A 134,526-nucleotide genomic window follows, 5' to 3' on the forward strand; every position below is an offset into this window, starting at 1 on the left:
CACCCAACATGGGGCTTGAACTCAGAACCCCAGGATCAAGTGTCCCATGCCCCACTGACTGAGCTGTCCAGGAGCCCCACAATCTATGAAATTTAAAAGCTGATAAATTTTACCTTGTCAAAAAAAAATTCTTTTAAGATTTTATTTATTTATTTGTCAGAGAGAGATAGCACAAGCCGGGGGAGCAGCAGGAAGAGGGAGAAGCAGGCTTCCTGCTGAGCAAGGAGCTCTAGGCCGGACTGGAGCCCAGCACCCTGGGATCATGATCTGAGCCAAAGGCAGACGCTTAACTGACTGAGCCACCCATGCAACTCTTTACTTCATCAAAACTTAAAATGTCAAGGGACGCCTGGGTGGCTCAGTGGGTTAAGCCTCTGCCTTTGGCTCAGGTCATGGTCTCAGGGTCCTGGGATCAAGCCCTGCATGGGGCTCTGTTCAGCAGGGAGCTTGCTTCCTCCTTTCTCTCTGCCTGCCTCTCTGCCTGCTTGTGATCTCTCTCTGTCAAATAAATAAATAAAATCTTTAAAAAAAAAAAACTTAAAACGTCTAAACTTGATAAAAAACAAAACTTTTTTTAACGTAAGTGGAAAGACAAACCATAGAGTGGGAGAAAACATTTATAAACCCTTATCTAACACGGACTGTATCCAACGTGTATGAAAAACTCTCAAAACTCAGTAATGAAAGGAACGATCCAATAAAAATGGCCAGAAGTTTTTAACAGTCAACAAAGAAGATACATTCATGGCAAATGAGATTTGAAAGTTGAAAGAACATTCAGCGTCATTACCCATTAAGGAAACGCACACTGAAATCGCAGCAAAACAACGTTGCTAATCTATTGGAACCACTGGGCCAAAAGCTGACAATCCGGAGAGCAGATGAGGACCCAGAGCAAGCGCTGTTCTCATGCCCTCTTGCAGAGTGTGGAATGCAAAACAGTTTAGTGGTACTTCACAAGGTTAAACAGGCTCACAGGATGACGCAGCAATCCTTCCCCTTGGGTTTTCCCCAAGGCAGATGAAAATTTATATTCATTTAAAAACCTGCAAGCAGGGGTGCCTGGCTGATTCAGTCTGTGGAGGGTGCAAACTTTGATCTCGGGGTTGTGAGATTGAGCCCCACCTTGCGGGTAGAGATTACTTAAAAAAAAAAAAAAAAACCAAAACCCTGCATGCAGATGATTAAGGTAGCTTTATTCATAATTGCCCAAAACCCAAATGCCTTTTGGCTGGTGAATGGTTAGACAACCTGTGGGCCATCCAGACCAAGCGATACTATTCAGCATTAAAAAGGAAAGAAATATTGATACATACAAGACCATTGATGAATCTCAAATGAATCACGTTAAGTGAAAAAAGTCAGACTCGAAATGCTGTTAGTTCTTCTAAAATGCTTGTAGTTCTTCCACAGCTCTCTTGTAAAGGACAAAACTGTAAGGTAAGAAAACAGGTCAGGGACTGCGGAGGGCAACAGGAAGGGGGAGGGGCTGACTATAAAGGGACACAGGAAGTTTTGGATGATGGAAATGTCTCCGTCTTCACGGTAGTAATGGCTTTTGTCAAACTCATAGAACTTATACTAAAATGGATAAATTTTACTAAATGTAATCCATATCTCAATAAAAGATCTTATTTATTTATTTATTTATTTATTTATTTTTAAAGATTTTTTTTATTTATTTGACAGACAGAGATCACAAGTAGGCAGAGAGGCAGGCAGAGAGAGAGAAGGAAGCAGGCTTCCCGCTGAGCAGGGAGTCCAATGAGGGGCTCGATCTTGGGATCATTACCTGAGCCGAAGGCAGAGGCTTTAACCCACTGAGCCGCTCAGTCACCCCTCGATAAAAATTCTTTTGGTGTTACCTTGAGTGAAAGAAGCTAGAAACTTACTAATTGATCATACTTGTGTGAAAGTTGAGTAAAACAAAACTAATCTATGGTGATAGAAATGCAAAGCCGTGCTTATTTACAGAGGGTGGAGATCAATGAGAAAGTGCCCAAGGGGACTTCCGAACTGAAGGATGTGTTATGACTCGATTGGCCAGTGGTTACAGGAGTACACACATTTATCACAATACTTCCTACTATGGGCTTAAAAATCAATACGTCTCCCTGACTATAAATCACTTCCATTTTCTTAAAGGTACAGAAGTATTTTTTTTCTAAAGGATAAGGAAAGATATTCCAAGTGAACATGGTTAAAAAGAAAGCCAAGGCAGGAATCTTAATATGGGACTAATTTACTATGTGGAAAAATATAATTCAGGGTTAAAAGTCACAAGGAACAAACAAGGATGTCGTAAATTCATAAAGCAGACCACAGATCAAGATAGATGCGCCTGACAGTATCGCTTTACAGGACGGCAAGTCCGCACCGCTGGAGTTGCGGAGAGACAGCGATAATACCACGCGTCTCACAGACGGAGAGAACACCCACAAAAGGAATACACGCTAACGTCAGTGGCGTGAACAATTACCTACACTTAACACAAAGTAAACTCTTTTTTTTTTTTTTTTGGAGTATCTCTAAACATTGACAAAAATAAGCTACGACCTAGACCATAAAGAAAATCTCAATAAACAACAATGGACAAATATGAAACTGATTGTGTTCTTTGGCCATAATGTAATAAAACTAGAAAAAAAACCCAAAAGGATGGAAGCTTCTCCCAATTGATATTGATCACAGTTATCTAAGAATTACAACTCAGCCTGGGGTAGCTTAAAACTCTTAAAATTTAGAAACTAAATCAGGGCACCTGGGGTGTTCCTTTGGTGAAGCGTCTGCCTTTGACTCAGGTCGTGATCCCGGGGTCGTGGGATCGAGCCCCGCATCGGGCTCTCTGCTCAGCAGGGAGCCTGCTTTTCTCTCTCCCTCTGCCTGCCTCTCTGCCTACTTGTGATCTCTGTCTGTCAAATAAATAAAATCTTTCAAAAAAATCAAATTAGCATGTTTTAATTGAAAAAGTTAGGATATTTACAGAAAGTTGGTTAGTAGACAGCATGAGGGACATGGCTCTGACCAGAGTCATGAAAGTGGTATGGGTGTGAGAAAACCAGCTCGGAGCGTGTGTGTGTATGTGTGAGTGCATGTCTGTGTATAGGGCAGGTGGGTGTGCCCGTCTTTGTGCATGACTACTGTGTCTTCTGCTTGTGGGAGCAAGTGTCTACATGCAAGGTGTGGAACTGCATAAAGAACACCTCATTTCTTTTTTTAAGATTTTATTTATTAAAGAGAGAGAGCATGAGTGGGGGAGGGGCAGAGAGAGAGAGAGAATCTCAAGCAGATTCCCCACTGAGGCTGAGCCCGAACCTGGGCTCCATCTAATGACCCAGGGGGGATCATGACCTGCACCGAAACCAAGAGTCAGATGCCCAACTGACTAAACTGTTCAGTCTTCTCAAGGACACCTCATTTATTTATTTTTTTAAAGGACACCTCATTTAAAGTGCAGTTGGTGGGTACCTGGCTGGCTCATTCATAAGAGTACACAACTCTTAATCTTGGGGTATGAGTTCAAGCCCCACGTTGGGTGTAGAGATTACTTAAATTAAAAAAAAAAAAGCTTTAAAAAATTAAGGGGTGCCTGTGTGGCTCAGTCAGTTGAACATCGGACTTTTGATCTCAGCTCAGGTCTTGGTCTCAGGGTGGTGAGTTCAAGCCCCATGACAGGCTCCATGCTGGGTGAGGAATTTATTATTTATTATAATAAATTTATAATTTATTATAAATTAAAATAAATTAATTTTTAAAATGGAGCTGGGAGGCTAGGAGGGGGCGCTCTCATGCCCAGCCCCAGTTCATCAACTGTAGGTGGGGCAGAGAGAAGGACCTTACATTTGGGGGGGCCCGGAGCAGGGAGGGAGCTAATACATGACTAAGCAAGAAGGAGGAAGGGAGATTTTCTCCTCAACCAGCATCAGTCCAGTCAATGAGAAACTGCCACCACCCTGAGCTCTCCTGTCTTCCAGCAGACCTTGCCTTTAAAGCAACGCCTCCCCGACTCGCTCCTTCTGCTTTGTTCCCTGGCCTTGCCTGTGTTTCTACCATAGCTTGCTTGTCCCTAAGTGCAATTCTTCACTATTCCTGAATAAATCCATTTCGGTGGTAAAATAGTGGTCTGTCTTATATGTAAGTATGTATGTATGTATTTTTTTTAAAGTATTTATTTATTTGACAGAGATTGCAAGTGGGCAGAGAGGCAGGCAGAGAGAGGGGGGGAAGCAGGCTCCCTGCTGAGCAGAGAGCCCCATGCAGGGCTTGATCTCAGGACCCTGAGACCATGACCTGAGCCAAAGGCAGAGGCTTAACCCACTGAGCCACCCAGGCACCCCTGTATGTATTCATTTTTAAGTAGGCTCCACACCCAGTGTGGAGCCCAGCATGGGACTCAAACTCAGAATCCTGAGATCAAGACCCGAGCAGATATCAAGTGTCAGGTGCTTAACCCACTGAGCCACCCAAGCACCCCAGGGCTGTCTTATTTTTATGGTTGACGTTACTTGGTGAACAGAGGGGGGATCCAGAGAAGAAGCCCAACAGCTCTAAGGCTGGTGAACAAACAGGTGTCCACGCTCATCTAGCCCACAGACCTCACAGCTCTGTCACGGGCCCTGGAGACTGAGGGCAAGTCTCGCCAGCACCGAGCCCTGTGCACTGAGCCCTCCAGCTCGATCTGGGATCTGTTTATTTATTTTTATTCTTTTACTTTTCAAATATTTTATTTATTTATTTGAGAGAGAGAGTGAAAGAGCAAGGGGCAGAGGGAGAGGAGAAGCAGGCTCCCCACTGAGCAGGGAGTCCTACTCGGGACTCTATCCCAGGACCCTGAGATCATGACCCGAACCAAAGGCCAATGTTTCACTGACTGAGCCACCCAGTCACCCCGCAGGATCTGTTTAAAGGCTTTGTCCTTTCTGGTGAGTACTCATTTTCCTGAACCTCTAGTTTTGAGTAACAGGATGCCTGCCTTCTAAACTTTTTCAAGATAGCCCTTCTGCTAGGACCCTGGCCAGCTTTATGTTTAAAAATTATGGTCCCTCTTTCTGTGCACTTTCAACTAAATGGACTAACTGAGCTAAAGATCATTTAGCACCTCAATGGCCAGTATGGAAGCTTTCAATCTCCTGAACTTGTTTTTCTCAAAATGAAATTAGAAAGCTACAGCTCCAAAATTAAACAAACTGAATGGGATGCCTTTTTTAATTGGTACCTTGAGGCTTCCAAATATTTGCAGGATTCTAAAACTGCCTCTTTGCAAAATACTATTTCTAAATTACTGAGATAAACAACCAACTGAAAGAAGTAAAATGACCTCTGAGGCCTCTTTTTCCTCTCCCCCATCTCCTTGGTCTCTGGAGGTGTGACAGGGGTCTTGTGCTCAGGGCCCACCTCTGGGGCCATTTTCCTCCATCTCATCTTCACCCGGCCTCCCTTCCTCCCCAACCCCAATTCTAATCCTTTCACCCAATTTCCTTTTTCCTCCAAACCTCTCCCCACTCCCTCTTCTTCTGAACCTATTGAAACATGTCCCTCTGAAGTAAAATCTTCCAAGGATCCAAATTTCTTATGTTCTCTGGATTGAAGCTGAATCACAAGCCATAATTAAAGAGTTTCCCAAAGTAAAAAGGAACAGGAAGGAAACTTCCAAATTCATTCTTCAAGGCCAGCATTACCCAGATACCAAAACCAGATAAAGACATTATTACCAAATAAATAAATAAATAAATAAGAAAGTGATAGGCCAGGATCTCTGATGAACATAGATGCAAAAATCCTCAACAAAATATTAGGAAATGGAATCCAGTGACATACTTTTTAAAAAATCATTCACCATGATCAAGTGAGATTTATTCCAGGGATGCAAGGATTCAATATTCATAGATCAATCAAAATGATACACCACATCAACAAGAAAGGATAAAAACCATGTGATCATTTCAATAGATGCAAAAAAGCATTTGACAAAGTAAAACACCCATTTATGACAAAAACCCTCAACAAAGTAGGTTTAGAAGGAACATACCTCAACATGAAAAGGCCATATCTGAGAAACCCACAGCTATCATTAGTCAATGGTGAAAAACAGAGATTTTCCCCTCATATCAGGAACAACAAAGATGTCCATTCTTACCACTTTTATTCAACATAATACTGGAAGTCCGAGCCACAGCAATTAAACAAGAAAAAGAAACTAAAGGCATCCAAACTGGTAAGGAAGAATAAAACTTCCCTTATTTGCAGATGATATGATACTATATATAGAAAACCCTAAAGACTCCACCCAAAATTTGTAGAACTGATAAATGAATTCAGTAAAGTTGCAGGATTCAAACTTAACATACAGAAATGTGTTGTGTGTCTATACACCAATAATAAAGTAACAGAAAGAGCAATTAAGAAAACAGTCCAAAAAAAAAAAAAAAGGAAAGAAAGCAATCCCATTTGTAACTGCACCAAAAATAATAAAATACCCAGGAATAAACATTATCAAGAAAGTGAAGACTTGCACACTGAAAACTATAAAACATTGATGAAAGAAACTGAAGATGACACAAACAAATGGAAAGAGATTCTATGCTTGTGGACTGGAAAAATGAAATATTGTTAAAATGACCATACTACCCAAAGCAATCTATAGATTTAATGCGATCCCTGTAAAAACACCAACAGCATGTTTCACAGAAGTGGGATAATATTAAAATGTGTATGGAATCACAGAAGACCCTTAGTCATCAAAGCAATCTGGAAAAACAAGACCCAAAGTGGAGGAATCAGAATTCCAGATTTCAAGATATACTACAAAGCTGTAGTGATCAAAAGAGTATGGTACTGGCTTAGAACAGACACAGAGATCAATGGAACAGGATAGAGAGCCCAGAAATAAACCTATTATTCATATAATTAATCTTTGGCAAAGGAGGCAATACCATGCAATGAGAAGAAGGCAGTCTCTTCAAAAAATGGTGTTGGGAAAACTGGACAGCAGCAAGCCAAAGAATGAAACTGTACCACTTTTTTATACCTTACACACAAAAATAAACTCAAAATGGATTAAAGACCTAAATAAGAGACCTAAAACCATAAAACCTCTGGAAGAAAACGGAGCTAATAATCTCTTTAACATCAGCCATAGGAACATTTTTCTAGATGTGTCTTTTGGCAAGGAAATAAAAGCAAAATTAAACTATTGGGACTACGCCAAAATAAAAAAGTTTTTTTGCACAACAAAAGGAAACCATCAACAAAACAAAAAGATAACCCACTGAATGGTAGAAGATCTTAGCAAATTGTATGCCTGAGAAAGGGTTGATATCCAAAATACATAAAGAACTTATAAAACTCAATGCCCCAAAGACAAACAATCCAATTAAAGATGGGCAAAAGACATGAGTCTTCTTTTTTCCAAAGAAGACATACAGATGGGCAAGAAACACAAGAATAGAAGAGAAGATGCTCAGTCACTCATCATCAGGGAAATGCAAACGAAAACCCAAGGGTATATCACCTCACACCTTATCAGAATGGCGAAACTTAAAAACACAAGAAACAACAAATGTCAGTGAGGATGTGGAGAAAAAGAAACCCTCATATACTGTTGGTGGGAACACAAGTTGGTGTAGCCACTATGGAAAAGACTATGGAGGTTTCTCAACAAAGGAAGAATAGAATTACCCTGTGATCCAGTAATTCCACTACTATGTATTTACCGAAAGAAAATGGAAACACTGCTTTGAAGAGACATATGCACCCCTGTGTTTACTGCAACGTTGTTTACAATAGTCAAGATATGGAAGCAACCCAAGTGTCCACCATGGATAAATGAATAAAGAAAATGTGGTATACCACACAATGGAATATTACTTGACCATAAAAAAGAGTGAAATCAGGGCACCTGGGTGGTTCAGTCAGTTAAGTGTCTGCCTTCAGGTCAGGTCATGATCCTGGGGTCATGGGATTGAGCCCCAAATTGGGCTCCCTGCCCAGTGGGGAGCTCTGCCTGCTGCTCCTCCTGCTTGTGCGCTCTCTCTCTCTCTCTCTCTCAAATAAAATCTTAAAAAAAAAGAAAGAGAGAGAGAAAGAAAAAACCAGACTTTTTTGTTTGTTTGTTCTTTAAATGGAGAATGAAGCATGGTCTGCATTATTAGATGTCTTTCATCGAAATGGATTTCAATATTATTTATTTATTTATTTATTTATTTATTTATTTTTACATAGAGTCACCAACTGCTCTAGTTTGCCTGGGACCGAAGGAAATATCCCAGGATGTTGGATTTTTTTTTAATTTTTTTATTAACATATAATGTATTATTAGCCCCAGGGATACAGGTCTGTGAATCGCCAGGTTTACACTTCACAGTGCTCATCATAGCATATACCTTCCGCAATGTCCATAACCCAACCAACTTCTCCATACCCCCCTCCCCACAGCAGTCCTCAGTTCGTTTTGTGAGATTGAGAGTCTCTTATGGTTTGTCTCCCTCCCGATCCCATCTTGTTTCATTTATTCCTTTCCTACCCCCCAAACTCCCCACTTTGCCTCTCAACTTCCTCATATCAGGGAGCTCATATGATAATTGTCTTTCTCTGATTGACTTATTTTGCTAAGCATAATACCCTCTAGTTCCATCCATGTCATCGCAAATGGCAAGATTTCATTTCTTTTGATGGCTGCATAGTATTCCGTTGTGTATATATACCACATCTTCTTTATCCGTTCATCTGTTGATGGGCATCTAGGTTCTTTCCATAGTTTGACTATTGTGGACATTGCTGTTATAAACATTCAGGTGCATGTGCCCCTTCGGATCACTACATTTGTATTTTTATGGTAAACACCCAGTAGTATGATTGCTGGGTCGTAGGGTAGCTCTATTTTCAACTTTTTGAGAAACCTCCATGCTGTTTTCCAGAGTGGTTGTACCAGCTTGCATTCCCACCAACAGTGTAGGAGGGTTCCCCTTTCTCCACATCCTTGCCAGCATCTGTCATTTCCTGACTTGTTAATTTTAGCCATTCTGATTGGTGTGAGGTGGTATCTCATTGTGGTTTTGATTTGTATTTCCCTGATGCCAAGTGATGTGGAGCACTTTTTCATGTGTCTGTTGGACATCTGGGTGTCTTCTTTGCAGAAATGTCTGTTCATGTCCTCTGCCCATTTGGATTTGGATTATTTGTTATTTGGGTGTTGAGTTGGTAAGTTCTTTATAGATTTTGGATACTAGCCCTTTATCTGATATGTCATTTACGAATACCTTCTCCCATTCTGTCAGTTGTCTTTTGGTTTTGTTAACTGTTTCCTTTGCTGTGCAAAATTTTTTGATCCTGATGAAGTCCCAATAGTTCATTTTTGCCCTTGCTTCCCTTCCCTTTGGCAATGTGCCTAGGAAGAAGTTGCTGTGGCTGAGGTCGAAGAGGTTGCTGCCTGTGTTGTCCTCAAGGATTTTGATGGATTCCTTTCTCACATTGAGGTCCTTCATCCATCTATTTTGAGTCTGTTTTTGTGTGTGGTATAAGGAAATGGTCCAGTTTCATTTTTCTGCATGTGACTGTCCAATTTTCCCAACACCATTTGTTGTAGAGACTGTCTTTTTTCCATTGGACATTCTTTCCTGCTTTGTCAAAGATTAGTTGACCATAAAGTTGAGGGTCTATTTCTGGGCTCTCTATTCCATTGATCTATGTGTCTGTTTTTTGTGCCAGTACCATACTGTCTTGATGATGACAGCTTTGTAATAGAGCTTGAAGTCTAGAATTGTGATGCCACCAACTTTGGCTTTCTTTTTCAACATTTCTCTGGCTATTCGAGGTCTTTTCTGGTTCCATATAAATTTTAGGATTATTTGTGCCATTTCTTTGAAAAAAAAATGGATGGTATTTTGATAGGGATTGCATTAAATGTGTAGATTGCTTTAGGTAGCATAGACATTTTCACAATATTTGTTCTTCCAGTCCATGGGCATGGAACATTTTTCCATTTCTTTGTGTCTTCCTCAATTTCTTTCATGAGTATTTTATAGTTTTCTGAGTATAGATTCTTTGGCTCTTTGGTTAGGTTTTTCCTAGGTATCTTATAGTTCTGGGTGCAATTGTAAATGGAATTGACTCCTTAATTTTCTTTCCTCTGTCTTGATGTTGGTGTACAGAAATGCAACTGACTTCTGTGTATTGATTTTATATCCTGACACTTTACTGAATTCCTGTACAAGTTCTAGCAGATTTGGAGTGGAGACTTTTGGGTTTGCCACATAAAGTATCATATCATCTGCAAAGAGTGATAGAAAAAAACAGACTCTTAAAAATGGAGAACAAACTGGTGGTTGTCAGAGGGAGGTGGGTGGGGGATGGGTGAAATAGGTGAAGGGGATTAAGAGCACATCTCTTGAGCAGCACTGAGTAATGCATGGAATTGTTGAGTCATTATATTGTACACCTGAAACTAACATAACAATGTATGTTAATTATACTTGAATAAATAAAAAATAAATAAATAAAGTTAAAAAAATTTCCTCCGGGGCACCTTGGTAGCTCAGTCAGTAGAACATAATCTTGGGGTCATGGGTTCAAGCCCCATGGAGTATAGAGTTTACGAAAAAAAAAAAAATTTCCAAAGCAACTAAGGACCCCCATAGGTCTGCTGAACAATTTAACAGTTACTCAAACTTACCAACCTAACTTCTCAGATTCATATCAGTTAGTCCACATGTTTGTTGGTGAGGGTCAGGTCCAACATTGGATGAAACTTACCCAATAGGAAATCCCAAAAGGAATTTAGAGAAACAGACCCCTAACTGTTGGCAAGATGCTAGAGTACTTGACGGAAATTTCCACCAAACAATGGCAGTAGCTTTTCCTAAAACTGTTGATTGGAACAAAATTCAGACTTGTACCCAGAAGCCCAATGGACCTCTTCATAACTATTGCAGTTGGCTGCAGAGTGTTTTTAAGGAAAATTCTGGTCTTTCTTTGGCTGTCGAGTCCACTTGGGTAGCTCTTAATTCTGTTTATTAATGGGCTGAATTGGGATCAGTCTCTTCTCTTTAAAGGGACCAGGATGGAAAGGGAAGCATGTTCAGTCCAGATCAGCTTGACGGTATGAATATGAATGATTTGACCAAAAGGAAGACCATGAAAATCCTTAATTTTCAGCTTCAACAAATGGAGAGGCCTCTAATCAACACCCAGATGCTCCTGGTGGTATGCCACTCCTCTCTCTGTAGTCGCCTCCACCCTATGGCCAGCCTTTCCAGGGTCCTAATCCCCAGGATGGTCTCTGAGAACTGCAGGGGCCCTTCCCCAACCTCTCTCTTAATCAGCTCAGAGAAATAACTCTTCAGATTGGGAGTGGCTGTCTCTGTTCTTATTGACACTAGAACTAGCTCTTGGTCCTCAATCCCACTGCTATAAAGCGGCCACTGGCTTGGAGTACGAAAATGACCCAAATAGTGGGGTCCCTGATTAACCTCAACACGTTTCTGTCTCTGAACCTATTCCCTTCTGTTTAGATCCTCTAAGAGATACCCACCCCTCCTTCCTTAGTTCCTCCACCTTGATTCACTTATTGGGCCAAGATGTCTTAGAAAAATATGATACTGGACTATCCTTCTCCCCAAAGGGGAAACCATTCTAGAATTTGACAGTAACAATCAAAGTAGCCAAACAGGTGAATCAAATGACACTTCAGCATCGTTCATTTGCTCCATCTCTTGATGGCCCTGGCATTAACTCCAAGGACACTGGTCACTCACCATCCTCCTTATGGGCCAAGCCTTCCACTGATATTGGCAGAATTCACAATACTCCATTAAGATTCAAATAAATCCAAATCAAAACCTCTCCCCAGAATGAATCAATCCTATGCATAAAAAAATCCCTTCAAGGCATCAGGCCCATACTAAAATATTAGAAGGCTCAGGGCCGGATTCACTATCCCCTGTACTAGTCCCTATAATACTCCTGTTTTACCTGAGAAAAAAACCCAGTGGCCAAGAATGGAGGTTTGTCCAAGGATGGAGGTCTGAGCCATAAATGATAATGTTATCCCTCACCACCCTGTTGTTCCTAATCCCCATACTTCAGTGGCTTCCATCCCCTACTGAAAGCAAATTTATCACTGTGACCAATTTCTGTGGCAATTGCATTAGCATTCCTGTGGATGAAGCCCTCCAATATTTTTTTGCTTTCACTTGGGAGGGAGAACAATACACCCGGACAGTCATGCTCCAGGGCTTCACAGAATGTCCTTACTTTTCAGAGAGCTTAAGGGCTGATTTGGATAAAGTTTTCTGTACACTCTACTTTGTTACAACATGTGCAGGACTTGCTTCTCTGCTCTCCTCAAACCTCTTCAGAGGAAGACAGCGTCCCCCTGTTAAGACTTAAAGCCAAAACCAATGTAAATTCTCCAGCGAAAAGTTGTAGTTTGCTCCAAGCCAAGTTCAATATTAATACGGAACCTGGTCTTGGGGCTGCATTCAGTCCAGATGTGCTTCCTGGCATCGTGAACTCCCCCACAGCAAGAACTAAGCACCAGTTGCAAGGTTTTCCCAGGCTAGCTGGCTGTTGTTGTAATTGTACTCCAAACTTTTTACTGCCCAGCCCCTATGTGTTTTACTAAAAAACAAAACAGGGGCACGTGGGTGGCTCAGTGGGTTAAAGCCTCTGCCTTCAGCTCAGGTCATGATCCCAGGGTCCTGGGATCGAGTCCTGCATCGGGCTACCTGCTCAGTGGAGAGCCTGCTTCCTCCTCTCTCTCTGCCTGCCTCTTTGCCTACTTGTGATCTCTGTCAAATAAATAAATAAAATCTTTAAAGAAAAAAGATTTTATTTATTTATTTATTTATTTGATAGAGATCACAAGTAGGTAGAGAGGCAGGCAGAGAGAGAAGGAAGCAGGCTCCCTCCTGAGCAGAGAACCCAATGCAGGGCTTAATCCCAGGATCTTGGGATCATGACCTGAGCCGAAGGCAGAGGCTTTAACCCACTGAGCCACCTAGGGGCCCCAGCTTTTGAGACTTTAAAGAGAGGGGTTTTGCTACTGCCCCTTGGAACAATTTGTTACTTAAACTATAACCCCTGGAGGATTTTACTAGTTGCCAAGCACATTTAGATATGGCCTTAAGAAAAACAAACACTGGCAACAGGTCTTTGGGGAGAAGGACGATATACGACCGTGAAGCTGGGCAGCTGGGGATGCCCGGCTTGCTCAGGATGGAAGGCGGTCCCTTCACAGAAGCCGGGCAGCCGGGAACGCCTGGTCAGCTCAGGGTGGAACGAAAACCGCCTGCTTCCCTTTTCCGTGATCGCTCCTTTCTCCTCCTTCTTGCTCGTCCACAAGACAAGTGACTAACGTTTGACCTTCGTCGGTCCTTCTGTTGGTTGTTGTTTCTATCTAATAAAAGTGAGACTGTGGAGATGCTCGTGGCAGCCGTCTTTTCGACTGTTGTCCCCTGCTCCCGATCTCTTGCATCTGACTTGTTTGTGCCTAATTCTTCTCCCGTCGCCAACGGGAAGCGGCAGGGTTTTTTGTTTTGTTTTGTTTTTTAAGTTTATTTATTTTTTAGTAATCTCTACACCCATCGTGGGGCTCGAACTCACAATCCCGAGATCAAGAGTCGCATGGTCTTCTGACTGAGTCAGCCAGGCGCCCCTAAAGAAAAGCTTAATAAAGCCCCCTTTCCCTTGGCCATCCTGATTATCAGCTTCCTGTTTTCCTATTTGTATGCGAGAAGGAAAGGAATGCTCACCCAAAGCATGGGACAACCATCCACCCATTGGCTCATAGGGTATGGTAGCCAAGAGCTGGATCCATAGCTCAGGAATATGCCCTTCCTCGGAGCCATTCCCACCACTGCCCCTTTAGTTAAGGCCACTGCAGAAATGGTCTGGGGGTCTCCTCTAATCGTCCTGTGCCCTGTGCAGCAGAAGCCCTCCGATTCTCTTCACGCTCAACACCTTCTGAGTTGCCTCACCTGCTGTGAAACTGTAGGTGTAACTCTTTCTTGCTGCAGTGACCTTCACCCTGCTACTCTCCCCTTTTCACTGATGAAACCCCCTCACCCCTGCTTGACATTGACAGATCACCCTTTTGACTCCCCACGAAAATTGACAGGAAACTGCTCAAACCAGCGAGGAGTCGTTCATGGTTTAGGGACCGTTCTTATTTAAAGGATGAAAACAGTAAACGCTGTGCTGTTGCAACTCTTTCTGAAGTCCTGGCGCAGCACCATCGTCTTTGGCCACTTGGGACCCACAGGTAGGGATCCATGCCCTTCCTCCAGCTTGCACCTTAGCCAAGGGTAAAACCACAAGCATTTATACCAACAGCTGGGGTTTTGGGGGGCCGCTCATGACTCCGGAATGTTACGGAAACAATGAAGTATCCTTCCCTCCAGTGGGGATAAAATGTTAAATGGCTCCCATGTCTGAAATGTAGTAGACATCGCATGCTTGCAGCTGGGCTCTGGCTGTTAGGTTCCTGGGCATGCAAGACCCAGCGTCCTGGAGGTCAAAGAAAACCACTTTGCTGTTGTTTCCACCAAAAGTGCTCAAGGAAAGGGTGCCTGAGTGGCTCAGTTGGTTAAGCGTCTGCCTTCCACTCAGGTCATGATCTCAGGGTCCTAGGATCAAGCCCCATGTTGGCCTTCTTCCTTTGGCTCTTGCTTTCTTTCTGTGTCTGTCTCTCTCAAATAAACAACTAAGATCTTAAAAAAAAAAATGCTCAAGGAAACCAAGAGCTAAACCTCCATCATGGTCCAAGGGGGTGTTCTTCCAGATGACGACCTAGAAAACATTCACAAGAGATGCCCAGCAACCCGCCCCAAAGAGGGGAAAACAGCATTGGAAATGTAATCAGTTTGGGTTTTTTTGTTTTGTTTTTTAAGATTTTATTTATTTATTTGAGATCATAAGTAGGCAAAAAAAGGGGTAGCAGGCTCCCTGCTGAGCAGAGAGCCCGATGTGGGGTTCAATCCCAGGACCCTGGGACCATGACCTGAGCCGAAGGCAGAGGCTCAACCCACTGACCCCCCGCCAGGCGCCCCTTGTTGTTGGTTTGATAAAAAGAGAGGACTTTGTCTTGAGCCAGATACAGTCGAGTCCTGCCAGAGACTCTAAAATTTCCATGGCTAACCTTTGTACGTGCATTAAATTGTTGGTCTATTGATAAAATGATAGCCTGTGGGAACCAACACTGGCAGGGAAATATTAATAATGCCACACACCAAAAAACGCCCACCTCGCTTGTCCCGCCTGTCCAAAACACAATGCTGGAAAGTCCATCCATACCACCCCGGGCATTTAAAATTGCCCAAGGGACCATTCAAGCTTTGGCAAATGGATTTTATTCGGTTTGACCCGTCTCATGGATATAAATGTTTTAGTCAGGGGTTGACTGCTTTCTCACTGGACTGAAGCTATGGCTTCTTTTGTGGCTAAAATCTTATTAAAAAAAAAAAAAAAGTCATTCCCACCGGGGGAGCCCCTCCAGTGCTTCCTCGAGGTCGGAGGCACTGACTTCATTAGCTTTCACTGTGCTCTGTGCTTGCCATCTTTAGTCCTTGGGGCTAGTCAACACACTAAGGCATCGTTAACACTCAACTGGCAAAATTTGTGAAGACCTTTCCTATACCTTAGGCCAAAGCATTCCCCTTTGTCCTTCTAAATCTCAGACCTGTCCCCATTGGAACTCATAGACTTTCACTCTTTGAGATGGTCCCAGGATATCCAATGCTCTTGCCTCCTGCCTCCTTTGACCCACACCTAGTAAAAGGACATCTACTTCAATACTATAAAGACCTAACGTCTTCTATTGAAAATAATCATGCTTTGGGGCGCCTGGGTGGCTCAGTGGGTTAAGCCGCTGCCTTCGGCTCAGGTCATGATCCCAGGGTCCTGGGATCGAGCCCCGCATCGGGCTCTCTGCACAGCGGGGAGCCTGCTTCCCTTCCTCTCTCTGCCTGCCTCTCTGCCTACTTGTGATCTCTGCCTGTCAAATAAATAAATAAAATCTTAAAAAAAAAAAAAAAAGAAAAAGAAAATAATCATGCTTTGGTTGGAGTAATCTCTTTGCAGCACATTCCTGGGAAACGAAGATGTTAAGCCCCACACCTCGCAACACAGAGATTTTTTTCCTCTATTGGAAAAGACACCTCCATGATTCTCTTCAAGCTCGCTGTGGGGTTGGGGTGGGGCTGGAGCACCCTAGCAGGTGCCATTAGCCAGCCTCGGTGTCACCAAACTTTAGGGAATCCACTCTGGGTTCACATGTCCCATCTAAAGAAAACACCAAAGCCCGTTTGGACCTGCACATGAATGGGTGACCCGAAAGTAAAGATTCCCAGTATTTGGAGCAGAAACACCTGGTGGAGACAGCTTTCCCAAGGTGAGTGGGTCGGGCCTGTGTGTCCTTGTCTCAGTGCTGTTTCTTACTCTGTTTTCTCCCTTTCTTCCTCAGACAGGTAAGGCTCTCATCTGCATTTCTCAGTTATTGCAGAAAAGGCGAAATCGTCAGATTTGTCCCTGGAAACCTCAGTCTGTGTATGACAACAGTGATCCTGTACTCACTCTTTTTTAAAAAAATATATTTTATTTATTTATTTGACACAGAGAGAGAGAGATCACAAGCAGGCAGAGAGGCAGGCAGAGAGAGGGGAGGAAGCAGGTTCTCTGCTGAGCAGAGAACTGATGCAGGTCTTGATCCAAGGACCCCGGGATCATGACCTGAGCCAAAGGCAGAGACTTAACCCACTGAGCCACCCAGGCACCCCTGTAGCTCACTCTTTGAGTCATTTCACTACTGTGTGCCTAGATTGTTCCTCGGGTTCCTTTTGTAAGGTTAGAGCACTGAACCGCGCTAACCTATTCCTTGCTTCTATTTAACCTAGCCCCGAAATAGGAAAAAAGATGTCTCCAATTTATATTATATTATATTATATTATATTATATTATATTATACACACACACACACACACATATAGGACATGGCAGGGTGACCAATATAAATAGGGCCATCTGTAAGTTTCCTGACATACCCATAAATCCAGGTAGTCTTTCACTGGGTAATAACATAGTGTCTAAGTCTTGGCTGAATGGTGCTAAGCCCTCTATACTGGCCGATGGGTCCACAGCTTATGAGGGAGCCCTCTGCATGTCCCCTGGCTACTCCGTTAAACGTGGAAGTTTTGCCAATGATGCCTATGCTAGGGCAACTCGGTGTCTCAGCGGCTGGAGGCTAAGAGGGCCATGTGCTCTTGCCTTGCCCCCTGTTCTCGTTTCTTCCCATGACAAATCAGAAGCCTTGCATTGGTCTACCCCATCGGTTCTCCACAGCTGCCTTAAACAGGAGCTCCCAGGGGATGGACGTGATTCTGGCTTTGCCTCTGCAGGAAGAACTTTTCTCCCCAGGGCAGAATAAGTGCCAATGAAAACATGATTAGGCATCCCTCCAGAAAGAAAGGAAAAAAATGAAGAAAAGGAAGGAGGGAGGGAGGGAGGGAGGGAGGGAGGAAGGAAGGAAGGAAAAAAAGAGAAAAAAAGAAAAAGAAAAAAAGAAATTTTTCCGGAAGTCAGATCAATTCCACAGCCAGCAGAACATCCGCCAGATAACTCAACTTGTTGCCTAAGGTACTTTGAGACAATTGCGTAGCCCTTGATTATTTACTTGTTGAATACGGAAGCATCTGTGCCAGAGCAAACACCTCATCCCGCTGCATGTGAATAAACTCTTCAGGGCAAGTAGAAACCCAAATGCACAAAATTAGGGAACAAGTTCATTGGCTCTGGTATATTTCACCTCAATCTCCAGGGTCCTTTCATGTGTTCATTGGCTACCTTCAGGCTTAGGGTCATGGCTCAGAACCATCCTACAATTTAGAATTGTCATGTTGCCTTGAATTACACTTTGTATCATTTAATTATACATTGTATAATTTAATTATACTTTGTATAATTATTTTTTAGTTTCATAGCATTGCCTGTCAAATCATTGTAGAAACGATGTACCCAGTATAATAGTGTTATTCAATGCTTTGAGATGATTTCCAAAGTGCATGACCTTGAAAAGATACAGACATTAGATGGGAAATGCCTGAGTCCTTCCTCCTACTCCTTGTTACTTGAATGGGGCTTCCGTAGCTTGGAATCTGCGTACTTTCCCTCTACGTGTGGGACAAGACACCCAGGAAAGGCCCTTCCTCTCATGGAGGGACAAAAGTCACTGGCTTTGGAAAACCTGACTCTTGATCAGGGATGCTTGGGGAGGGGGGAGATCTTGATCAAAAGGGGGTAAATGTGAAACTGAAAAAAAAAAAAAAAACCACCTCATCTAAAATGGGGTGGAGGTGGGAGAGGAGGCTCTCACCCAGGACCAGTCTTCCTCGGCTGCCAACAGCAATGGGAAAAGTCCCATTTTACTGCCCCAGAAGGGGGGAAATATAGATTTTTCTCCTCTGTTGCCACAGGCCCAGCCAATGTCGCGCTGCCCTGCCGCAACTCAGCCAAGAGCAAACCATCAATCCCTCCCTCCTTCCTTCAATAGACCTTCTTTCAAAGCAGCCCCTCCCGACTTCCCCCTTTTGCTCTATAAATTAGTGTTCCTCTCGAAGCCCCCGGCTTTGTCTGTGGCCTTATCGCAGATAACACTGCTTTGCTATTCGTGAATAAACCCATTTTGCTGGTGAGGTAACTGCCTGTTTTATTTCGAAGGTGGACAAAGGCTTTGTGCCTCTGAGGTCTGACGACCAAGCAGGGAAAGCAGCAGGACTGGGCAAACCCTAAGCTCTCTGGAAAATGGGGCAACTGGTACCCGGGCCCCCGCCGGGGAGCCCAGCACCTCCTTCAGGCGGGCTGCAGGGGCCGGGGGCTGGGAGGGCTGCCCGGGAGGGCTACCCGCGGGGCTCGGGCCGGGTAGGGGAGCGGGGAGCGGGGAGCGGGGCTTCCGGAGCGCGGTGAGTCAGCACCGGGGCGGAGCGGGGCGGAGCGGGACGGGGGTAGGCGGGACGACCCTTAATAAGCCTGGAGGCCTGGGCCGGGCCTGAGCTGTGCCGCCGCTGCTTCCGCTGCTCTCGCTACCGCCACCACCGCCGCCACCAACGCCACCCGCGCTGCAAGCAGTGAGTCCCCGCCGCCCGGGCCTCCGGGGGGTGGGGGGTAGCTCCCAGGGGCCTTGGGGCGCTCCCGGCTGGAGGCTGGACCGCGGGCTCCGGGCCAGAGTTCCCGGAAGGCCCTGCAGGTCCCCGGTTCCTCCACCCCAGCGCGGGGATGGGGATCCAGGCGACTCACGAGGCCAGCGGCGCGCGGTTGGGGCTCGCGCGCTACGGGGGCGGGGTGTGGGTGCGGCTCGGGCTCCTCCAGCGCACAGAGGGTCCAGGAGTGAGCCGAGCGGGAAATGGGACCCCAGGGAGGCCATATGGGGGCTGTCTCCCTTCCGTGAGACCCTGGTGTCTGACAAACTTGTCTCCCTCTGCTGCAGTGCCGCCCTACACCATTGTCTACTTTCCTGTCCGAGGTAGGCGCCCCGGGACCGGGAGCGGGGGTTGGCAGAGGTTGGGCCTGCAGCCCAGGACCCCGACCCCACTCCTCCATCATGTGGGTATCAGCTGGGGCCTCCTTCCCTGTGCCCCTGAGCTCCCGAGGCTGGAGTAGCCAACCTCCTCTCCGTGGTCGGTCCCCAGGGCGCTGTGAGGCTGGGGTCTCTGCACGTGTCCCACCATCCCGTTCTCCCCTCACCCCCAGGCCGCTGCGAGGCCATGCGCATGCTGCTGGCGGACCAGGGCCAGAGCTGGAAGGAGGAGGTGGTGACCAAGGAGACCTGGCTGCAGGGCCCGCTCAAGGCCTCCTGTGTGAGTGACCCCACAGAGGGGGCAGGGGCTGGGCCGTTGGGGACAGTCAAGCTCAGCATGGCTGACAGCGCTGTGCCCCATCCCCCAGCTGTATGGGCAGCTCCCTAAGTTCCAGGATGGAGACCTCACCCTGTACCAGTCCAATGCCATCCTGCGACACCTGGGCCGCTCCCTCGGTGAGTCTTGAGGCTGCAGGTGGCCCCGGCATGTGTGGGCCAGCATCAGGCCACGTTCCCGCTGCTTTGCTTGGTGCCTGCTCTGACCCTCTTGTGCTTAAGTCAGGTTGCCTGGTGACACCGTGGAACAGGCATGGGGAGGCATGAGGAGATTCTAGAAACTGCCCTCGGCCAACCCCAGGTCTGCTCACAGTTCTTGGCTCTGCCACACTGCCTCTTGCTGAATTCTGTGCCCTTACTATGCATCAGGACTGTCCCTTCTGTCCCCATCCTCCTTCCCCTTCCCTGGCTGTGCCCACAGGCAGCCGCATATGCTGGTCAGTAGCGTGTCAGGGATCCAGTCCTGCATTTCGCTTTCCTGCTGCCCAGGGCTGTACGGGAAGGACCAGCGGGAGGCGGCCCTGCTGGATGTGGTGAACGATGGCGTGGAGGACCTCCGCTGCAAATACGTCATGCTCATCTACACCAACTACGTGAGCCCGGTCATTGGGGGCGGGGCACCAGAGAACAAACAAAAGCTCGTGTATCTCGCCCTGTGCAGCCCTGGCCCACCCCTCCCTCTAAGTCGGGGTGCCCCAGGCTAGATCAGGCTCCGTTCTGAGGACCAGGAGCTGCCCTAGCCCTCACCCTCACCTTCGTGCGATGGACCCAGTCAAGTAGCAGTCGATGGCAGGAGCTTCGAGGGCAGGAGTCCTCTAGCGGGAGGTGGTTCCTGATGGCCTGGGTTGTGGAGGGCGGGGCTTCCCAGAACAGGTGGAGGAGGGGAAAGATCTGTAGCCAGCCTGGGGCGGGGGCGGGGCGGGCGGGCATGCTGGCTTCTCCAGGGGCACAAAGTATGAAGACAGAGTACATTTGTGTCCTGGGACCAAGTTAGCAGAAGCAAGGCATGCGTGTGCCGGTCGAGAGGGAGAGTGTCGGGAGTTGGCACTAGAGGGACAGCAGGCCCAGGTCAGAGAACCTTGAACCATCTGGCTGATTGCTCCCCTGATGGCAGTGGGGGGCCACCGAGAGGTCTCAAGCATGGGCTGTGCCCACATGTGAGGTCTAGAAGGATCTTCCGAGGCTTTTGGAGTGGTCCAGGGAGGTCACGGTGGAGGCGGAAAGGTGGGAATGGGGTGGAGAAGATTCAGCGGCTGACCTGGACAGGATGTGGCAGCAGCCCCGGGGGTGGGGAGTGAGCAGAGGAACATGGGGGGCTCTGAACTCGGTGGGTGGCGATGCCCTGAGATGGGGCTGACGGGGGGGGGCATTGCAGGGCTGGGCCAGGGGCTGAGGTGTGCGGGTCAGGAGGGTAACACGCTGTGGTGTCTTTCTGGCAGGAGGCAGGGAAGGAGGAGTACTTGAAGGCGCTGCCAGAGTGCCTGAAGCCTTTTGAGATGCTGCTGTCCCAGAATGAGGGGGGCCAGGCCTTCATCGTGGGCAACCAGGTAAGCATCTGGCCCTGTCCTGCCCCTTCTGCTCCATCCTCTGCTTCGAGGTGGAGAACAGGTGCAGAGGGAACATGTAAACCCATTACTCAGCAAAACTAGGCAGACTTAGGGAGCGGCTCTGACTCCCTGTCCCCGATGTCCCTGATGTCCCTGATGTCCCCACCTGCTGAGTCCCTGGTCCTCTGCCCTGCAGATCTCCTTCGCCGACTACAATCTGCTGGACCTGTTGCTGATTCACCAGGTCCTGGCCCCCGGCTGCCTGGACTCCCACCCCCTGCTCTTGGCCTATGTGAAGCGCCTCAGCGCCCGGCCCAAGCTCAAGGCCTTCCTGGCCTCCCCCGAGCACGTGAACCGCCCCATCAACGGCAACGGGAAGCAGTGAGAGCTCATGCACCCCCGTGGGAAGCCAGGGCTTGCCTGCCTTCTTTTCTCCAGGACTAATAAAATTTCTAAGCGGGAAGCAGTGCCGTGAGCATCAAATTTCTTGGGGGAGGGGGCTCTCAGACCCTCAGCAGTCAGGTTGCGGGGAGAGACAGGGCGGCCTGCTAGGATGCTGGAATTCGAAAACACATCGGGATTTCTTCTTAGAGCCCTCAACCCGGACTGTGTTTAGTGAACTCCAGGAGTAGGAATAAAAAGAGCAAAAAAAAAAAAAAAAAAAAAGGAAAACTGATTTCTGCCCTGGAGGTGCCCACGGTCTAGAGGGAGGAAAGGCTCCCTTATAGAAACATGCTTTGTAGTTGGAGCGGTACTCTCCCCACCCCGAGACCGGACCGTGAGAGTGGTCAGCGATGGGCAGCTGGGACAATTCCCTCATTTGGGAGTGCAGGAAGGCCCCCGGCTGAGGGAGGTGACTGGACATTTGGCTCTGGGCCAGGAGAAGGTGGAACAGAAGAAAGAGCCCTTTCCCAAGACTGTAGGCACAATGAGGGCTGCTCCTGGGGGCCGCGCATGGCCTGAAGCCCCTGGCCTGGTGATTTGGCCACTGGTCGGGGGCAGGGCGGCGGGGAGAAGAGCACAGGAGGGTTTCAGAGGGAGACCGGGCCTGCTCTCTCTGCCCTTCCTAGGGCAGTAAATTCCTTTTGGACATCTCGTCTACCCAAAGGCCCTGTCCCAAAGCCCTGTCCCCATGGACTGATGGGGACCGGTCTGTCCTCCATCTTTTTCTGTACCAGCCCCTCCCTCCTCTCTCCTCTGGGAGCCACCGCCCTCATAGCTGGTCCTAGCTGTCCTCCGTGAAAGTAAAGACCAGCAGATGGGAATCAGCAGCCCAGTTGACCCAGACTTGGCAGCAAGGGAGCTGGGCCACTTGAGTTTGGCACAGACTGGGCAGGCAGAGGAGTGGAGGGTTTCTTGGTGGCAGGGTTGGGGGGTGTACAGAGGAGACTCCAGGTGTGCCCTGACTGGAGACCAGCAGCCTGGGGAAGCAGTCGGTGGGTTCAGGAGAAGTGGGGTGTTCTGTGTCACTGCTCTTGCTCTTTCTGGTTGGTCCTAAGTAGGAAAAGGGAATACAAACCAGGAAGCTCTCATTTACTAGTCAAGTCCTGGACATTCCTGGCGATTGTTAACGAGGCTTACTGTCTGGCTGGCTGCCTTGTTCCTGGAGAGAGCAGTCCGACTTCCACCAGCGTGACCCACAACTGCTGGCGCCCTCGCTGGCCGGTGCGCGGAGAAGTTCATTTTCTGGGCAGTTGGCTGCCCAGTTCTGTCTTCAGTTCTGTCTTCAGATGTGGTCTGGCTGTGGTCTGCTCTGTTCTCAGTGTCTCATGTTTCTGGAGACCCCAGCCACACCAACAGGAAGCCTCTTCATCAGACATTTGATTGAAACTCAAGTGGGGAGACATCCTGCAGGGAGAGAACAGAAGCCCATCCATCTTCCTTTCTGGGAACAGCTCCTGAGGCATTTCTGAGCCCTGGGGGGAGACTGGACGCTTGATCATGGGGGCACCAGAGGGCCATTCTGAGTCACCCATTGGAATACAAGACAGAGATGGTGTGACACACAGCAACCCCCCCCCCCGCCCCACCCCAGGCACGAGGTTACCACAGGACCTGCTGAATGGGTCCCGAGGCCTCAGGAGATCACAGGAACTTGGAAGAAGCAAGACTGGGAGACTGGCGCCGGGGTCATTGGCAAAGAGGTTTAAGAGTGGGCCTTGGGGGTGGCCTGGAATGCCTTGCCCAGAGGAGTCAGCTGCAGAAAAATCCAGACAGCCGGAGCTGATGGCCTCCAGCAGTCAGGCACTGCCCTTCTCCAGAAGACCCAGTGCCAACTGGGCAGGTGTCCAGGCACCCGTTGTGGCATAATGAACTTGGTAGGTCTTCACTGAGCCATATTCAGTGGGTGGGACTGGGTACTCTGCAGGCCAGGGGAGGGTCCCCACACTCAACCTTGAGATTCCGTGCCTAGCCCTCCTGCCCAGCATTTGGAGCATGGGCAGAGAGGCCCACACCCTGGGCTGGAGAAGGCGGTGAGGTGGGGTGGGGAGGAGGAGCCCTCTGGAAGAAGTGGAAATTGACACTGGGGGGGCCCAATGACAGGGTCTGTCCATCAACTTTCTGGCTCACTCCTGACATGACAAATATCAAGGAACAATAGATAATTTCCAGCTAGTTCAGAGAAATCTCTAACATAAAGGAAAGACAATAATAAACTGGAGGCCGGGGGGGAGGGGAAGGAACTCTTAGAAAAGATAGAGACCACGCAGGCTGCTTAAGAAGCCTTCAAATAAGCTTTAGTCATTATGCTCAGGGAGATAACAAAAGATATGACATCCAGGAGATGAGAAAGGGAGGCTCTTAACAAAGAGCGTTCAGAGAAGAAGAAGGAGCTCTTGGAAAATAAAAATTTGATAGAAATGAAAAATCTCAAGATAAAGCTGGAAAATGCATATGAAAACGGAACAAAAGGATAAAAGCGTGGAGAGGTAAGAAAACTGGTATCATTCCAGGAGGCCCAGAGGAGGGAGAGAGGGGCGGGTAGACCAAAAAAAAAAAATAATAAATAATAATAATAATAAATAAAAAGTAGGGAGCAGATTATCACATGAATAATGCGATAAATTTTCCCAGGACTGAAGAAGACGAGATTTTGAGTTGAAAGGCACCATGAGTGCCAGACACCGTGAATGAATAAGGACGCAGATCATGAAATCCCAGAGCCCCCAGAGGGAACATGGAGACCCTGCAACCTGGATGGGGAGACAAACACACTCACGAGGGATAAGGAAACTGGAGCACCAACAGATATCTTGTGATTTTGAAACTTGTCCAGAAATACCTTGACATTTGGCCATGTCTCTGCCCTCCTTGCGGCTGCTGGGATAAAGAGAACATCGTGGAAGGGACCCCGTGGGGCTTCTCAGCCTGAGGTAGAAAAGGTCACAGAGCTTTGCAGTTTCTCTTGAGACAACTCCCTCCCGTCATTATGCAAAAACTGCAGCTACCCCACGGCTGCCACAGGGAGAGCCCACATGGACAGACCAGAGCGGGTAGAAGGTGGGTGGTGAGGGAGAGAGACAGCCATGCAGCCGGCCAGCCAGGTTGTTCCAGACTCCAGCTCCTCTCACAGCCCCATCCTGCCAAGTGAGGGAAGATGCTCGCAAAATGGCACCAACCACAACTGTCATCTGATTGTGATCACCTGAGAAAGACCTGGGTGAGCCCCTTCAACCCCCAGATTCATAGTCTGACAAGATGTCCTATGCAAGGGGGAGGGAGAGAGAAGAGAAGGTCATGAAGATATACCTGCTTTCCTCTGTTCAGATCTGGAAGTGACATTCTTCACGTCTGCCCCTTGCAGATGCGAGGGGGCTCTGTGCCCAGGAAGAGGAAACGAGTTCAGTATGTAGTTGGTGTCCACTGTATACAATCACAGATTCGTGCACATATAGGAGGTTGGTATGTCATAGCAGTGGCATGGTGGATAAGTTTGAGAAGAAGAATGATTTAGTATTAGTAAATTGAGAAAACCCGATACTGGATCCTTACCTCACACTGTATAAAACAATATCATCCAAATAGATCAACGTTTCTCAGCTGGGGGTGATTTTGTACCCCAGGTTACTGTTGGCAATGCCTGGAGATATTTCTGTCGTCACAATCGTAGGGTGCTTCTGACACTTTAGGGAAGGTGCCAAACATCCTACAATGGGCAGAAAGGACAGCTGTCCACAACAAAGAATTATCCAGCCTCGGGTGTCCAGTGTCAAGATTGAGAACCCTGCAGTAGGGTTCACCTACATGTGATGAGAAAATAAAATATTAACAGAAAAAGGGGCTTGGTCAAGAAGAGCACGTGACTCCTGATCTTGGAGTTGTGTTTGAGCCCCACTTTTGGGTATAGAGATTGCTTAAAATAAATAAATAAACTTTAAAAAAATATTAACAGAGAAAGAAGTAAGAGATTTCTTCATGACCTTAGGCTGGGGATAAATTTCTTAAACCAGGTCCCCAGATGAATGAACTTTACTACATCAAAACTGAGGGTTTTGCTTGTCCAATGATGGTTATTGTTCATCAGATTATTGGCTGACATACTCAAAGGAAATATTTGCAACATCTGATGGGCTGGGGGAGGACCTGTGGTTTATAATGTTGGCCTCTGAGTTCCCACTAATCTTTCAGAATCTCCCCTCAAAGACCATGAAAACCTCAAAGACCATGAAAAACCAACACACATGCACACACCGTCTGGCATGAAAGTTGGAGATGTTTGAAGTGAGTACCATTGAGAGCTTCTCTATACCAAGTAATAGACTCCAACATTCATGAGTCAAAGCTGACAGAAGGACAAGGACTTTGGGAGCTGGAAACAACTAATTTCAAATTCTGCGAGGAAGAGAGGGAAGGTGCTGCCCTTTCCATTGTTCTCAGGACATTTACTATAAGAGCCATATATCATGGCTTACAGTACATTTTAGAACATTCCAGAAGAAAAGAGAGAAATGAGACAGACACCAGTGTCCCATTATAAAGCAATACAATGACAAAGACAGGAGACAAAAAGACCCTAATCCTTATAGTTAACAATATTAATTTATAATATATATTATATTTATAAATCTCTATTAAAAGTCACATGTCAAAGAAGAAATCAAAGCCAACATTGCAAAACTTCTAGCAAACTATGATAAAGAAGCACCATATTTCATTTTTTTACCCATTATGATTTATTCTTTATAATATTTCATTAAAGAGATCAATGATGTACACTCAATTTATATAGCCAAGAGGTAACCAAGTGTAATGCAAAGAATTGGTCTGAAGGGGGCGCCTGGGTGGCTCAGTGGGTTGGGGCCTCTGCCTTTCGCTCGGGTCATGATCCCAGAATCCTGGGATGGAGCCCCAAACGGGGCTCTCTTCTTGGCGGGGAGCCTGCTTCCCCCTCTCTCTCTCTGCCTGCCTCTCTGCCCACTTGTGATCTCTGTCTGTCACATAAATAAATAAAATCTTAAAAAAAAAAAAAAAAAAAAAAGAAATGGTCTGAAGGCTTCGCACTGAAGTCCATACAAAATCTCTTGCTTCAGGGAAGTAAGAATGAAAATGAACAAAACAAAAACATAGTTCCTAGGCTCCAGAATCTCAATAGAAAATAGCATCAACAGTTAGTGAATGTGTAGGTATTCACACACCATGGAAAACAGGTCTTGTGCAAATACTAAAATTAACACCCAGGACTTCTGTATAGATTATTTTTATTATGAACAATGAAATATGTGTAATGTCTCAACTATAAACCTTTCATGTTGAAAGGGTCTCTAACATGAGTTGTTTCAATATCATGAAGCGAAAAAGTTTAAGAACCTCACAGTGGAAACAATCCAACACTGACAAATTCTAGTGACCAAAGACATTCTCTTTTAGTTAACCTAAAACAAGGACAATTCATAATTACAGAGAGAATGTCCTAGCTGTGGGTATGATAAGACAAGCCAACTTTCCAGACCAAAGGCACTCGCAGCTAGGGATGAAATGAACTCGGAACTGAACCAGCCAATGGGGTCTAGCTCCTTACTAGCAAGTTACCTCCTGTTCATCTTGAGCAGCCCAAGGAAAAGCAGAAAATATTCCCTTCTTTTTAGACCTGCCACTCACACCACAGGTACCGGCCACCCTCATCACTGCTTTGGTCAAGCATGGAAACACCTGCTTATTGTGATTACATTAACCTTACAATTAGTCTTGCTATCTGGCAGGGCAGGTCCCCCACATCTTGTTCTTGGCCCTTTGTTCTTCTCTATAGATTTTAGCATTAGTTTTCCCAGTTTCACGAAAAGCTTTGATGGGATTCTGATCGGTACTCAAGTGTATTTGTAGATTAACTTGGTGAGATGAGATGACTTTACTATTAAGTCACCACACCAATAAAGCTAGTAAAGCCCCCTGGGCAGCTGACATGCTCACTGGAGGTAAAGGGAGCATGGGATTCATGGAGAAGGACAGAAACCATAGATACAGGCTATGGTGTCATGACCTGTTGCAGCAATAGAGGCCCCTCCATATGTCCTTTGTGGCTCTGAGTTTTGTATATTGGAAGGAAATTGTCTTTGTGAGGGGCGAAGTGGTCATGGGAGGAAGAACAGACAGCTCAGTCTGTCTCCAATAATACACACTCAACAGGTTTTTCTTTTCTCTGTTACCTCTTATCTGATCAATAAGATAGGACCTAGCATTTCTAAAAACTGAAAGCTTGAGGGATGGGGAAGATGAGTCTAATGTTTCTAACAGCTTGGGATTAGTTGAGGAGTGGGTAAACTCTTCCTGGTGTCTGTCATCCCAAATAACCAGCAAGGGCTACATGGGGCGAAGCAGAGACAAGAGCTTTTGTATGGAGAGACAAAGGGGCTGTAGGCAGGACTCCAGGGGATGATGTGGAGATGGGCTGAGGACCAACATGGAGATGCTCCAGATCCTAGACCTGATCCGCTGGGTATCTGGATGTGGGTCTGCTGCCCGGGAGGTGCCAGGAAGGGTGGGCTGAAAGGACTGTGCTGGTGTTTGGGACTTGTGTCCAACCGAGACCTCACAGGTCCTCCCTAGTGGAGACTGCAGACAGTGTCCAGTGCTTCAGAACCAGTAAGAGCCAACAAGGGACCCTGACACACTGGCCAGCTGACAGGGAGTGGTTCTCACATAAGCAATCGAGTCTATAGAGCACGCCAGGCGCCCCATACTGAGATGCATAGTTAATTGTGTTGCTTGCCCAAACACTCACCTTGTCTTATGTGTAACCCACCAGCCGTGACTGATTGACTCTATCTTCTAACATTTAAATTAATGGGGGGAAAATGAGATTTCCAGCTCAAGATAGCTGAGTACAACCTGAAATCAAGCCTGTCCTTCTCAAAAACATTAACATCATAGAAGAAAAAATATTAATATTAAATGCCACACAACTATGTGAGAATTTTCTGTATAGGCTTGAAATAAACCTCTCTCTGAAGGGGCTAAAAAACAACCAGGAAGAAACCCACAGTCTGAGATGGGAGCTGAAGTCTTACTCTTAGACAGGAAGAGGAAAGACAGACAGACTGAATGGTCCTCAGTCTGTACTCAGCTCTGGAAAGCAAAGCTGAGAGTTGCCCATGACTGAGGCCAGGTCTCCACCAGCAGCACGTAGCAGGGGGCCAGAAATGCCTTCTCTGACAGTTCAGTTGGGGCCAACCCAGAAAATAGGGAGTACAGAGTTTGGGAGGGAAGGAAGTACAGAGGGGAGCAGTATACTCTGTGTTTTTGTTCCATATTCAGCAGGAGGATAGACATATTAATTAGCTTTTTGATGGGAAAATAAATTTATGTAGGACTGTTAAAAATGTAAGGGGAACTACTAAGAATAGAAACAAAGTGTGTAACTTGTAAAGCAATCATGGGGGAGAAAGGAATAGCATAAAGAAAACTCAGTTAATTCAACAGAAGATAGGGAAGAAGGGAACAAGAAATAGAAAGAATACTAAATAGAACACATACTATAATTGGCAAGTATAGGTCTTGTAGCAATACCAATAAATGTAAAGCGGTCAAAATTTTTTTAAAAAGACAGACACCAATTAGATTAAAATAAAACAAAAGGAAATTTAATTAGATGTTGTTTTTAAGAGGCATTCCTAAAACAAGAGAAAGACTAGAAATAAAAAGAGAGAGAGAAATATGAAATGCTAATAGAAAGAAAGTCTGTGTAGCAATAGTACTATCAGAGAACCTAGGCCTCAAGGCAAAATTGTTACAATAATCTCAGAAATAGTTCACATTAGAAAAAGGAACAATCCATAAAGAAAATATCCTGTAAAATATGGCTCAAAAAACATGGTTCAAAATTGGCTCAAGGAAAGAAACAACCATAAAAGACATGGAAACTGTGATCAGATCACCCCAAAGCAGAGGCCCCAGGTCCAGAAAGTCCTACTATGAATTAGCGATGCTTCAGGAAGGGAGCATTTTAACCCTCAGCAAACTCCTGCCACGAATAGGAAAAGGTAGAAAACGTAGAAAGTGACCATGTCATTTTAGTAGAACTGGGCAAGATCCCCTGGAGAAAATGTAACTAAAAGCCACCCTCCCTTATGAGCACTGAAGTAAAAACCAATCCAGCATTACAATGAAAGACTAATGCAGCATGACCGAAAGATTTGTTCCCGGGGCAACTGGGTGGCTCAGTGGGTTAAAGCTTCCGCCTTCGGCTCAGGTCATGATCCCAGGGTCCTGGGATTAAGCCCCACATTGGGCTCTCTGCTCAGCAGGGAGCCTGCTTCCCTCCCCCACCCCCACCCCCTGCCTGCCTCTCTGCCTACTTGTGATCTCTCTCTGTCAAATGAATAAATAAAATCTTAAAAAAAAAAAAAAAAAGAAAAGAAAGAAATATTTGTTCCTGGAATAATAAAAAATGAGAACAGCAAACACTCATATAGCACTTACTATGAGCCAAGCTCTGTTGTAAGGCTTTACAGAGATTGAAACATTTATTTATTTATTTATTTTTAAAGATTTTATTTATTTATTTGACAGAGAGAGAGACACACAGCAAGAAAGGGAACACAAAAAAGAGGAGTGGGAGAGGGAGAAGCAGGCCTCCTGCTAAGCAGGGAGCCCAAAGTGGGGCTCAAACCCAGAACCCTGGGACCATGATCCCAGCCGAAGGCAGACGCCTAACAACTGAGCCACTCAGGCACCCCGAGATTGAAACATTTAATCATCGCAATGATACTATGAGGTATAGAGAAGTCAAGGAACTTGCCAAGTGCCACGTAGCTGGTAGGCAGTACAGCCCAAGGTAGTCCCAACTGGCTACAATCTGTTCTCTTTCCTGCCTCATTCTGCCGCTGCCCCGTTAGGTCACCCATAGTCTAATGGATTAGAAAAAAAAGATTGATATAATTAAGAAGAAAGAAGGAAAAAAATATGACCATCTGAGATGTAGAAAAAGCATTCAATGCAGCTGAGCACCCCATTCATGAAAAACACTGCCTTGGACGGGAGTTTCCTCGGTATGATCAAGGTCTCCACCAAAAGCCTCAGCAAACCTCATACTTACAGCGTGCCAGGACAGTTGTCACACTGACGCTCCGTCTTGAGACAAGAAATGGGTCAGAATGCTCTGCAACTTTTCCCTTCCTGCTGATGATGGGAGGGGAAGCCCATTTCCATGGTGCCTCTGGGCACCCAACCAAGCCATATCCAGATCTGGGAGGGCAGTTCAAATTTTATCGCCAGGAGCCTCTGTAAGCAGAGTTTGTTAGCGAGCTATTTGGAGGTTCATTCCTCAGGCTGCAGCAGGTGTCATGAAATATCCTCTGACTCATGGGGCAGAAGATGTTCTACAGTAGAGGAAGGCGACAGTGTGGAGAGGAGCCTAGACAGATGCTCTTGAGGTTTCCAGGCTCCAGCTTTATCTGAGAAGGTTTCAAGGTATGGCTGTCTGCAGTTCCATTTCCTTGGGCGTCTGCATCAGTGATACTTTTCTACGGCGCCTCCGCTCTTCTGTTCAGAAGCCGCTGCCGCTCATAGCGGGAGACCAGTCAGACACCCGCCCACGGAACTCCGTGTCTGAACAGCCGGTGGAAAGTGAGTGCCCTAAGGAAATGGAAAGCGTGAGCAACAAAACAATTCTAACAAATGGAATCGGAGACTTGAATATTACGTTGTTACCTACTTGCATTCAAGCCACCCCCCATATAAGGAAGCCTCCTACTATTTAAACTTATTCTGAAGCTGTGAGTTGGGGCAATAAGAAAAAGAAACCAGAGTATGTCAATTATAATTCAATAATAAAAAGAGAGAGAGGGGGCGCCTGGGTGGCTCAGTGGGTTAAAGCCTCTGCCTTTGGCTCAGGTCATGATCCCAGGGTCCTGGGATCAAGCTCCGCATTGGGCTCTCTGCTCAGCCGGAGGCCTGCTTCCCTTCCTCTCTCTCTGCCTGCCTCTCGGCCTATTTGTGATCTCTGTCTGTCAAATAAATAAATAAAATCTTTAAAGAGAGAGAGAGAGAGAGGGAAACTAGACACCTAATATTAGAAAACAGGATAGTAGACTCTCATTATTTCTCAACATGATGACCATCATCATAGAAAACAGAAAAGCTTTGATGGACAAACTTTTGTATAATAAGGGAGTCCCTTAAGGGATCAAAACTAATACAGACAAATCGATAGTGCTCTATTCACAAAAAGCAACCAGTTAGAAAATGACATTAAAACAGAGATCACTGGGTACCTGGGTGCTACAGTCGGTTAAGTCTCTGACTCTTGGTTTTGGCTTGGGTCATGAGCTCAGGGTCCTGGGATAGAGCCCTGCATTGGGCTCCACACTCGGTGTGGAGTCTGCTTGAAATTCTCTCTCTCTGCCCTTTCCACTCATGCTGTCTCTCCTCTCTCTAAAATAAATAAATAAAATCTTAAATTAAATAAAACAGATCACAATACATAAAAACACAAGGCATCACATAAAATTCCTATATGAAAAAATGTGCACAACTTTTTAAGAAAAAGTTCTAAATGTTTAGTAAGGAAACTAAAAGATCTGGAAAACTGGGGCACCTGGGTGGCTCAGTCATTAGGCGTGTTGTGATCCCAGGATCCTGGGATCGAGCCCCGCATTGAGCTCCCTGCTTCTCCCTCTCCCACTCCCCCTGCTTGTGTTCCCTCTCTCGATGTCTTTCTTTCTCTGTGTCAAATAAATAAATAAAATCTTAAAAAAATAAATGATCTGGAAGACTGAGGCATGACATCCCATTTCCTGGGTGGGGAAACTCCATACTGCAAAGATGTCTATCTTCTCCAAATCAATCTGTAATCCAGGCCATTTGGCTCAACATTCCTAGCTCATTTACTGTGTGTCAGGCACTGCTCATAGACTGTTCTCCACCCGAATACAGGCTTCTTTAGGGCATATGTTATCCTAACTTCCCCCTAGAGGGAAATGAGGCACCAGACATAGAATCACACGGGTCATGAGTAGTGAAAGTAGGATTTCTTTTTTTTTTTTTTATAGAAAAGAGAAGCCATGGTTTATTTCTGAAAGTAAAGGTAAACACATACATTTATTAGAAAAGGAAGCTAAAGAATTAAAGATGGAAAGATTCTCTTAATGAAGATTGAGTCTGAACTGAAGCCTTTATCATGACACACTGGCAAATCTCCACTTAATAACGCTGTCGGCTGAGCTTGACTGAGGGGCAAGGATGCAATAATGTGCTTCTTGTGTTTGGGTGAGAGTGACAGGACTTGGAAAAGCTAGCTCTTCTGCAGCCTGCACATAGGTTCTGGAACAAGTCCCACTGTTACTCAGGAAGTTCAGGACTCAGGACCAACATTCTCCTACTCATGCAGGATAAGCTACTCCAAGTGGAAGGATTGGGGTTCCAAGCAAGGCCAAGCTTACTTGCTCTAGGCCACTTGTTTTTGGGTAATGCAGTTCATGATCTAATAAGCATCGTTCCTGGTCACTAGAGCATAGGAATAAGAGCTCCTCTTGGAAAGATGCAGGAGATCCGCTGCTGGGAAAGTGCTGCTTGGTGTCAGAGAAGCAGATAGAAATGAACTCAGTTCTGCAAGTGTTGATGGCAACAGTTCAAATTAAGACTCCTTAGAATCAGTGTTTAAAAAAAAAAATCTTCCATCTTCATCCCTGATGTGGGGAAAGGGCTTTTGCATTGCTGAGGACTGGTGTACATTTAATAGTTAAATGATAAGACATATCCAATGGGGGAATAAAGCCCCAGAGCTATTTCAGTTAGGATTCAGGGAAATGCATTATGTCTTAGAAACAAATTTATGTTAGAGATTATTGACCCATTAATGTTTTCTTCATTTACATTTGATTTTAAAATGGTGGAACTTATTGGGATTTGGGGACAATTCTGCTGTGGTATTAAATACTGTATTAAAAACTTAGTATTGCATTAGTGCAGTGACTTCCAGCCAATTGACTTAGGCCCACATTTCATTTTAATCAAAAACAAAAACTAGAAAATGTTACTCCCTAAATAGGTAACAATGCATTTTATAAGCACTGTAGAGAGTTAGTAAATAGCATGTATGATTAATTTAGAAACAACCACTGACACTTGAGGGTTACTCAATACATATAATAGTTTCCTTCTCATTTTTTATATGAAGTAAATGCAGACCAGGGAGCCACTGAGCAAATAGTCAACTCTGAGTAGGTTAGTAATCTTGGGCTCCATGGGGATGTCTTTGGTAAAGATAAAAAGGGAATGAGTTGATGTTTCTATTACAAGACTCTGTAATGCTAGGACTTCTACACAGCTTAAATAATGTTTGGGGGAAAATTCTTTGAGGAGAAATGCTCAAATGTTATTTTAGTCACTTGTAGCTCTATTGGGTTAGCGCACACACTTGGCTTAGAATCTCATTTACATCATTACCTTGTTCTGTTGGAAAGTAGGATTTCTGAGTGCAGGTCCTTAGCCTTGAAGCTCTGGTGTTAGCTGTAGATAATCATGTCTCTAAATGTATTTCTAGCATCATGGACTCTTCTCAAAAATACAGTGTTGGGGGCACCTCGGTGGCTCAGTGGGTTAAACCTCTGCCTTCAGCTCAGGACATGATCTCAGGGTCCAGGGATCGAGACCCGCATCAGGCTCTCTGCTCAGTGGGGAGCCTGCTTACCCCTCTCTCTCTCTCTGCCTGCCTCTCTGCCTACTTGTGATCTCTCTCTGTCAAATAAATAAATAAAATATTTTTAAAAAATACAGTGTTGAATGAAAAAAAGCAAGGTGAAAAATTGTGGCATAGAAAGAACTCATTACTACAAGTAAAAAGCACCAAATGCTCATATTTTTTCTGCTGAAACTGCACGTACAAGTAAAGGCTTTTTTTTTTTTTCTTTAAAGGATTGGAAGAGAACATTGGATTCAATAGCATTTGGCTCTGGGGTGGAAGGGTTTTTGTTTCCTTGTTGTTGTTGTTGTTAATGTCTAAATTTTTAAGGGTCGGTATATGCATATATTACTGTGAAGTGTTTATAAATTACTTAGAAAACAGAGTGGAAACAAATGATAATGGGGATTAAGTCAGGGTGGTGAAAACATGTTACTATTTTCTTTTTGCTTTCCTGTCTATCTTATTAAAGTCCCCCAAAAGGAGAAACATTGATTTTTTTTCATTTTCCAAATATAAAGTTGGATTAAAATATTGAGTAACCACCTCTGTTGAGAAGCTCTGTGCTGGGGGTTAGAGAAAAGAGAAGATGCCATCATGCCATTGTCACAGTGGTCCCGTGGCAATCGTCGCTTGAGATGGGTGTATGGAGTTGTGGAAGAAAACTTCCCGGGAAGGTGACATTCAAAGGGCTCGTTGGGAGGAGAAGAAACAGGAGGAAGACAGATCCTCTGGTGAGAATCCTGCTTGTGTGGATAGAGCTGGAATGGCAGAGGTCAGCATCTGGTCCTGAATCCAGGCCAGGGGATTTGGGCTTTGTCCTGAGGAACCAGCAAAGGTCTCAGGCAAAGGAGAGACAAAATGGATCTAACATTGAATCCCACTCATTTCATGGTGCAGAGAAGGATTCGGAAGGGCTGAGATTTGAGGTGAGGCTGGGAGACCTCAAGGACACTTTGGAAAATTCCAGGTGAAAGCTGACCGGTCATGGCCTTGGGACAGATGGGAAGACCCAGGAACAAGGAGCATTTGGAAGGTAGGATTGGCTGAACGGAGTGGCTTCCAGTCTGGAGGTGGGTGGGCCAGTGGGTTCCCTGGATGGGTGGGGACTGAGTGAGGGTCTAAGGTCAGAAACCCTCAGGGTGACTTCGGGCAGCTGTGCTGTCTTGGGCAAGACACTCAGTGTTGCTAGTGCCTTCTGTCCCCTTTTGGCAACGGGGGCTCATCAATCCTCCGCCCTGGGTTGTGGGAGGATTAAGGAGATGACACATGGAGAGTATTTGGCACAGAGCCTGGAACGAAATGAACAAGAGATCCTGCCCCTCACTCTCAGTTTCCCATCGCCCCATGCCCAGCCATCCCCCGTCCACAACATTCCCAGCCGGCCTTCTCCCCATGGCCTCATGTTCCCTTGACCCAGTTAGACAGGGATGGGGAAGGGAATCCACCCTCTGGCTCTATCCTGCCCCCCTTCTCTTGGCCCAGAGAGAGGGATCCATGGACTCAGGTCGGAGACCCGGCTTAGCTGTGTAATCCCCAGCTCTGTCTGGGCAATCTCTTCGCCTACCCAGGAGTGGGGGCCTGCTGGCTGGGGGCCAGAACTGCTGGGCCTTGGGCCTGGTACTCTGAGACCTCAGCCAACACGCTGATGCTTTGGTGCCTTTAATGGGACTACCACTGACGTCTGCAATGATTGTCACATGTGTGTTAGTTGCTCTGTGTGTTTGGGGCGGGGTGGTGGGAGCACATCAGGGGACTCCAAAAAGGAAGAAAGGCCTCGATTTGATTCCATCTCTACCACTTGGCAGCCTCATGCCCACAGACGAGAGATGAAACCCCCGTGGGCCTCAATTTCTTCTCACATGTAAGTTAACTCTATTCTAGGGTGCTGTGGGGAGGAGGAGAAGAAACAGGTCACTCTACAGGTTTGGACTAAGGCAGAATAATTACAACCCGGTCATGACGGTCGTCGGCCCTAACCAGCGTGATTTCTCCTTCGGCTTTACACTTGTGCATACAACAGGTGCACACTAAATGCAGAACCTCTAGAAGGTGGAAAACACCAGAACCCAGCATGAGGCAAGGTTTGTTAACTTGGGGTTTAAAATAGAACGGACATTTAAAAAAAAATAAAAGAATGAAAAAGAATGAAAGTCCGGTGTCCGGAAGCGCACGTGAACAGGCCAGGCCGAGCAAAGGAGCTGGAGGTTAAGAGGTTAAGCGTCGACTTGCACAAGGGGAAAGCGGGCCCCGAGGCCAACGGGACTACACTTCCCAGCAGCCGCCGCGACAGACAGACCATTCCTGGTCGCTCCGCCAACCTCTGAGGAAACGGGGGCGGGGCGAGAGAGGTGCAGGGCAGCTTGGGCGCGCAGCTCGAGCCAGGGCGCGTGACGTTTTTCCTGTGCGCCGCCTAGCGTCCCCGGCGCGCCGGTTCTTCGGGTTCGGGGCCGTGAAGGTGACAGCGGGAGGTGACTGAACTGTCTCCCGCGATGCTGGCGGCGCGGCGGCTGCTCAGCGGGTCGCTTCCCGCTCGGGTGTCTGTGCGTTTTAGCGGCGACACGGTGAGGCCCGGCCTGATTGCGGCCGGGGTGTCCAAGGGCCGGGTCTCGCTGCAGTGCTTGTGCGCGCGCCGCCCCTTGGGTCTGTAGTGCCTTCTAAAGAATCCTGCACATTTCCCCGGTCCGGCAGGAAGGTTGCCGCTCCGGCCTAGGTGTAGAGCGGAATGGGTCCCGCTGGGAGGCTGACTTCCCCAGCCCTCTGTTCCTTGGCTTCCCTGTTTAACAGCCGGGCGACATAGCGGAAAATTGTGCAGGTGGAGAAGCGTCCGTGTCTCGTTCCTTTTTGGTACAGCCTTGTACAGTGTAATTTTGCCCTGCCCCATTTTACAGGTGCAGAAAACAAGCTTTGGGGAGGGGAGTCTCCTGACGCCCTATCCAGCGCTCTGTTCCCTGTAATGATTTTTAAGGGGTTGACAGTCTGGAAGCCACGTACCCTTAGCTCTCGCCTTGGATGCTCGCCACTGGGTCAGATGGAATCACAGACCCCACTTCTCATCAGTTTTATCCCGCGTGGGTCTCCCTCCATCACCTTGTATCCCAGCCCCAGGGAAGCGTTCCTTTTGCATCAGTAAACACATTTTGTCTCCAGGAGAGTTAGTAATGTAAGGCCCTGGTCTGACCAAGTTTTGGCCCGGCGGGACAGCCAGGCAAGTGAATGGAAGTGTCCATTGGGCTCAGGGAGGTAGTATGGGGCTGTGGTTCAGGTGTGGGCTTTGACCACGGCAGACCCGAGTTCCAGTTCCACCGACTGCTTTTGGTTGTGTGTCCTTCCGCAAGTTCTGCTTGTTCTTGGCTTTGGTTTCCTCCTCTGTAAAGCAGAGGAAGTCATTCGTGTCTCAGGGTTATGTGGATGAAATGGCGTTTTGCATGTCAGACGCTTAGCCTAATGCCTGCTAAGCAGCAAGTGCTTACTAGTGGTAGTAGTGGTATGACACCACGAAGAGTGCTTGGGCTTAGGCCGCTAACCTCTCCTCAGCCCAGCCCCAACTAATCAGGGGAACCCAAGAATCTGTAACTTTTGGCCAGGCCCTTCCTGACCCCAGAACTGTGCCAGGACACCTGACCCTTTGTGTCTTCAGACAGCAGCAAAGAAAACCTCATTTGGCTCACTGAAGGATGAAGACCGGATCTTCACCAACCTTTATGGTCGCCATGATTGGAGGTGAGATGGTGCCCTTAGCTCGGTGGGTGGTCCTGGAGCAGGGCCTTTCTTCAATGCCTTTCCCACTCTGTCCAGGCTGAAAGGTGCCCAGAGTCGAGGTGACTGGTACAAGACAAAGGAGATCTTGCTGAAGGGACCTGACTGGATCCTGGGTGAGGTCAAGACATCTGGCTTGCGAGGCCGTGGAGGTGCTGGGTTCCCCACTGGCCTCAAATGGAGCTTCATGAATAAGCCCTCAGATGGCAGGTGTGTGTAGGGAGGCAGAGATGGGGTTGCAGGAGAAACCTTGGGGGTGGCTGGGGCTTCCCTGGGCCTTGGGGCTGTTTCCTTGGAAACTAAGAGTGAGTGAATGGGAAAATGTCACCAGAGCTTAAGTAGATGGGACTCAGTTCTCTCCAGTCTTCCTCAGTGGTAGCAGAATCAACACAAGATTTTGACTGAGGCAGACTTACTGGCCAATGCTGTCTTCTAATTTTATAGTTTTGTGCAGTCTCCTGGTCTTTTTGAGCTTAGTTTTCTTTTTTGCAAGTGGCTATTGTGCAGTGATAAGAAAGTTTTCATATAGCTTTTGCCCCTCACATTGGCACATAGAAAGCAAATGGTAAATGTCAACTACTTAACTTCCTTTTAACCCTAGAGATATGGCAGAAGTTCAGGAAGGTTCTCTGTGACCAAGAGCAAGTTTTGGTCTCTCAGGAAGGCACAAGGGGACATTTGCACTGAGCAGAACAACGATCTTACCTGTGGTCAGAGCCACACAAAGGTGTAATAGGCAGTGAGCTTGCTGTCGTTGATGGAGAGCAAGCAGAGCCCCTGGGGACATGTTGGGGGGACAGGGAGGGATTGGCTCTCAGGGGAGACATCTTTGAGGCTTCCTTGGGTGGAGGGGGAGCATGTAGTTGAAGGCCCAGCCCCAGCGGCCGTGTAGCCTCACCAATGTGCTGGCACCCACAGGCCCAAGTATCTGGTTGTGAATGCAGACGAGGGGGAGCCGGGCACCTGCAAGGACCGGGAGATCATGCGTCACGATCCCCACAAGCTGGTGGAAGGCTGCCTAGTTGGGGGCCGGGCCATGGGCGCCCGCGCTGCCTACATCTACATCCGAGGGGAATTCTACAATGAGGCTTCCAATCTGCAGGTGGGAAAGGGGAGGGGCCTCCACAGAGGGGAAGGTGCTGGGTGTGCATGGCCCCCAGAGCTACCTCCGGGCGCTTTTTGTATATCCCGAGCCTCAGTTTGGGAGGCTTTTAGGGCTCTGTGACTCCTGGGGCAGGGGCAGGCTCCTAGGCACTTTTTCTGCAAAAGGGCCAAGGGGTCATTTCAGCCATTCTGAGCTCGGCGGCCCCTGTAGTGATGGGTCCAGGGCCAGAGTCTCACACCATTCTGTTAGGCTCTTGTACAACAGTGACGAGGGAAAGGGGACAGCACCTGGGACAATGCCTGGCACGTAGTAGCATTATGTTTAAGTGTTACTGCTACATATTTTAAAACTAACCTGGAGGATCTTTTCCTCTGTTGCAGAAGTAGAACTTACTCACTGTAAAGATAGGAAACTGTACACATACACAGATCTCCTGCGGATCCACTACCTGAAGGAAACTGCTTATTAAAATTTTCATTATATCCTCAGCCTTTCTTTTAAAAATACATGTAGTTGGAGACATTGTTAAGTTGTCATTACAGAAGTAGCACACTTTGTAAAATCCCTACCCCTCTCCCAGAGCATCTTCTGCTCATGGCCAAGGGGAACTTTTTCCTAGACTCTTATGAACACGGGGTTCCAGGGCCTGGTGTCCCTCCCCACCACACAGTGTTCCCGGGCTGGCGGGAGTGGTTCCCTCACACTCCTGTCCCACAGGTGGCCATCCGAGAGGCCTACGAGGCTGGTCTGATCGGCAAGAACGCCTGCGGCTCTGGCTATGATTTTGATGTGTTTGTTGTGCGTGGAGCTGGGGCCTACATCTGTGGGGAGGAGACGGCGCTCATCGAGTCCATTGAGGGCAAGCAGGGCAAGCCCCGCCTGAAGCCGCCATTCCCTGCGGACGTGGGTAAGAGCTGGCCGGGTCCTGGGCCGTGTGCTGTGTCTTGTGGAATCCCGTCTGGTTTCACGTCCCCGCTGGTCATTCTTAGGGGATTTCCGAGTTCTTCTGGGCTGGGGGCCAGACACAGAGCAGGGTGGTGACAACGCAGAGGCCCAGCCTGCAGTCCCTCATGCCCCCATGGCAGACACACGGGTCCTCTCCAGCCCTCCAGGGACTAGGGAGATTAGGGGTGAGGAGGCAGTGTGGTGCCTGCTGGAGTTCAGGGTCCCATTGGGGATGGGAATGACAAAGGGGTGAAGGGGAGCTGGGTCACAGAGCAGGATCCTAGGACAGACCCCACTGCTGGGAACCTGACCCCACCTGCCGCCACCCTCTGGTGGCCACCAGTCCCTCATCCCATTCCTCCACAGGAGTGTTCGGCTGCCCCACAACCGTGGCCAACGTGGAGACCGTGGCTGTGTCCCCCACCATCTGCCGCCGCGGGGGTGCATGGTTTGCCAGCTTTGGTCGTGAGCGCAACTCAGGCACCAAACTGTTCAATATCTCTGGCCACGTCAACCACCCTTGTACCGTGGAGGAGGAGATGTCTGTACCACTGAAGGAACTGATTGAAAAGCATGCTGGTGCGGCCTGGGGCCACCCAGGGCCGGAGCAGGGCGGGATGGCGGTGAAGAGAGCCAGGGTGGGAGGGTCTAGGGAGGCGGCACCACACAGGGGCCAACAGAGGTCCTGGGCTCAGGACTAGGTAGGTGTGCTGATCCCAGCCCTGACCATCCATCCTTTTGGGGACTGACTGCGGTCCCAGGAGGTGTCGTAGGTGGCTGGGACAACCTCCTTGCTGTGATCCCCGGTGGCTCATCCACACCACTGATCCCCAAGTCGGTGTGTGAGACGGTGCTGATGGACTTCGATGCGCTGGTGCAGGCGCAGACGGGCTTGGGCACAGCCGCTGTGATTGTCATGGACCGCTCGGTAAGGGCCACTGCTGCTCCCCACCCAGTCAGTACCCCTCCCCGGGCTTCCTGAGAACTCCTGCCAGCTCTTGGATCCCAGTTCCTGTGACCTGAGAAACAGTCACTGGGAGAGGGGAGAATCCCCCCCCCAAGACAGAATGTCCGTTGTGGTCTCAGCAGTGCTGGATGTGCAGGGTGGGGGAGGAGGTAGCCAGAACGCTGCCTGCATTGGGGTGCTGCTGGGGGGCTGAGGCTTCAGCCCAGGGGCCTGCTCACTGTCTCTGGTCACCCCAGACAGATGTTGTGAAAGCCATCGCCCGCCTTATTGAGTTCTACAAGCACGAGAGCTGTGGCCAGTGCACCCCATGCCGTGAGGGTGAGCACCTGGGGCAGCGTGGGGGCTTTCTTTGTGGCTCATCCTAGGCCTGGCTTAGGCACACGGGCAAAGGTTGGATGGGCTGTGGACACTGAGTGGACAGCGGCTGCTTCCCAGCCGGCCGTACCTTCTCTGGGCCCCACCCTCCCCACGGCCCCTCCCCACGCCCTGGCTGGGGATCATCGGGCCTTCTTTTCCTGCTGTGGCTGCAGGCGTGGACTGGATGAACAAGGTGATGGCCCGCTTCGTGAAGGGGGACGCCCGGCCGGCCGAGATCGACTCCCTCTGGGAGATCAGCAAACAGATAGAGGGCCACACCATCTGTGCCCTGGGCGATGGGGCCGCCTGGCCTGTGCAGGTACTTGCTGCCCTGCTTGTGGGCATTGGGGTGGGGCTGCTGAGGGCTCAGGGTGCTGGGATTTTCTCGTCTCTCCTTCACCGCGGCTCCTTCCCGCCTCCAGGGTCTGATCCGCCACTTCCGGCCGGAGCTTGAGGAGCGGATGCAGAGGTTTGCCCTGCAGCACCAGGCCAGGCAAGCTGCGTCCTGAGCCCGCTGCCCTGCGCTGACAGCCATGTGGCTGGACAATAAAGCCGGTGCTGCTCACTCTCCCGATGCAGCTTTTCTGTGGCCTTGCTCTTTGCTCTGCCCCGGTAGCCCGTTACTCTGGAGTCTGTTTCCCAGGCAGAGTGAGAGGCTTCCTGTACCCTGCTTGGACCCCACTTCGGGGTGGGGATAGGTCAGCTCAAGGACATGTTATGAATCGACACCTTGGCTTCCTGTGGGTCAGTCTGTCCTCGGCCATCCTGAGTGCCCGTCCCTCAGTGCGGATGGCAGGGGTGGGGACAGGGGTCTCTCTCAGTGTGACGAGGGGAAAACAGTGGCCTGGGGTCCAGACCTGGGCCTGGCCCACTGTGGGCTTCTGGAGGGTGGGAGTAAGGAGAACAGGGCCCAGTCTGCCCTGTGAGGGGACGGGCAGGGAAGAGAACAGACTCTGGTCTGCAGGTTTATTCTTGCTTCGTGATCGGCAGTGGGATGAACTGGGAAGGGTGGGCAGGAAAACAAACAATTTGACGTGTGGCTCGGTATAGTGGGTGAGGCAGCTCTAGGTCCTCCCAGCTCTACGGGTCAGTTTTAAGGAGGGTGGTGAGCAGGGCCAGGCCGGGTACCCCTTCTAGTCGCTGAGCTGGAGGGACGCGCCGTCCAGCGGGTGCCACAGCTCCAGTCGGTGATCACTGCGGCCCAGGCATTCACACCAGTGCCACTGGCGTTCCCCGCCAGCCTGGCTACTCAGCTGTAGCCCACCTGGGTTGGGGGACAGGGGTCAGGAGCCACATGGGAGCCCATTGGGCCCCTCACCCTGCTCCCCTGCATTCTCACCAATGAAGTCGTCAGCTGTGCCCAGGTCATAGTCCCATACAGATACCAGCAGTGTCTTTTGGGCCAGCTCCTCCCTTGGGCCTGCATAGAAGAACTCCTGCAGGGAAAGGGGCAGAAAGGCAGGAAGGAGGGGGGCCTTGAGTCCTTTACAGGTTCAGAAACAGGCTTAGGCAATGAGTTGCTTAGGTAAGGGGGTGGGACTTGTGCTCTCTGAGTGAGACAGAACACCGACCTCCCCAACCCCCGAGTAGCTAGGACTGCCCCCACCTGGCCCTGGCCTACCTCATTGAACTCGGGGTTCAGGGTCTTCTTCCGAACACTGGTCTTGTATTTAGATCTCTTCCCCACATTTGGATGCAGGAAACTGGTTGGGAAAGATAGGGTCAGTTTAGGTGTGGCCCCAGAGAGGGGTTATGGGGAACCCCCGCTGCCCACCTGCTTGTCCACCCGTCTGCACTCACAGGCGGACAAAGGGGTCCGAGTAGCCGTTGGCATCCATGGGGGCGAGGTGGGCACAGCGCAGCACACCCACCAGCAGGCCGCCCCGCTGAGAGCTGTAGCACAGGGACAGCAGGATACGTCCCCGTTCCTCCCCTGCTGCCTCTACCTCCTCCTGCAGGGATGGGCTGTGGTCAGCCCGGTATAACCAGAGCCCGCCCACCTGCCCGTGTGCACCCCCACGGGACGACTCAGGCTGGTGGCAAAGAAATCGGGGCCAACAATTTAACGTTAGGATTCTGTTTGCCAAAACAGTCACTGGCCTGGCCCCCTGGAAGGGAACTTCCAGATATGCCGTACTCTCCAGGGCCTGCTCAGGCCCTGGCACTGGTCAGTCCAGTGCACCTTTGTCCCGGAGAGGAAGGGCGCTGGTGTCTGAGTGGCACAAACATGCTAGGAGCTTCCTAAATGGCCTCTCATTAAGCATCCATCACCACCCTTCCCTGTGTCATAGAAGCAGCTCCGAGAGGCTGTTCTCTACCCGACGACATAGAGGTCACTCAATTTACAAAACTCACCCCCTTTGCTCCCCACCGCCCAGGGGACCAGGTTCTGAATGGCCTTTGCCACCCTCAGTCCCTGGTGCTTGCAAAGGACTTGGGGAGGATGCCCAGGAAGCATGTGCTTCTCCCTACTTCACACAGGATTCTGTTACGGAAAGCCCAGCCACCTTGCTCACATTCACTTCTCAGTAAACGAGTGTGCCATAGGCACCCGCCTTGCGCAGTCATGCTTCTGTGCGTGGGGCTGGGACAGGAAGTGCGCATCTCGGGGCCTGCCACACCTGGGTGGGACTTGCCAGCTTGGTGTCTAATTGGCAGGTGCAGCAACTTGCGGCTCCACCAGGGGGCAGACAGCAGTGCCTGGCCCTTCCGTCCTAGAGGAGCTGGGCAGGGCCTGCCCTCAGCCTTGCAGGTGCCTCCCCTCTCTGAGCCCCGGGGTGGGGTTCTGTCCATGCCTTTAGTCTTTGGCACGGGGCCTCCTGCAGTCATTCCTGCCTCCTGACAAAGGCCTGTCTAGGGCTACAAGCCCCAGGAGTGGTCCCCACAATGCCCTAGGGGTTGACGTAGAAGCCTGGGAGCCCCATGTGCTGTTCCTTCTCTCCTGGACCTTGACCTGCCCTCCCAACTTGGGAGGATCATGGACATGGACAGATCCCACCAGTTTCAGCCTCTACTTCTACACGGTCTCTGTCTCTGCCCCCTGAGAGCTTTGCTTGTCGCAGTACCCAAGAGTTGCGGGCCCCCGGCCTGCCCCCCGCATCCCTGCTTGGTCCCATCGTCCTACCCACCTCCTCATACAGGGACATGCCACGGGCTGTGTCCAGGCTCTTGGGCCTCTTGGTCTGAAAGAGCAAAGAGCCTGGTCACCTTGGCCAGACACTGCTCTGGGCCCCCTCCTTGCTCCTCCTCTTTCCAGCTTCCCCACCACAAGGATCCTGGTCCCCACACCCCTACCTGTGCCGGCCTCACTCACCAGCTTCCGCTTCTCCAGACACACGTCGAAGCTCCTGGCTTGGTTCGGCACCAGCTTCCTCAGGGGCACCCGCAGTTCCCCCAGGGGAGGCGCCCGCCGCCGTCGCCGCAGCCGTGGGTCCTCACACACACACAGCCTGGTGGCCGCCCGGGTCAGACCTGGCCAGGCAAGGCCTCCCCACCTCAGCACCCCCCACCCTGGACTTGCCCCCTCGTGGCCCAGGCCAGATCCTCACCGCAGAGTCTTCCGCCCAGCATCCTGGCGGGTGAAGCCGTGGTAGGTGAGTGTCTCCTCCCAGACAGGCCCCCTTGTGCCCCGAACCGTACGGGTCCGCAGCTGGCTGGCCTGGGTGCCAGGTAGGGTGGATCAGGGCCTCCTCAGGCCCCAGGGCCCCGTTCTGGCCCACTTCCCTGGTAGACCCCCCATTGTACTCCCCAGCAACAGGGAGCTCCATGCCTGATGTCCAGGCATTGGCGGGGAGGGGCACGGCAGGACCAGGTGGGGTTCCGGGCTGGGGTGCGGCCAAGGGGCATCAGTAGGGGCCTGGGTGTCAGCCTCACCTTGCCGGCCCCTGGCAGTAGACTGGCTTTCACATAGGTGTCCACAGAGCCTGAGGCCGGTGGCTTGAGACCCTGAAAAGAGACGTTGAATGTGGGACAGGCCTGTGGCCCAGGCTCTTGGCCCACAGACCCCTGCCCCCATCCTCACCTTGGCACGGTGAGCCGTGCAGTGCAGGGCGCTGTTGTCCGCGTCAAAAAGAAGCGTGAACTCGAGGGTGCCCAGGGCAGCTAACGGCAGGTGGCAGGCAGGGTCAGCACCTACCTCGACCCCCCCCAACCCGACCACTATGCCTCCTGCCCTCCCCCTCCCCAGTCAGATGCTTGGGATGCTCCAAACTCTGCCATGGCCAGGTTGGGCCAGGAGTGTCCCCCCTCCCCGGTCCCCTGTCCCCACTCACTGCTGTCGTCTGAATCTCCCTCTGGCTCTGGGTCGGGCTCTGGCTGGGGTGTGGGGGTCACTGCAGGGTGAGGCTCTGGGGTGCGCAGGGTATGCTCAGCGAAGGGGTAGAAATGCGGGAAGTAGTCGGAAATGAGATGGATGGGCCGGATGGGGCCGGGGCTCACGTCGATGGCCATGTGCTCCCGCATGCTCACCCGCCGTGGCCGCCCCCGGCTCACCGCTGCAGTGCCTGCCATGGGGGCTTGGACATGGGGCCAGGAACTCAGAGAAGCCCCCACAGGCCGGGGACGGAAGGAACGCGGCGGGCCAAGGAGCCAGGGTGAAGAAGCATCCCTGAGGGCGCTGATGGGGGTCTTGGGTGGCAGCCAGGACCTGAGGACAGGTGCGGAGTCACAGCGGGTGGGGTGGGGGAGGAGCGGGGGGCTCCAGCCCGAAGGAGGCCCGCGGCTACTCACCGCTCTGTGAGCTGCTCCTCCTGCTTTGGTTCGCTGAGTATAAGCCAGACTGAGGTGACCCTAGAGAGCAAGAACCTGAGCAAGGGGCCTCCCAGACCCGGTGACAGTGCCGGCCACGGAGGGGGCAGGGGCGGGGCTCCGAACCAGGCTTCAGAGGCTGGCACCTTCTCTAGTGCAGGGGCTCAGCCACCCACCTCTCTCCCCCCAACTTCACACACTGTCATACCTATTTTTAACCACCATCACGCGCCCTGCTCCCGGGTGAGGAGCCTGGAGGGCCAGAGATGACACAAGGGGTGCGAAGTGTGAGGGGCGACGGGAGGGGCCTGTGAAGGAAAGGGTGGGTGAGGCGGGAGGGACCCTGTGGGAGGGAGCACGTGGGGAGGTGCGTAGGAGCAGATAGCGGTGTGGGGGACACTTTGGGAGGTGCGGAGGGGGCACATGGGAGGTGAGGTGACAGGGCTCCTGTGGAGTGGGGATGGGAGCCCGGGGAGGAGACTTGAGGAGGAGGGCGTCTGCCCTCTGGGCCTCTTGGCAGCTCAAGCTTTTTCAAACACAAATCACGTCACTTCAACATCTATCTGCCCCTCTCCCAGCCTGGAACAGAGATCCTAACCCATCACTGGAGCCACCATGTGGCCCCGGAGTGGTGGGGCCCCTCCCCACCCCCACATTGCTAATCTTATTTCCTCAAACACCTTAAACTTTGTGTATGTGCTCCTCCTCCTACCCCAGCTTCCCTCCTCTGCCTTTTCATCTGGCCTGCTCTTGCCCACCTTTGGTTTCAAGGTCACTCTGCAGGGGAACTTGGCTGATTTTTACCTGCTCAACCTTCCCTTCTCTCTTCCCATTGGTCCTTTGGGGACTGGCCCCTTCCCTAGGCTCAGTCTAGAAGGTTCATTCTCCTTCCCAGTTCTCTCCCCGCTGACCCCGCCAACCAATAAATTCCAGCTACAGCAGGCCATGTGACAGGCTCAGGGAGGGCCAACGAAGTACAACTCTTGAGTTTAACGCCAGAGAGAGAAGCTCTGTTTTATGTTGATGGGATACTGGTGCTGTGCCATCCCAGAGCTGTTGCCTGCTCCTTACCTCTCACCTGCAGAGTAGAGGATTCTCCAAGAGTGAGGCCAACATAGTGGAAAGCACAGTAAGGGAAAGAGAGCCCCTGAACTCCTGGATCCAGCCATGCCTGAAGCTAGTATATCTTGGGTTTATCACCATTCCTCTTCTGCCAAAGTCAGCTAGTGGGTGGAGTTTCCTATCACCTGTCCAGGCTAATATTGCCCAGTCTACTGTGACAAGGACAGACTGCTTTCCACCTCTCTCTGTTCTATATAATTGATGTATAATTCCACTATTGTCTGTGCTTATTTAATGTATAATCACATGATTATCTGTGGGACCTACTCTGAGGTCCTCCCCAGACTGGGTCACCCCAGAGGTCAGGGCAGCACAGAATCTGGTAGGCGGTAGGAGCTGGTCATGTTGGAACTTTGCAGTAACAAGCAGAGCTCCTTTTTGGATTCCTGTCGCCTGGCACGGGGTCAGCTAAACACAGAGGCAGGAGCAGGAAAAATAATGTAGTGGCTGAGTATGGGCACTGGAGTCAGCAGGGCTTAGCTCAAGTCCTAGCTTGGGGTGAACTTGGGCAAGGTGTCTCTTCTCCCTGAGCCCCGGTCTCACCAGCCAGGGCCAGCGTTGGCCCCACCTCAGGGCTGTGGTGACAGCCAAATACCAGTACATAGTAAGCGCCCACTGTTCAGTGGGTAACAGCGTGATGGGACAGAGGCACCCCACCTAGGAGGCCACTCGTCCCATGGGGTCTGCTCAAGGTCAAGGCCCCAGTGCAGAAGATGCGGCTGCCACAGAATTGGTAAAAGCTCTTTATTCAGTGCAGGAGTGGAGCTGGCCAGACAGACTGAAGGAGGGGGCTGCCCGGGGCCAGGCCTTCAGCCTAGGGGCCAGCCGAGCTGGCCAGGCGGGGCTGGTAGGCACCAGGGGCCAGCAGCTGCAGGGTGAACTCGGTGATGACGGCCGTGAGCCCCCAGACACGGTGGGGCCCGTGCAGGAAGACAGGCAGTGTGTATCGGAAGTGGCCACGCCGGCAGAAGTGGGTATACCCTTGGTTCTGCGCCTGCAACAGGTGGGCCAGGGGCAGGGCAAATACCTCATCCACCTGTGGGAAAGAGGCAGTCAGAGAGCGGACGGAGGACTGCCGCGGACGGAGCCTCCCCAGTTGGTCGGCCCCCACCATCGCCCCCCACCATCGCCCCCCACTCACCTCTTCTGGGTTGGGCCTGAGACTCTGGGGATCCAGGGGGCCCACGCCGGCAAGCACTGGCACCACTTTGGCCTTTTGCTGGGGCAGGAGGGTGACCGACAGTCAGGGGAGGCATGGTCTTGGGGAGGGGAGCCTGAGGGGGACACTACCCCCTTGCCATCCAGAGCCCTTCAGCACTGGAGGCCCCTGTCCTTGAGCCCAACAGCCTGGGTGACTAACCGAGGGCCCTGAAACTCGCCAGAGCCATGCAGCCCTCTGGGCCTTTGCAGACTGTTCCCACCGCTTAGAATAACCTTTCCTGACTTTTACTCCCCTAAAATCTCCCACTCATCATCCAATTCCTGTCTGCCCTGTGAAGCCTTCCCCAACCCTTTTCCGCCAAGCTGGGCAGAGCTGGCTTACCCTGGGGCCACCTCCAGCCCCAGACCTGAGCCTCAGGATCCCCCGTGAAAAGGAGTGAAGATACCCCAGCCCCTCTCTGTTGGGTGGTGTGGGGATGGAACGTGACCACCAGGCAGATGTATGGGGCTCCACCATGCTGTCAGCCTGCCAGAGACCATGGCCACCCTCCTTGTCCCTGGTGGTGGCCTTACCCTGTCCTGCACAGGCCGCAGGATGCCCCACACATGCTCCTCGGGTACAGAAAGGCCCAGCTCCTCATGGGTCTCCCTTAGGGCTGTGTGCACCACATCCTGGTCAGTGGGGTCACATTTGCCACCTGGGAAACTGACAAGCACAGGGAGCCTGGTCCTTGGTCTGTTGGGGCCATGGTGGGTGGGGGTGACAGCTGTGGCAGAGGGCTAGTCACCCACCTAAGCATCTTCAGTCTCTGCCTCTAGTTTGTAGTGAGGCCTCAGGCAAGCCACATGAGCTCTCCAGGCTCAGTCTACCTCCCTAAACGACAGAGGTTAGGGGGAGGCCCTGGAGCTCATGTTTTGCCTATGGTGGCCCCAGTGGCGCTATGACCCCCGGGGACGGGGACGCGGACGGGACCAGGGCTTGAAACCAGGCAGCCCCCTCCGGCCAGCTTCTTCGGCTCCAGGACCCGAATCTCCCTTGAGTCTCCGGCAGGGGGCGGGGTCCTGCCTTTTTGGAGAGGCGGACACAGCTCCGAGAGGTGTCCCCAGCCCGAGGCGGTGCGGGACGCGCTTCGAGGGGTCCGGCGTGGCGACCGGACAGGAGCACCCGCGGCGTCAGGATCGGGTCGGAGGGACGCGGGGCCGCGGCTCTCCCCAGACCCGTTCCCCAGAGGCGGAAACCCAGGCTCGCAGAGGCGAAGCGCCTTGCTCAGGTGCCTCCGGTCCTCCCAGAAGGGACAGGAGTTCCCAGCCGGTGTACCTGACGTCACCCTTGTGGCTCCCGGACAGGCGGCTGGACCGCAGCGTGTAGAGCAGCGCCGGGACCCCGCGCACCGAGCACAGCGGCACCAGCACCGCGGCCGCCGCGGAGCGAGCGCGGAGCCGGGCCGTGGCCCCCGCCAGCAGCCGCCTGCAGCGCCGCTCGCCCTCCGCCGACAGGCAGTCGGGCTGCATGTCCGGCCCGGCGCAGCCGGGACAAGGAGGGCGCCGGGCCTCGGGAGGGAAGGGGAAGGATAGCACTCGTCCTCCGCCTCCCGGGGGAAGCTGGGCCTGGCGGTGGGAGCAGTCCGGGTGCCGCTCCAGCCGAGCCCTTGGGGGCGGGGCCTACGTGGGAGGCGGGGACTCAACGGGGCGGGGCCTGAAAGCCCCCTCCCTCCGTTGGAGGGCGGGGCCGGAAGGGGCGAGTCCCGAGGATACAGCTTCCGGCAGAGGGGCGGGCCCGGGCCGGGTGCGGAGCTGGCGGTGGTGCGGGAGGAGTGTCTCAGAGCCGCTGGGGCGTCTCGTGGCGCGCGTCCGGGTTCCGCACCCGGCCCTTCTGACCGCGGGCTTCGGGAGTCGGGGTGTCAGGCTTCGAGGCTTTGCCGGGCCCCCCGTCCCTCCTGTGCCCGTCCCTTTCCTAAGGACCTAACGCGAAGTGTTCCAGGATGTTGGGAGTCAGCGTTTCGGGGGTCCACGGGGCGCTCCTCCTGGAGGCCGGGGACGTCAGGGACTGCGGCGGGAGCGCCCGGCCGGGTTCCCCTCGGGGCTCCTCTCCAGGCGACTCGCTCCAGCCGCAGGCCTTTGCCCCGCTTTTCCCGTCGCTGGGAATTGTCTCCACTCCTCCCCGCCCCTTTCCCTCGCAATTGCTGCCCCTTTAGGTGTTGGCCAAATGTCACCTTTCTGTGAAGCTGTCCTGCCTCAAGTCTTGGCTGGATTCTCAAGCCCCTCTCCCTCCCCCGCCCCCATCTTGGCCTGGCCCGTGCGGTCACGGCCTGTCATGTCTCTGTATCCCTCCAGACTCCCGCTTCTCAAGACCAGACCACCCCAGTCTTGGGCACAGCCCCGTTACGTGGAGTGGCCCGTGTCACTGTGCCTTGCATTGATTTTGAGCAGGTGCCTCTTTGAGCTGCGGTTTCAGTCCTCACCTCGACACACAAGTTAGGGACCAGAAAGTGCAGCCTCAAGCCAGAGCCCTGGTGTCAGTTGGTATCAGCACCTTGGCCATCACTGTGCTCCCAGAGACACCACCCGCACTGGGCAGAGCTTTGGGGTGTCTGCAGCTCATTATCTGGGGTCCGGGTGTTCCTGAGTCCCTCCACCCTGAGCCCCAAGGACAGAAGTGCTCTGACTACTCTTGCCAAATAGTTTAATGTTGGGGGAAAGGGAGAGGTGAAGCAGGGCTTGGCCGAGTCACCCCTCAAGGCAGAAGGGGACAGGTTGAGGGGAGGAGGCGGCTGGTTCCAAGCCTGGCACCTTCTCAGCCTTGCTGCGATTCTGGGCAGGTAGCCTTCTTCTCTGGGCTTCCACCTGCCCTGCTCTCCTTGGAAGGGGACAAGGCCTCTGTAGAGGCAAGGCTGGAGGGGGTAACATTCGGGGCAAGACGAGTCCATCCACAGGGCCCTCATCATCACTGAGGGTCCTGGACAGGCCCCAAGCACATGGCGGTGGGGGACAGGAGCCCCAACCTAGCTGGGAGGGGCAGGCCTTCCTGATCTCTGCCAGCCTGAATATTCGGGAGGGGATACGGTGTGGGTCGGGCCCTTGAGATTCTGAGGGGACTTGAGGCTCCAGGGTACAGGCCCTGGTAGTTGAGGGGCTGGTAGGTGGCTGGGGCCAGCAGAGTATCAGTGGGGGACAGCAGCTGATGGTGCACCTGGGCAGATGTCCTGGAGTTGGAGGCTGGAGCTTTGTTGGGGTCTGAGGGAGGATGTGGTCTGAGTGGACCCCAGACCTCCCCTTACATCCTCAGCCTCCCTTGTTCCTTCCCTGCTCCCATCCCACTCCTCCCTTTCTCAGCCTTTGCTCTTCCCTCTCCCTTCCCTGTTCCCTCTTCCCCACCCTTTCTAATTTTCCAAATCCTTCCCAGTTCTTCAAGGCTCCTGCTCAGGAGCCACCTCCTCTAGGAAGCCCACCTGAACTTCCCACCCCTGCTCTTAGCACCTTGTCCCTGTCCTGTTTTCTCTGCTGTTAGTCCTAACTTGTTCCAGAAATCTCTGCCTCCCGCTCTTTCTCCACACAGGTGCCCAGCGGGCTTGCTGAACCTGCCAGAGCCCATTGTTGGAGGCCCTGTGGCCCTGTCACCTCACTTCCTGCCCACCATGCAGGCTCTGGTCCTCCTGGGGGCGAACCTTTTTCCTGCTCTGCAGGGCCCTTCAGCAGGCAGGGGCTGAGGCTGCTGTGACTCCGGGCCGGGATGCTGAGCAGGGCTCGTGGAGATGCAGTCCTGAAGATGCAACAAGCAGGAATGGAGGCAGAAGTTCAAGGGGAGAGCCCAGGCCGAGGGTTGTGATCAATAAGACAGTAGGACCCCAGGATGAGTCAGTGGGCACGACCCTCAGAGAAGGTCTGAGGAGAGGCCCTAGGAGAGGCCCCAGGGGATGAGGATGGGGGCGAGGGGCTGGGTTAGGGCAGGCGGGTGGAGCTGCCAGGGCCCAGACAGTACCAGGAGTCCGAGTCAGTCTCCCTAAAGCCCTTGGCAAAAGGGTTGCTGGCAATTTTCAGCTGGGTGATCTGCAGAGGAGAAAGTGTGGTTATGGGCCGGCCCTGAGCCAGGGAAAGGCTGCGGGGCCCCACGTTCAGCCACCCCATCTTCCCTGGATGCCCCAATCATGAGGCCCTGAGACCTGGGCCCCTCAGCCCAGGAGCCATAGAGCCAGTGGGCATGACAGCAGGGGAATGACTGAGGGCAGAGGTCTGCTGAGGCCTAGAGAAGGAGAGAAGGGCCGGGCCCTGTGAGCACGTGGGAGCTCAGAGCCTTGAGCCTCGGTCTCCCTCCCTGTGAAATGGGCTGGCAGCGGCCTTGTGAGCTGTGGCCCAACCCACCCGGTGGTTCTGATAGGCTGTCACGGCCGTGAACTGGGTCTCCGTGAAGATGAAGGACTTGAAGTTCTCCTGGGCGTAGCGCTCACTGTCCTTGCGCGGGTCCACAAAGACCACGTGGAATCGGGGCTGGTAGCGGTGCATGGAGTTGAGAATGATCTGGTGGGGGGGGGGGTGCGGAAGGTGGTGTGCAGGGGAGAAGCTGCAAACCCTCCCTGAGGCTAAATCCTTTCCAGGGCGTGAAGACTGCCTTTCTTATAATGCGGGCACAGTCTGGCCTCCAGAGCCTATAGCTCTGTGGCAAAGGCCCCTTTGTGTCAGCATTTTTGCCCCTTTGCCTTCTGGCACAACCACATCCTTCTGTCAGCTTGCAGAAATATCCAGAATCTGACCACCTCTCCCAGCCCACCGTCCCCACTCCGCCTGGCCACCATCATGTTTGCCTAGATTTCCTCCGCTGCCTCCCGGCCCATCTCCCAGCTTCTCTGTCCATTCCGTGCACAGCAACCCCAGGGAGCTGCCCCATGTCACCCCGTTCAAAAGCCTCCTGTGCAGAGCAAAGGTCAGAACCCTCTCCACAGCCAGTGGGCTCCACAGGTCAGCCCTGGCAGCCTCGGGGCCCCTCTCCTCCCATCTCTGTTCACTCCACTTCAGACACATGGAGCGTCCTTGCACTCCCCTCCCACCCACCCACTGGCCCAACATTCTGCAGCCTCAGGGCCTTTTCACTTGCTGTTCGTCCCCTGCAACAGCTTCCACTTCTGTGTGCACAGGTGCCTTCCCCGTTTCCTTTAGATCTCTCTTCAGATATTGACTCAGCAGCTTCTAGAACCTCCCTGAATGGACAATTCACCTCTGTCTCAGTCCCCCTCCCTGGTTCCTTTTTCTCCTGGCATTCATCAGCATCTGAGACACTGCACACAGGGCCTTCTGGATTCTTTGTTTACCATCTGTCCCCTACCCCAGGAGGCAGGGATCTTTGTCTATTTGACAAAATGACAACAGTGCTGGGTTCCTGCACCTACTGGGGGCCTGGCCTGTGGTAGGAATTCCAGAAACACTGTCTACAAGGAGGACAGTGTTTGCTGGAACATTCCCACACCTCCTGCCCCCTCACCCGCCTGCTTGGACAGTCCCCTCTGCTGTCCAGCCCCTGGCCAGGTGAACTTGGCCCCCAGCATTGGCCATCAGTAGCGGGTGGGGTGCTGGGCACCAAGGCCACTGGGCATGGACGGCACGGCTAACCCTGGTCCCAGACTTCATTACGATCAGACCCCAGGGTCCCCCAGCCCTGGCCTGACCCCTCCCCACTGCCTGGGGCCTCACGTGGCCGTTGTCATCCAGCAGGTTGTTGGTCAGCTTGAGCTTGTCGAAGGACACAATCTGGCGCATCCACTGCGCGCCCTTGGCCGGCGAGTCCGGGTGGAAGTGCACACGACCGGGTGTGACCGGGTCTGCTTTGCCTGCCACCAGCCAGGCTGAGCTGTGAAAGGCGTACCTGGGGAGCAGAGCAGGTGGCAGGGGTGCCCCACCTGGACCCCCACCTGGACCCCCACCTGGAGCCGGGGCCGGCGGGGCATGGGGCCATCCCTCAACAGGACTGCCTGTGCCCCAGCCCCACCTCGCGCGTGAGGAACGTGAGGCCTCGAGCCAGGCCTTGAGCTCCCCGTGGTTGCACTGAGCTGGCCCGCTCTGCCCGCCTGGGCTGGCCCGCTATCCCACTTGAGACGCTCGGCTGCCCTGAGCTCGGCTCCCCTGCTGCCATCGGGCTTCCACTGTTGCCCGAGGATAGGCCTGCCTGACGCTGCTCCGAAGGGCCCCTGGCTCACCCCAGAGTGCGGCGAGGGGTCTGCTTCCTGGCTCAGCCCCTGCTATCTGAGCTCCCTCCCTGGGCAGCCCCCAGACCTGTATCTTTTGTCATCCAGAGGCACGAAGTCCATGAGCAAGGCATAGTCAGCCAGTGTGTCCATGCCCAGGATCTTCACCTGGAAGGTGGGAAACATCCGCCTGCAGGGAGAGGTGCTCAGGAGCCCAGATGTAGCGCCGGATGACCCCCGTCCCCACCACACACACGCACACGTCCGCTGCTCACACCTGCCTGCCTTGGTGACAATCATCTCTGTGCCCAGCTGGTTGAATTCCTCCCACAGAGCCTTCATCTCCAGCTGAACTGTCACGCTGGACACACGTGGGTTCTTGGGTCCCTGCTCGCTGGGCTCGGCAACGACTTGGGTCCCTGCAGAGCCGGTGGAAGGGCCCGACGGGAATGGGGAGTCCAGCCGGGGCTCCCAGCTGGAGCTGGTCATGGGCAGGGTGTAGGGCTCTGAGGACGCAAGTACCCCGAGGCCAGCAGAAAGGAAAGCTGGGGAGAGAGGATGAGAGTGTGGGCCCCTGTTTGCCTCACCCCCTTGCCACCAAGCCAGCTCTCATCCTTCAGGCCGCACGTAGGTGCCTCTTCCTCCGGGAAGCCCTCCCTGACTGCCAGGCCTGCGTTCCCCTAGTACCCCTGACTGAGCATCCCTTCATGAGGTAAATGCAGACTTAAAGCTCCTGGAGGCCAGAGACGGGGCCTGTCTGGTTCCCCAGGGAATCTTTGAGCCATCAAGTGGACTCATGGCTATGAGCAAATTGTTTCACACCCTCCCCCACCCCAGACCCTCAGTTTCCATATCTGTCGCAAGGGGTTCTTAATATCTGCCTCATAGGGTCCATGGATTACAGAGCCTGGCACACACCAGACCCTTCAACAAGGCTTCCTCACTTTCTCCCTAAAGTTCCAGTTTTTGATGTACAATCCTGGCTCAAGCCTTGGCCACAAGTTTTGTCGTCTTCTATCCTTAAAAAAAAAAAAAAAAAAAATTCCGGCTACAGTGAGATACGACTTTACAGCCACGCGGAGGGCTATTCACAAACACAAAGCAAAAGCTAAGAAGAAAGCGAGAACAAGCTGCTGGGATCGGAGAGGATGTGAGAAGTGGGAGCCCGGGTGCATGGCCGGCAGGATGGGAAACGACGCGGCTGCTGGAGAGTGGAAGAACCACACGATCCAGCAACTCCACTTCTGGGCATTTGCCGAGACGTGGAGAATTGCACAAAAGGAACTGGGGGTGGGGGGCGGGGACCTGACAGATTCGTGCACATCTGTGTCCACAGCAGCTTTGTCCCCAATAGCCTGAAGGAGAGGGCACCCTGAATGGCCACGAGGGAGCGAGCAAACTGTGGTCTGGCCAGACGATGGACCATTATTCCCCCTTAAAGAGGAAAGACGTCCTGCCGTGTGCTGTGACACGGAGGGACTTTGAGGACATTATGCTAAGTGAAACAAGCCAGACACAAAAGGACAAATCCGGTGTGATTCCATGAATGGTCCCATTCACAGGGAGGAGAATGGTGGTTGCGGGGGCGGGGGGGTGTGTGCACAGAGGGAGTGGGACAGGGAGTGAGCGTTTAATGCGGACAGAGTTTCAGTTGTGCGAGATGCCAGACTTCTAGAGACGGATGGTGGGGATGCAAACACAGCAGTGTGGGCATCCCTCGTGCCCCTGAGCTGTGCACTTAAAAATGGCTAAAATGGAAATTTTTATGTTATGTATATTTTACCACAATTTAAAAATTAAAACCAGGGAGGGAAAAAGAAATCCTGGAACACAGATTATTCATTTCTAACCTCCCCCGGAGGGACCAAGAGCCTGGTAAAACAGATTCCCTGGGGGCAGAGGTGGATTTCGGTGCAGATGGATGGACAGACAGACAGATGGGTGGAGGGAGATTCCGGGGTGGGGGTGGTGTATGTGAGATGAGCCAGCAGGTGTGCAGAGCGTGGTCGGAGCTGGCTTACAACAGGTACCTCATCTCGGTGTGGGGCTCAGGGTCTGTGACCCCATATTTAGCAGCCCTGAGGGGTCGCATAGGAAAAGTGGCCCCTCATGAAAGCCCCTGGGAGTTCTGCAGCCTGGGAGTGGGGGTTCTATCTGAGAGGCAGGGGGCACATCAGCTCTGCGTCCCCCAGAGGGGCAGCACGGATATACGGGCTGATGTCCCCCAGCACTGGGACCGGGCCGTCAGATGGGCAATGGTCCATTGCTCAGAGCCCCTGCAGGGGCAGGTCCATCATGAAGGTAACCGGTACCCCTGGATCTATGGTGCTGGGCCCCCAAGGGAGAGGCTCAGGGCTTCCCTGGGTCTGGGAACTTTGCAGGCTGGTTGCTGGGTCCCAAGTCTTCAACGAGCCCATCCCCTGCCCACCTCGGTCAGCGGGCCACCCCCGAGGGCTCTCAGGAACTCGGGAGGGGCCTGTTTTCTGCCTGGTTCCTCTAGAAGTAGGCATCCCTTGGGGTCGGGATTTGACAATTTCCCACAAGCACGGAGTCAGGTCTGGAGGGGAAGTTAAAGCCTTCTTGCCCAGTTCCTCCCCACGCCCCAGTGTTGATACTCAATGAGTGAGGCCCAGAGAGGAGAGCGGACAGGTCCAAGGTCACCCATGCCTGAAAAGGCTTTCTGTTCCCAGAAATGACTCATTATCCCTACCCAGTAACACCCCCATATTTGTACCTACAAATATGAGCCCATCAGCCCTGCCCTGGTGGGATCTGAGGCCTCAGTGTGAAGTGCCCCCACCCCACCCTCTGGCCCAGGACCTGGGTCCAGCAGGGGTTTCCTTGGTCCCCATACCCAGTCCCTGCCCTGCCCCATTCACCCCGGAGCCTGAGCCCAGCCATGGGGCCATTTCGGCTGCCTACACCGTACCTGCCATGGGGACGGCCGGGACGTTGGCTCCTGGAGGAGCCCTGTTCAGTGGGGGGCCGGCTGCAGCTGCCACCTGGGGGCCCCCTGCCTGCTGGGAGGGTGGTCAGCCTCTCAGGGTCTCCTGGCCCACTCAGCGGCACGGCTCCGGCTCCGTTCTGCGGGACTGCCCTTCCCTCCGAGCAATCACTCACGTCTTACTTCTCCACCGGCGCCAGGCACCTGGTCTCTGCAGGTGGGACCCTGGTTCTGGGGGGAGGCAGGGCCCCTTCTCCAAGCCACGCTCAGACTGGACCGCACAAGGCTGCTGGCTGGGCTTGTCCGGCTCCGGGTGTGGCGCTGTGTGGGAGGAGGGCAGGTGGAAAGGCTCTGACGTTGCAAAGCCTCCTCTCCCCCTACCGGTCCCCTCTCCCAGCTCCCTCCCTTCCCCAGCTAGGAGACCCCCAGCCGTTCCTGATCAATGGACCCAGATGCTAGGTGGGGGCCCCATCTTGAGGACCTGTTGGGTGGTCTGCAGGGGCCCAGGCCCAGTGACTGGAGGGGCTCAGAGCCCACAGGGCCTGGGGGAGGCTGGGGAGGCCGCAGGAGCCACAGGAATATGAGGGCTGGATGGCAGAAGTGTCGCCCTCTCGCCGGGACCCCGACCCCTGACCTGGGGCTGCTGGTGCAGTGTGGCCTGGGCAACTGGGGCAGGAGACACAAGGGGTCAGCGTCAGCCAGTGACAGCAGAGCCCCTGGCCTGAGTGGCAGGAAGCTGGGTCTCACTGATGAGCTGTGCAGTGCTGGTGGCACAGGTCCCTGTGCCTCAGTTTCCCCAACTGTAGTAAGGACATAATCTCATCCCTGGGATAGACAGCGGTAAGCCGTTCCTGTCCTGATTGATGGGGTCCCCGGCATCCCCACAGGGCGGGAGCCTGGCCTGGGGCAGAGGTCACGGCTCTGTCTGTTCTCTCGAGCCTGACTAGGCATCCTCTCCAGGCTGTCCCTGCCTGTCCTGGCCGGCCATTCGGGGACGCATAGATCACCAGTCCGGAAGGCACAGCGGTGTGGGGGGCACCCCAAAACTGGTTGCTGTCAATGGAGAGTGTGGTTTGGCCATTTCGTCACTACTGCATGGCCCAGGGAGGATTACTGGGCTGGACCCCAAGCTAGCCTGCCCTGGGAGGGGGTATTTGAGCCCCCAGGCTAGCGCTAGGTGACAGCACCTCAGGCTGTGCTGGGCATACTGGACTGGGGTCCCGAAGGCAGGCGAGACCACCCTTTCCCAACACACCACCGCTTCTGGGGACGTGGGGTACGCAGAAGCCCATACCTGAGAGTGGCCGTGTTGGAACCGAGGAGTGGAGGGGCCACTTCTCTTCCAGGGGGCACCCTGGCTCCTCCCAGAGTCCCATGTCGGGGGGCCACCTCTCCTCCGTTTAGCTTAGGGATGCCGCCTGCTGTGGTCTCCTATCCCCCTGGCTCCTGCCGGCCGAGCTGGGAGAGGCGGGAGGACCCCTGGCACAGACCCATGTCAGGCTTTGCACTTCGCTGTGGGGCAAGATAGGGGGCTTCTCTGTGCTTGTGAGGGTCCCAACGGCTCTCAGGGGCCACCCAGTGGGGTGTGGCCAGCAGGGCCACACTGTCCCAGGATCCATGGTGGGCCTGGGAGATTCCCACCAGTCCTGGTGGCTCCCCCTCTGCCTGGAGTCCCAGGAGCGGGCCAGCCTAGTCTTCTGCTGGGTACTGATGTGTGTGTGTGTGTGTGTGTGCCCTCAGCTTCGGTCTGTGTGATGGGAAACACCCCCCCACACGTCTGTGAGCACACTGACACGCCAACCCACACGCACACAGATGAACTCAAGCCCCAATGCCCCATAACCGCTCTTGAGCACACGTGCACACGCTCCCATGTACGTGCACACACGTCTCTCTGACACGCGCGCTGTGCACAGGCGTGCACACTCTGCATAACCGCCTCCCCGGCTGGCCTGCCCTTCCTGCCCGAGGCACCTGCTGGCCTCCCTGCCCCTCTCATCCATCTTGCCTGCCAGCCCGTCCCTCGTGCCCCCATATCCTTCACACCTTCTCATCTCGCTGCTCGATAGCAGGAGGCAGCGTGGCAGCTGTGGCCGCGGGCAGATGGATGGGCCAGGCGGGGGATGCTGTGGGGCCGGGGTGTGACAGCGCCTGTGGTCGGAGCACCGGGCCCCCCAGATGCCCTGTCGGGCTCGGGTGGGCATGGCTGTCAGGCTGTATCCAGTTTGGCCTGCACAGGTGCCCCAGAGTGCCCAGCTCAGGACCGAGGGGACCCCAGCAGCAGACCCGGTGCCGCCTCCCTCCTCGGGTGCTGAGGACTTCCATCCAACCTCCCTGGTAGGATTTCCCCTACCCCAAGTCAAGTTACCTCTTCTCCCATCCCTGCGCCTGGGCAGGCTGTCCTGGGCGGGGAAAGCCTTGTTGGGCTCCACCCCCTCCCCAGCCCAACTCCTCCTGAACCCCCATGGGCACTGGGCCCATTACACATTGGAAATGCATATTAGGGCTCTGTGCCCAGCCACATATAGAACCCCTGGAAGGACGCCCTAGGGACTTTGGTCTTGGAAACACATGTGTGTGCAGTCACACACATACATACAACACCTGGGCAGGCACACGTGGTCACCCACACACGTGTGCGCATACACGGGCACGAGCTTCTGCTCTCTCAGACTGACTTCCTGGCCCACGGAGTACAGGCAGGTTGGGGGGAACCCGTCTGTTGTCTCCAGGACAGTTTTTCTCCAAGTGGGAGAATCAGTCCTCCTGGGCACTGATAAGCCATCATGGGTACAGAGACAGCCACCACTGGCCCCGGGACACACAGTGTGTCTAAGACCACGCTGGGCCAGACCTGTCCCAGATTGTGAGGTCACAGAGGGACCATGCAGGATAGAGGACGTGAACCATTAATCCATGGACATCTTCCATTTTATAGATGGGAAACTGAGACACGGAGGTATGAGGTATGGCAATAAACAGGGTATACAGCAGACGGCAAAGGGAGGCCCTGGGCTCAGGACTGTGGCTCAGGAACCATTGTTCGGATGGGAGGACTGAGGCTGGGCAGATCTGGTGTGGGTTAGGGACCTGGAGTGGGGTGGCAGGGCAGGGACAGAGAATGTGAGCTTGGCAGTCTGGAGGGAGGCAATGCCCTTCTCATAGTTTGCGGCCTCCTGATGAACACGGGGTACCTAGTGGACCCCCCCCTCATAGAGCACAACCTCATCACTGAACATCTGGAAGATGGCCATACCAAGCGGCCATGGCTGGAAGTCTCGGTCGTGGGAAGAGAGCTGAGGGCCAAGGTTGCTGGGGCCAACCTCTGCCCTGGCTCCTGTGTCTAGAAATGGAGACACAAGTCACCTTAGAAAGGCAGTTGTCACCGTGGAAGTGCAGCCTAGTGGTTAAGGGCATTGATAGTAAAGCCTGGGTTCGAATCCTTGCGAGCTGTGTGACCTCGAGCAAGTCGCTTAACCCCTCTGGTCCTAAGCTTCCGTGACTGTAAAATAGGAACTATAATATCTTCTCCTATCATCCTGAGGTTTAAATTAAACAGTTAATAGTCCTTAAAACAGTGTCTGACACACAGTAAATATAATATAAAAGTTTATCAAATTTTTTAATTGTGAGAGAAATCAGGGGTGTCTGGGCGGGGCAGTCGGTTGAGCAACCAACTCTTGGTTTTCTGCTCAGGTCACAATCGAAGGGTTGTGAGATTGAGCCCCTCTTGGGGTTCCTCATTCAGCATGGGATCTGCTTGAGTTTCTCTCCCTCTCCCGCTCCCTCTGCCCCTCCCACTCATGCTGTCTCTCGCTCTTTCTCTCAAATAAATAAATAAATAATAATTTAAAAAAAGAAAAAAATGTGGAGGAAATCACAAGCTGTAAGAAGAGAAAAAAAAAAATCCAGCCAAGTTCTTTGGTTACTTTGGTTCTTTAAACAATTTTTGGAATGTCAAAGTCTTTTCAATGTATCTTTGCCTTTTGCTGGGTCACTCCCAGGCTGGACCATTCCCATGGGAGGGAGCCCACTGGGGTTGGAAAGCCAGACCCCACCTGGCTGTCCCTTCTGCAGGGATGGACAGGGCTGATGAAGGAAGGAGGCCGTCTGGTCATTTCTCTTACTGAGGGGGTCCCCACCCGAGTTCCATCAGCAGGAGAGGACCCCGTGGGCCACAAGGACTTGTCTTAGAAGGAGGGGGCTGTGGCAGCTCCCTGGGCTCAGAGGCAGATCTCTGCGATGGGTAGGGGAGGGCTGAGCCACCAGAGCGTGTGGACCCCTCTGAGGCCTCTCCCACCTCTGAAGGTCGGTTGGGAGTCATGGGGATCCGTCACTAAGGAGGCTAGGGCTGGGCACCCGGCGTGGGCAGCCCTGCGGCGTGGACACTGCAGGACACAAGGGCCACGGAGGACATGCACCTTGTTCGATAGCGACACCACGTGGCAGCAGGCTGAGCAGCAGCGGGTGGGCTGCCCATCCTTCTAGATCTCCCGGCCGGATGTAGAAGGATTCCTGCAACATTCGGGAAGGGGAGGCCTGCAGACAGCCTCGCTGGATTCCGTAATGTGCAGAGGGATGCTCTAGGAATTAACTGGAGAACAGAGAGAGGGTTCCATGTTTGCGCCTCCAAGCAGGTGAATTAGGGGGTGGCCGCTCCACGTCCAGGAAGTCCTCCTTGGCTACCTCTGGCCACATTAGATGCTTCATGTTGCCCGCACCCCTCCATTTAGCCGCCTGGGTTGTGGTTGCCGGGTTCTTCCTCTGTCTCCCCCAGGAGCTTGGGGACAGCACCTCAGTCTTATTCCCCATTTTTTCATCAGAGCAGGACAAAGCCGGCTCAGAGGTGGGGCTCAGCGAGTATCTACCAGAGGAAGTGAACAGCGGTTAGGGAGCGAGACAGGCAAACAGAACCTGCGGGGCTGAGCTGAGGTGAACCTTGGGTCTGGGGAACTCAGGACCAGCCTGAGGTCAGAACGGGCTTCCTGGAAAGGTGACATCAGTCTGGATTTTTCTGAACTGGACAGCAAAGAATGAGTATCTCGGCAGGGGGTGTGACCTGCTGGTGGCTGAAGAGGACAGTCTGAGGCGGGGACTTCAGTCCCAGGCAGGGCTGCCCCACGGCGAGGACACTCCAGGTGAGGAAGGTGCTGGTGAAGGTGGGTCTGAGATCACAGCGTGTGGGGTGGGGGCAGGCCAGCGGGGCCACTGTCCCTTACGTCACCTGGTAAAGAAAAGGCACCTGTGGGACTGGGGGTTGGAGCAGCAAGCCCACCTTGAGAAGCCAAAACTACTGGGAAAGCAGATGATAGCTCTGGGCATCTCCCAAGCAGGGCTTGGTTTGACTTAGATGTGTCTGTGCATCTGGAAGGTAAGAGTCAACAGAAAGGGACAATGCGCCAAGGGTTTTGGTCTCAGCTTTGGAAGAGGGCGGAAACGCAGAGCCCCCGGAGAGCCCCTGGTTCCCCCAGGTAGAGCCTCCCTCCCACGCAGCCGCCCCCAGCAGCCAGCAGCCAGCAGGCGGAGCTCAAAGCAGTCAGGCCGGTGATTACTCAGGAGCCGTGGCCTTTAACCCTTGGCACCGACAGTGGCTTATTCAAAAGGGATTAACCTCAAGGCTCTGACCATGGGAAGCGGAGGCTGGGAGGAAGATCAGGAATAAAGCTTTTCGGGGGCAGGACATGTGGAAAGACATCTGGGTTCACCTGCAGGAACCTGAGGCCGCCCTCTCCTCTCACCAACCTTTCTAACTTGGTGCATAAGGCACAAGCGCTCGCAGTCAGGAAGTCGATGCCCCGGCTCACAGGGGAGCCCTAGCCCCGGACTCAGGGGCCGGCTGGGCAGATCGGGGGCACAGGGAGAGTGGGCACCACAGTGCCCCCACAGCACGGCATGCTGTCCAGGGTGCCTGACTGCCCTTGACCTACAGTGACCTGGTGCTCTAAACGCCCAAGACAGTTGCCAGAAATCCGGGGCCATCCACCAGAGTTCCCCACCACGGAGCGGCTGGCTGATTGGGCCCGGCAGATCCGAACCTCTACATATGCCACCGTGCGGGGCCCGACCCAAGCCAACCCTCGTCGCCGCGCAGACCAGGGAACTAGGGGATGTGATCACCATGTACAGACGGCCTCATCGGCTAGCCAGTCAGTGGGGGCCACGTGTCAGAGGTCACGGTTTGCCAGACCATAAAGTGTGACACCAGATGGAGGTGTTGTCCCCCCTCACCTGCAAGCAGCTGGGTTGAGTATTAAAGCAGCAAATTCAATTAAAAAAAATTTTTTTAAAGGCTTAGCAGCTTCTTAAGATTTATGTATTTATTTTACAGACACACAGAGAGAGAGAGAGAAAGAGAGCACAAGTAGGGGGGAGCAGCAGAGGGAGAGGGAGAAGCAGGCTCCCCGCTGAGCAGGAAGCCCAACTCGGGACTCGATCCTAAGACCCTGGGATCATGACCTGAGCCGAAGGCAGAGGCTCAACAGACTGAGTCACCCAGATGCCCCTCAATGTTTTTTTTTAAAGATTCATGCACTTTACTGAGTGTTGTGCCTCAATAAAAGTTAACAGTGATGCTTAATAATAAGGATGACAATGAGTGCTTGGGTTCTGGGCAGGATCTCCTTAGACCCTGACCCCGTCGCCTCGTAATGACTCGTTCACAGGACCCCTAAGGCACAGGGGGAGCTTTTCTGCAAAGGACTGGAAATAGGAACACAAGGCTTGCAGAGAAAGGGTCATGGACTGGCACTCAGCACTGGCCTAAATCAGCCCACGTGCAAACACTGTGACCCCAGGGTGTCTGGGGGGCAGAAGGCACTGCCCAGTGCCTCATGGACAAAGGTGTGGACAGATGTACCTCCAGCCCAAAGTGGGGGGCAGTGGCTCCCTTAAAGCAGCAAATTAAATTATTAACAGGTGAAAACCTCCTCGGTTGGGTGAACCAAAGTACTGTCCCAGGTTCTGATGCAGTTAAATAATCAACGAGCAGGGCCTGTCGCCCCATACGCCAGACTGGGGACTCCTGATGAGGCACCCAATATTGTGAAGGTATAGAAATGAGGCACCCAATATGCCGACTCTCACCGAAGATCTACATGCCCTGCTGCTGAGAACAGCCCGCCCCACCGCGCACGGAAGAGGCATTATCTACCGGAATTTATAGTGGGTGAGTTAGTTCACACCCTGGGTGAGAGGGAACACTCAGTCTCCATCGGGATCCCGTTGTCCTGCTGCAAGCCGGACCGGCGGAATGCACGCCACTGAGAAAGGGGAGAAGGGGGGCACCTGGGTGGCTCAGTGGGTTAAAGCCTCTGCCCTCAGCTCAGGTCATGATCCCAGGGTCCTGGGATCCAGCCCTCTCTGCTCAGCAGGGAGACTGCTTCCCCCTTCCTCTCCGCCTGCCTCTCTGCCTACTTGTGATCTCTGTCTGTCAAACAAATAAAATCTTTTTTAAAAAGGGGGGGGGAGAAGGTGGGGTCCTGGTCTCACACAGCCGCCCCCCAGTCCCTCCCCCATGCCTGACAGAGCTGCCTTCCCCAGCAGCAGGTATGGAACGCACAACCAGGTCAAATTTCTAAAGCTGCCAACCTCCCTCTCCTCTGGGCCCGTGGACACATTCTATTTTCCACTAGTCCGATCACTTGGCTTCTGTCTCTGTTCCCTTCATTGATTTAGAGGACATTGTAGCACACATGGAAACCTCTACCAAATTCAATCAGCAAGCCCTGTGATAACCAATAAAGCCTGTCCTTCCTCGACATGTCTCTGCTGAGAAGAGCTATCCTCTGAAATAAAATCGCCTTAGACCTTAGGACTGTCTTCTAAGGAGCACCTGTGCCATTACCCAGATAGAATATCGTGTGTTCATACCTCTCAACAAGTCCCTGTTAAGTACCTTCCTTGAGAAAGAGTAGGGGAGGTTGGATGTGGGCTCTCAGGGCGAGGACTAGGGAAAGAGCAGTGGACTAGATCTGTTCTGCTAACTGATTCCCCCCACCTCCCTATTTCTCAGAAAACCCCCTCATCATTCAGCTTTGCTCTGCTTTCCTGTATAAACTCAGTTCAACCCTGTCCTGTCTCTAGATTTCAGTTTCCCCATATGTCAGAGAAAGTGGCTAGATTTAAACTCTGCCCACCACGACCTCCTTCTGGGAGTGCACGGCAGGATGACAGACGCGTCCAAAATGAGCACGACCCAATCCTGTGCCCCTAGCAGACATGACTAATCAAACTTTGCACTCTCTCCTATTGATTCCAAGCACCCAGAGTGTCGGAGTCCTTGCCAGGGACACACACACGTCAGGGTGACATCAGCCATTAGTCAGATCTGGACTCAAGACCGGATGACTTCAGGTCACACAAACCAGCTCCCCAAACCAGGTGTGAATGGAGCTGTTAGAAATCGCTCTGTATTTTGGGGGTCCTCCTGGCAATAGCCCAGGTTGGGGAGTTGGAGGTGGCCATGGCAGCAGGTTTTGGCCCAAGGCTGACCTGAGGACCCCTCCCCAGCAGCCCCAACCCATGGGCTGCCTCCCCACCATGGCTCCCCATCCCCTCCCTTTCTATTAAAAAAAGAAAAGACATGGCTCTATATTCTGGGAACCTAATTATAGATCTGATACAAAGGTGTCCTTTGTAAACACAAACATATCCATATTACAGATATCCATATATCTGTAAATACACAGACATATCCAAGCAGAGGGTCAGGTCAATGAGTCTGTCAGGGGGGTTTCAGACAGGACTTGGCCCTGAAAATGGTGGGTCCTGTGGTCCCGACGTCCTGCCCAGCCAGGGGTCTGTTGAGACAAAACCCTAAGAATGGGATCCCTGCACTCCGGGACAGGACCCCCACCTTTCAGGGACCACTGAACACATGGGCAGTAGCAGGACAGAGGGGTGGCCCACGGGGAGCTCACAGAAGGGTGCAGCTGTGGGAGCCTAAGGCCCAGCCTATCGGCTGCTGCCTCAGGTTGGTGTAGGGCGGGTAGCGGAATTCATGGAGCTTCTCCAGGCCCGAGGGGGAGAGCAGACTGGCGCGGTGGTGGGAGAAGGTGTCGAAGGAGAACTTGCCATGGTATCTTCCCATGCCACTGTTACCTGCATGGGCACAGAGGTGAGCGCCTGAGGCTGGCAGCCCAGCCAGCCTTAGCAGCAGCCCCCTCCCCAAGCAGGAGCCCACAGCTGGCATGGCACTCAGGGCAAGTCAAGCCACTCCAAGAGCTATTTTGCAGATAGGGAAACTGAGCCCTTGAGAGTCGCAGGGCCTGGATCAAGGTAGAACAGAGAGTGAAGGCAAAACCGGACCCTCCCAGGTTGGGAGTTCCAACCTGGTCTTCCCGGGGTGGGGTGGTGGGGGCGGGCTGGGAGCGGACGAGGGCAGGGCTCACCGACGCCCCCCAGCGGCAGGGAAGACGGAGACATGTGAGAGAAATCTTGGTTGCCTCGGAAAATGCCGCTGCTGGTCGGATCCAGCATCTGGGTCACTACCTGGGGGTAGATGGGAGAGGCCCAGTAGTGGGCTCGTCATCAGGAAAGAGGACTTGAGTCCCCCACCATTCCACGGGGAGCAGAGAGTCTCCCATGTTCCCATCTTCTACTGAGATGTCTCCCTCGAGAGCTTTGCTCTGCCCCCTCTCCTCTGCAGGGCCTCTACTGGCCCATTCAGAGCGTTTGCATGGTTTAGGAAGACGGGGCTCTCTGGGTAGAAAAAGGCACCTCTTCTCTTGGTGGAAGCTGCCGGAGCCAGGGCAGACAGCGGGCCAGCCACACATCTGAGTCTGTGGTCTTGCCCAAAACCCCTCTGCCAGGAGTCCTTGTGCAGGCAATCTCTGTCCGGGAGATGTTGCCCCTAACCCTCCCACCATGGGCTATCAAGGGGAAGGTCGCCTGTCTGCACCTTTTTCAGCCCCTCCCTTGTCCCAGCCCTGCCCGGGCCCCCCACCTGGTTGCTGTTGGAGAAGGCATACACGGCCAGGGGCTTCTCCCCACGGTTGATGAAGTCGATGGCCTCGTCCAGGCTCCTCACGTTCATGATGGGCAGGATGGGGCCGAAGATCTCCTCCCGCATCACCGGCTCCGTCTCCTGCACGTCCACCAGCACCGTGGGGGCTGCGGGCACAAGGGACCCCTCAGCGCTGGGGCGGGACGGGGGTGGGCCACGGGCGGGGCTCAGGGACCTTCCGGGGAAGAGAGCGTCCCCGCGGCCCCCAGGAAGGACGGCGAGGGGTTGTCCAGCCCGGGCGGGGGCCGAGGTGGAGCAGAGGTCGGGGAGGCAGGAGTCCAGGCTGGCCTAGATCGCGCGGCCCTGGGAGCCCGGAGGTGGGGCGGGGTGAGGAGGGGGCGGGGCGGGGCGAGGAGGGGGCGGGGCGGGGCTACTGGGTGTGGAGGGCGGGGCCCGGGCTCGCGGCCCAGGCTCGCGGCCCACGCGGGACCTGCGTCCCGGAAGGGCCTCCGCCCGGCGACCGCGCGGCGACAGGGCGCGCTCACCGATGTAGCGCTCGCTCTCGTCGCTCTGGCCGCCGATGGCCACGCGGCCGCAGCCCAGCAGGCCCCGGAGGCGCTGGAAGTGCTTGTCGCTGATGATGCGGCCCAGGCTCGGGGAGCCCTGGGGGTCGTCGCCGTAGAAGCGGGTGATGGCGCTCTGCAGGGCGGGCAGCAGCCGCTCCTGCGTGTCCGGGCTGCACAGGACGTAGTCGGGGGCCACGCAGGTCTGGCCGCTGTTGAAGTAGCGGAAAAAGGCCACGCGGTTGGCCACGGTCTGGGGGTCGCAGTCGTCGTCCACGTAGCAGGGGTTCTTGCCCCCCAGCTCCAGCGTGACGGGCGTCAGGTGCTTGGCGGCGGCAGCCATGACGATCCTGCCCACACGGGGGCTCCCTGGGGATATGGGAGTTAACCGTCCCCCATGCTCAACCGGCCTTGGTTAGATGGTCCAGGCACTACTTCTTCTGGCCGATTGTACCTTGTCTGCTGGGATCTGCCCCAGGCCCTGCTGCCCCAGGGTTCCACCCTCTAAGGCCCAGGGGCTGATTGCCATCTGGGATGCTCGCCGCTGCTGGCCACCACCTCATCCTTCCACAGCTTTCTCTCCCCACCCCACCCCAACCAGGACTCTGGTTGAGGCCACTCTCACCAGTGAAGAAGATGTGGTCGAACTTGTGCTCCAGCAGCTGCCCGGTCTCCTTGGGCCCTCCCAGCACCACGGCAAAGCAGCTCTGCCAAGGCAGGGCAGGTGGTTCAAGGCTCTGGGGACAGCTGGCCCTCCAGAGCTGACAGGGATAGGGGTGTGCGACCCCGGGGGCTGGGTGGGGCCATCCTCACCTGGTCCAGGTATCGAGGCAGGACCTCAGCCAAGACCTTCTCTGTGCCCTTACTTAATTCTGATGGCTTCAGCACCACGCAGTTCCCTTCAGGGACAGATGGGGACGTCGTGGGGAAAGGCCAGTGCCCCACACCCACCCAGGGCAGAGACGCAAGGAACATGCCAGAGGCCGGGGGTACCACATAAATGGAATTCTGGGGGCCTCCTTTGGGAAGGGCTTCTGGGCGGGCTCCCCACCTGCGGCGAGGGCGCCCACTAGCGGCACCAGGGTCAGGTGCATCGGGTAGTTCCAGGGGGCGATGATGAGCACCAGGCCCAAGGGCTTCTTCCGGATGAACAAGACCTTTGGTTCAGGACACGTAGTAAGGCGCGACTGTGGATCACCCCAAAGCCGCCCCCCAGAGTCTTTGAGGGGCCTGTGGAGTGGAGTCCTCATGAGGAGCCCGAGGAAGTTAGAGGCTGGGGGAGGGGGTGTTGGGTGGTGAAGAGGCCTGGGCTGGAGCCCTGCCCCCCAACCCCCACCCCCACCCGCTGCAGGCAGTGGCTCACCAGGCTCTTGGCCACGTACTCATCCTTCATCCAGGTGTGTAGCTTCTGGAGCGCCAGGTTGACCTCGTTCTGGCATATGATGAGCTCGGATACGTCTGCGTCAAAGACTGACTGCAGTGGAGAGAGAATTCAGGGGAGGGAGGGGACCTAGTGCTTGGGATCCCCAAGAGTTCCAACCCTGAGGTCATGGAGAGAGCCCCCAGAGGCCACACAGTGAGCACAGCGAGCGGTGAGGAGCACGGGGCCCCCTGGTAGGTGGCCCAAGTTCCAACGCCTTAACCCCCATGCACCTCAGTTTCCCCCTCAGTAACGTGGGAGCCGTGGTTCACGGGTTTGGATGACTTAACGCTGTCACACATTGTTTGCCAGGAAAATGTCTGTGAAATAAACAGGAATGAACCGGGGGTACAACTAGTCACCCCCGGGGCCTCCACCGCCACCCCCGCCCACCTTGTGCAGGTCCTGCACCAACACCTCCTGCAAAAGCTGCTTGTTTTCCTGCAGGAAGCGGTGGAGGCCCTTGAGCTGCGCCACCCTGAACTCGGCCGGCCTCGTCCGCCCTGTGCTGAAGGCCTCCCGCAGCCGCAGCAGGGTGTCCGCGTAGGGGTCCATCCTGCAGGGAGGGGACAGCGTGGGCCGGGGCTCCCCACCTTCTCGGGCATCCTCCCTGTGCCCCTGGCTGTACCTCTATGGGCTCATGGACACTCCCACAAGGACCCGTGTAACCCCAGAGGGCCGGGGCTGGCCCCGCACCCCTCCAACATGTGTCCCACCATTTCCTTCTGAGAACTTGCTGGAGGAGTGAGGCCTGAGTGGGCCGCTGGCAGGGTTGACTTGGAGCCCCCGGAGCTCGGACCCGGAGCTCTGCCTGGATTGCCAGCATCACCCTCCCTCACCCAGCTCTCTGCCTGGGCTTCAAACAGCTCCCGGGCCTATCAGCCCGGCTCTAACTTTGTCAGTGGCTCCCTAGTACCTCTCTAGGACCAAAGGACTCGGCCCTGAATTAAAGCCCAGAGTGGGAGAGTCTGGGCTGAGTTATGGCACCCAGGTGTCCCGGTGTCCATCCCCAGTCCCTGGCCACAGCTCAGTCTTACCTTTCCCAGGTGAGGTGTGTCCTCTCTGTGCACACTTGGGAGTGTCTGGTGACAACCTCAGACTCAGCTTGTCCATGGCCAGATCCCCAGGCCCAGCCTCACTCTTGCCCAATAAATGGGGAAGCCAAGCTGGGTGGGGGTGTGCCCGGAGGGGTTGGAGCTGGCCTGCTGGTTCCTGCTTCTCATCCAAGGCACCTCCTTGCCTGCTCCCCTGCAAGGGGGCAAGGACTGGGGGCTTACTGATCTAGCTGTTTACCAGGGCAGGCTTTGGCTGGGTCTGGGCTGTGTAGGTGACACAGCTGACTTGGCCAGTCCTCGTGCACCTCACAGTCTAAACATGGAGAACAATGACACTGAAAACAGTTCACAAACAGGGATCAGTGGGCCACAGGCTGTTTGAGGCCAGCGAGAGGCCCCACCGGCGGGTTCCAGCTGCAGCGGGAGGGAGAGGGGCAGGGGCAGGCTCCGGGAGGGCCGGGGCCCTGGGCAGAGGGACTGGCATGTGGTCAGGTTCTGAGAAACGAGACACAGCTAGGCAGAGCCTTCACACAGGGAGCTGGGGCTTAGTCCGTGGGTGGGGGCCCACCACGGAGCACAGACTACACAGGAAAGACAGCTGGTCTGATTATGACCTCTACTGGGGGCCGGGGGGACCTGATTTACCCTCCTCACACCTGCTGTATGGTGGCTTCGGTCCCAGTTTGTGTGTCCCACAGCCCCTCGCCCCACCAGCGCTGAGCCCCCGTCCTTTTGTGATTGACTCTGAGCATCCTTCTGTGGCTTCCAGAGGTTCCACAGTGAGAAGGCAGTACTTTCAGGGGCAGAAATAGACAATAAGTGTCGCTTGTACAACCATAAACCAAAGACTCAGCTCTGGCTTCGCCTCCCAAGCGGCTTCCCCTTTCCTCTTCCAACTCCCCAGCCGTCCCTGTCACAGGCTTGGTGACACCTGGCTGGTCCCAGTCTGCCCACATGCTGCCTCCTCTCCCAGTCTAGGAGCTCCTTGAGGAGGATGGGGTTTGTCCCCACCCACCCACCCCAACCAGGCCCAGAGGGAGGGCTCCTCTGAGGGCACTGAAGCCCGGGAATCTGAAATCCAGGCATAGCCAGAGTAGGACAGTGCCTACTTCCCTGAGCAGAGCAAGCTCCCGGCCCCAGCCCCTGGCCCTGTGGCCCCATGTTTCACTCCGGAGACTCCCGGGCCCCACACACCCCAGTGTGGGCTCGGACCCTGGGTTCCTCACACTTTTGACTTCTTTGCCTGACATTCTGCTTCCAGAGACACTGACTCTGCTCCTATCCCCGGTCTCACACCTGCCCCTGCTGACTGCCAGTGTCCCCCACACCCCAGCCCAGCTCCTACCAGACCCCCATGCCCATGCCTGACGGGGCAGTGGCCCTGGGGAAGCAGAAGCTGCCTCCTACTTCACGGCTCTAAAACCTTCCCCAGGCAGGGTCAGGGATTGGCTGCAGCTGGACAGAGGACAGGTCTGGCAATTCCAGGCTGTTCTGGGGGTGCTGACAGGGGCTGGCAGGAAGTTATCTGAGGAGAAAAATCCCCCAGGGGATTACAGGATAAAGTATCAGTGGGACCCTGGCAGCAAATGCTAGCTCCTCCAGGAAGCCCTCAGCCAGCAGCGTTTTATGGCCCACCCAGGTCCCTGCATTGATTCTTCATGTCCACCATCCCCTCTGTCCCCGTGGCACAGGGGTCCTTTATCTCCCCTCTCCTAACAAGTCCAACGGGCGTCCTTGGGGCAGAGGAAAGAGCCATGGCAGCTACAGAAGCCTGGATGGGCGGGGCACCTGGCAGGACCCTGGGCAAGTTACTTAACCTCCCTGAGCCTCTCTAGGTGACAACAGTGAGTGACAGGGTCCTTGAGAGGATCACGCAGGAAGATAACCAGAATAGATAAGACAGGTCACAGCTGTTGGCGCAGTCAGCTCTCCTAAATGTTGGCTACTGACACCGCCTCAGCTCTTTCCTGAGGACACAGGGAGTTCTGGGAAGCAGGAACGAGCGCGGGATCTGTCCCCTTCCTCACTGGTTGTCCGACCCCGTCCTTCCACCAGCCCTGAGTGTGGTCCAATTCGACCGAGACCACCGGCTGAGGAGGGCTGTGAGGAGTGGCTCCGGGCAGAGCGTGGGAGAACCCACCAGAACCCCCCAGGCGCTCTGACGTCATCCTTGCCCCAGACCGAAGTCAGCCTAGCAGGAACTGCCGCCAACCACAGCCCCCAGGCCTGAGTCTGGGCCCGGGCCGGAGACGGCTGTGGGGTTGGGACACCAGGAAGGGAGCCTCAGGGCTGGCGGGGCCCATCTAAGAGCAGAGGGTGGGGGTAACACCTGAAGGGGCCTCCTGCCCCCCACCATTGGGTGATACGCACTTCGGATGGCTGACACGTACCTTAACGAAGCTGTTAAAAAACGAAGTGAAGTGGAACAGAAGTGAGCCACCCAAATAGCTCAACAGCCACAGGGATTGGCAAAACAGAAAATAAGACCATGGTAAGTGTCTTTGCAGCCCCGTTTTACCAGTCTCCCGTGGCTGCCGTAACAAATGGTCACAAACGTCGCTGAGGACAAAAGAAACGTATTGTCTCACGGCTCTGGAGGCCAGAAGTCCCAGATCAGGGCCGTGCTTCCTCCCACGGTTCCCAGGCAGAGTCCTTCCCCGCCACCTGCAGCTGGGAGGGAAGAGCCGCCCATCCCTGGCAGACGGGATACAAGAGAAAACATCTGAGGACAAGAGGAAGCCCAGCACGGCTGCCTGCGTGTCAGTGAGACAGAGCAGGGGGAAGGCGGGGGACAGACCAGGAGCACCTTGGAGTGGGTACAGCCACTGGAAGGCAGGTGCTTAACTGCTCGAGCCACCCAGGAGCCCCTCGAGGATTCTTTCCAGGAGTTCTGTTGCTACAGGGAAGCCAAGAATGGGTGGTGGCTGGGGGTGGGATGGGTTCAGAGTGGGGAGATCTAGGAGTACATATAGGCGTTTATGGGGTTGAACCAGATGGGGAGCCCTTGTCGGGGGAAGGAAGAAGGGCAGGGCATGTGGGGTGAGGGCTGGCAGAGTTGGGGGCAGAGAACGAGGGACGGATTTCCTCTGGGGATTTCTGTGTTTTCCATGATGTAACACCAGCCAGGGGAAGGAGGGAGTAGGGGAAGGAGGAAGACAGATGTGACAAATCTGAGGACAGAACCAGTGCCTCTGGTTGAAGCCTGGGAGGTTTGGCCATGACCTTCCATTGAGATCTGACAGACTCCTATGGACTGAGTGTTGCCCCTCTAAAATCATATGGTGGACTTTACAGAGTGCGCCCTTTTTGCCGATTACAAACGCCAATGCGTTTTTAACATCAGATATGTGTCTCAGTATTTCTCTTAGGTGCATATCTGGGATTATGACGTGTAGGTGGTATTTTCATCTTCAACTTTCCTAGGTATTGCTACACACGACCTTTGTAGGATATTGGCTCCAAAGAGAATGACTAATGGAAATTTCCCCTAACATTGTATAAAAGCTTCCCTTGTCCCATATCCTCTCTAACACTTGGCATTGTTAGACTTTTGCTTTTGGCCAATGAGTGTAGTCAGTTGACCCCCACAAAGGTATGTCTATGCTCTAACCCTGGGCATCTGTGAATGTGACCTTCTAAGATCATCCTGAATTAGCCACAGAGGCCCTAAATCCTATGACGAGTGTTTTCATCAGAGAAAGAGATTTGAGATAGAAGAGGAGGCGGCCACGGGAAGATGAGGCAGAAATGGCTGTGAGCCAAGGAGGCCCCCCGCCCCAGCCCCCAGAAGTTGGAAGAGGTAAGGCAGGACTGTCCCCTAGAGACACGGGAGAGAGTGTGGTCTTGTTGTACCTGGATTTCAGGCTTCTGATCTCCAGAACTGTGAGAGAATTAGATATCTGGTTTCTAAGCCACAAAGTTTGTGTAATTTGTTACCTAGGTCCTAGGAAACAGACACAATGGGTACGTAACAGTATCTTACAATTGTTGTAAATTATATTTTATGAGTTACAGCTGAAATTGAGCATAATCTCATTTGCTTATGGGCTCTTTGGGCTTCTTATCAGTTTTTTGTTTGTTTGTGGGTTTTGTTTTTTTTTTTTTGCATGGTTTTCTACTGTGTTATTTTTCTTTTGTCTTATTGGTTTGTAGGAATTCTTTTTTTTTTTAATCTTTTAAGAGATTTTATTTATTTATTTGATAGAGAGATAGAGCACAAATAGGCAGAGAGGCAGGTGGGGGGGGGAAGCAGACTTCCTGCTGAGCAGAGAGTCCGATGCGGGGCTCGATCCCAGGACCCTGGGATCATGACCTGAGCTGAAGGCAGAGGTTTAACCCACTGAGCTACCTGGGTGCCCCTAGTTTGTAGGAATTCTGTATATTCACAACAGTAACCTTTTGCTGTATATCTATTTTTTTTTGTAATGAATAAACTTTATTTTCTAGAACAGTTTAGGTTCACAGCAAAATTGAGTGAAAAATACACATACTTCCTATCTACCCCCCTTAACTCCCCCCCACACCCTCCACATCCCTCACCAGAGTGACACAGGTGTTAAAATCAGCGAATCCACCCTGACCGGTCATCATCCCCCAGACTCCAGAGTTACACTGGGGTTCCCACTTGGTTAGACATTCTCTGTGTTCCGACAAATGCATAATAACATGTATCCACCATTGTAATATCATAAAGGATAACTTCACTGCCCTCAACTCCTCTGTGCTCCACGCCTTCACTCCGAACCCCTGACAACGACCATATATTTTTTTAACTGTTTCTATAGTTTTTCCTTTTCTGGAATTCCACGTAGCTGGAACCACACAGCATGCAGACTTTCAGATTGGAATCTTTCACTTAATCATATGCATTTAAGTTTCCTCCATGTCTTTTTCGTAGTTTGATAGCTCATTTCTTTTTGGCCCTGAATAATATTGCATTGTCTGGATGGACCACAGTTTATTTATCCATTCACCTTTGGAAGGACATCTTGGCTGCTTTCAAGTTATGGAAAGTATGAATAAAGCTGTTGTACACATCCATGTGCAGGTTTTTGTGTGGACATACTTTTCAACTCCTTTGGGTAAATACCAACTATTTCACTTGAACTTTTTCCTGCTCAAATGTTTCTGAGAGTTCAGATATGATTCTTACTTTTGTTCCTCTATAGATCAGGTATAAAGTATCCACCCCCCCCAACCTGTTCCTTCCAAGATTTTTTCTTTCTCTTTGATTTTCTAAAGTTTGAATGTAATATGCCTAGATGTAGCTTTTGTGTGTTTATCCTACATGGTGTGCTCTGAGATGCCTGGATCTGTGGTTTGGTGTCTGATGTTAATTTGGGGAAATTCTCAGTCATCACTTCTTCAAATATCACTTCTGTTCCTTTTCTCTTTTCCTTCCAGTTTCCCTATTACACATGTGTTATGCTTTTTGTTATTGTCCCACAGTTCTTGGATATTCTGTTATATTTTTTCCCCCAATCTTTTTTCTCTGTGCTTTTCTATTTTGGGTTTTTTGTGTCATATCTTCAAGCTCAGAGATTTTTTCCTCAGCCATGTCTAGGCTGCTAATGAGCCCCTCGAAGGCATCCTTTGTTACAGTATTTTTTATCTCTTGCATTTCATTTTGATTCTTTGTCAAAGTTTCTGTCTCTGCTTACATCATTCATCTGTTATTGCATGTTGTCTGCCTTTCTGTTAAAGCTCTCATCATGTTAGTCCTAGCTTTTTAAAATTCCTGTCTGATAATTCCGACTGACTCTGGTTCTGATGCTTGTTTGGTCTCTTCAGACTGTTTTTTCCCTTTAGTATGCTTTGTAATCTTTTTTTTTGACAGGGGGACGTGATGCACTGGGTAGAAGGAACTGTGTTGAAAGTGGAGAAGCATCAGGGAGGGGAGGCCGTGGTGCAGTCCCGTGGTTACGTCTCAGTCTCTTGGTGAGCCCGAGCTCCTCCACTGAACTTGAGTGTGTCTCCACTTTTTCTCTCCCTAGATGGGACAGGATGGTTAGAGGGGACTGGACTTGCGCATTTCCCTTTCTCCAAATGGGGTAGGCTCTCACAAAACCCGAGAGGTTAGGCTCTGGTAAAATGGTTTCTGCTGGGGTGCCTGGGTGGCTCAGTGGGTTAAAGCCTCTGCCTTCAGCTCAGGTCATAATCCCAGGGTCCTGGGATCGAGCCCCACATTGGGCTCTGTGCTCTGCAGGGAGCCTGCTTCCTCCTCTCTCTCTCTCTGCCTGCCTATCTGCTTACTTGTGATCTCTGCCTGTCAAATAAATAAATAAAATCTTAAAAAAAATGGTTTCTGCTGAGGGCAGGCCTTGTTAGGAACAGAAAGCTCTGGCATGTTTCAAAATAGTTTTTTCCCTCCCCCTGCTGGAAGCACAAAGGAATTTTTCTCCAATATTCACTGTAAGGATTGGGTAGAACTCCTGGAGGTAAAACTCATGAAACTTGCATGGACAGGTCCCCCATGACTGGGGGCCCCTGCATTTTTTAACTCTCAGAGTTATCCACACTGAGCCTTCAGAAATTCCCTGTTCACATTTCGGGATTTCCTGTGCTGGCGCTGGGTCCCATAGAAGTTTCTTTTCATGGGTGTGTTTCTGCTCTCCAAAGTTGTATTTCTCTGTATCCACTTGCTTGTCTCTCCAATTCTGGGGAGAGCAGTTTGCCCTGGGATTTCACTTCTCTGACCACGTTGATGCCTCAGTTGGTTCAGTTTTGTACTTGTGGTTAAGAGGGACTGATGACTTCTCAGCACCTCACATGCTGGGCTGGAAGCCAAGGTGATATCTTGAGAGTATCTTGTCTCAGCTGGCAGCTTGTATTCCCACTCTGTTTATGGTACCCGTTGTGGGATGGATTTTAACTTAGTCTTGAAGAAGACAGGACCAAGCCCTGACATCTGGGAGCTGGGAAGGCACGACCAGCCAGGACTTGCTCTCTCCTGTTGAACAGGAACAAGTCCACAGAATAACAGAATCAAAGACATTCTGCCCCTTTGATGGATGAGACAAAAACAAGACCATTCCATAAACATGACTGAATGCTAACAGGCATGAACACTGTCCAAACCACAACAGCAGCCACACATTCCTCCATCCTGGTCATGATATGCATGACGGTGCCTGTGGGTCAATTGTAGCTTTACCTTCCTGCTCATCTGCACTCCGTATAGATAAAATATGTTCAGATACTCAGTCACAGAGAGATCCCTGTTCTAACAGCCTCCGATCCAGAGCAAAGCCCAGCTTCCTCAAACCTCCCTCCCTCCAGTTGCTCGATGCAAACACAAACCCACTAAGTCTTTTCCAACACCCTCTTATTGAGACACCTTATAGTTCTCCATGGTCTCAAAAGCAATAAATCAAATTTGTTCAAAGATGAATGTGTTCTTACTGAGCTTTGGCTAAAGGACATTGACAGTATAGTTCAATTTGTTTTGACTTTAAGATTTGTGCTTTTTATATCTTTTTAAGAATTTTTTTTCTACCTTAAGTTCATTTTAAAAGTTGGGTTTGTGTGTGTGTGCAGTGTGTGTGTGTGTCTTTTTTTCCCCCAAAGTCAGGTTTCCACATTAAGTTCTGCTAGAATTTATTTATTTTTGTGAATTGTGTGAAGCAGAGATCTAATTTAACTTTTCCCCCCCATAAATATAACACATTGTTCTAGCAACTGGTTGGATGATAAATCATTTGTAGTAAGTCTGTTTCTGGATTGTGTACTCTATTTCTTTGCCTTATTTATTTCTCTATCCCAATACCAATACTATACTGTCTTAAAGACTGTTGTTTAATAAAAATCTTGAAATCTAGTAGGGCAAGTTTCCCTACCTTGTTTTTCTTCTGAATTATCTTGGCTTATTCTTGGCCTATTTGTTTCCCATAAACGTGTTAGTATCAGCACACCAAATTCCATGAAAACTTCTGTTGGGGTCTTGATTGGAAGTGTTTAAATTTATAGATCATTTTTGGTGAATGTGACATCTTCCCATCCATTAACATGGTATATCTTTCCACTGATTTAGCTTTTTATTACTGTCTTTCAATACAATATTATAAATTTTTCCACTAGCACGTCTTTAGCTAGATGAATACCAAGGTAGCTTGTTTTTATTGTTGCTCTAAAAATCATACTTTCTGAAAAGGTATGAGTATGGGAATGCAATTTATGTCTTTGTATTAATCTTGTTTTCATTATTGGTTCTAACAATAGTGAGGTTTACACGTACATGAAGATAAAATCTATAGAAATTGACAGGTTTTTTTCTTTTCAATTCTTACATTGCATTGGTTTTTCTCATTCTAATGTGTGCACTAGGACCTCTGGTACAATGTTGAATAAAAGCAAATAAGTGAGGGAATTAGTGTGGAGTTCTTGTCCTTAATGGACTGTGAGTAATTCACCTTTAACTATAATGTTTGCTACACATTGCTGGCAGATTTCTTTGCCTTTCTTTGGAGAATTTTCTATACCTGGTTTGATGAGAAATCTTGTTTATTTTGTTTATTTTAAATCATGAATGGATGTTGAATTTCATCAAGTGTTTTCTCATCATCTGTTGAAATGGTCATATACCTTTTCTCCTTTAATCAGTGAGTATGATGAGTTATATTAGAAGAAATTTGTTTTTGGTGGGGCCTGGGGGCCCCAGTCATTGAAGCATCCAACTCTTGATTTCGGCTCAGGTTATGATCTCAACGTCATGAGATTGAGCCCCTCATCAGGCTCCAAGCTGTGTGTGGAGCCTGCTTAGGATTCTCCCTCTCCCTCCACTTTCCCCCCAAACCCCCAGCTCATGCGCACATGTACGAGGGGCTCCCTCTAAAAAAAAAAGGAAGAGAAAAAAGAAATTTGCTTTTTGTATATTGCAGGATTAGGTTTGCTAATAAAATATTAAGCATTTTTGTATCTCTGTTCATGCATGTAATTAGCCTTACTTTCTTTTTCTGTTTTTAATGTCCAGGATGGACTAGCTTTATCAAGTAAGTTGAAGAGCATCCTATTTTTTTTGTCCTCTGGAAAATGCATATAAGTTTGGAATTACCTCTTCTTTGAATAGTTAGCAAAACTCTACCTATAAACCTATAAAAGATTTCTTTGTTGTTGCTGTGTCATATGTATGTGTAAAAACTCTGAGAGGTTGTACAAGTCTGAAGGTAATTGTGATAGACAGCTTATCAGATGGCTCTTGTGGGCCCTGCCTCCAGGCATTCATGCCCTTGTGTAATCCTCTCCCCTCGAGTACAGAATGGACCTAGTAACTTGCTCCTAAAGAATGAAATAGAGCAAAGGTGACGAGATATCATTTTTTAAGACTTGATTTTAAAGGATTATGAATCATGGAACATTTAAAGCATTGTGCACCATGACTTAATGGAGTTTATCCCAAGAAGGCAAGGGTGATTCAACTCTCTCAGGAACCAATCAATATAATATGCCACATTAATAAAATAAAAGGGAAAAAGCATTATCATATCCATAGATATTTTAAAAATTGACAAATTCAACACACTTTTATAATCAAAACCACTCGGCAAACTAGAAATTGAAAGGAACTTTCTGAACATGATAAGAAGCATCTACGAAAAACCCACAGCTAACTTCATAGTCAGTGGTGAAAGACTGAGAACTTTCCCTTCCCAATTAGGAATAAGACAAGGATGACTGCTTTCACCACAGCTGTTCAATAATTTCCTGAAAGTCTAGCTGGAGTATCTAGGCAAGAGAAAAGTAAATAAAAGGCATTCAAATAAGAAAGTAAGAAGTTGGGGCATCTGGGTGGCCCCGTGGGTTAAGCAGTTGATTTCTGCTCAGGTCATGATCTGGGGGTCCTGGGATCAAGCCCTGTGTAGGTCTCTGCTTAGCAGGAAGTCTGCTTCTCCCTCTCCCTCTGTGCCCTCTCTCCCTCTCTTGCTCTCTCAAATAAATAAACAAAATCTTAAAAAAAAATAATCACAGCAAAGTAAGAGTTCATACAGGTGATATTACTCTATATGTAAGAATCCCAAGGGGCTCCTGGGTGGCTCGGTGGGTTAAAGCCTTTGCCTTCGGCTCAGGTCATGATCCCAGGGTCCTGGGATGAAGCCCCGCATCAGGCTCTCTGCTGGACAGGAAGTCTGCTTCCTCCTCTCTCTCTGCCTGCCTCTCTGCCTACTTGTGATCTCTGTCAAATAAATAAGTAAAATCTTAAAAAAAAAAAAAAAATCCCAAAAACATACACTCCCACTACTAGAGCTAATAAACCAATAAAGCAAAACCGCAGACTATAAAGTCAACACTCAAAAACCAGTTGTCTTTCTATGCATCAGCAATGAGCAATCCAAAAAGGAAATTAAGAAAACAATTCCAGGAGGTGGGCAAGATGGCGCCCGGCGAGTGATTCAGCCTACTTACGTCCAGCGGCCGCTGAGACTTCGGGGCGGGGGATTCTGCCCCCACTGCCTACCTTCCTCCTCTCCCCTGCCCCCGGAGACCCCCTGTTACCCTTCCTTCCTCTACCTCGGGGTGGGGGTGGGGGAGCGGGCCTGGTTCCCGGGACACCATGTCGGACTCTGAGGAGGAGACCCAGGACCGCCAACTGAAAATCGTCGTGCTGGGGGACCGCACCTCCGGGAAGACCTCCTTAGCTACGTGTTTTGCTCAAGAAACTTTTGGGAAACAGTACAAACAAACCATAGGACTGGATTTCTTTTTGAGAAGGATAACATTGCCAGGGAACTTGAATGTTGCTCTCCAAGTTTGGGATATAGGAGTACAGACAATAGGAGGCAAGATGTTGGATAAATATATCTATGGAGCACAGGGAATCCTCTTGGTATATGATATTACAAATTATCAAAGCTTTGAGAATTTAGAAGACTGGTATTCTGTGGTGAAGAAAGTGAGCGAGGAGTCAGAAACTCAGCCACTGGTTGCCTTGGTGGGCAATAAAATTGATTTGGAACATATGCGAACCGTAAAACCTGAAAAACACTTACGGTTTTGCCAGGAAAATGGTTTTAGTAGCCACTTTGTCTCAGCAAAGACAGGAGACTCTGTCTTCCTGTGTTTTCAGAAAGTTGCTGCTGAAATCCTTGGAATCAAATTAAACAAAGCAGAAATAGAACAGTCACAGAGGGTGGTGAAGGCAGATATTGTAAACTACAACCAGGAACCTCTGTCAAGAACTGTTAACCCTCCTAGGAGCTCTATGTGTGCAGTTCAGTGAGCGCACTGTACCTTTGTACCAGTGGTCCTGGCGGCCCTTCCCCACTGTGTGGCCTGGGGCCTCTAGAAGCTCTGTTATCAGTGGCCATCTCTGTAGCATTCGGTTAACACTTTCCTTCCAGCTCCCTTGGCTCCTCAGCCTGGACAGGATTCAACTTTGGGATGACAAGCTTGGAATCTAAAATGGAAAGCCCTTTCTCTGGAATTAGACTGCTTCACTGAAAAAGAATAATGTTGGTTGTCTTTACGTTCTCCCTTCTTTTTTCTCCAATGTAAACTTTTTTAGACAAATATGAAAACTATACAAGTCTTGATCAACTGCCAGGATTTTGGCACAAAATCATTCTCTCATCTGAACTCCTACCTGGCAAATGCGCTTCCGAGTGCAAACATTTAAATAAGTAATATATTTTATCTATAGATACTTCAGAAGGCATTCTTTTGCTGTCTGTTGTGAGTAAAAATATATAAAGTTGTATCCAACTGAAAATGCTTGAAATAAAGCTGTAATAGATCTATTTTCTTCATTTTTTAAAAAAGAGCCTAAATTGTTTATATTGTAGTTGTAGCTCACAAAGTAGTGAGTATTTGCTGTTGTATTTTTATTACTGTGTCATGGTCATTATGTATTGTGTAACACTCAGGTTAGATGGCTTTCTGAGGTTTGATAAGTGTTCAGCTGATGTCTCCTCCAAACTGCAGAAGAGCATTCTCAGACGAGTCACTGCTAGTGTTGGATCATTGTGGGTCAGACTGTACCTGATGTTCAGATGTTCTTCTCCTGCAAATAAACTTATTTCAGTTACAAAAAAAAAAAAAAAGAAAAGAAAACAATTCCATTTGCAATAGCATCCAAAGCAGTAAAATACTGAAGAATAAATGTAACTAACCCATAACAGGTTTCTTACTTCCTTTTCCAGCCTTCACTGACTCTGTTCTCAAGCTCCAGATTTCGGCTAACAGCCTGTTCAAGACAATTTAGACCTTTCTCTAACATGATCCAAAAGCCTTTCCAACCCCCACCCACTGGCCCATTCCAAAGCGGCCCTCTTGCTTTTAGCCGTTTGCTATGGCAGCGCTCCACTTCCGGGTATCAAAATCTGTCTGCAGCTTAACAAATCCCCCCTCACTCAGTGCCTTAAAATAGCCATCATTTAGGATCGGAGTTTCTCTGGGTCGGGAATCTGGCTGCAGCCCAGCTTGGCCCTCCAGCTCAGGGTCTCTGGCGGGCTGGATGTTGTCAGCCTGGATTTTGGAATGGCTATGAATCAGCGGCCCCAGACCGATGCTCGGGGAGGCCACCCCTCTCCCAGAGTCGCTAAGCACTTTGGGAGCCCCTAGGAATAAGCAAGCAAACAAGAAAGGGGCTTCATGCCCCTGGAAGCTCTGGTGAGGGAGCTTGCTGGAGAGCAGCGGTCCCATCCCGTCATCGGGCCCTCCCTGATCAAACGTGAGGGCTCGAAGGACAGCTGGGTTGGCAGAAGTGTGGGCCGTTGTTAGCAGCAATGCCCCCTGGCCCACCAGCGACTTCACCGCACTTTCCCTGCCCAGCTGGGGTTAATGCATGCGCCGTCTATAAAGACAGAACAAGGAGCGCCTGGGTGGCTCAGTCGGTTAGGCGTCTGCCTTCAGCTCAGATCATGATCTCAGGGTCCTGGGACCAAGTCTTGAGTCGGGCTCCCTGCTCAGTGGGGACTCTGCTTCTCCCTCTGCCTCTGCTCCTGCCCCGCTCGCATCCATTCTGGTGTTCTCTCTCTCTCTCAAATAAATAAAATGTTTTTTAAAAAAACACAAAACTACATGCATTGCCTCAGAACATCCAATATACAATACAAAATGATTCAACCTGTCCCAAGTTTTCAACAAGTATCCTAGAATCTTACCTTCTTACAAAATACAAAAGGCTTAGCTCTCTCTCATTCTTTTTTTTTTTTTAAGTTTATTTATCTGGGTAATCTCTACACCCAACATGGGGCTCGAACTGACAACCCTAAGACCAAGAGTCGCACACTCTCCCAACTCAGCCAGCCAGGCGCCCCCAAAAGGCTCATCTCTTGAACAAGACAGCTCTGCAGTCTAACTCCCATCCTGTAAGGGACGGAGATCAGACTGAAGCCAAGAGGGATCCACTGAACATGACCTTCTAATTATAAATCTCAAGCAGGCTCAATGTTTCCCTTTGGTACTCTGTTCATGGAGACGCACCTAATTTACGAGATTCATTAAAAATACAAAATGCACAAATACAACCCTAGTGAAAATCTCTTACAGGAGCGTTAAGAGCTAAACCTGACATATAATGAAGTGTGTTCTAGTAGGAGGTGGCCCCAAGTTCTCCTGGATGCACAGATATCAAATGATCCCCCCAGTGGGGGGATCCTGATTCCAAGTCAGGGTTTCCAGGCCCTCAGGCCATCGCATAAAAATACAGCCACTCTGCTTTCCGGTCATTTGGTGAGCTAGGCTTGGGTCAAGGAACTGCCATCCTTTGGGGGAATCCTACTCAGGTCTGAGATACTCATGGGCAATCTTTTGGCCCCATTACCATCCAGTATCATTCTATTTCTTCAATATTGTGTAGGGGCTGCAGCCTCCTACAATCTAAGATAAAATCCATTCCAGCTATATATAATCTGTTGGAATTCTTCACTTGACCATCTTTTAGAATCAGAAGGGAGTCACGCTTGATAGCAAAAGGCCTTCAAAATGAGAGTGTACCCGCAGAAGGCCTCCGATCTTCAAGCCTGTGTTCATGTTATTAGCAAATGGGGTTGTTCTAAAATACTGGAAATGGCACTGAAACAAAACATGGGCACGCTTGGGCTCCTTACATCCTCAATGTGGACGTTGTCCTACAGGTAGGGTGACGGACGGATTGTCCCATGGCATTCGTGTGCCTCCCTGACCAGTATGGCTTTGTGCCTCACTGTAGACAATTTGACTCCAAATCATTATGTTCCAAATTCCAATGAAATTACTCTGCATTTGATAACCCCTACCTTGACGTTAGATTCATTCCCAATGGTGACAGCGCTCTGACCACCAGGTCCCTGCCAATGGATACAATTAACTCCAGGAGTGACTTTCATGTCACCTTCCCCCATGCACTCTTTGCTTCTGACAGCTCTCTAAAAAAATCACACCACTCCTCAAATCTCTCTCCAAATGGACCTTACACCCCAACCTCCCATTTTTACTCTTGGACCCAGAACCCCTCCAAATAATATTAGAGCTGGACCCTTGGACCTTGTGAGGGCTAGGGGCGCTGGTCCCCTATGCAGTTGAAAATTTGAGTCTGGCTTTTGAATCCCACCAGACTTAGTTAGCTACTAACAGTCTACTCTTGACGGGAAGCCTTACAGATAATGCAAACAGTTAATTAACACATATTTTGTACATTATGTGTATTGGGTACCGTGTTCTTACAATAAAGTAAGCTAGCAAAAATAAAATGTTAGGAAAAGCATAAGGGGGAGAAAATATATGTACAGTCCCATCCTGTAAAATTCCAAGCATAAGTGGATTTATGCAGTTCAAACCCGTGGTGTTCAATGGTCAACTATATGTCTACTCCTTTACTTTTTTAAGTCTATTTTTTTTTAATAATCTCCACACCTAATGTAGGGCTCGAACTCACAACCCTGAGATCAAGAGTCGCACGCTCTGCTGACTGAGCCAACCAGGCGCCCCCATATATCTCCAACTAGAATTCCCACCCACAGCCTTAATCAAACAGCGCTGGGCTTACCAGGGGCCAAATAGGCCCTTTCTTCTCTCATTAATGCCTGCTGTGCGCATCTTGTAGGGACTTTAACTGAAGCTATTTTCCCTCACTCCACAGACCTACAATTATCCCGAAATTTTCGACCATCATTACGGCAGTTGTATGCCAGATTCCTTTCCTTTCAATGCCGGCTTTACCAAAATACACCTCGCACACCCTGAAATTCACCCTTATAACAGATAATCCATAAGCTTTCAGTATATTCATAGAACTGGGCCACCATCACCACCATCTACTTTTAGAACGTCGCCATCACTCCAAGGGAGGGACCCAGACCCATCAACAGTCACTTGTTCTCCCCATCCCCCCGGCCCCTGACCCCCATAAGTCTGCTTTCTGTCTCCAGGGACTTGCATCTTCTGGACCTCTCACCTAGATGGGATCCTGCCCTATGGGGCCTTTTGTGCCCAGCTCCTTCCACCGAGCTGAATGTCTTTGCAGGTCCCTTCCACACCACCAATGCTCCAGCCTGCCTTTGGGACCCCCAGCTCAGGCCCCCCCTTAACCAAAACAAAGATCCAAAGCTGCCCTGGCCCCCTCACTCTTGTTTCATTCCAGACCCATGGAGCCTCCTTTTGGGGGATCCTTTTGCTGTTTACTGTGTGATGAATACATTTAATGCAGTGTTCATGGGGGCTTATGTGCGCGCGTGCAGGAGTTAGGGGAGGGGATAGAGGGAGAGAGAGACTCTCAGGCAGACTCCCTGCAGGGCTTGATCTCATGACCCTGAGATTGTGACCTGAGCGGAAATCAAGAGGCAGACGCTTAACCAACTGAGCCACCCAGGCGCCCTAAGCCATAACTACTTTTTAATGTTAATTTCTCAACTTTAGGGCTCCCAGACCATACAGACGGGGAGCCTCCTTTGTAGGCACTCCAAACTTTTCTAAGGCATGCCTGAAAACACAAAGCTCTTAAGGGAAACTTTTTTCCACCCAGAGCTCCAAATTCCTTACATCTTTCTGTATCTGTGGGTGGAATTTCTTCTATTTCTTGCCTTAAAAGTGTTGCTTCTCCATGGTCCCAGCTTTCTGCATGGCCTTAATACCAATCCCCTGCCCAGTAAGGGTTGCAGCTCTCAGCGCGTGGCCCACGGTGTCAGAGCCCGGCCCTTCCCACCCAGAGAGCTGCAGCTCTGGCGTCCCTGCTCCCTGATCTGCGTTCCAATCCCTCTTCAGTTTGGGGCCTGAAGAACTTTTCTTACTTTCTCAAGAGCTCAGCTACATATTTAAAAAACAAGCTTATTTCTTACCTAACCTCCCTAGGTGTTTCTGAGAAGGAGAATTTCAGGCTATCTGACCTGCTGCTGAGAGTTAAAGATCATTCAGGTCTCAGACTGTACCTTCTTGGAGTCATTTAATTTAAGAGTCTTCCTGGGGTGCCTAGGCGGCTCAGCTGGTTAAGCATCTGGCTCTTGATTTCGGCTCAGGTCATGATCTCAGGGCCCTGTATCCAGCCTCTGTGCTCAGCAGGGAGTCTCTTTGAGATTCTCTCTCTCTCTGCCCCTGCAACTCGTGCGCGCACACACACACACACACACACACACTCTCTCTCTCTCTCTCAAATTTTTTTTAAAGATTTTACTTATTCATTTGACAGAGAAAGATCACAAGTAGGCAGAGAGGCAGGCAGAGAGAGAGGAGGAAGCAGGCTCCCTGCTGAGCAGAGAGCCCGATGCAGGGCTCGATCCTAGGACCCTGAGATCATGACCTGAGCTGAAGGCAGAGGCTTTAACCCACTGAGCCACCCAGGTGCCCACAAATCTTTATTAAACATTAAAAAAAAAATAAAAAATCTTTCTGGTACAGAGTGACCAAATCACAGAGCCACTCTTGGAGCAACAATGGCAGTCAGGGTCAGAGCAAGGACAGCCCCAACACGGAGTCTGACCTTCCTTCCACTCAGAGGTCCAGAAACCGCACCCGGCCACTTTATCCAGAGGTGACAGAGACGAAGTGGCATGATACCGATGTCATACCTTACAACCAGACCTGGAGCTGCCAAGGGGATGGGCGTTCACATGTCACGGCTCGAGGAGCCCAGCCTCAAAAGGGCCAGCCTGCTGGGGTTCACTGCCGTGGGCAGTTACACCGCCTGACCTGCATGGTGCGTGGCTGCTCATGCGTGTGGCCTGTTATGTGTGTGAACACACGCGCAGTGCCTGAATGTGGATCTGTGTGCAGCCTTCAGGTGTTACCTGACACTCGCTGCCTGACACGTTTGTGTGTGTGTTGCCGGTCATGGGTCCGTGTGCGGCTCTCACCCACCTGCCAGGAGGAGCGATGGGGCGTGTGACGCCTTCTCATGGGGAACTCACCGGCCACGAGGAGCGCGATCAGAAACCAAGCTCCCCTCCCCAGTGGCTGCTCCCCGTTCCTGGGCCACCTTCCCATCTGTTCAACATCGGAGTCTTTGGTACCTGGATAGACGTTAGACAGGACTCTGGACTGTGACAAATTGTAGACCTATTCCTGCCCCCTCTCCACCTTGCCCGACACAGCCAGGGGTCCGCACTCCTCTGAAGAGCACCCAGTCCTGTAGTCAGAGGCTTATTATCCAAGTGTCTGCTCAGCTCGGACCGGATTCAGCTGGAATCCTGCCAGGAGGATGTTGTCACATCTGTTGCCGGAGAACTTTCCTTTCCACGCAGATGCTGATGCCGAACTGGAAGGGCAGGGCGGGCACTCCCCTGGACTACAGGTCCCAGGATATGACCCTCTCTGGGTTTGCTGGTCTGTGAAATTCTGAGTGTACAGGGGGAAGCTTGGGGTTCTTCACCTGCCTGAGCATGCAGGCCACCTGGTAGGGAGGCTGGGGGAGGTGACCTGTGACCCTGGCTATAGCTGTCGCCTTCCCTGTCCTCCATGACTACAGGACCCCAGAATCTGCCTGACAACCTGGTAAGTGGTGTACGCTGGTTTGCAGAAGACCCGGGGTGGGGGCGCTCCCCTGCCAGGAGTCACAGACCACAGATTTCACCTTCCCTAGTACTGGGCCCCGTAAGAATGCAGTCAGTCCTCTGGGCAAAAGGTACCCCAGGGTCCAGGGAGGGACTCACTATAGGTATACAATGGCTCACGTTCATTGAGAACTTTCTCTGTGCCAGCTCTGTGCTCACACAGGGGTCCCCAACATTCTCCGTTTCTGACCCCCCCGGTGCCTCGGTTATTTTCCACGGTGCGCCCAGGCCCAGGCCCCCTTGCACTTTCCGCACTGGTTCCTGCAGGCCAACCCAGGGGCTTCTCTGTCCTGGGTGGATGAGGTGGGACTGGCAAAACAAGCAGAAGTGGGGCTACAGCCCAATGGGCGGGGCTTAGGGGATCCTCCCCCTCATCCGTGGTCCATGGGGGTTCAAAGTCAGCGGCCCAGCAGGGTCAACGGGCACACATCCGGGATGCTCTGCTTACCCCCACAGACTGACACTTCCCCGTCGGGCAATACAAAACCTCTTTAATTCTCATTTTCTGTAAAAAGTCGTGCCTCTTGATGGACCACGGGGATAGATGTGCAAAGAGTGAGACACACCCTGCAGAGGCGCGTGGCTGAGGGCTGTGCTGGGGCGGGGGTGGGGTGGGGGGGCGGGCTGTGGCAGGAGGACCCTGTCCTTCCTCAGACCTGGGGAGGGGTCGTGGAGCGGGGTTGAGTTGGCTGTGCTGTCCCTCCAACCCTAGGCCTGGCCCAGGGGTCTTAAAGCTCCACACGCGTCAGAGGGGCCGCAGGGTGAGTCCCGCGTGGCAGGTGGCCCAGGGTTCTGGGGCGTTCTGGAACCTGCGGTCCCAGAAAAGGTCCTTCCTGAAGATGCTCCCCGAACCCGACCTAAGCCTCGGGAAACGGAGGCCGGCGAGCTGGCTGGGCCCCTCACTACTCTGGGCCATCGCCTCCCAGGGCCTGTTCGTAGGGGCAGGGCCGGCGGCAGAGGCCAGCTGGCTCAGGGCCAGGCCGGGGCCCCATGGGCGGCGCCTCCTCCTCCACGCAGTCCCCCAGGCCGCTGCCACTGCCGCCTCCATGCACGCCCTCCGCGTCACTCTCGTCTGAGTTCTCCTCCTCCAGGTAGCGGTAGCCGCGCACCTTGTGCTGTGGCCGCGGGATGCGGGGCTGGCGCGGGACCGTGCCCCGCCGCAGCTTCTGCTCCATCCACAGGTAGGAGGCAGTGGCCGCCACCAGGGTCAACAGCAGCACCGCCAGCTTGGCCTGTGGGCACAGACACCTCGCGGGATAGGTCCACTCGTGGCCCGCATGTCCCGGCGCAGCTCCTTCTCTGTCCGGACACCTCAGCTTCCTCAGCATCTCCCCAAGGGTAACGGCTCAAAGCCCAGCTGTGCCCTTAGCTGGGGCTAAGACCACTGTGTCCCTGCCACGCAGGGACCATAAGAAATGGACCCCCCACTCCTGGAAGATTTTGACCGTGACCCACAGCCAAACAGAATTCCCCATCCTAACAGTACACACACACACACACAAGCACCACATTCTCTTCTGTTTCATTTTTTCAAATGTTGGTGGGGACCTGCTAAACAGACCCACAGGTCGGTGGGAGCAGAGAACGAGGAACCCTGCTCCCTGCAGGCTGGGAAGGGACAGCTCAGAGGTGACATCTGGGAACAGGTCATCAAAGGACCCGCAAGGTGGCTGGGAGGCACCCCTAAGGAACGAGACGACTTGAACCCCTTCAGAGATGGGTAAACTGAGGACCGTGGGAAGTGAGGCTGTAAGAGAGTCTTGGTTTGGGGCCACTCAGTGGGCCTGACCTAGGACCCAGCCCTTGGGGAGTGGTGCCCTTCGGGCACTGCGAGGCCACAGTGGGCATTCAGAAAGTATCTGGGGCCCAGGGGCTGGCAGGTGGGGTGCCTAACAGCCCAGAGACCCTCCTCCCACCACGTTCAGGCTCACCTTCATGGGCAGGCTTGAGCCCAGGTACACCACGAAGATGGCCACCGCCTGCCACCAGTGGTAGATGGTGAAGATGAAGTCTTGCCTTTCTTTGTCCTCATATAGGATTCCCAAGAGTGCTGCAGGCGGGCAGGACAGGGCAGGAAGGGGAGAGGCGTCACCAGGGGCCCAGAGTGGCTGATCTCCCCGCTGGGACCCACCCTAGGCCCAGCATTGGGCTGGTCTCAGCCCTCAGCCTTGGAGCACCTAGAAAGCCCTTGTGAACAGCTCCTGGCCTGCCCCCTGGTGGACGCCCTGGTTGTTAGGCCGCCTGGGGAGCCCAGGAGAGGCAGGAACAGACAAGGTACCTTGCTGGGGGTGGGGGTGGGGTGTTGAGGGGGCAGGGCTGGGGACGGACAGTTGGGCCTCACTCTAGAGCACCCCACTTGGGAGGAGTGCTCTATGTGCCGTCGTCTCCTGTCCTCTCTTAGACCTTCGGAGGCTGTTTCTCCTCGCCCAGGACTCAGGCAGGGCAAACTGCTCGCAGAAACAAGCTTTCTGCGAATCAGACCTGAAGTTGGGAGGTTCAAACGATTTCTCAAGGAATCCTCCTTGGGGCGGGAAGAAAGAGCCCACCGGAGTCAGGAGACGCGCCTGTACTCTCAGGATGGTAAAGTGCAGAGAATTAGTACAGAGAGGAGAATTCAAACGTTGGCTCTGGGGATGACTCAGGGTGAGTTAAGTTCCAGGCCAGGTATCCGGCCGGTAAAATGACACCACATGTATTGTGTGTTGTGTTCCGAGGTTTCAAGGCAAGAAAGCCTGGCATGGCACCTGGCAAAATGCACTGTCCCCTGCCACCCGGGACATTAACATCCCAGCCCTGAGGCCCTGTGGTGTGACTGTACCCCTTGGGGCTGCTGGGAGGGGACACGGAGCCCCCAGGGTTCACAAGGAGGAGGCAGGAGGCACAGCTGGGTGGGCAGAAGGGAATGCCAGGTCCAGGCCCAGGCTTGTCATGGACCCGAGTTACCCAGGTTGGCTGCCTCTGAGCAGCAGCCAAGAAAGTTTGGCCCCGAGTGTGGAGCTCCAGGCCCGATGACGAGCACAGATGGCTGGACCCTCTGGGCGGGGGGAGGTACAGCAGTCTCCCGAGCCAGCCCCTGCCCTGCCCACGGCAGGGATGTCCTCCACATCACACTTCCAGGGGTGACGTTCTGGCCCATCAGAACAGAAGCTGATGTGGAAGACACAGAGCCGCGCCTGCATGGACCAGCTGGGTGTCACCAGGCTATGCCCGCCGTGGGCAGAGAGCATCACACCGCCGAACTCTGACCCACCCCGCCTTTCTGCAAACAGGGCTCTACTTCCCAATGCCCCTGCCCCAGCAGCCCAGACTCAGGGTGTGCACCCCGCCACTCTGCAGACTGCGGTTGGGGCTTCATGCCTGCTCCCAGCTCTTTCCCATACAGCAGCCCTCCCTCGGGGCACCTGGGTGGGTCAGTCAGTGGAGGTCCACCTGCACCGTAACAGATCCCCAGGGTACCCGCGGGAGCCTGTGTCTGTCCCTGGCCTGCAGCTCCTCCCCAACCACCCCGAGGTCCCCCCAGGGTCCTCTGCCATCCCAGTGCCCACGGCTGTACTCACTGCTGAGCCCGGTCTTATTTAGGGCACTGCCCACACCCCAGAGGACAGCTGCCACGTAAAGGATCCAAATGTGTTGCAGGACCCGAGGTGCGGGGGCCCAGAAAAAGAGGCTGAGCGTGAGTAGCAGGTGCACTCCGGCCCCAGCCACGAGGGGCACCTGGCGTGGCAGCCACAGCCCCAGCAGGCCTAGGACGGAGGAGGCCGAGGCGCCCAGGCTGTAAGCCACGAGGAGGTAGGCCAGGCGCTCCAGCCCCACGGAGCACACGCCGTAGCCCTGCAGGGGGGACAGGGGTGTTAGAGATCTGGGCTAACTCCCTCCGAGGGTCATGGGAAGGTTGTGAGGGCACAGACAGGAGATGACTGTCTGGACAGTGTCCCCAGATTCAGGGGTGGGATCCCATCTCAACCGTGAAACCCCTCTGGAAGCAAGCATCCTTGTTGGAATCACTCCACGCAGAAAGAAACTGAGGCCCAGAGCCGTAAAATAATTTGCCTAAGGCAGAGGGGAAGTGGGGGGGAAGTGAGGGAAGCCAGGGAAGAGAAGAATGAGGGAGGGGAGCATCTGGGACACACTTGTACATACACATACATGTATTCAAAACCCATTCATCTTTTATCCGAAATACAAATTTGCCCGGGAATCCCGTATTTTATCTGGCAACGCCTAATAGGCTGAACTTACCAGGCCGAGACCCGTGCAGGCAAAGAGCACCTCGAAGCCGCTGTAGATAAAGAAGGGCACCAGGTGCCGCAGTCGGAAGTCGCGCACGTGCTTGAAGGGCAGCTGGAAGATGTTGCCCCAGCCCACGCTGCGCAGGTCGATCTCCTCAGTGGGCCGGTAGGCCGCACCGCACAGGCCCAGCACCTGCGGACCCGTGAGCTGAGCTGGTGGGCAGGGCGGCCTGGCCCGCGGCTTCCCAGGCCCCGCCCCCCAGACACACCCACAGTTCTGGGCCCCGCCTCCTAGCCCCGGGCCCCACCTCTAGACGCACTCGCAGATCGCGGCCAGGCTTCCCACCTCCGCCTCCACGAGGAGGCCACGCCCAGATCACGCCCCCAGCATCTTAATTCTGCTTCTGGGGTTCCGCCCCCAGCCCAGTCCTCTCAGACCGTCTCCCACTCCACCCCGGACCAGCCTTGGTTCTCTTCCCCTTGGCCTCTGGGATTCCAACTCCAGGTTCAGTCCCGAGCCTCTAGCCTGGCCACTAGGTTCAGGCCCCCTCTCCCCACAGGACTCAGCCAGGACTCCAAGCCATAACCTTGCCCAGGCTGCCAGCAATGCGCCCAGATCACACCCCTTTCTCCCCGCCTCGGTCCCCAGACTTCGCTGACTCCGCCCCACCCCATCCTGGGCCGCACCAGCAGCATGGCCAGGAAGGCCACCGCCATGAGCACGCTCTCCACCACAATGAGGTTTCCGCTGCGTGGTAAGGTCCGCAGAACGGTCTTGTTGAAGCCCATGAGGATGCCCTGGCTGTCGGTGCCTGGAGAGAGGTGGTCGGGGGTTGGGGAGTAGAGCACACTATAAACTCAGCCACGAAGAAATGGAGCAAGGCGGGCAGGTGGAGGTGAGGGTTAGAGGTGGTGGGTGAGGGCAGTGCTTGCAAAGGCAGGGTTCATTTGGGGAGCAGTTTGGAGGTGAGGGCCACTGGGGTTGGACAAGCAGCAAAGAAGAGTGCCTCCCCCCTCCCCCCCCAACTGCTTTAGTGCCAGGAGGCTGGACAAGGGGTACCAGTCCACTCCCCAACCCCATACATTCACCCTGCAGGGACTGAGCTCTGAGGGTATGTATGCATGGCCCTGAGAGATATCCCCCAGAAGCCTCAGCCCAGACGGCATCTCTTCTAGGAGCCTTCCTTGATGTACCCTGTCCCCATGAGGCTAGGTCCAATGTCCTAATGCATACTCATACAGGGCTACATGCCTTGCCCACTAGGCTCTCAGCCCTGAATCTGGGGCAAGGACATCCTCTTTGGGCGTTCTCAAGAGCCCAGTGTCTGCTGGATGACTCATTGGGGGAGGTGAGCAGGCCTTGGCGACCCCACCCCACGAGGACTAACCGCAGCTCTGCACGTTGTAGAGTGTGTGGTTCAGGTCATACAGGTAGTGGTTCAGGAAGTAGATCATGGGCAGCTGGGCACAGGCGAAGCTCAGCTGTGGGCAAGAGGGCAGCTTGGACCAGGCTCAGAACCAAGCAGGGTCACAGGCATGATCTGGAAGGGGTCTGGGCACAGGCTTGGCAGAACAGGAGCCCTCCCACCTCTGGGGGCAGCCTCATGGCAGGAGGGAGTGCCCAGTGCAGGAGGACTTTCTCCTGCACAGGGAGGGGATGAGGTCTCAGTCATTAGAGGCAAGTAAGCAGAGGTTGGGCTCAAGGAACGGCAGTGGGACTAGAGAGATGAAAAGACTGTGGGGTGGGCTCCAATGTGTGGGTTCTGGGCCTGGAATACCCTCCCCCAATGGCCCCACAGGTGGTACTCACATGGAAAAAGCTATAGAAGATGGTTTGGAAGACCAGGAGATATGGTGCATGGGAGCCCCGTGGCGGGCGTTGCTGGGGTCCCTGCTCATCCCGCTCCTTATAGTGGGAGTACTCGTAGTACTTCTGAGCCATCCTGGACCACAAAGGAGAGAAAGCTTCCCCCAGTCTGACCTCCAGCAGATGTCTCTGCTTCCTGCATCCAGGGCTATGGACTACATCTCATGGATGGGGAAACCGAGGCCCAAAAGGCAGAAAGAGCTGCCCAAGGCCCCCGAGTCACTGGCAATGCAGCAGAGACTCAGCCAGGTCTCCAGCCTCCCGCCCTGATGTCCACCAGGCTCACCTGGTGATGTAGTTGCCCATGGAGGCCCAAAGAGGCACAATGGCCATGCCCAGGGCCACAGCTGAGGGCACAAGCGTGTAGTAGCGCTCCCAGTAGTTGGTAGAGACAAAGAGGGCATAGATGCCCACAGCCAGGAACATCATCCACTTGGTGCCGAAAAACCTATGGGCAGTGGGAGGGATGATGGCACCACAAGCCTACCCAGGCTACTGTGGCCTCAGACCAGGGTGGCCACAAGCCACCATGAGCTCCAAGTCCCGGCTCATGAGTTGGTGTGAGGTAGGGAGCGAATCCCTGGGCTTGGAGTCAGGGGCTCTAAGATGGAGTAGCAGAGATATGGACTTGTTTGTGGTCTCAGGGGAGCCCTGTGTCCACACACTTCAGTTTTCACAGCTTCATGCAGGCACAGAGCCCAAGCCACAAGCCTGATGGCCGCTGCAAGGATGGAGGGAGATAAGGTGGGGGTGGGGGATAAGTCAGTGGTCTACGGGCACATCCAGTTCTCGTTTGTGTTCTGGGCTGACTGGCCAAGCCCCTTTCCCTTTCTGATCTCATGTGCTAGGATTTCAGGGCCCCCAAGAGCACAACCCAAACTGGGACAAGGAAACAAGGACCAAGAGAGGCCAGAGCCAGGACCAGTATCTCTTCCTCCCTGCGCATTGCTCTGGCAGCCCCACTGTGGTCATTTGGGAAGTTTCTTCCCCACTGGCTCAAATGACTCTAATTTTCTGGTACAATTACTTTCTCTTCTATTACAGGAGGCCGTGGTTCTTTTATGAACCGTATTTTGCCATGTAATAAATACACGGGACTCTGATTTATTTGGGGGAAGGCAAGTCACAAAAAAAATGTACTGTACATTTTGATGGAGTAAATGGGCGAAAAAGTAAAAATAGTAACACTCATTGCTAGTGAGGCTGTGGTTTAAAAAATGAGGCACATGGCCAGGATCATGCGGATTGGCATAGCCCTTGAGAAAATCAGCCCAGGGGCACCTGGGTGGCTCAGTGGGTTAAAGCCTCTGCCTTTGGCTCAGGTCATGATCCCAGGGTCCTGGGATCGAGCCCCACGTCGGGCTTTCCTGCTCAGCGGGGAGCCTGCTTCCTCCTCTCTCTCCCTGCCTGCCTCTCTGCCTACTTGTGATCTCTGTCTGTCAAATAAATAAAATCTTAAAAAAAAAAAAAAAAAGATCAGCCCATTAGTTTGGGCAAGGGGCAAGCCGGGGGTGGGGGACTCAAACTTTCCGACTGCCAGGTGCTACCTGTGGGACCTGGGCAAGCTCATGGGAAACAAAGAAAGAATTAGCTGTTGTTATCCAAAGCGATCTGTTTTAAGAGCCATAAAGCCTTTCGCATACCTCTACTCTGCTAAGGCCACTGTTAGAAATTTATCATAGCAATTTTTTTTTTCTAAGAAGGAAAGAGCTAGGGGCACCTGGGTGGCTCAGTCAGTTAGGAGTCTGCCTTCGGCTCAGTTCTTGATCTCAGGGTCCTGGGATAGAGCCCCACATCCCACTGGGCACTTAATGGGATCTCTGCTTCTGCTTCTCTCTCTACCTCTTGCCCCCTCCCTCTTCGTCTTCCCCTACTCATGCTTTCTCTCTCTCTCAAATAAATAAAATCTTAAAAAAAAAAAAAAAAGGGAAGAGCTACAAGTACAATGTAAATGTGCAAAAAGGGGAGGGAGCTGAATGTCCAACTTGGAGCCATGACTGGGTGCCCCCACCTCTGCAGAGAACCTACCCTCCTAAAGTACCCAGAGTGAAGACTGAGGAGCCGGCCAACATGTGCGCAGTGAAAGGAAAGAAAGTAAAAGTGAACATCACACACAGCTCTGGTGACAAGGACATCAACGTTACCCATCTGTGCTGGGGGGACAACAAACAGCTGATTTGCTGGCAGGCCTGGAAGGATTTTCTTTTTCTGATTTCAGTTATGATTCTAATGCTGTTTGTACAATTATGTTAAAGGAGCTTTGAGTTTTTTGGGTTTGGAAGGTTTGTTTGTTTGGCTTTTGGTTTAAGATAGAGGAATTAAGACCCATCTAACCAGTCTGCTAGTCTCTGGGTCTCATCTGAGCAGAGACCCACCTCCTGGAGAGGAGGGTGCTTATGGAGGGGAGTTCACACCGGCCATAAGGCCAGACCAGATGCCTCCAAGGCTCTGGTCCAGAGTAAACTCTCTGGGGCACCTGCCCAGCCATGCCTTTTCAGTGAGAAATGTCCCTCAACACTGACCACAGCTGATCACGCCAGGCTTGGTGCCTGGGTCTTGGAGACTTATCAAAGTCTCTCCAGAGATTCCCCAGCTCTGATCCCAAAGGTCACTCACTGTAGCTCCAAGCCACGAAGGAGGGCACAGGGCAATGCCATGGGAGGCAATCTGAGCTAAGGAGCAGGAGTGACTGTTCTGTCAAATTGTGCCCTCGGGTCAATCTCCAGCTTCCTTCACCAAACCCAGGTTCTCTCCTTCTCTCTCACCCCTCCAGGTAGGCATGGCCTGTACCCAGGTCCTGGCCCCCCAGAACACCATCGGCCAACAGCCCTCACATCCCTTCCGCATGGCAGCAGCTTCGCACCTGATGAGCACCGGCGTGTAGAGCAAAGCGGCGATGGGCGTCACGTTGATGCCCATCAGCATCTTGCTGTCAATGTCGGGCAGCCCCATGTTGCCGTACTTCACCTCGCGGTAGGTCTCATCATAGTGCAGGATCAGCTGCATCTGCAGGAGGCCTGGGGATAGGAAGCAGGCACGACGGCGACAGCTGAACTCTGGCGGCGACACACCAGCCTGAAGGGAGCTCCGGTCGCCAAAGGAGTCCCCCCGATGCCAGTGCCCATGAAGGAGGACAGAAAGGCTGCCCGGACGGGGCCAAGCGTCCTGACAGTCAGTGGCAGCGCCGGCCACGCGAATCCAGACCCCCTCCCACACCCGCACCCACACACGGGCAGCGCTCCGCATCTGGAAGGCCGCACACCTGCCCGGGGCGCCCAGTCCAGCCCGCACGCCCACCCACGAAGGCTCTGGCCGGGAACCGGGAACGCTGCCCGGGGACCCCACCTCCGTGCGGTGGGGTCGCAGCTGCAGCCGCAGGGCGGCATTTGGGGAAGTGAAAGAGGAAGGGAGGCCAACTGGCCCCTTGGGTTTCTCCTTCCCTGACCCGGGCTGGGAAAGGAAGCCGGGGTGGGGGCGGGAAGCCGTGGGCTCTGCGCGGGACCCGCGGGGCCGCCTACCCAGGTAGACGCCGTAGGTGAGCATGCCGCCCGCGCTGGCCGCCAGCACGTTCTTGAGCACGCCCAGCCGCTTGCGGCGGTAGTAGCGGCGCTCCTCCTCCTCCTCGTTGTAGTTGGGGTACGCGCCCACCAGCTCGTCCAGCTGCGGGGCACGCACGGCGCTCGCACCCGGGACCGAGGACTCGCAACTCCCGGGCGGGAGGCCCCGGGTCCCCGCCCCCTGCCCCCCCACCCCCCACCCCACCGCCCCCGAGGCCCCCGCACTCCGGGTCCTCGCACCCCCCCCACAGACCCGTCCCCGCTCACCGGAGCCCCGGGCCCGTCGGGGACCCCGAGCCGGTCTTCATCTCCCTGCGGCCCCGCGGTCCCCGCCACCCGGTAGAGCGGCGGCACCGCCTCCATGGCCCGACCCCGCCGGAGCAGTGGCGGCGGCCGCCCCGAGAGCGAGCAGCCCGCCGGGGACTTCCTCTCCACGACCCGGCCCCGCCCCGCGGGCCGCCCCCTCGCGAGGGGCGTGTCTAGGGCGTCCGGGCGCGCGTGGGGGTGGGGGGTCGCCCGGACCCCGCCCCGGGGACGAGCGGCGTGAGTTCAAATCTGCGCGCAGCCGCTGGATGGCTTTGCGACTTGGGGGATTCACTCCACTTCGGTTTGCCTCAGTTTTGTCACTCGGCGCTGCTTCCCAGGGTGTAACCGGGTGAATGCAGAGCCTTAGACAGGTGCCAGGCCCGTAATAGGGTCTCCACTGCCATCCCGAGCCCCACCTCCTGCCCCCGTGAGGCGTGTTTGCGGGTCAGCAAAGAGCCCCGGTAGCAGCCCCACCAAGGGCTCCCACAGCGGGGACTCGACAGCCGGTGCCCACCTCCCGCGCGCCCTCCGCTTTCAGCTTGGCGTCTGCCGGAGGGAACTCTTGCCTGGGCGGTGGCAGACTGAGCCCGGGCGGCTGCTGGACTGCGCTGGGTTGGCCCTGCGGGATCTGCGCTGCAGAGAGTCCCCGACGTTCTTGTCTTGCAGGAGCTAAGGCTCCCCAGCCCTGGCTATCACCCTGGCTGGAAACACTTTGAAGCTTTGAAAAATACACGGTTCCCAGGCATCTGAGTGGTTCAGTGGGTTAAGCCTCTGCTGTCGGTTCAGGTCATGATCTCAGGGTCCTGGGATCAGCCACACATTGGGCTCTCTCCTGGGCGGGGAGCCTGCTTCCCCACCCCCCTCTCTCTGCCTGCCTCTCTGCCTACTTGTGATCTCTTTATTTCTCTCTCTGTCAAATAAATAAAGTCTTAAGAAAAGAAGAAGAATAAGAAGAATTCAGGGGTGCCTGGGTGGCTCAGATGGTTAACCGTCTGCATTCGGCCCAGGCCATGATCCTGGGGTCCCGGGATAGAGTCCCGTAGGGGGCTCCCGGCTAAGTGGGGAGCCTGCTTCTTCCTCTGCCTTTCTCTCTCCCTGCCTCTCATGAATAAGTAAAAAAAATCTCCAAAAAAAAAAAAAAAAAAGAATTCATACAACTCAACAACAACTAAGTGAATACTCTGCTTTTAAAAAGGGCAGAAGAAGGGCCACCTAGGTGGCTCAGTTGGTTGAGCGACTGCCTTTGCCTCAGGTCGTGATCCCAGCGTCCTGGGATCGAGTCCCATGTCGGGCTCCTTGCTCGGCGGGGAGCCTGCTTCTCTTTCTGGCTCTGTCTGCCTGTGCTCGCTCTCCCTCTCTCTCTCTGACTAATAAATATACATACATACATACATATATACATACATACATACATACATACATAAAAGGGCAGAAGAATTAACTAGCCATTTTTCCTCCAAAGAAGACATCCCAGTGGCCAACAGACCGATGAAAGGGTACCCACCAATCAGAGAAAAGCAAATCAAAACCACACCTATGGGGGCGCCTGGGTGGCTCAGTGGGTTAAGCCTCTGCCTTCGGCTCAGGTCATGATCTCAGGGTCCTCGGATCCAGCCTTCATCGGGCTCTCTGCTCATCGGGGAGCCTGCTTCCTCCTTTCTCTCTCTGCCTGCCTCTCTGCCTACTTGTGATCTCTGTCTGTCAAATAAATAAATAAAATCTTAAAAAAAAAACCACACCTGTAAAAATGGCTATCAATCAAGAAGACAAGCAGTAACAAGCGTTGGTGAGGATGTAGAGAAAAGGGGGATCCTTATGCACTGTTGGTGGGGTGGTAAACTGGTCCAGCCATTTTGGAGAATAGCCTAGAGTTTCGTCAGAAAGCTCATGACAGAACTGCCATATGATCTAGCAATCCCACTCCTAGATGAATACCCAAAGGAAATGAAAATGGGTTATCAAAAATATATCTATACTCCCATGTTACTGCAGCATTTTTTAAAAGATTTTATTTTTTTTTAAAGACTGAATTTATTTATTTGAAAGTGAGTGCACAAGTGGGGGGGGTGGCAGGTAGGGGAGAAGCAGGCTCCCTGTTGAATAAGGAACCCAATGTGGGGCTCGATCCCAGGACCCTGGCATCATGACCCCAGCCAAAGGCAGCCGCTTAACCGACTGAGCCACCCAGGAGCCCCTAAGATTTTATACTTATTTATTAGAGAGAGAGTGTGTAGAGAGTGGGGCTGAGGGGCAGAAGGAGACAGAAAATCCCAAGCAGACTCCCCATTGAGCGAGGAGCCTACATGGCTCCATCCTAGACCCTGAGATCATGCCCTGAGCCAAAACCAAGAGTCAGATGCTCAACGACCTGAGCCACCCAGGATCCCCACTGTGGTATAATTTACGATTGTTACGATTGTTAAGATATGTAAACAACCTAAGTGTCCGTCAATGGGTGGATGGATAATGGAGATATTGTATACACAACTACAATGACCTATTTAAAGATTTTATTTATTGATTGATTTGACAGAGAGAGAGAGATTACAAGTAGGCAGAGAGGTAAGCAGAGAGACGGGGCGGGGGGTGGGGGGAAGCAGGCTCCTCGCTGAGCAGAGAGCCGGATGCAGGGCTGGATCCCAGGACCCTGAGATCATGACCTGAGCCGAAGGCAGAGGCTTGACCCACTGAGCCACCCAGGCGCCCCTACAATGTACCTTTAAGCCGTGAGGAGAAAAAGGAAATTCTGCCATTTGCAACAGCAGGGATGGACCTCAAAGATATTAGGCTAAAGGAAATACATCAGAGGGGGAAACACATGCACGGTATCTTCTAGGTGGGACCTAGAGACAGCAACAAAATGACTCCAAAAACCAGAGTGAAATGCTGGCCGCCAGGGCTAGGAGTGGGGGCATGGGAGAGGCGTTGTTCAAGGATACATACCAGCAACTGGAAGATAAATGAGTCCCGGAGCTGGAAGACATGGTGCTGGGATTACAGACAACCAAACCGTACGATAAACAGTAAGTCTGGTGAGAATCTAGGTCTCCATTATTCCCACCTCTAGAGGAAATGATAAATCCGGGATGTGACAGAGGTGTTAGCTAGCATTACTGGCAATCACATTGCAACATAAATGTATCCAATCAGTATGTTGTATACCTGAAACTTACACCATATTATATGTCAATTACATCTCGATACAAAAAAATGTCCTGTTTTCCTCCCTCGCCCCACTTTGCCCTTGTTGCTCCTTCTGGTTGGAGGACGCTTTCTCCTTCCTTCCCACCCTCAGGATAAGAAGCCACCCTGATGACGGGTACAGCCCCCACCTCTGACTTTCCCTCCTGGCTTTCTGTGATTTAAGGGTCTCTTCCCCCATCCTCCCTCCCCCATCCCGGGCAAATGCTCACCACGTTCCCCTCATGCAGAGGACTGTGCCAGCACTTAGTAGGTGGTCCATAAATGTGCGTGGGTGGGCGGGTGAGTGAATGGGTGACACATATGCATCTCAGAAGGGTTGCTGGGAAGGCAGGTGGCTGGGGGTGTGGAGGGCACAAATCTGCAGAGACATCAGGCGGCAGCTTTCTCCAGACCACATCCGGGTGCAGATGCGGGGTGAGCAGACAGGTGGAGTCATGCCCGAGGTGCCCAGAAGTACAAGGTCAGGGGCAGGAAGAGACGGACAGCAGGGATGCAGGGGATGCTAGGCGGCCAGGAGGCTGCGGTGGGTGAACCGAGGTGCATCGCTCTGGGGGATGACTGAGTCCCGGGTGTGGCAGTGGTGCAGTGTGGGAAGGGATGAAGAGGTCCAGGAGGTCATGAGGCAGGTCACACAGGTCCTGCGACGCCCCCAGGAAGATGCAGTCCTGTAGAATTCAATGGGAGCCAGAGACATGGCTGGGAGGAGGGAAGATGGCTGCCTGAGGTGGGCGGTGTGGCCTCAGGGATTGAGCTCAGTGGAGCAGGGAGTAGGAGGCAGGGGGGTCTGAAGCCTCTGCAGGGGAGTGAGGAGGTTGCCAAGAATGAGCCCTTGCCCCTTCTAAAACCCGGGGCCTGGGTGGACACTAGGATCTGTGACCCATAAAACCCTTTTTCCCTTGAGGCGCTAAGGAAAGAAATGACTCAGCCAAGTGCACTGCGCTGGCTGGCAGCCACGTCTCCTCCAGCCCTGATGGCCAAGAACCCAGGACAAGCCAGGGAGGCAGAAGCTGGGGAAGGGCCCTCTCTCCCTGGAGCAGCACCCCAGGGTGTCCCCCCAGCTGGGTACCTGGTCTTCTCTGGCATTAGTGTGGGAAACCCCAGCACACCGCCGTCACGGAGCGTACTACTAGAGAGTAAGCGGACAAAGATGGGCACTGTCTAAAAACGGGGTGGTGGGGGACCAGAGGAACAGAGCATCTGGGACACCAGAGCACACCTTTAGGGGCAAGAGAGAGGAGGTGCCCCAGGCCAGATGGCTCTTATGGAGAGAGACAGGGTGGGAGGGCATTAGCTGTCCCGACATCAGGAAGAGGGCAGGCCCACAAAAGTCTTCTGAATGGAGAGAGGGAAGATGGGTGACTTCTGAAGGCACCAGGAGGCTCTGAGACGCAGCCTCTCAACGCTCTGGCCAGAGAGCCTGCTGTCTGCTGGGGCCCCGCGTGGCAGGGGGAGAAGTGCACAGGCAGTGGGAGACATTCCCACGCCCTGAGTGCGTGTGTTTGGTCCAAGGGTAAAGGTCCCTAATGCGGGCTTCTCTGCTCCGGGGTGTGGGGGGACAAGGCTTACCGAACAGCCACTGTCTCAGGCCAACCCAGAACTTACTGGGTTTTGTTTTGTTTTATTTAAATCTCCCACCAGAAGGTCCTCAAGAGGAAATCAAGCAGCATGTTTGAAGAAGCAACCAGAAAGCAAAGAGAAGGTGGCCAGGGAGCAGACACGCTGTTCCAGGGAGCCTGTGGTCTGCCCTCCATAAGGGAAATACCAGCACCCGTGTGTCCCAGAACCTCCCACAGTGTGACTCGAGTTCTTGCCCAGCAGCATCCTAGATGCTGACTTCCCATGAGAGTGCAGCCTTTCTCTGGGTCCCAGTTCAGGCCCATAAAAGAGGTTACTGTACAGCTTAGGGTCCCAGAGTTATTTAATTAAAGTCCTTGTGAACCAAGTGGTTCAGTCGGTTGGGCGTCTGCCTTCAGCTCGGTCATGATCCCGGGGTCCTGGGATCGAGCCCGATGTCAGGCTCCCTGCTCAGTAGGAAATCTGCTTCTCCCTCTCCCTCTGCCCCTCCCCCCATCTCCCCACCCTCTACACCTCCCCCGACTGACGCTGGCACATGCACTCTCTCTCTTTCTCTTTAAAAAAAAATCCTTGTTACACATGGATTGTTAAAAAAATCCTTGTTACAACATGTGGACTGTTGGTGACTTTCAATTTAATTTTATTATTTTTTTAAGATTTATTTATTTGAGAGAGAGAAAGAGAATGAGCAGGAGGGGCAGAGGGAGAGGGAGAGAGACTCCCAAGCAGACTCTGCACTGAGCGGGGAGCCCAACATGGGTCTCCAACCCCTGACCTCGAGACCAAGACCTGAGCCAAAACCAAGAGTCAAATGCTCAACTGACTGAGCCACCCGGGAGCCCCGGTAACTTTTAATTTTTAAATTGCTTTATTTAAAATGAATTCATTTCAGAACATTTTTGTGGGGAGATCCTAGTTAGCTTAGTTCAAAATCTGACGTTATGGCGCCCAGTGCTTAACGGTACTATTGTAACCTTATTAAAAGCAAAAAGGAAACGTATTTACCTTTAAATGCAAAAAGAATATCATTTCCTTTTTTTTCAAAAGTGAAGACACAGAGGATACGCATACGAATGTCCCAAGCTGAGTAATGAGTGATGTGGGTCTTGTTAGCATTCCCACACGGGGAGGCCAGAAGAAGCAGTGGCAGCACGCCAGGGCTCCCCAGATCTGCGGATATGCCCAGACACCCTGCAGGAAAACTACCTCCGGCTCAGTCCAGATGCGGGGCTGGGATATGTGGGAAAATGCTCCTGGACACAAGAGTTCCAGGTACTTAAGCCAGAGGCTCCCTGATTAGATTCAGGTGCTGGCAGAGAATAGGGGCAGGGAGAGGGAGGCCTGTGGGCAGTGGCATGGCTCTGCCAGGATCCCAGAGCCCAGATCGTGGGCCAGCTTTTCCTGGATCACTCTGACCCTCTGGGGAGCTGATGACCCCACTTCCTCCCTTGAGCCCTGAGACTGGGACTGCCTTTAAGGCGGGCATGGGGGAACCTGGGTAAAGGCCTCCACCATAGCCTCCCAGGACAGGGAACTGAGTGAGGCCAGCACACCCCTCCCACCCCCATCCAGGCCTCACGCTCTCACTCACTGCCGAGCCCCCAGGAATGAGCCACCATATTCCACACCACCCCCCATGCAACGGTTTTCAGATTCTTTTCTCTCTAATACGTTTGATTTTTTTCTTCTCATGATGACATTCTAGAATGTTCCTTACAGAAAACAGGAGACAGAAATTCGGATGCCCCAAAACATCTCCTGGGATGCTGTGGGGCAAATCGCGTGACCCCACACTGTGTCCCAAAGAGGGCCGCCCTGGGCCATTCCTCGTTCACCTAATGCCACTTCCCTGGCATGGAATTGACTCTTTGCCATTTTTTAAAACTAAAAGCCTTGGGGATTACAGTCACCACCGGCTGTTGGGAGGTCCCCAAGCGGAGATGTGCCAAGAACCCGGCCAGTGCCCAGCAGAGCAAATGCCCAAGAAACGGAGCCTGCTGCTTTCAGCTGCGAGATGAGGCTCCTGGGAGTGACAGTGACCCCGTGGGCTCCTAAGCAAGGGCTCAGGTCATCCTGGAAATGCCATGGGCCTGGCTGGGCTAGACTCCCCCTCTGTCACTCTTCCTGTGTGTGCCTGTTCCGGTCACTGCACGTCTCTGAGCCTGTTGTCTCTCCCGCAAGCTAGAATGGCAACGTCCCAGACTTCGTGAGGATTTGCGTCGAGGGCCTGGCGCAGGCAAGGTGTGCCGAGTGCGCCCCGGCCTCTAACTCTGCACCTGGAATGGGTCTTGCTGGTTCTGAGGGGAGGCTGGGGGGTGGGGGAGGGACAGGAGCCAGGGTGGGCTTGCCTCTAAGGCAAGAGACAAGGAAGGAAGGTGGGGGACAGGGTCTTGGGGACAAAGCCAGAGTGGCTACTCCCTCAGGAGGGCGGGAAAGGGACAGGAAGGCATCCATGCTTACTGAGCACCTACTATATACCAGATGTTTCCAAACACATAGGCAGTCAGGGTCAGCCCCATTCCGCAAGGGGGGAGGCAAAGAAGACCGGGGGAGAGGCCATGGCCTGCTCAAGGCCACTTAGCTCGTGGGCGGAGGAGCCCGGTTTGAGTGTCCGTCAGCAGGCAAGGTGGCGCGATGCTCCTGGTCATTGAGTATGTGAGGGAGTGAACCGATGAGCGCGTTAAGGAGTCCGTGGATGCTGTGACCCATGCCCAGCCCACCCTTCCCCGCCTCTACCCCGAAGAGGCCGAAGGTGACGATAATGAAGGTCATTCCATCCCAGCCTCCAAGCTAAAACCCAGAGGACTCACCAAAGCACAGGGTTGAGGCAAATGTGGGGGTGCGAGGCCGCTGTGTCCCCTCTCCCAACGTCTGCACACCCCACATGGCCGACCTGGGTCCTCAGCAGAGCCTGTCACCCATCAGAGCTGGCTCGAAGGGTGCCTCCTGGTGGGGTCCCACACAGACCTCCCCCCATGTATCTTCGGCTCTCCACAACAGGGACATAACCTCCAGACTGCACTGAGCCCCCAGAACCTTCGAGGATCAATAGAGGCCTCCAACCCAGAGAGGGGGGAGGGTACCTATTCCTCCCCAAAGAGCTATGCACCCCCAGACTGGGGAGCTTCACTGCCAGGCCAGGGGAGCACCCCTGTGCCAAGAGGCCAGGCCTCTTTGGAGAAGTCGCAGGCTGTTCCAAAATTCATGACAAGTTCACAGGGCAGGGGGCTGGGGGTCCCTGCAAGGCGATCCTTGGCCCAGAAGGGTCCCTTCAGGATCCTCCAACACCCATCTCCCCACCAGTGCCTCCCTAGGTGGGCCCCTGATTGGCTGTGTAGCCTTAGACCAGTGGCTGCCCCTCTCTGGGCCTGGGTCCCGGCTAAGCGCTGTCAGGCTCGGCCCCCGCCCAGCCCCGCCTGGTACCCGCTCCGCCACTGCCTTCGCCTGGCTCAGCTCCAGACAGCAGGGCACGGCTGTCACATGCTGAACCACGTGACAGGCAGCGGCTGGGGGCTCCATCCCACGGGGAGGACGGGGGCCTCTGCAGCCCCTTCCCCCTGTCCCAGCAGGCTGAAGCCTCCAGGGGAGCCCGAACAGGTGTGGGCCAGGAGACCTCTCCTGCCCCTCAGGTAGGCAGGGGCAGTGGGAGGGCCGGGGCGGCGAGAAGCATCTCCCAGGTGCCGGGTTGGCTCAGAGGCCCCAGGCCAGGATACCAGGCAGACACCCGGGGCACCGAGACAGAGGGGCAGTGGCGGGCCCAGGGTGGCAGGCACGGGGCGAGGGCACAAAGGATGCTTCTGCCCCCACACCTGTAACCTGATCACCTGCCTGTCTGATACCAGCAGCTGCTGGGGAACCATCCCCCTTTGTGCCACAGGTGTGCGTGGGGCAGGGGCCCCGGTAAGACAGAGGACAGGCCCCCTTGGCACAGCTCAGGCCCCAGAGAAGCAAGCCCACAGGAACCACCGTGGGGACACTTACCATGACAGCTGTCCTAGAGGGCAGAGGGTAGAATGCTACCTTCGGAGGTGGGAGGGGACCTCTGGGGACGGACGCGGCCCCTCCGCTCCAGAGCAACCAGCTTCCTGTGTGGGTCCCAGTCCTGCCATCCATGCCCTGTGGGGTCAAGTCCGGTCGCCTCTCCAGGGTTCCTGTTTTCTCATGATGAAATGGCAGGGCGCAGGGTGACCTGTTCTGAGAGGGGGTCCTGGGTGAGGTGGCATCGATTGGCACAGCTGCGGGGAGAGCTAGGGCACGGAGGGGTCCGCGGGCTGGGCCCTGACACTGTCTTTCTGGGCTCCAGCCATCTCTGGATCCCTCTCTTCATTTTGCACCTGGAAAACCAAGGCTCATAGGGGAATGGGGGTGGGAGGGCGGTGGTGTTGGGGCAGGGCTTCCCTGCTACTCCAGGCAATTGGACCCCACCCCATGCCATAATTCCCAGGCCCACTGCCCTGGGCTGTCCTCCTCCTCCAAGCTGGGCCTGGGTCTGGTGAGACCTTGGGCTGGACCCCTCAGCTCAGAGCTCCCCGAACACCTGCTATGTGGCCCCGGAATCAGGCTGGCCCTCTCTGGGCCCTGGCTCCTTCTCTGTGGTTGGGGAGAGGATCCAGAGGGCCCTGAGAGAGAGGTAATGAAATCTCCGCCGGCAGCTTCCAGCCAGCCCAGAGCCAAGGTCAGGCACGAGGCCAGGGCAGCCCCGCCCTAGGGGCCCGCCCAGCCTCGGACATTTCACAACGACAGGGCAGCGGGGCAGAGCAGGGACTGCCAGAAGGAAGCGCAGCTTGGCAGGGCCTCAGGTATGCTGTCTCAGGGAGACGGGGATGAGTCCCCAGCAGCCAGGGCCCGGACCCGGCTGGCGGGCTGCCTGGGCAGGCCTGGCGATCGGAGGCCACACACACAGGCTGGCTTTGTCTTCCAGGAGCTCCTCTGCCTGCCTGGGGAGAAAGGGGAAGGGGGAAGGAACTTCCTCTGCCCAGACCTAAGAGCTGGAGAGGGAGGGGCTGAGGAGAGGCTCCGGGGCTTTGAAGCTGGTGGCCGGCAGCCATCCTTGTTTTGTCTAAGCTGGGCCTCCATCTTCCTCTCACTGGGGTCACAGCCCATCTTTTCTGGGACTGAGGGCACCAGCTCTGGACTTGGCTGCCCCAGGAGGGAATACACCCCCATCCCTGGTGGGGGAGGGGGTGAGGGATGGGGGGCAGGGCAAGTATCCATCTGGCAACACAGAGTTTCGGGGCACTGCTAGGCGAGCCCGGTGCTGGGGCCAGGGTACCCACTAACTATGGGACATCCTGTTCTTGGGAGCGGGCTCTGCCAGGATCCAGGAAAGAGGGATGAGCCAGACTCTGCCCTGCCTGGAGAAGGTCTCGGAGCAACAGGGGAACTCTCTGGGGAACTCTCTGGGGTGGGGTTGGCTCCACCCACAGGCCAAGGGTTGATCCCCAGTTGCCACAGACCCCATTGTAGGGAGGGGACTCTGCCAGAGCTTCTGGAGAGCCTGTGAAAAGCCAGGTTCAGGCTCCAAGGGGAGATCAGATTGGAGACCCTGGGGTAGCGGGACTGTGGGGTCATCAAGGCTGGCACTGTGACCTCCACTCTGGCAGCCTGATCGAGGCCCCCCCAGACCCTCAGAGCACCAAGTTGTTTATCTCTCTCACCCCTATAATGGCTCTCAGGTTGATGTCTTTTCCTCCCTGGTGCCCACACTGGGCCAAGGTCTCTCCTTGGGCTCTTCCCCAGGGTCTCCTCCCTGGAGCCCCCTTGGCACAGCTGTCCTTCACAGTCTGTCTGAGTCACACTCGCTCAGAGCCATGGTCACCGAGCACTCGCAGGGCTCGGCCTCGCACACAACACCGCACGCCTGAATTCTCCCAACAGCGCCCTGGGGCAGCTAAGTACCATCCCCATTTTTCGGATGGGGCAGGCGAGCCGCAGAGGAGCCGAGCAACCTGCCCAGGGGCTCCTGGCTCACAAACAGGCTGCCAGGATTCGACCCCAGACCTCCAGGCCCTGAAGGGGTGTTCTTAGGGAGGCTCTTGGGGTCTCAGTCGGTTGAGCATCTAACTCTTGATCTCAGCTCCCGTCCTGATCTCAGGGTTGTGAGTTCAAGTCCTGTGTTGGGCTCCACACTGGGTATGGAGCCTACTTTAAAAAGGGGGGGTTCCCCTAAGGAGGCTTCCAGGACAGCTCAGGAAGCGGAGGCAGTGAGAATGACAGAGGAAGGAGAATGACAAGAGGCTGGGTGGGGGACAAGGGGGGCCACTCCATGGAGAGCTCATCGCAGGACGGGCCACCGTGTAGGGCGGGGAGGTGGGACAGTAGAGTCCCAGTGATGCTTTGGAGCCAGCAGACCGGCGTGCCCAGCTGACTCACCCCCTCCCTGACGCCATGCGATCTGTCTGGGCCTCAGTTTCCCCCAGGGGCGCCGTGCGGACACCCACATCAGGCTGACCCAGGTTGGCACGTGCGGTCAGTGCCTGCTCATCGTGATAACTGGAGGAGTCCCTGGGCCAAGGCCTTAAGGGGAAGTGGCTTGTCCTCCCCCAGCCTCCAAGCCAAGGGAAACAGGCCTGTCCCTTGTCATCATCTGCTGTCTTGGCCCCTCCTACCCCACCCACTGGCCCCAGGAGCCACAGGTGAAGAACACATGCGGCACAGCAGGTGGCTGAAGCCGGGGCCCCTTAGTGGGCGGCGGACCCTTGGGCCCACCAGCCGCTGGGACCTCGGCACTCAGCCAGAGGAGGTCACAAGGGGAAGCAAGGCGGGGACTGGTGGGAATAGCGGGGAGTCAGAGGCAGAGAGCGGGGTACAACCAGTGCGTCTTCTCCCCCTCGAGGCCAGTGCCTGAGTCCAGCCACGTGCCCCTGCTCCCTGTCCCTGCATCTGCAGTTCAGGCCAGCCCCCTGAGGTGTCCCCTCTCCCCAGGGGTCAGGCTGCCATGTAGGGGGATGGAGGGTGGGGGTGGGCAGCCCTCTGTTCCTCCAGATTCCTCCACATCCTGGTTTCCAGGGTAGAAAAGCGGGATGGTCTTGGGTCACCTCCTTGCCCTCTCTGTGCTGAGACGTCCCTCTCCTTGTGAGGGAGAAGACGGTGCCCTCAGGAGGCTGTTGTAGGGGTCAAATGTGTCACGCAGGCACAGGAAATATCATTCAACATCCTTATGAACTTCCACAATATCACGTGTACCCCAGGGGTGGGGGTCGGGGGGTGGAGGTGGGCTCCAAGACCCCAGCCCAGACCGATCCAGGAAGCCCCACATCTGTGTGTCCTTTGTGAGGTCACAGACCCAGGCTCCGCCAGGAGGTGGCCTGGGCTCCTGGGCACACCTGGGCGGTACCCAGCTTCCCATCCCCTAACGGGCATCCCTTGATCCCTCGGTCCAGATTGACCAGCGTTGGTGGGGAGGGGGACAATATTGGGTGAGTCGGCCTCAGTGTTGCCAGGCGAGGCTGCTGGAATGTTCCGTCCAGCACCCCCACAGAGCTCCCCTCCCCTCCCTCGCCCAGAGGTGTGCTGTTCCAGTTACGTGCCTGACATTTTTGTGGGTTCTGCAGACATAGCTTATGAAAAGGCACAGAACCCCGGGGGGCAGATGAGGTGGGCGCACTCTGTACTCCACACCCATCCGCAGGGGTCTGGCGGGGCCCACGAGACAAAACAAGGAGGGGCAGCGGGTGGAGAGAAAGAAACACTGGCTGGGAATTTAGTGATCCCAACCGCTGCTGACCTCCAGCCCGTGCACCGCGGCCATGGCTTTAGGGGGCCTGATGTCATTTGTTTGTCGGGATGATGGCAAGTGATATTATTATTCCCACTTTACAGACAAGGAAATTGAGGCAGAGAGATGAGTGGCCTGTCCAAGGTCATAAGGCCAGAAGGAGGCCGAGCCGGGGGTGACAAGCCCAGATGGCAGCTCTGGAGGCCGGGAGGGCCTTGGCACTGGCCGACGTCCCTTCCTCTGAGAAGGCGCGTGGGGTCTTGAGGCAAGGCTGGGGCTGAGAGGGGCTCTGAGAATGTCCCCTCTCTGCTACGCTGGCACCGCTTCTGGGTCCCATGGGGTCTGTCTTGTGCCCCCAGGCAACTGCTTAGTTCTCCAGACCAGAGCAGGAGGCCTATGGGGTCAGCCTGCCCCCACCCCCATCATGCCCAGGGATCTAGCCAAGCTCTCGGCACAGAGTGCCCTTCCCGCCGGGCCATTCTATTTGGCTGGAGCAGGCTCAGCTCTCAAAGCCATGGATCACTCCAGAAATCTGACGGCTGTGGGGCAGCCACTTAACAACAGCTGGCAGCTTTGGGCACGCTGACACCCGGCCTTGGGCTCAGAACTGGACAGCGTGGTCTCCTCTTTGAAAAACAGCCTGTCAGCTGGTGGCCACTAGCGTTACCCTCCCCGACAGATAAGGAGGCACTAAGACCTAACTCAGGTAGGGAGGCAAAGAGGGGCCATCGGGAGAGAGGATGAGAGGATGAATCCCCCTCCGCATGTGAGGGAGTAATCAGGGCGAGCTGCCTAGAGGAGGCGTTCACCAAGCTGAGACCTGAAGGGAAAGGAGTCAGAGAGGGCAGGAGGAAAGGGTCCCCACGGGTCCTTGGCACCAGGCCAAGAAGCAAGTATGTCACCCTGCTCCTCTGATAAGTTTCGAGTAAACAGGCGGGGGCCCGGGGGAATGTGGGGGCCCCCTACCCAGATCTCCCGCCGGGGCTGCTGACAACATGGAGGCATCGGAGGCCCCCTCAGCCCCTGCCCTCTACTCTTCCCAGCTCCTCCAACACAGGCTGGTGAGAGGGGCAGAGACAGTGGAAGTCACCACCAAGGTCTCCCAGCCCCCCGTGCTGCCACCAGCCAGCCTGGCTTCCCCAGGCAGTGCCCCAAGAGAGGGGCAGGAGGCGCGGCATATTCTGTGTCTGGATTGTCCCCTAGTGGCGGCCATGGTGGCTGTTGGTGGACTGTCCTCTACTTATCGAACTCTTCCTGGTTACTCCATGCAGGCCTAGCAGGGATGAGGGCGGCCCCATCTCCATGAGGGGCACCAGAGTCGGAGGGGGGCCATGGCTTGGGGCTCATTTCCGTGTGGCAGGGAGAAATGAGGTTCCCCGGCTGCCTACCTACCTTTTGGGGCTCTGGGGTAGCTGCTCCCAAGCGCCCCCACCCCCGTGCTGTCCTGCCCCCAGCCCAAGGTCCAGGGCTCTCCTGTCCACTGGCCAAGGGGAAGGGATTGGGGGTCCATCAGAGTGTGTGTGCGTGTGTGTACACATGTGGTGGGGGCAGCCCCGGCCCTCTGGGGTCACGCGGGAGTCCTTGTAGGAATGTCCGTGAGCCCATAGTGGTGCAGCCGGGGGCACAGGGAGGATGCCCAAGAGGTTGGGGAGCCCCGGCCCACGCTGCCCCCTCCCTGCAGGATGGACCCCTACGCGGACACCCTGCGGCGGCTGCGGGAGGCCTTCAGCACAGGGCGGACGAGGCCGGCCGAGTTCAGGGTGGCGCAGCTCAAGGGCCTCCGCCGCTTCCTGCAAGAAAACAAGCAGCTTCTGCAGGAGGTGTTGGCTCAGGACCTGCACAAGGTGGGCGGGGCCAGGGTTGGGGGCGGGGCCGGGGGACGGGGACACGCGGGATGGGGGCCGCAGCTTCCTCCCTGGGCAGGGACTAAGGGCCATGCAAACCCCACCCCCTTCCCTGTGCCACATGGCCTCTTCACCTCTTCTGCACGCGTCCATCCGCGCATTTCCCATCTCCCCCACAACGTCAGACTGAGCACCTACCATGTTCTAGGTCTCCTGTTCTAGGCCAAGGGGGTACAACAGAAAGTGAACCAAAATCCTTGTGCCCAGGGAGCTGGCTTTCCGGAGAGTGGCACAAAACAACAGTACAGAACTAATTGTATAGCATGTTGGATGGTTTCAAGTGCCATGGAGAGACGCTCCCAGGGTGAGAGGGGCAAGAGGATGAACCAGGAGCAGGGCGGTGTTTTACATGTGGGAGTCAGGGGCAGTTTCTTTGAGGAGACCTGCCGGAGGGAGAACTTTGGAGGAAGAACTTTGGAGGAAATGGCAGCAGGCAGAGTATGTGCAAAGGCCCTGAGGCAGGCGGCCTCTGTGCTTGAGGAGCGGCAAAGAGGCCAGCATACCTGGAGGGGAGTGAGAGATGCAGAGATACACAAAAGATGAGATCCAGGGAGGCAGGTCACACCATGAAGTGCCTCGTGCACCACAGATGAGTTCAGTTTCACTCAGAAAGTTGGGCGTCATTGGCCCCTCTCCAAACCCGCAGGCCTGAGGGCTCGGCTCCTCCCAATTTCAGTAGCAGCCCAGCAATGCATTTGCTTCCGGGCAACCTCCCACCCCCTCAGCCAACAGAGCCCAACCGCTTGGCTGCTTGTGCCCCAGGGTGTCCTTCTCTGGACAAAATGTCCTCTGCACCTGCCACCAAGGCCACGGTGTCCAGACCCACCCCCGGGCTCCCCTGGCCCCTCAACGCCTGGAACTCCTCAGGGCCAGGCCTATGCCTCTTTGCCGTCGGGTGAGGTGCCACCCTTGCAGTGGGCCTGCAGGTTCCACCCAAGTCACGATAGAGACCCCGGGGCCAGTGGAGCCGGGGTCCTTCAGTAGCTTCCTTGGGTAGCTCCCGACTTACAGGCACACTGCCAAGTGTCCGTCCTGTCCCCAGAGCAGTCATGGACTTTGAGACTAGTGCCTCATGGCATCCAGGGTCATCCCTTGGGGACAGCAAAGTGTGTCCACAAGGACTTATCTTGAGGATGTGGCTTCCTGGTGATACCTGCTCCCTTTCTCAGTGTCCCCAAACCTGCCCTTAACCGTGATGCCCCAGGACTGTAGCCAGGTGAGGCCCAGGCTTCCTTGTCAGCAGTTTCCAGAATCATCTGTTTTCCCATGAACACATGAAACCAGGGTTCTCTCCCCGACAGTCCTCACCCCTGCTGCCCGGTGCCATCGCCTCACCCAGTCTGCTCCTTGCTAACTAGGAAGATAGCAAGCCAGCGCCCACCTCAGAGCCTTTGCACACACTATGCGCTTTGCCTGGAATTTTCTGCCTCCACATATACGCAGGCTCCCCCACTCCCAGTCCTCACTGCTCAGAGGTCACCTCGTCCCAAGGCCGGCACTGATAATCTTGTATAAAGCAGAGTACACACGCGCACACACACACATACATGAGCACACACAGGCGTGCGCACACGCATTCACGTACACCCATGCACTCACGTGCGCATGCCCGTGCACAGCCCCCAACACACACACACACACACACACACACGCAATGCACGCACACCACACACTCCAGCAGTCTCTGTCCCCTGTCCCCTGTTTCACTCCCATGGCTCTGGTCGCATCGGTGTTCTCAGTGTCACAGCTGCTGTCCCCCTCCGACGTCCGCTCTGCGGGGCAGGCTCTCTGGGCGCAGTGCTGTCTCTCCCTGCTGCATTCCTGGCCCAGGAAGGACTCCCGAGGGCTGGAAGCCCTCATTGAACATGGAGTGTGTGAATGAAGGAGCCGACTGGGGACCCCGAGCCCGAACCCCGCCCCCGTCTCTCCCCTGCAGTCAACCTTCGAGGCAGAGGTGTCTGAGATCAGAATCAGCGAGAGCGAGATTGACTTAGCCCTCAGGAATCTGAGGACCTGGATGAAGGATGAGAAAGTGCCTAAGAATCTGGTGAGCTGGCCCCAGGGGGTAGAGGGCACACGGGCAGCCTTGCCCTCTGGAGGGTGGCACAGAGGGTTTGGGAGTCTCAAGGCCCCACCACTCACCACCACACTGGCCCTGGGGCCCAGGCCACGCAGCTGGACTCGGCCTTCATCCGGAAGGAGCCCTTTGGCCTGGTGCTCATCATCGCCCCCTGGAACTACCCGGTGAACCTGACCCTGGTGCCCCTGGTGGGTGCCCTCGCTGCAGGTAAGAGCAGTTTGGCCCTTCCCGCTGCCTGTTGTCCCAGCTGTCCCCACCCTCGGGCCTCCTGGTGGCTCATAGAGCCTGTGAGCGGGGAGCTGGCAACAAGTGGCTAAGAAAAGCCGGTTCCCGCCTGGCCCAGCATCCCTGGGCGGTGGGGCCTCGGCCCGTCAGTCACCTCTCAGCCAGATGCTTCTCCTGAGCGCAGAGCGAGGCCGGGCACCAGGGGTGAGGGCTGAGCAGAGGCGGGAGAGGCCAGCCCTCTCCCAGCGCTCCCCCTGCCCCGCCCTGCAGGGAACTGCGTGGTGCTGAAGCCCTCGGAGTTCAGCAGGAGAACAGAGAAGGTCCTGGCTGAGGTCCTGCCCCGATACCTGGACCAGGTAAGCCGGGCATGGAGTGGGCCCAGCAGCTACACTGGGGCTCCTCAGGACCTGAGTTCCAGCCTCAGTCCTGCCTCCTTTGGGGTGTGCAGCCATGGCTGGGTCGCTGCCCCCTTTGCTCTTTCCCATCGAGTGAAACAGAGAGCCAGTGCATCCAGCTGCGCTCTTAGGACCGTGACCCCGGAGCCTGCCATCTGTCTTCCAGAGCCTGCCGGAGCCTGTCTTCTGGGCAGCCCTGACCACACCCCGACCCCGCCTGCCACCTGCGCACCCCTCAACCCCAGCCAGGCCCTAACCTCACACCTTCGGGGCTGGGACTGTGGGGGACACCGGGCAGCTCCCTGCTCCCATCTGGCCCATCTAGGTCCCTGGAAACTGTGGGTCAGGCCCAGTAAGGGGGGGCACACAGGGAGGCAGCCCCCTGCGTTCCCCAGGCTGGGGTCCCAGAGGGAGCCGTCTGCCACCCCGCCTTGCAGAGCTGCTTTGCCGTGGTGCTAGGAGGGCCCCAGGAGACCGGGCAGCTGCTGGAGCACAAGTTCGACTACATCTTCTTCACAGGTGAGGCCAGGGTGCCCGCGGTGTGCAGGGCTTGGGGGGCTCCATGTGGGGATCGTCGAGCCCAGCCACCCCCTCAGGGGGCTTGTCCCCAACCCTGGGAGAGTCCAAGGGACCCAGGCACACAGACAGCCAGGAAGGAAGCAGGCTGGCTCCAGGACAAGCTTGCTCTGTGCTCCTTGAGAAGGGGGGGAGCAGCCCTGACCCCTGGGACCCTCCAGAGGCCCCTTCCCTGGTCACAGTCTCATGGATGACAGCCTCTGCCCGTGCCGAGCTCCCACTGTGCAAGGTTCCCCCCTGGAGACCTTATATACCACCCACTGGTCTCAGGACCTTATACATGACCCCACTGACCCAGGGCCCTTGTGGCCGGCTGGACAGATGAGGGCTTGGAGGACAAGGTAATGAAGAGCCACGGCACTCAGCTGGGGTCACTCCAGGGACCAGGATTGGGGAGGCTGGATTTTTGCTCCCAGGCCCTCTGTGAGAATTGTTCTCTGCGGTCATCTGCCATCTCCCTGGCACGTGCCCATGAGGCCCAGACACCACCTGGCTTCAGGTGACAGGATCGGGGTGTGTGGGGGGGGGTCCTATAAGGGTCAAAGAGCCGGAGATTCAGGGAGCTGTGTTCCCTGGCCGAGGTTCTGGAGGAGAGAGAAAGCAGACGGGGTGGAGAGCCGCTTCGGAGGCCTCCTGCTCACTGGCTTTGTGCCTGGTACACCTTGTCCACACCAGAGCAGGGGGAGTGTGGTCTCTGCCTTTCTCCCCACAAACCCTGCCACAAGCCCAGGACAGGGCCCATGGGCCCCCACCTTGGTGGCCAGGGAGCCTGCTACAGAGGCAGGGGGCGGAGTCCTCAGCTGGTCCTGCAGATTCCTGGTGGCTGGAGGAGGAGGAGGGGACATGGGGAGGGGGTGGTCCACCTTCCACCATCACACCCGACAGCTCGGTGGGCTTTGGGACTTTGACTCGGGCCGGGAACCTGGGCAGCCTGCGCAGAGGCTGGGAGACCGACCAGTACCTAGTCTGCCATGAGCCCCTGACTCCTGCAGGACTGTCCTTGTCTGATGACAGTCACAGGTCTGTCTTGAGGATATGTGAACTTATGGAAGCCTTTGTCACAGCCCGTGGCCAGGGGAAGCATCCATTCACTTGCTCGCTGTTTTCTGAGGGAACATGCCCTGTCCAGACGCCGTCCTAGCCTTGCAATAAAGCAAGGGCTGAGGAGACAGCCTCCCTGCCGGAGGAGCTCACGTTATAACAAGGGGACAGGGGACAGAGAATTGAACAGCGTGGGAATGATGGGGCCCTTGGAGGGGACTCTGGCAGGGAAGCGTGACAGGATTCAACAGACAAGGGGAGCCTCATAGACAAGAAGATGTTTCTGAAAGGCAGGAGGACCTGAGGGAGGAGTGGACAGGTGAGGGGATGTGGGGGGGCCTGGAGCAGGGTGGGGCGGGGAGAAAGGGCAGGGAAGCTGGACCAGGCTAGAGCAGGGACATCAGGCTCTCAAGTGGTGGCCGGAGAGGGCCATCCCAGCAAAAATGGCAGCACAGGACCCTGGGCCAGGCGTGGGCAGGAACATCTTGGATACAGGGAACTTTAGGTGAGGGGGAGGTGGGATGGAGGGGACTGTGAGACCCTGGAGATGGGCAGGTGGCCACTTCAGCCAAAGGTCGGGAGCAGAGGGAAGGGTAGGGGGTTAGGGTGGCGTAGCCGCCAGATTACGTCAGGGAGAGACCCAAACGGCAGCCCTTGGAGCTGGACTCTGGCCTTGGACCAGAGCAGTCTCTGCCAGTTCTGGAGAAGACTGGAGAGGTAGGGAGGGGTAGAGAGTGGCATGCCAGCAAGGGTCACTGGCAGGGGGGCACCTGGCTGGCTCAGTCATTAAGCATCTGCCTTCCACTGAGGTCATGATCCCAGAGTCCTGGGATCAAGCCCCACATCAGGCTCCCTGCTCAGCAGGGGCCTGCTTCTCCCTCTCCCTCTGCACCCCCCCACTTGTGTTCCCTTTTATTCTGTGTCTCTCTCTGTCAAGTAAATAAATAAATCTTAAAAAAAAAAAAAAAATCACTGGCAGGGGGAGCCCGGGATCAGAAGCAGGGCAAGGGGCTCCTGGATTTCTAACAAGGCAGGTCAGGAGAGGGAACCAGGGACCTGGCTTGCTGCTCCGTGCAGACCCCTCCATGGACCCCGCGTGGCTGGGCTGGGCTGGCCCAGGCTGTAAGCGAGGTCCTGGTGCAGAGACTGGCAGGGGAGGGCCTGCATCCTCCAACTCCACCACCTCTCCAGGGAGGTCAGGCCAGGGAGTGAACTCCCCCTCCAGGGGTCCCGGCCCACAAGCTGAGGCCATCCCACCTGGCTGGGGTGACTGAGGGTCACCCTGGTTTCTTTCCACTGCCCAGGGAGCCCCCGTGTGGGCAGGATCGTCATGGCTGCCGCCGCCAAGCACCTGACGCCCGTCACGCTGGAGCTGGGGGGCAAGAACCCCTGCTACGTGGACGACGACTGCGACCCCCAGACCGTGGCCAACCGCGTGGCCTTTTTCCGCTACTTCAACAGCGGCCAGACCTGCGTGGCCCCCGACTACGTCCTGTGCAGCCCGGACACGCAGGAGCGGCTGCTGCCCGCCCTGCAGAGCGCCATCACCCGCTTCTACGGCGACGACCCCCAGGGCTCCCCGAGCCTGGGCCGCATCATCAGCGACAAGCACTTCCAGCGCCTCCGGGGCCTGCTGGGCTGCGGCCGCGTGGCCATCGGCGGCCAGAGCGACGAGAGCGAGCGCTACATCGGTGAGCCCGCCCTGTCGCCGCGCGGTCGCCGGGCGGAGGCCCTTCCGGGACGCAGGTCCCGCGTGGGCCGCGAGCCTGGGCCGCGAGCCCGGGCCCCGCCCTCCACACCCAGTAGCCCCGCCCCGCCCCCTCCTCGCCCCGCCCCCGACCCCTCCTCACCCCGCCCCACCTCCGGGCTCCCAGGGCCGCGCGATCTAGGCCAGCCTGGACTCCTGCCTCCCCGACCTCTGCTCCACCTCGGCCCCCGCCCGGGCTGGACAACCCCTCGCCGTCCTTCCTGGGGGCCGCGGGGACGCTCTCTTCCCCGGAAGGTCCCTGAGCCCCGCCCGTGGCCCACCCCCGTCCCGCCCCAGCGCTGAGGGGTCCCTTGTGCCCGCAGCCCCCACGGTGCTGGTGGACGTGCAGGAGACGGAGCCGGTGATGCGGGAGGAGATCTTCGGCCCCATCCTGCCCATCATGAACGTGAGGAGCCTGGACGAGGCCATCGACTTCATCAACCGTGGGGAGAAGCCCCTGGCCGTGTATGCCTTCTCCAACAGCAACCAGGTGGGGGGCCCGGGCAGGGCTGAGTGAGGGCTGGACAGAGATGGGGTCAGGGGCCAGCAGTGGATGGAGGACTGGTGACAGCAGAAGCGGAGATGGCTCCAGGATTGGAGTGGACCAAGGGGCCTGGAGGGAGGGTTGGGTGTCCTGCTTCTCTGGAGCAGTCACAGAAATTCTAGGATGGGGCACTCTTGGTTCTGTCACTGTCCTTTCTACCTGGGGCAGCCAGGCCTCCTCTGTCCTCCAACCTAAGCGACAGTCTCCAGGGTTCATGTCCCCGGCTCCATCAACACCCCGCTCTGTCTTCCTCATCATCTCTTCTGGCTGTCAATTGTCCCCTTCCAGTGCCGGGCTCATAGAAGGCACGCGCGGAATGTCGTGGAATGACTAGGGGAGGATGAAGGACCAGAACACGCAGGAGGGACAGTGAACCCCAGCCCCTGCCCTGCTCAGCCCCTGGGGGCATCCTGGGAGCCTCAAGGGCAAAGGGCAGGCATCTACAGCTCAGGGCACACCTTCCTCTCTCACACAGCTCTTATGAGATCCCTCACAGATTGGACAGTGTGGGGTTTTTTTTTTTCTAAGATTTTATTTATTTATTTGGAGAGAGAGAGCATGAGCGAGGGGGAGGGGCAGAGGGAGAGGGAGAAACAGGCTCCCTGCTCAGCGGGAGCCCCGATTTGGGGCTCAATCCCAGGACCCTGGGATCATGATCTGAACCAAAGACAGACGCTTAACCGACTAAGCCACGCAGGTGCCCACGCAGTATGTTTTTAATAAACTCTTTATTTTGGAATAATCTTCACTTTACAGAAGACAAAGATAGTCCGGGGAGTCCCAATATACCCCGCTACCAGTTTCCCCCATTTAAGGGTCCTTATGTTCAACAAAACTAAGAGATGGTGCTTGGTCCATTACTGTTAACAACACTTCAAATTCGATTTGAGTTTCACATTTTTCTTTCAGCCCCAAGAGCCCAGCTAGAGCCCTACATTGCCTTAGTTGCAGGTCCTCTTGTCTGTGACCGCTGCTCAGCTTGAGAGGCGCTGACCAGGTCCCTTGCAGCATGTCCCCAACCTCGGTGGTCTGGTGTTTGTCTCATGAAAGATTACCACAGAGGCGAGGGCTGGCCTCCGACCTCCTATCAGGGATAGAGATCCACACATCACTGTTGAGGCCAAAGGTCTCCACCAAGAGACCGACCTCTTCTTTAAGAGCAAATCTCGAAGTCGAGCCCCCCTTCCATGGGATTGAGCGCCACCTGCTGAAGGCGGACACCTACTTCCATCCCCTGGAATCTCTAAGAAGGATTTGACTCTTGAATCACTTCTATCAGCAGGGACTCGTGTGCACCTGCTTTATTCTCCGGTTACAATGCAACACCGCCTTGTGTCCTTGCTCAGGCTGTCCCTCTTTGGGCACTGGGAGCTGCTGTGTCCCTCAGTGCCCACCCCCCATCCTTTTGTTTTCCAACCACTTCCTTCCTTTCAGGGTCCACGAGCTGCTTCGGCTCATCCCGTGTTTCCCTTGCCCAGCCCAAGTCAGTCATTCCTCCAAGGAGCCTTGCTCTATCTGGATAATAGTAACTTCAGAAAATTTACAATCCGGGTTTTTTGGAAAGGGGTCAATTTTCTCATTGCCCAGCACTGACTGGCCCTAGGGACCCATGGCCGCCCCCAAGAAACACTGTGACAACCCTGCTCCCTCTTGTGTCACTATTATTACCCACCTCCACGTGATTTCTGAGCCCTGTGATGGGGCGGTTCCCTCTCACCACGCAGACGAGCCGTTAGCTCAGGATCACATGTCATAACTAAATATAGCCGAGTTTTCTGGCAATGACTATAGTGTTTACTGATCATTTCCCCCTCATTCTTCCAATAAACCTATAGGTTAAAGAGAAAAGGGCTTCTTGGGGCACCTGAGTGGCTCAGTCCTTAAGTGTCTGCCTTCAGCTCGGGTCATGATCCCGGGGTCCTGGGATCAAGCCCCACATCAGGCTCCTGCTCCTCCCTCTCCCACTCCCCCTGCTTGTGTTCTCTCTCTCAGTGCCTCTGTCAAATAAATAAATAAAATCTTTAAAAAAAAAAAAAAAAGAGAGAGAGAGAGAGAGAAAGGGGCTTCTTTAAGTAAAGCAAGGGCCACATTCATGTTCCTAAAATGAACACCTGGCTTCATCACCTCAAGGTCCTCCCTGTGCTGCACACTGCACAGCCCAGCCCCTGGGTCTCTGCACCTGCCCTTCACTCTGCCTGGGGGGACCCCTTCCCCTGAGAGGCAGCAGTGGCATCACGTCCCTCTCTTGGGACGCTTCCCTGACTACCTGGCATTTCACCTTGAACTCTCCAGGTCCCCAGGGGACCGCTGAGCTTTCTGCCTCCCTCTTGGCCCTGCTTCTGTGTCACCAGCCCCCTTGCAAGGGCCACACTCGAGCAGCTGCTCAGGAAACATGTCCAGACTTGGGGACTCGGGGGCAGGTTTTGACACAACCACACCCCCCACCTGTGACACTCCCAGGGTGGCCAGACTCTTCCACCCTGCAGGGCCCTGCGGGCTGGCCTCTGGCTGCCCCGCCACAGGGCCTCATGGCTGTTCCCCTCCCCACCAGGTGGTCAAGCAAGTACTAGCCCAGACCAGCAGCGGGGGCTTCTGTGGGAACGATGGTTTCATGCACATGACCCTCGCCAGCTTGCCTTTCGGAGGAGTGGGTAAGTGCTGGCAGAGACCCGCCTTCTCTCGCTGTTACTGGACTGAGGGCACCCCTGCACCTCCATCCTGCAAAAACCTTCCAGACCTGCCCCTGCATGTACATATGGATGGGGGACCCATAAGGACACCATTTGGGGTTCTGGTACGGGGGCCAGCTGTGGTGCCTGGTCCTGGAGGCCCACACAGCCCTGGCGTCCGCGCTCAGTCCACACCCCCCGGACAATTTGCCAGGCCCTCTGGACAGTGGCTTGGGTGCCTAGTGTGGGCAGGTGCCAGTCTCTGGCTCTCCCATGCCACTGAAGAAGCGGTGGGATCAGAGAGGGTCGTGGCTACCCCATATCACACAGAGGGCCCATTTCACAGATGGGGAAACCAAGGTCCTGCTGCGTGTGACCGACTGGCAGAGCCCAGGTGTGTCTGACAGCCTCCTGTTGGCCGCTGTGGGGCTGACTGATGTGTCCCATGTTGCCCTGCAGGTGCCAGTGGGATGGGCAGCTACCATGGCAAGTTCTCCTTTGACACCTTCTCCCACCACCGCGCCTGTCTGCTGCGCCACCCTGGGCTAGAGAAGGTCTACTCCATCCGCTACCCGCCCTACTCGCCTCGCAACTTGAGGATGCTGCTGGTGGCCATGGAGGGTCGCAGCTGCAGCTGTACCCTGCTCTGAGCCTGGCTCACACCTGTGAGTCTGTTGCCCCTACTGCCTGCGGCTAGGACAGATGTGGCCTGGGGCACACACACAGGGGGGAAAAGACCACAGCCCAGACCAGGGCATGCCCTGCTCCCTCCTGGGGCTTCTCTCTGTGAGCCCTCAGCCTGCTGCCTTCCAGCTTCCCTCAGCTGACCCCAACTAGGACGGACCAAGGCGAGGGAGCCTGGGAGACTATGCGGTAACCTGCCCCCAGTACCCACACTAGCCACCCGAGTCCTGGGGGAGGCCGGCAGGTGTGGACACTTCTGAGCCACCCCCCTTCACAACCAGCACCTCCAGACATCTCTATGGGGATTACATTTTGGAGTTTAATAATAAATAAGTCGTTCATCCCAAGCTCCAGGCATCCTGTCTCCTCCTTTGGGTGGTGTCAGTCTTTTCCCCCTCAGGCCTTCTTGGGAGTTCTGAGCACCTTCCTGTCCCCCCAGTGGCTGGCCCTGGGTGCCTTCCCCTTACCATGTCCCACACCAGAGTCACCCTCTCCTGCTCATCCTCCTGGGCTCTGATGCCATGGAATCGTCCCTTATCCACTCAGCCACCAAACCAAAGCCCTGGGGCCCCCAGCTCAACATCCCCTTCTCACCTCCCAAGTCCCATCTTTGAGCAAGTCCCAATGGTGCTATAAAGCTGCAGAATTTGCCAATCCACACACCTGGCCACCATGACCAGGGCCATCTGTCACCTCTCCTTTCCCCACAGGCCTGACCTCAGTGCACTCACTGATCTTCCCAAAGCTCACCCCGACCATACCACCCCGCCGCCCAGCCTGAGCCCCTCAGTGGCTCCCTGTGGCCCGGAAGTCAGGACCCACATGAGTCCTTGGAGTCTCCACAGCGCTGTGTCCCTGTCGTCCTTCTCAAGAGGACCTCTGCACGCACGCCCCGCGTGCCTGCCCTGCCCTTGGCCGGCCCTACTCCTCGGAGTCAGCTGGGACATCGTATCGTCCGAGAAGCCTTGCGAGAACGCCCCCCCCTCCCCGCCCACCACCAACACACAGGAGGCCCCAACGGCCTTCTCCGTGCCTGCCACCCACGGGGTCCCTCTGCCCCACGATCGATCCCCTGGGAAGAGACAGTTGGGTGGCTGTGTTGACAGGGATCCCGAGTCACACACACCCAGTTAGGACGCAGGCGGCCGCACTGTGCAGCTCTAACGCTTGGGCCAAGTTCCTAAACAAGTCCGTGCCTCGGTTGCCCCATCAGTAAAGCGAGAATAATCCTCCACACGCAGCCCCTGGGTCAAGGGTTAGCACCCACCAGGCACGGCTCCCGCGGAATCACTGCCGGCCACAATTCTCTGCACCGTTACCACAAATACCCTGCAGCAACCCATCAACTCTCCTCCAACCCTCCGCGCCAGGTCTGACCCGGAGCCGCTTCCTAAGCCACGCCCCGGACGTCCCGCCTCCAGTGGCGCAGGAGTCCTTGCTTATTGGCCTCTCCAATCCAACATGGCAGCGCCCTGCGCAACTTCAAGAGTTGGCTATCCCCTAGCCAATCAAAGGAAAGATGCTTCTGGATCCCGCCTCTTTCAGCGGAGACACTGGCCAATCAGGTCACACCGTAAAAGATGAGCGCGGAAAAGGTGAAACCAGCCGGCCCAATGGTAGCGTCTCAGAGTGTAGGCTCCGCCTCTCGGCGGACAGGCCGCTCGGCAAGGGAAGGAGCGACAGCGCTTCATGGTAGGTGTTCGGGCTCAACTGTTAAAAGCCGGCCTTGGGCGGTGCGGCGTCGAGGGCGACTGTGGTGCTCTCGTAAGTCCCGCCGGCTGTGCGGACGGGCTTCATCTCGGCCTGCTCAGGGCCGGCGGTGTAGGTGTCCTTCAGCGCGCAGCGGGCGGATCCGGGGGCCGGCACCGCCAAGGCGCATGCCCCGCCCGCGTCCGTGGGGTCGGAGGTCATGGGGAAGGTCGGGGAAGGTGTCAGGCTCTTGGCACTGGAGTTAGCGGTCGGAGATGGGCACGCGGGAAGGCACAGGTCACGGGAGGGCCACTTTTGAGCTTCGGCTAGGTGCCAGGCTCAGGACATATACAAGCCCCTTCGTTCTCATGACCCCCATTTCGCGGAGGAGAAAACGTGCAAGATGACCTCACCCGCCCAAGGTCACTTGGCAGGCAGGAGACCGTTCCAGAAGGACCTTGATGGGGGGACAAGGAATTTGATCCCGAGGGTTATTTAAGCCTTTAAAGGGTTTCCAGCATGGGGGAGGAGGGGCCTGTGGGTGTAAAGGGCGGAGCCTGGGTACACGTACTGGTCCCACACCCTCCCCCATCCAGTGTGTGACTTTGGGCAAGTCACTTAACATGGCCAGGCTTCAGCTTCGCCTCTGTGCCTCTCGTGGGGTCCTTGTGAGGACCGAATGATGGTGTGCGTGACTCTCCCCAGGACAGTGAGCTTTCAGTCCTGGTGGCTACTATTGGTGTTGTCAGATCCCATGAGGATGAACAGGGGAGGGATCCGATAGGAGACAGGAGCACTGGTCAGGGGAGAGAGGAGGGATGGATTTTAAAGATTTCTTAGAAGGTGAGATCAATAGGACGTGGGTTCACAGATGCCCCCTCACTCTTAGCCCAGCCTAGCTGGGTCAGGTTTGGAGGGCTGGGAGGTGCCACACCTGTGCCTCTGTTAGGAATGGGGGTAAATCGGAAACCAAGTGACACAGCGGCACTGAGGTCCGGGCTCCTGCAGTACCGGAGTTCCTGGGGACAGGTGTGGGACCCACGCGTGCCTCTCCCTTTGCATCCCTGCAGATGCGCTGCCTGAGTACACCCACGCTGCTTCGGGCTCTGGCCCAGGCTGCACGAGCAGGTAGGACCAAGGAAGCCTTTCCTGGGGCGTTGGGGAGCCCAGTCTCCTGACGTGAGGCTGCAGCTGCCTAACGTAATCCCTCTCCTTGCAGGGCAGCCCACTGGCCGGAGCCTCCACGGCAGTACCGTGGCAGCGACCTACAGTGAGTCTGGGGCACCTTGAGCCTTGGGCTTTCCAGATCCTGAACCTACCAGAGGCAGGGGTGGAGGCCTAGGTTCTAGTCCCGGCTCTGCCTGAGGCTCCCCCTCTCTGAGCCTGTTTCTACTTGTAACAGTGATCTAGACTGAATCTGATTCGTGGGGGCAGGCTCTGTCTGCGAGATGATGGGGAGGCTTCTCTGTGGCCGCACATTGAGCTCAGAGCTCCCCTGTGTGGGACAGGGAGGGAGGGAGCTGCCAGGTGGGAGGCTCCGGTGTTGGTCCTCTTCTGCCAGGACCTCACCGCCCAAGCACCCCCGCCACCTCTGGGCTTGGACAGCTGCCCACACACAGGGAGAAGTGGGCAAGGACTGCCCGGAGTCAGAGACAAGCCTTGCAAGGCCCTTGCTGAGGCCGGAAGGTTTGATGAATGAACCAGCCCTTGGGGGGGCCTTATCTTCCTGAGTTGGATTCCTAGGGGAGGGACAGGGGCCCGTGAGGCCCTGCTATGGCCCTCTCTGCCCACCTCCCCTGCAGAGTTCGTGAACATGCAGGAACCCTCCATGGACATGAAGGCAGTGACCGACAGGGCGGCTCAGACCCTGCTGTGGACTGAGCTCATCCGAGGTGGGCCCTGGGGGAAGGGGATGGGGGTGGGCACAGAGTGTTAGACGGGGCCCCCACCCACCATGCCCCTGCTGCCTACAGGCCTGGGCATGACCCTGAGCTACCTGTTCCGGGAGCCTGCCACCATCAACTACCCGTTCGAGAAGGGCCCACTGAGCCCTCGCTTTCGGGGAGAGCATGCGCTGCGCCGCTATCCGTCGGGAGAGGAGCGCTGCATTGCCTGTAAGCTTTGTGAGGCTGTCTGCCCCGCCCAGGTGAGCCCCTGACCCCTGCTGCCTGCCCCCCAGCGCCTGCCACTCAGAGGGAAGCAGGGCAGTCTTGGACGTCCACCCCCCCACTGGGAGCGTGTCCCTGGGAAAGCCCCTTGCCCTCTCTGAGCCCTGTTGCCAGGCCAGTGCAGAGTCCCTGAGTCCTCAGAGGAAGGCTTGCAGCCCTGAGCAGGCCACATGACACCTGTGGGTCCTGCCGTCGGGGACCTGGTCATTGAGCCCCAGGGTGGTACCTGAAAGTCCACTTTTGCCCTGAACACGGCAGTGGTTTTAGGGTTCTGCGAATGTGCCTGTCACCGGCCCCGAGGACACACGTGCCGCCCCTGAGGCCCTCACTGCCCCTGTCTCCTGCTCCTTTGAGCCTCCAGCATTAGTTCTGTTGCAGGGCACCCCCCAACCCCGAGTCAGGGCCCCTTAGTGGAGAAACAGATCCGGTTGGGGCGCAGTTCGTTTAAGCGGCCGATTCTTGGGTTCAGCTCAGGTCATGCTCTCAGGGTTGTGAGACCAAATCCCACATGGGGCTCTGCTTTCCGTGGGGCGTCTGCTTGACTTACCCCCTTCCTCTGCCTCTCCCCCTTACTTCCCACATGCACGTCGTCTCTCTCTCTCAAATAAATAAATCTTTAAAAAAAAGAGACAGACAAGTGCAGTTGAGGCTCTTGGGCGGACCCATGGGTGTGCCCGGCAGTCAGGCATCCCCCCGCACAGTGACCGTCCCTCCCAGCAGCCTCCCAGGCCATGACCCTGGTGTCTCTGATCCCAGAGCGCATAGAAGAGCCCAGACACCTGTAGCCGTGACAGCCTTCCAGGTTGTGAGCCCCATGGACAGATCAGCCGCTGTTCCTCCTCATGACTGACTTACAGCAACCCTAGGATATAGAGATTATTATCTCCATTTTTATAGATAAGGAAACTGAGGCCAAAGAAACAAGGCCACCAGCCTACGGTCCCACTGAATGATGAACATTACCTCCTGGGGACACATAAAGACCTTTGGCAAGCCCCCTTTGAACATCTTTCTGGCCATGGGAGGCTCCAGAACGTCTCACTGCTGGCACCAGGCCATAACCCAGAAACTGAGGGTTGGGGACCTAACTTTGAGTCTGGGCTTTGTGTGGCTAGGAAAGCCCCTCAGCATCTCTGAGCCTCCGTTTTCTTATCTGCCCCCACCCCCCCCACTGCCTGCCAGGGCCATCGGTGCTGCAGTGAACCCAGCAGCCTACGGGCCTCCCCTCGGGAGACCTAGTGTCTCAGGCAGGAGATGCCGGAAGTGGACAGAAATGTCAGCTAGGGCAGAATGACACGGGACTTTGGGGAGAGGTGTCAGGAGGGGTGCCTCAGGCCAAGAGTGGGTGGCCCTGGGGTGAGCCCCTAGGAAGGAGCAGACAGGAGCAGTTGGGGCACCTGGTACCCCTCCTGCAGGCCATCACCATCGAGGCCGAGCCGCGGGCCGATGGCAGCCGCCGGACCACGCGCTATGACATCGACATGACCAAGTGTATCTATTGCGGCTTCTGCCAGGAGGCCTGCCCCGTGGACGCCATCGTGGAGGTGAGCAGGCCTGTAGGGGGTGCAGGGCCGGGGGCAGGGCCAGGGGCAGACGTGCTCGGGAGGAGGGGGTGTGGGGGGCTTGATGCCGCTGCACCTGCCCCCGCCCGCAGGGCCCCAACTTCGAGTTCTCCACTGAGACGCACGAGGAGCTCCTGTACAACAAGGAGAAGCTGCTGAGCAACGGGGACAAGTGGGAGGCCGAGATTGCCGCCAACATCCAGGCCGACTACCTCTACCGCTGATGCCCCCCACCGCCCAGCTGGCCTGCAACCCCCGCCACCCAATAAAAGAGTTCTGCCCTCCTGTCCTGCCTCTGTCGTGAATCCAGCTGTCCGGGCCACAAAGGTTCAGCCTGTGGGTCCCTCCCCTGGGCGGGTCCTTCAGGGAAGCTGGCAGAGGTGACCTGGCCTGCCATGGGAGTCCGGGGGCCGCCCCGGCACAAGGCAGTCCTTCTGCGTACCCATCTTCCTGGGCATGGTCCCCAGGGCTTAGTCTCAGGTCGCTGTCCTGTAATCCTGGGTGTCCGGAGGGTCAGGCCATGCACGGCTACGGCCTTGAGGATGTCGGGTCTCCCAAGGCCTCGGGCAGAAGCCCTATGAGTGGCAGAACCTCAGAAAGGCCAGGGTGTCCTTGTTAGGGGCAGGGAGAGGCGTGCCTGGGGCGGCAGTCACAAGGAGGTGACACAGGCCCTGCTGTCCCTGAGCTGGCCTTGCCTCATCTCTCACCGCATCCCCTTTCTGCCCCAAGTTCCCCATACCAGGCTGCGGGCTTGGCTGCTGGTGCTCAGAACTTCCCCTTCCCAGTCCCGGCAGTGTGTGGTTCCCCGAGGGGTCGCGTGCTAGCCCGGTGCGGACGGGACAGCCAGAACCTGCTCCCTGGGACCCGGTGCCTCGAAAAAAGGCTTCGGCTTGTTTGTATCTGTGAGCACGCCAGCTCAGAGAAGTGAGGGACTTGCTTGGGGTCACACAGCATGTGTCCGATGAAAACACTAGCTCAGGTCAGAGATCTGGGCCCCTCCTCTTCCATCGTTCCCAAAAGTGCTCTTCACAAAACGCTAACCTCCCGTGATGCTGTGTGGAAAGAAGAGAGAGGAGGATGTTCTGTGGACAAGTCAGTGTGGGAAATGCCCCAAGTGCCCTCTTTCCTCTGGGATAGACACCACCTGTGAGCACATTCAAGGCTCTGAGAAGGCCTGTTGCAAAGAGTCCTAGCCTTTCCCCAGCTCATTCCCTTTGTTCATGGCTGCTGACGCCTGGGCCATCTCCTGGTGCTGAAGTGGTCCAGGTCCTGCTTGGGCCCCCACCGCCTAAGGAACTAGGCGCAGGGGTGAGGAATGCAGGATCTGAAGAGAAGACCAGAGCCTAGGAAGTGTATGTGTGCCCAAGCCCCTGCAGGCCATAGTGGCTGTGGGAGGCAGGACCCCTACAATCATCAGCTTGAAAATGCTCCATCACCTTTGATTGCACTTTTCCCAGACACAACCAGCATTCGGTGATTGTCATGGAGCCTATATCTGTACACCGGTAAATAGAACACATTTGTTTAAAATGGGTCTGATGGTCCCGCTCCTGACTTGATCCTTTCCCTTTCTGACCCCAAACTTTCTGTGTGTTTCAGGAGCGCACCTCCAATGCCATTTTGTAACAGCGGGGTTCCGGTTGCCCCTGCACCAGAAAGTATTGACCTTGGTTTGGTTGAAGCCCCCCCAGCACCCAGACCTACCATGCCCCAGAACTGGGTCACCCCCTTTTCTGATGATACTGACCTTGGCTGTAACTTTCCACCCCCAGCTCTGGGGCTTGCTTCATTTGCCCACAGCTCCCCTACCCCTCAGAGGACCTTGCCATGTGAAGTTCAAGGATCACCAGAGCTGAGAGGCCCCTTGTCCTTCCTGTCCCCAGTGGGTATGGTCCTGGTCTGTCCAAAGTGCAGGCAGCTGGACATTCGTGAGCCTCCGTTCAGGGGTGCTGGGACATGACCAACCGTGGGGAGCTAATCAGCAAAGTCACACACACGCCCCTGGCTGTAGGAAAAGCAACAATTACCATTGGGTGCGCGGAACATCACAAGCCCGGCCCAGCCCTCAGTTTAAAAAAAAAAAAAAAAAAAAAAAAAAAAAAGCCCCCAGCCCTTTTGCAGCTTAGGAAAAAGGCCCGCAGAGAGCTGCACCCACCCAGGGCCCCTGGGCCTGGAGCTTAGGCCCCTTTCCTGGGTGGTCAAGAGGCAGGAAGGTGTAAGGACCGGGTGCAAACGCGGCCTCAGGAAAGGGGTCCCAGAGGCGGGGTGCGAGGCTCTTAGACCTCAAGCCTCAGTGCTTTGGGATCCCATCTGCCGCAGGCCCAGCGAGCCCTCTAGGTGTGTGGGGGGGTTCCCATCCCCGAGCCCCGGCCGCCTCCCCGCACCCGCATCCCGGCCACGTAGGCGTGCGCGGTCGACGCGGCTCAGAGTCTCGGCTCGGGTCCCCCGGCCTCCCCGCCCCACGTCACGTCCCCCAGCCTCACGCGAGCGAGCGAGGGCGGGCGGGGCCGCAGGCCGGGCCCTGCCTCCCCGCCCGCCGCTCGCGGGACTCCGGCGCCCCTCCCCGCCGGGCCCGGAGGGGATGGGGCGGGGCTACCGTGGCCCCGCCCCTTGCGGCCCGCCCGCCGGGGAAAGTGAGTTGCGTGGGCGCCGCGGCCGGGAGCGCAGAGCCAGGAGCGCAGAGCTGAGCAGCGCCGCGTGCGGTGGACCCGGGGGTGAGTGTGCCCCAGCCGGGATCCGCAGGGCCCCCCAGCTCTGTCTGCCACCCTCGCTTCGCCCTGCCCGGAGAAAGGGGTCCTGGAACCCCCATCCCACCTGGGCCGTGCATGCGACTCAGTTTATCGGCCCGCCGGGTGTCGGGGCCCTGGTGGGGGCCGCCGTGGCGCGGAGGAGGAAGAGGAGGAGGAGGAGGTGGAGGGGGGGAGGGAAGAGGAGGACGGAGAGGTAACAGCTGCTAACTACTGAGCCCAACTCTGCCCGTCCTGGTGCTGCTCTGGTGGTGCTCAGGGCTTTCTCTGGGGCATCTTCCTCGGAGGGAGGGACCCATTCTACAGATGAGGAAATTGAGTCCCACCCAACTAGGAAGAGGCAGAGTTAGAGGCAAGTGGGGTTACTCTAACTCCAGAGCCTACCAGTCTGGAATGGGTGAGGCAGCAGGTCTTCTCTTCTCCAGCTCAGTTGTCATCATCATGGGTCAGGGGCTTAGAGCAGAGATCTGGTGGGTTCCTGAAGGAGTTGGCCTTAGCCTCAGCCCATGAGGGACCAGGAGGAGGGGGGAACAGAGGGAGGAGGGGGCTGCAGTCTGGATCCTGAAGGCCAAAGGACTGAGGAACCTTCATTTGCTCCATTAAAAGGAGTAGGGTACACCCCCCGCCCCGGCTTGGGTAGGGGCCGGAGAGGATGGGGGCTAAGGGGTGAGCCAGTGGCATCCTCACCTGTGGGGGAGGGGGTCTGACCAGGTCCCTGCACACCCCGTCCACCCCATCCAAGGAAATTCCCACCCAAGGGGTTTGCCCAGGCCGAGGCCCTGTGAGTGACTAGATTGGCCACAGCCTGGGGCTGCTGTACCCCTTGGGTCCCCAGACCTGGTTCCCTACAATCCCCTCATCTGTCCAGCCCAGGCTTTCAGGGGGCCTTGGGCAGAGAACAGCCCTCACCTGAGTGCGTACTGTGCCCTGGGACGACAAACCTACAGCTCCAAGGGCAGTTCTGGCCTGACTTAACCACCTGCTGACCACCTGATCCCAGACCCCACCTCTCCAGGTGCGCTGAGCTGTCCGTGAGAGTCTGTAAAACAAGGCCACAAGGTCCTCTTTCCCCAGGATTGCTGTTAGGTTGCAATGAGGTAGAATGGGTGAGGGGTTACGTGAAGCTTCTATTTTTGTCATCTCTCCACCCAGGTCCTGTCTCTGCTGGGGGTGGCCAAGTCCCATTTACCCAAAGAGGAAGTGGAGGCCCAGAGAAGGTGAGAGGCTCCCCCAAAGACACACAGCCAGTCACAACCTGAGCCACACTCTGGAGCCTGGGCCCTGGCCCTCTGGGGGTGGAGCCTAGCCCCTCCTGCCCACACTTCCCTGCCCGGGGCCCAGGGCTACTGCAGTCCTGGGCTGCCTCCGCCTTCTTTCCTCTTCCAGGCCAGGGCAGGGGCTGCATTCCCTGTTTAGACTGAAGGAAACCAGGCCCAGGGGAGGAAGTGACCAGCTGGGCAGGCCCCCACCCTCCCAGACAGCAGGCGGAGCTTTGGCGCCAAATGGTCACCCTCAGTTGGGGACCTCACCCACGCCTGTCCCCTTCCCTGACACTATGAGAGCTAAGGAAACTGAGTTCCACAAAGGGGAAGTGACTGGCCCTGGGCCCCGAGAGCAATGGCCGTGGAGCCCTGGCTCATGGCTGGGGCAACTGCAGGGCCTCCCCCGAGGCATCTGGGCAGGGCCCCGCCAGGCCGTCCTGCCCCTGTCAGCTTCCACAGTTTCACTTTCCTGGGTTTCGACACCTGGAAGGCTGTTTCTGCCCCTATTTGGACATCGGCCGCCAAACGGTCCAAGCCTCGGGGGAAGGTCCCGCCCCAACCTGGCCTTGGGCCTCTGCCCTCAGTGAGGGCACCAGGGGACCCGCTGGAGGCTCCCACCCCCTCGGCACACACAGACACCTCTAGGGGGGCTCCAGCTGCCAGGGGGACTCGGGGGATGGGGGACAGCCCCAACCTTCAGCCCCGGCTGTCTGTCTACATGGACTGACGCTCCTTGGTGTAGAAGGACGAGGGTTGGTGGCCAGCCGAGGGCTGTGGCAATTAGGAGGCCAGCTGCTGGAGGCAACCCTTGGCCTGGGGCCCCAAGGACGAGTAGGGCCTAGGGTGAGGGCAGGTCACAGAGGAGGGACAGCGGGAGCAGAGGGTGCATGTGAGAAGAGCCAGTGCGGGGATGGGGGCGTGGGTCAGGCCGTGAGGCCAGCCAGGGCGGGCTGCCCTCGCAGTTGCACCGCTTACTTCCTGTGTGACCTCAGCGCCCCTTTGAAGCTGCCTGGGCCTCAGTTTCCCCATATGTCAGGCGGGGTTGGTAGCAGACTTCCCATGGATGACGTGAGCTGAGGCGAATAGCATTGCTAGTCGGTGGGGAGCTGTCCGACCCGCCCCAACTGAGCGTTCCCCTCTGGCCCAGCCTGCAGGACCATGGGCTCCATGTTCCGGAGTGAGGAGGTGGCACTGGTCCAGCTCTTCCTGCCCACCTCGGCCGCTTACACCTGCGTGAGCCAGCTGGGCGAGCTGGGGCTCGTGGAGTTCAGAGACGTGAGTGGGGCCGGACGGGCGCGGGAGGGGGGCTCATCCCTACGTGTCCTAGACGGCAGGCCGCCTCCCCCCGAAAGGGCCCCAGCTCGAAACCCTGGCCACCTCTGCCGCGGCTGCTCCCCTCTCGGAAAGGCCAGCCTTGCCACTGAGGCCACTTTGCCTCCAGGGGCCCCGTCACACCCTCCCCAGAGCACACAAAGCTGGGTCTGTCTCTCGCTGGGCTGCTGGAGGCTTGTGGTGTGTTCAGTACCTTTCTGGGGGGAGTAGCTATGGCCTGCCCAGAGCCAAGCCTGGGCCCCAGGGTGGGGGGGACCTCCCTGGCCCTCTCCCTAGAAGTCTGACCCATCTGTGCGGCAACCCCAGCTCAACGCCTCAGTGAGCGCCTTCCAGAGACGCTTCGTGGGGGATGTTCGGCGCTGCGAAGAGCTGGAGAAGACCTTCAGTGAGTTGGCCTCAGGCCCACATCCCAGGCAGGCTTCCTGGAGGGGGTGCCAGTTGAGCTCAGCCTGAAAGGAAGAGTCCTGGTGCCCCAGGTGGAAGGCAGAAGGGAGGTCCAGGCCAGGCCCTGCAGAGCCAGGATGGGGCCGCTGGGGTCCGTGGGGTGCCCTTGAGAATGGGGCTCACTTAGAGGAGGCCTTGAATATTGCATGAGGGCCTAGGAATTCATCCAGGGGACACTGGGAGCCACTGCAGTTTCTAAGCAGGGGAGAGACATGGACAGAGCTCTC

The 134,526-nt window shown here is 54.5% G+C and overlaps 11 protein-coding genes across 14 annotated transcripts in view; 6 read left to right on the plus strand and 5 right to left on the minus strand.

The window, feature by feature from the left end:
• The first annotated feature begins 19,075 nt into the window (after positions 1 to 19,075).
• LOC116880490 (glutathione S-transferase P) lies at positions 19,076 to 21,907 on the plus strand. Its single transcript, XM_032879652.1, has 7 exons — positions 19,076 to 19,112; positions 19,472 to 19,507; positions 19,735 to 19,841; positions 19,930 to 20,017; positions 20,387 to 20,490; positions 21,337 to 21,444; positions 21,641 to 21,907. Coding segments are annotated over exons 1-7 (633 nt in total). The 5' UTR covers positions 19,076 to 19,111; the 3' UTR covers positions 21,830 to 21,907.
• A 15,049-nt stretch (positions 21,908 to 36,956) lies between these two features.
• NDUFV1 (NADH:ubiquinone oxidoreductase core subunit V1) lies at positions 36,957 to 42,422 on the plus strand. Its single transcript, XM_032879653.1, has 10 exons — positions 36,957 to 37,125; positions 38,202 to 38,284; positions 38,360 to 38,530; positions 39,239 to 39,422; positions 40,143 to 40,332; positions 40,737 to 40,949; positions 41,132 to 41,298; positions 41,574 to 41,655; positions 41,868 to 42,013; positions 42,117 to 42,422. The coding sequence occupies exons 1-10, from the start codon at positions 37,054 to 37,056 to the stop codon at positions 42,201 to 42,203; spliced, it is 1,395 nt and encodes a 464-aa protein (XP_032735544.1). The 5' UTR covers positions 36,957 to 37,053; the 3' UTR covers positions 42,204 to 42,422.
• A 224-nt stretch (positions 42,423 to 42,646) lies between these two features.
• Positions 42,647 to 46,530, minus strand: LOC116880492 (double C2-like domain-containing protein gamma). Its single transcript, XM_032879654.1, has 11 exons — positions 46,423 to 46,530; positions 45,966 to 46,339; positions 45,716 to 45,795; positions 45,568 to 45,639; positions 45,243 to 45,352; positions 45,008 to 45,143; positions 44,823 to 44,876; positions 43,495 to 43,646; positions 43,316 to 43,397; positions 43,034 to 43,130; positions 42,647 to 42,958 (listed from the first exon to the last, which is right to left on the minus strand). The coding sequence occupies exons 2-11, from the start codon at positions 46,201 to 46,203 to the stop codon at positions 42,828 to 42,830; spliced, it is 1,152 nt and encodes a 383-aa protein (XP_032735545.1). The 5' UTR covers positions 46,204 to 46,339; positions 46,423 to 46,530; the 3' UTR covers positions 42,647 to 42,827.
• A 1,761-nt stretch (positions 46,531 to 48,291) lies between these two features.
• Positions 48,292 to 50,330, minus strand: NUDT8 (nudix hydrolase 8). Its single transcript, XM_032879656.1, has 4 exons — positions 50,042 to 50,330; positions 49,297 to 49,429; positions 48,704 to 48,781; positions 48,292 to 48,598 (listed from the first exon to the last, which is right to left on the minus strand). The coding sequence occupies exons 1-4, from the start codon at positions 50,233 to 50,235 to the stop codon at positions 48,377 to 48,379; spliced, it is 627 nt and encodes a 208-aa protein (XP_032735547.1). The 5' UTR covers positions 50,236 to 50,330; the 3' UTR covers positions 48,292 to 48,376.
• A 1,069-nt stretch (positions 50,331 to 51,399) lies between these two features.
• Positions 51,400 to 59,216, minus strand: TBX10 (T-box transcription factor 10). The gene is made up of 11 exons (XM_032879916.1): positions 59,135 to 59,216; positions 58,475 to 58,506; positions 58,024 to 58,161; positions 57,826 to 57,913; positions 55,174 to 55,441; positions 54,985 to 55,086; positions 54,406 to 54,577; positions 53,083 to 53,238; positions 52,703 to 52,770; positions 52,389 to 52,483; positions 51,400 to 51,957 (listed from the first exon to the last, which is right to left on the minus strand). The coding sequence occupies exons 1-11, from the start codon at positions 59,214 to 59,216 to the stop codon at positions 51,668 to 51,670; spliced, it is 1,491 nt and encodes a 496-aa protein (XP_032735807.1). The 3' UTR covers positions 51,400 to 51,667.
• Positions 59,217 to 66,754: 7,538 nt separating this feature from the next.
• Positions 66,755 to 70,339, minus strand: LOC116880208 (aldehyde dehydrogenase family 3 member B1-like). The gene is made up of 8 exons (XM_032879075.1): positions 70,160 to 70,339; positions 69,683 to 69,820; positions 69,398 to 69,503; positions 69,160 to 69,245; positions 68,329 to 68,446; positions 67,784 to 67,950; positions 67,230 to 67,329; positions 66,755 to 66,939 (listed from the first exon to the last, which is right to left on the minus strand). The coding sequence occupies exons 1-8, from the start codon at positions 70,319 to 70,321 to the stop codon at positions 66,755 to 66,757; spliced, it is 1,062 nt and encodes a 353-aa protein (XP_032734966.1). The 5' UTR covers positions 70,322 to 70,339.
• Positions 70,340 to 81,180: 10,841 nt separating this feature from the next.
• LOC116880495 (ras-related protein Rab-28-like) lies at positions 81,181 to 82,550 on the plus strand. The gene has a single exon (XM_032879658.1). The coding sequence runs from the start codon at positions 81,368 to 81,370 to the stop codon at positions 82,031 to 82,033; it is 666 nt and encodes a 221-aa protein (XP_032735549.1). The 5' UTR covers positions 81,181 to 81,367; the 3' UTR covers positions 82,034 to 82,550.
• A 7,118-nt stretch (positions 82,551 to 89,668) lies between these two features.
• On the minus strand, positions 89,669 to 98,851 carry UNC93B1 (unc-93 homolog B1, TLR signaling regulator). Its single transcript, XM_032879657.1, has 11 exons — positions 98,696 to 98,851; positions 98,390 to 98,531; positions 97,735 to 97,888; positions 95,158 to 95,319; positions 94,815 to 94,947; positions 94,393 to 94,486; positions 93,692 to 93,816; positions 93,015 to 93,197; positions 92,333 to 92,606; positions 90,707 to 90,825; positions 89,669 to 90,007 (listed from the first exon to the last, which is right to left on the minus strand). Exons 1-11 carry the CDS (start codon positions 98,789 to 98,791, stop codon positions 89,678 to 89,680), a joined length of 1,812 nt encoding a protein of 603 aa, XP_032735548.1. The 5' UTR covers positions 98,792 to 98,851; the 3' UTR covers positions 89,669 to 89,677.
• An 8,143-nt stretch (positions 98,852 to 106,994) lies between these two features.
• Positions 106,995 to 123,847, plus strand: ALDH3B1 (aldehyde dehydrogenase 3 family member B1). 3 transcript variants are annotated; one of them, XM_032879660.1, is made up of 11 exons: positions 106,995 to 107,142; positions 112,912 to 113,074; positions 115,071 to 115,181; positions 115,301 to 115,421; positions 115,710 to 115,795; positions 116,272 to 116,353; positions 118,756 to 119,142; positions 119,522 to 119,688; positions 122,294 to 122,393; positions 122,871 to 123,076; positions 123,806 to 123,847. In XM_032879660.1, the coding sequence occupies exons 2-10, from the start codon at positions 112,913 to 112,915 to the stop codon at positions 123,059 to 123,061; spliced, it is 1,407 nt and encodes a 468-aa protein (XP_032735551.1). In that variant the 5' UTR covers positions 106,995 to 107,142; position 112,912; the 3' UTR covers positions 123,062 to 123,076; positions 123,806 to 123,847. The 3 variants fall into 3 exon arrangements, with proteins under 3 accessions (XP_032735551.1, XP_032735550.1, XP_032735552.1); XM_032879659.1 differs by lacking the exon at positions 123,806 to 123,847 and having other exon boundaries at positions 106,996 to 107,142; positions 122,871 to 123,436; XM_032879661.1 differs by lacking the exons at positions 106,995 to 107,142; positions 123,806 to 123,847 and adding an exon at positions 108,271 to 108,312 and having other exon boundaries at positions 122,871 to 123,436.
• An 865-nt stretch (positions 123,848 to 124,712) lies between these two features.
• On the plus strand, positions 124,713 to 128,801 carry NDUFS8 (NADH:ubiquinone oxidoreductase core subunit S8). Of its 2 annotated transcripts, none has more exons than XM_032879664.1 (7): positions 124,713 to 124,787; positions 125,855 to 125,912; positions 126,004 to 126,054; positions 126,587 to 126,676; positions 126,758 to 126,930; positions 128,368 to 128,496; positions 128,607 to 128,801. In XM_032879664.1, exons 1-7 carry the CDS (start codon positions 124,785 to 124,787, stop codon positions 128,736 to 128,738), a joined length of 636 nt encoding a protein of 211 aa, XP_032735555.1. In that variant the 5' UTR covers positions 124,713 to 124,784; the 3' UTR covers positions 128,739 to 128,801. The 2 variants fall into 2 exon arrangements, with proteins under 2 accessions (XP_032735555.1, XP_032735553.1); XM_032879662.1 differs by lacking the exon at positions 124,713 to 124,787 and adding an exon at positions 125,081 to 125,274.
• A 2,333-nt stretch (positions 128,802 to 131,134) lies between these two features.
• TCIRG1 (T cell immune regulator 1, ATPase H+ transporting V0 subunit a3) overlaps positions 131,135 to 134,526 on the plus strand; it is a 10,682-nt gene continuing 7,290 nt past the window's right edge. The window contains exons 1-3 of the mRNA XM_032879665.1: positions 131,135 to 131,228; positions 133,671 to 133,798; positions 134,162 to 134,240. Of these exons, the coding sequence (XP_032735556.1) occupies positions 133,682 to 133,798; positions 134,162 to 134,240 (196 nt within the window). The 5' untranslated portion in view covers positions 131,135 to 131,228; positions 133,671 to 133,681. The remainder of the gene's footprint in view (positions 131,229 to 133,670; positions 133,799 to 134,161; positions 134,241 to 134,526) is intronic.

This window comes from Lontra canadensis, unplaced genomic scaffold (genome assembly GCF_010015895.1).
Source record: "Lontra canadensis isolate GAN:19392208 unplaced genomic scaffold, GSC_riverotter_1.0 scaffold66, whole genome shotgun sequence".
In the NCBI taxonomy this organism is placed as follows: Eukaryota; Metazoa; Chordata; class Mammalia; order Carnivora; family Mustelidae; genus Lontra; species Lontra canadensis.

Excerpts from the sequence above, each read along its gene's own strand:
- LOC116880208 (XM_032879075.1), bottom strand. The coding sequence starts at position 70,321 with ATGGACCCCTACGCGGACACCCTGCTGCGGCTGCGGGAGGCCTTCAGC. Across the intron at positions 68,447-69,159 it reads TGCCTCGATACCTGGACCAG|GGCTCCCCGAGCCTGGGCCG; the intron begins GTGAGGATGGCC and ends GACGACCCCCAG. Across the intron at positions 67,951-68,328 it reads CGAGAGCGAGCGCTACATCG|CCCCCACGGTGCTGGTGGAC; the intron begins GTGAGCGCGCCC and ends TTGTGCCCGCAG.
- TBX10 (XM_032879916.1), bottom strand. The coding sequence starts at position 59,216 with ATGGGACTCTGGGAGGAGCCAGGGTGCCCCCTGGAAGAGAAGTGGCCC. Across the intron at positions 57,914-58,023 it reads TGCCTGGCGCCGGTGGAGAA|GCAGGGGGCCCCCAGGTGGC; the intron begins GTAAGACGTGAG and ends CCCTCCCAGCAG. Across the intron at positions 55,087-55,173 it reads ATTGTCACCAAGGCAGGCAG|GCGGATGTTTCCCACCTTCC; the intron begins GTGTGAGCAGCG and ends CTCTCCCTGCAG.
- LOC116880490 (XM_032879652.1), top strand. Across the intron at positions 19,842-19,929 it reads GCCCGCTCAAGGCCTCCTGT|CTGTATGGGCAGCTCCCTAA; the intron begins GTGAGTGACCCC and ends CCCATCCCCCAG. Across the intron at positions 20,018-20,386 it reads ACACCTGGGCCGCTCCCTCG|GGCTGTACGGGAAGGACCAG; the intron begins GTGAGTCTTGAG and ends CCTGCTGCCCAG.
- LOC116880495 (XM_032879658.1), top strand. The coding sequence starts at position 81,368 with ATGTCGGACTCTGAGGAGGAGACCCAGGACCGCCAACTGAAAATCGTC.
- LOC116880492 (XM_032879654.1), bottom strand. The coding sequence starts at position 46,203 with ATGGCAGGCACTGCAGCGGTGAGCCGGGGGCGGCCACGGCGGGTGAGC. Across the intron at positions 45,353-45,567 it reads TACTGCCAGGGGCCGGCAAG|GCCAGCCAGCTGCGGACCCG; the intron begins GTGAGGCTGACA and ends CCTGGCACCCAG. Across the intron at positions 45,144-45,242 it reads GCTGGGCGGAAGACTCTGCG|GCTGTGTGTGTGTGAGGACC; the intron begins GTGAGGATCTGG and ends GGCGGCCACCAG.
- ALDH3B1 (XM_032879660.1), top strand. The coding sequence starts at position 112,913 with ATGGACCCCTACGCGGACACCCTGCGGCGGCTGCGGGAGGCCTTCAGC. Across the intron at positions 115,182-115,300 it reads AGAAAGTGCCTAAGAATCTG|GCCACGCAGCTGGACTCGGC; the intron begins GTGAGCTGGCCC and ends CCTGGGGCCCAG. Across the intron at positions 122,394-122,870 it reads CTTGCCTTTCGGAGGAGTGG|GTGCCAGTGGGATGGGCAGC; the intron begins GTAAGTGCTGGC and ends GTTGCCCTGCAG.
- UNC93B1 (XM_032879657.1), bottom strand. The coding sequence starts at position 98,791 with ATGGAGGCGGTGCCGCCGCTCTACCGGGTGGCGGGGACCGCGGGGCCG. Across the intron at positions 93,817-94,392 it reads CTACAACGTGCAGAGCTGCG|GCACCGACAGCCAGGGCATC; the intron begins GTTAGTCCTCGT and ends ACCTCTCTCCAG. Across the intron at positions 93,198-93,691 it reads CCTTCCTGGCCATGCTGCTG|GTGCTGGGCCTGTGCGGTGC; the intron begins GTGCGGCCCAGG and ends ACGGGTCCGCAG.
- NDUFV1 (XM_032879653.1), top strand. The coding sequence starts at position 37,054 with ATGCTGGCGGCGCGGCGGCTGCTCAGCGGGTCGCTTCCCGCTCGGGTG. Across the intron at positions 37,126-38,201 it reads TGCGTTTTAGCGGCGACACG|ACAGCAGCAAAGAAAACCTC; the intron begins GTGAGGCCCGGC and ends TTGTGTCTTCAG. Across the intron at positions 39,423-40,142 it reads ATGAGGCTTCCAATCTGCAG|GTGGCCATCCGAGAGGCCTA; the intron begins GTGGGAAAGGGG and ends CCTGTCCCACAG.
- NDUFS8 (XM_032879662.1), top strand. The coding sequence starts at position 125,188 with ATGACCTCACCCGCCCAAGGTCACTTGGCAGGCAGGAGACCGTTCCAG. Across the intron at positions 126,677-126,757 it reads GTGGACTGAGCTCATCCGAG|GCCTGGGCATGACCCTGAGC; the intron begins GTGGGCCCTGGG and ends TGCTGCCTACAG. Across the intron at positions 128,497-128,606 it reads CCGTGGACGCCATCGTGGAG|GGCCCCAACTTCGAGTTCTC; the intron begins GTGAGCAGGCCT and ends CCCCGCCCGCAG.
- NUDT8 (XM_032879656.1), bottom strand. The coding sequence starts at position 50,235 with ATGCAGCCCGACTGCCTGTCGGCGGAGGGCGAGCGGCGCTGCAGGCGG. Across the intron at positions 48,782-49,296 it reads TGCGGCCTGTGCAGGACAGG|CAAAAGGCCAAAGTGGTGCC; the intron begins GTAAGGCCACCA and ends CTCCTGCCCCAG. Across the intron at positions 48,599-48,703 it reads TCAGGCCCAACCCAGAAGAG|GTGGATGAGGTATTTGCCCT; the intron begins GTGAGTGGGGGG and ends TCTTTCCCACAG.